The sequence below is a fragment of the Bidens hawaiensis genome, unplaced genomic scaffold (genome assembly GCF_021521415.1).
Source record: "Bidens hawaiensis isolate Kalapana, Puna unplaced genomic scaffold, B.hawaiensis_p1.1 tig00013876_1, whole genome shotgun sequence".
Lineage (NCBI taxonomy): Eukaryota > Viridiplantae > Streptophyta > Magnoliopsida > Asterales > Asteraceae > Bidens > Bidens hawaiensis.
This window is the reverse complement of record NW_027492189.1, coordinates 473,523-616,804: the sequence shown is the minus strand read 5'-3', so window position 1 is coordinate 616,804 and position 143,282 is coordinate 473,523. Positions and strand designations below refer to the sequence as shown.

At 34.9% G+C, this 143,282-nt stretch overlaps 13 protein-coding genes, 3 long non-coding RNA genes and 1 pseudogene across 19 annotated transcripts; 11 read left to right on the top strand and 6 right to left on the bottom strand.

The window, feature by feature from the left end:
- Positions 1-2,746: 2,746 nt before the first annotated feature.
- Positions 2,747-4,342, bottom strand: LOC143545245 (peptidyl-prolyl cis-trans isomerase CYP18-4-like). The gene is made up of 9 exons (XM_077037160.1): positions 4,307-4,342; positions 4,131-4,214; positions 3,988-4,042; positions 3,786-3,874; positions 3,606-3,630; positions 3,495-3,533; positions 3,281-3,395; positions 3,012-3,153; positions 2,747-2,884 (listed from the first exon to the last, which is right to left on the bottom strand). Exons 1-9 carry the CDS (start codon positions 4,340-4,342, stop codon positions 2,747-2,749), a joined length of 723 nt encoding a protein of 240 aa, XP_076893275.1.
- Positions 4,343-14,481: 10,139 nt separating this feature from the next.
- LOC143545268 (uncharacterized) lies at positions 14,482-15,896 on the bottom strand. Its single transcript, XR_013137396.1, has 3 exons — positions 15,840-15,896; positions 14,715-14,814; positions 14,482-14,625 (listed from the first exon to the last, which is right to left on the bottom strand). It is a non-coding gene; the product is annotated as an uncharacterized LOC143545268 (long non-coding RNA).
- A 1,107-nt stretch (positions 15,897-17,003) lies between these two features.
- Positions 17,004-17,500, top strand: LOC143545267 (uncharacterized). The gene is made up of 3 exons (XR_013137395.1): positions 17,004-17,073; positions 17,188-17,245; positions 17,429-17,500. It is a non-coding gene; the product is annotated as an uncharacterized LOC143545267 (long non-coding RNA).
- Positions 17,501-17,872: 372 nt separating this feature from the next.
- LOC143545244 (mannosyl-oligosaccharide 1,2-alpha-mannosidase MNS3-like) lies at positions 17,873-33,309 on the top strand. Its single transcript, XM_077037159.1, has 8 exons — positions 17,873-18,166; positions 18,250-18,447; positions 18,523-18,671; positions 18,766-18,883; positions 32,911-32,965; positions 33,051-33,139; positions 33,236-33,260; positions 33,302-33,309. Exons 1-8 carry the CDS (start codon positions 17,873-17,875, stop codon positions 33,307-33,309), a joined length of 936 nt encoding a protein of 311 aa, XP_076893274.1.
- On the top strand, positions 33,030-34,147 carry LOC143545265 (peptidyl-prolyl cis-trans isomerase CYP63-like). Its single transcript, XM_077037185.1, has 4 exons — positions 33,030-33,374; positions 33,456-33,573; positions 33,694-33,818; positions 33,889-34,147. The coding sequence occupies exons 2-4, from the start codon at positions 33,491-33,493 to the stop codon at positions 33,990-33,992; spliced, it is 312 nt and encodes a 103-aa protein (XP_076893300.1). The 5' UTR covers positions 33,030-33,374; positions 33,456-33,490; the 3' UTR covers positions 33,993-34,147.
- Positions 34,148-43,973: 9,826 nt separating this feature from the next.
- Positions 43,974-45,569, bottom strand: LOC143545243 (peptidyl-prolyl cis-trans isomerase CYP18-4-like). The gene is made up of 9 exons (XM_077037158.1): positions 45,534-45,569; positions 45,358-45,441; positions 45,215-45,269; positions 45,013-45,101; positions 44,833-44,857; positions 44,722-44,760; positions 44,508-44,622; positions 44,239-44,380; positions 43,974-44,111 (listed from the first exon to the last, which is right to left on the bottom strand). The coding sequence occupies exons 1-9, from the start codon at positions 45,567-45,569 to the stop codon at positions 43,974-43,976; spliced, it is 723 nt and encodes a 240-aa protein (XP_076893273.1).
- Positions 45,570-56,034: 10,465 nt separating this feature from the next.
- LOC143545242 (uncharacterized) lies at positions 56,035-63,014 on the bottom strand (annotated as a pseudogene).
- Positions 63,015-64,096: 1,082 nt separating this feature from the next.
- LOC143545264 (uncharacterized) lies at positions 64,097-64,564 on the top strand. The gene is made up of 3 exons (XR_013137394.1): positions 64,097-64,137; positions 64,252-64,309; positions 64,493-64,564. It is a non-coding gene; the product is annotated as an uncharacterized LOC143545264 (long non-coding RNA).
- A 372-nt stretch (positions 64,565-64,936) lies between these two features.
- Positions 64,937-66,143, top strand: LOC143545241 (mannosyl-oligosaccharide 1,2-alpha-mannosidase MNS3-like). Its single transcript, XM_077037157.1, has 5 exons — positions 64,937-65,230; positions 65,314-65,511; positions 65,587-65,735; positions 65,830-65,947; positions 66,027-66,143. The coding sequence occupies exons 1-5, from the start codon at positions 64,937-64,939 to the stop codon at positions 66,123-66,125; spliced, it is 858 nt and encodes a 285-aa protein (XP_076893272.1). The 3' UTR covers positions 66,126-66,143.
- Positions 66,144-69,737: 3,594 nt separating this feature from the next.
- LOC143545290 (peptidyl-prolyl cis-trans isomerase CYP63-like) lies at positions 69,738-94,296 on the top strand. 2 transcript variants are annotated; one of them, XM_077037211.1, is made up of 5 exons: positions 69,738-70,265; positions 70,347-70,464; positions 70,585-70,709; positions 70,780-70,887; positions 93,732-94,296. In XM_077037211.1, exons 2-4 carry the CDS (start codon positions 70,382-70,384, stop codon positions 70,881-70,883), a joined length of 312 nt encoding a protein of 103 aa, XP_076893326.1. In that variant the 5' UTR covers positions 69,738-70,265; positions 70,347-70,381; the 3' UTR covers positions 70,884-70,887; positions 93,732-94,296. The 2 variants fall into 2 exon arrangements, with proteins under 2 accessions (XP_076893326.1, XP_076893325.1); XM_077037210.1 differs by lacking the exon at positions 93,732-94,296 and having other exon boundaries at positions 70,780-71,032.
- On the bottom strand, positions 80,346-82,080 carry LOC143545240 (peptidyl-prolyl cis-trans isomerase CYP18-4-like). The gene is made up of 9 exons (XM_077037156.1): positions 82,045-82,080; positions 81,726-81,809; positions 81,583-81,637; positions 81,385-81,473; positions 81,205-81,229; positions 81,094-81,132; positions 80,880-80,994; positions 80,611-80,752; positions 80,346-80,483 (listed from the first exon to the last, which is right to left on the bottom strand). The coding sequence occupies exons 1-9, from the start codon at positions 82,078-82,080 to the stop codon at positions 80,346-80,348; spliced, it is 723 nt and encodes a 240-aa protein (XP_076893271.1).
- On the top strand, positions 90,598-92,762 carry LOC143545263 (uncharacterized). Of its 3 annotated transcripts, none has more exons than XR_013137393.1 (6): positions 90,598-90,813; positions 90,890-90,944; positions 91,612-91,700; positions 91,848-91,872; positions 91,945-92,196; positions 92,324-92,762. XR_013137393.1 is itself a non-coding variant. In XM_077037184.1 (6 exons), the coding sequence occupies exons 1-5, from the start codon at positions 90,766-90,768 to the stop codon at positions 91,965-91,967; spliced, it is 240 nt and encodes a 79-aa protein (XP_076893299.1). In that variant the 5' UTR covers positions 90,598-90,765; the 3' UTR covers positions 91,968-91,983; positions 92,082-92,762. The 3 variants fall into 3 exon arrangements, 2 of the variants coding, with proteins under 2 accessions (XP_076893299.1, XP_076893298.1); XM_077037184.1 differs by having other exon boundaries at positions 91,945-91,983; positions 92,082-92,762; XM_077037183.1 differs by having other exon boundaries at positions 91,945-92,762.
- A 1,035-nt stretch (positions 94,297-95,331) lies between the features above and the next one.
- On the top strand, positions 95,332-100,253 carry LOC143545289 (E3 ubiquitin-protein ligase At1g63170-like). The gene is made up of 5 exons (XM_077037209.1): positions 95,332-96,139; positions 99,203-99,322; positions 99,405-99,537; positions 99,623-99,787; positions 99,956-100,253. The coding sequence occupies exons 1-5, from the start codon at positions 95,583-95,585 to the stop codon at positions 100,130-100,132; spliced, it is 1,152 nt and encodes a 383-aa protein (XP_076893324.1). The 5' UTR covers positions 95,332-95,582; the 3' UTR covers positions 100,133-100,253.
- Positions 100,254-105,023: 4,770 nt separating this feature from the next.
- LOC143545262 (uncharacterized) lies at positions 105,024-107,765 on the bottom strand. The gene is made up of 3 exons (XM_077037182.1): positions 107,509-107,765; positions 105,633-105,779; positions 105,024-105,321 (listed from the first exon to the last, which is right to left on the bottom strand). Exons 1-3 carry the CDS (start codon positions 107,716-107,718, stop codon positions 105,178-105,180), a joined length of 501 nt encoding a protein of 166 aa, XP_076893297.1. The 5' UTR covers positions 107,719-107,765; the 3' UTR covers positions 105,024-105,177.
- Positions 107,766-110,046: 2,281 nt separating this feature from the next.
- Positions 110,047-110,586, top strand: LOC143545288 (elicitor-responsive protein 3-like). Its single transcript, XM_077037208.1, has 3 exons — positions 110,047-110,113; positions 110,196-110,261; positions 110,344-110,586. Exons 1-3 carry the CDS (start codon positions 110,047-110,049, stop codon positions 110,496-110,498), a joined length of 288 nt encoding a protein of 95 aa, XP_076893323.1. The 3' UTR covers positions 110,499-110,586.
- A 12,484-nt stretch (positions 110,587-123,070) lies between these two features.
- Positions 123,071-126,749, top strand: LOC143545261 (uncharacterized). The gene is made up of 7 exons (XM_077037181.1): positions 123,071-123,178; positions 124,350-124,668; positions 124,740-124,833; positions 124,912-125,033; positions 125,663-125,761; positions 125,869-125,970; positions 126,503-126,749. The coding sequence occupies exons 2-7, from the start codon at positions 124,351-124,353 to the stop codon at positions 126,551-126,553; spliced, it is 786 nt and encodes a 261-aa protein (XP_076893296.1). The 5' UTR covers positions 123,071-123,178; position 124,350; the 3' UTR covers positions 126,554-126,749.
- Positions 126,750-134,108: 7,359 nt separating this feature from the next.
- Positions 134,109-139,373, top strand: LOC143545260 (NAD-dependent malic enzyme 59 kDa isoform, mitochondrial-like). Its single transcript, XM_077037180.1, has 19 exons — positions 134,109-134,295; positions 135,767-135,863; positions 135,950-136,068; positions 136,152-136,319; positions 136,416-136,544; positions 136,658-136,718; positions 136,818-136,921; positions 137,000-137,083; positions 137,158-137,264; positions 137,367-137,463; positions 137,534-137,647; positions 137,728-137,793; positions 137,898-137,970; positions 138,066-138,152; positions 138,280-138,334; positions 138,422-138,493; positions 138,619-138,681; positions 138,781-138,895; positions 138,973-139,373. The coding sequence occupies exons 1-19, from the start codon at positions 134,140-134,142 to the stop codon at positions 139,042-139,044; spliced, it is 1,839 nt and encodes a 612-aa protein (XP_076893295.1). The 5' UTR covers positions 134,109-134,139; the 3' UTR covers positions 139,045-139,373.
- The last annotated feature ends 3,909 nt before the right edge of the window (positions 139,374-143,282 follow it).

The following is a 143,282-nucleotide window of genomic DNA, read 5'->3' as shown; positions in this document are numbered from 1 at the left end:
TTTATTTTTATGTTAATTGTTTTTTTATTTTTCATGTTATACAAATACGAATCGTAGTTTAGAATCCAAATCGCAAACGAAAAACGAAAAAAAAAAATTACACTGTAACCGGTTGGAACCGGTTACGGTACAGGAACCGGGTTAGGAACCGGTAAGAACCGGTTAGATAGGTTAGGGGTCCGAGGGTGGGAGAACCGGTTCGGTTCCCTAACCGGTTCGAGCCTGGAACCGGTTTAAAAGGGGGTTTTGAATATAGGAACCGGTTAGGAACCGGTTCCGGTTCCTAGTCCCAAACCGTTTTGAACATGCCTAGTCTGAGCCAGTTTAATAAATTACCAAACAATTCGCTTCTTTTTGAAAGTGTCTATTGTTTAAATTGTGACTAATAAGTTAATTATTATTAATCTAATCAGTAAACAGTTAACTTCTTTTTCTTTGTCTTATTAAAAAAGTAGTTCATGTGTAAGTGTATATACGATTATCCAATCGTGGTTCACTACATTAAATTAATTTTGTATTGAGCGTGCATATGCTTGTGCGTTATATATATAAGGATTAAATGATAGCTCACTTGAGTTATAATAACTACAAAACATGTTTTGGTGAATCAGATTAAGACACTAAGACACTGGACACATAATCAATTCTATAAAATATTTGAGAAATATCGATTACTAAGCATATGGAGTCTATGAATACAATGTTTTCCTTTATAAGGTGGATTGTTGGATTCTATTGGGTGTCTTCTAATGGTCAACATCTTAATCATAACTGGTTTGTCTTTCTTCTTAAAAATCGCTTAATATGAAATTTGTATTTTTTTAGTATATAAGCTGTGGTTATCTGATTTTTTTTTCAGGCTCTGTATTACATTCTTGGCCTTTGATGTGTTTTTTGTAGTTATGTGTGTTGTTGTCTACCTTGTATCATTGCAATTTTGTATGTATTTATATGCGGTAATTGTTTGAGCTTCAGGATATTCTAGTCGAGCTTGAGTAATGCGACACTCGGCCTCAATTCGTTTGCACCCACATTTGCCACCAGCAAAGAGTCAGTGAGAAGAACATTATCTGTTCAAAAGTATCAAATAAATAAATGATGTAATTTCTTCTCAAAGATATAATACGTCAACTCATTTATAGCAAACATTATATAAGTGAAAAGATCCAATACACTAATGTCTTAACGTACAATACGTATGCGAATCCATTTTTTCACGAATCGATCCATGAAATCACATCCAAACATCTTGGAATCGTCAATACATATCCAATCAGTCATTGGTTCACCGAAAAAAACAGTTTTGGTGGTTAATCGATTAATTTTTCACTTTTTTCATGGAGACCGTTTTTTAGCGTTTAATGAGCGTTTAGGTTTTTGGCTGAGCGTTTAAGTTTTTGTGAGCGTTTTAGATTTTTGCCTTTGAACGTCTCGCGTACCTACCGTACGTTAAGGCATTACCGTATAGTAACTGCACCCCATTATGTAAACTTACTCTTAAGAACATTCATAGGGGAGCATTCAGCTTTATCCGGGGATGGCATTTTTTCCCAATACCCGTTACCTGTCTATTCGGTATCGGTACTAAGATTTGTAGAGTTTTGGTATTCCGTACTTACGGGATTTGGTACAGATACAAGTATTTTGGATTATATTGAGAGTTTTATTTATACAACGCTCAATCGGTGCGTATCATTTACAAGTAGGTTAGGCTTCAAACGGTTACGATAGTGCATTATAGTTTATTTAATGTCCGTACCGTACCGGCACCCCATACCAGTTTAGTCATTTAGTACCAGTCGCGTGTCGATACCCATACCGATTCTACCTGTTACTTACAGCAGTATCGATACCAAGTTAAATTGAGATTAAAAAAAAACAAAGCAAAACAAAGTGGTACCAAAACGGATACCTTACCGAAAGTACTTGTACCATAAAATTCAGTACGGTACTAATATCCAGTTTTACTGGTTTTCGGTACGGGTAATTACGATGGTACTTATGGTTACGGGTATCCTTGTTTCTCATTTCTATATCCAAAACCATACAATTGGCATTATCACTTATCAGCGCGCGCGCACACACATAATACATACTTGAAAAATCGTGAAAACCACTTTTAAGCATAAAAACTAACTTTTAAATTTTTAAATTTCATTCTTTTTGTATGTTACTAATGTTTGCCAAACCTATAAAAGTAAAAAATGTATATATGTGGTTCGAGCATATGGTGAAGTGAAAATAAAGCTCCATAATGCTGGATTTTATTCAAAGGTCGCTTAAGAGCACGAACTAGGCTCGAATTGGCCACACACTTTTCAATCTTGGACAGAAGTTGCTAAAGCTTTACTTGGATTGAAAACATTTGAAACTCCAAATGAAAATGACACATAAATCCACCATAGAACATATACGAGTGAGAAAAAACATACGAAGTCACGCTACCAGCATAAGATGTCTTAAATCATACGAAGTTACAAGACCGAGTTCAATATTCCAGGAAAAAAACATATATTCTTCATTGATAAACACAACGCCCCCTCTTCTTATGCATCCAAAGTCAATACTTCACGAAAGTCAGCGATTGTTAAACCTGAAACATCAAACCTCAGTTAAGTAACTAGAGCAACCTATGCACATGAAAAAATTCTCAAGAAGGATATGACTATCAAGACTTTGGAAATGCATAATACAAAAAGCAATATTATAGAATTCAGTCTGTCTAATAGATCACAAAAGTTTGGTGTTAAATAACCTTTTTGGAATCCGAATGAGACTTTGGGGTTGTAACACGTTGTTTTTTCACTTGTTTTTTCGCTGGCCCATCCGGACTCTCAACAGAATCAAAAGATACCTCTCTCCTTTCAGCTTTTTTCTTTGTTGCCTAAAAAAGTTGTCAAAATGGTACATTTTAGTACGGGTTTTACTATGAATAATCAACGTGTTAAACATGATTACACTACTTTAATATAATCTGATTATGAGAATGAACGGACTAAAAACGCAATAACCTCTATGATATTGCTTTGAGGAATTTCACCACAGTCCGTAACTTCAACCAGCCCAGAAGGTTTTCCTGTATCTGATGCCTTTTGCTCAATCTTTCCAAGTGTTTCCAATCCTCGTATTACCTTTCCAACAGCAACATAGCTCCTGCAATATAACCGATTAAACAACGGTTAATAACAATGACTAGTTAAACAAGGGCTAATAATATGATTTTATAATCAAGTACACTATTGAATTATAATGATGTGAATAAGTTAGACTTGTAAACTACCAGTCAATAAAGAAATGATACTGGAAGACAATAAGGAACCTAGAATCAATCTCCTCCGGGTTATTTGCCATATATAGCATACCACGCTCAGAACGTAGCTTTATATCATTCTCAGCTACAAAACCACATAATGTAATAGAATTGGTATAACTTCTGATCTAACAGTAATTATAGGCTATAAAACAAAACTCTATAAATCTTTTTAAAATTGTACCTTTAAAAGTTCCCCCGTTAATGCTTTCTCCACCGGTGCCTGCGAGCAAACCATCACTCGTTACAAATATGAAATGTGCTTAAAACAGAATTTAAATAAAAAAATACATACCGTCATTGTTTTCGATATCACCTCCCTGCAAGCAACAATGAAAAAGTTATTTTATATAAACATATGGCTCATTGATTATATGTTTAAAAGAATCCTTATAGTGTGTATGATTAAAAAAAGCCTTAAATTATAAATTTCTGTATATCTGATTGAGATAAGCATTGCTATAAAAAATCATACTTCAGCGTATGTTTTTTCTATGATACGGTAGAATACAGTTCCTTTGTAGTTCAACGGTTTTCCAGTAGTTTTTCCAATTCCCATCTCCCCTACACATATATGTAATCACAAAGCAAATATGTTATTATTAATTCAACAAAGCAAATATGTTATTATTAATTCAACAAAGCAAATATGTTATTATTAATACACACACACACACCTGTGCAGAGTGCTCGAAAATTCTTAGCTGCTTCCGGCATCACGTCCTTATAAAGCTGCAAATATCATAATGCAGATTCAAGAAACAAACATATCGAAAACTGATTAACCGACATGAGACATGATGGCACAGACCTCAATTACCAATCTTCCAGCGGCAGTTCCATCAATGGATAAATCCATGAACACCAGAGGGTTATCCTTGTTGCTCATCTCTATATCATCCGCCTAAACCATTCGAATAGCAGTATTATTAAAACCTAATTATAGAATGTGTAATCAGATGTATTTATTTAATTTAGGGTTATGAACGAACGAACCTGTGATGACGACGAGAGTTGCTTTCCAGATTCCATGTCGCAAATTGTGTTTGGGACTTTGTGTCCTTTTTTTCATTTTAACAGCTTTACAACATTTTATTTTATCTATACGCATACCAAACTCATTGCTTTATATACAACATCTAATGCACCAAAATTTAAAAAACTAAATATTCTGGTCCCTCAACTTCACTACCTTTTTTGTAAAGTTTAATAATAGTTACACATATGCCCCCTAATTCAAAACCAACTACCCCACGACTTTTTAACGGGCATAACTTTTTCACACGTTAATATTTTTTCAAAAAAATTACGTCATAAAAACGAGCATTTTATTCTCTTTAATTTGGATATAATATTGTTATGGTTTTTAGTTTCAAAAACTTAGCATGTTACGCGCTTACCATTTAGAACCGGGTAACAAGTTGAGTCGAGCGAGTTCGGGTCATTTATAAAAGTATAATAGGGTCGGAATGAGTCGATACAAAAAAATGGTTATGGTTCGGGTTCGAGTAGAAATGGGCCAGATCAAAACGTTGTCGAGTCAGAACGGGTTTGGGGCCATAATGGGTTGGTTTAAAAAAATGATTTATTTCAAGTTACTATATATTGGTTTAGCATGTTTTAGTGTCTGTAACTTGCATTCCCGTCGGTTACACGTGTTCAATCTTTGATTACACGCAACTGTCTTTGCACGAGTTACACGCCCAATTTTAGACTATGCGCTCACTGTCATCAGGTGACGTATGTACCGACACGGACTACGCGTTAGATATTGAGTTGCGCGTGCGCCCGCTGCATTGCGCGGGCACCATGCTAGTTTATATTGTATATATAATACTTGATGAATTTAATCCAACTTTTACAATGAATAACCGATTTCAAAAGAAGAAAACCTGAAACCAATGAAACCGCTTAGAGTATTAACGGAATTAATATTGGTTTATAAAAATCGGTTGTTTAAAAAAGGTTATATAACAATCTGGGCCTTTGTTTTTTTGGTTTTTTTCAATTAATGGTATATAATTATGATAATAATCTTGTAATAAAATAAAATATGAAAGGTTGTTAAGATAAAGGGTATTTTTTTGGTCTTGATGTTTAATGAGTAGTGTATGTTTTCAACTATTAGCATCTACAATTTACCCTAACAATTATGTGTATGTTACACATCAATAATTTTCCAATCCCATATTCGTAGATTCAAGAATATTTATAAAACAAAATATTCATATTATGTATGGAAAACTATAGAAGTACAAAGTGTTTTATTTTCTACCAACAATGTAAAATTGTTGTTTTGTTGAGTGTGAGAACCTATAAAAATATAACTATGTATGTTTGATGGCATTTGTGTAGGATGTTTTGTGGATGGAAAACAATCTAAATTAATTTGTGTTGTTTATTTTGTGTGTGATTTTTTTCTTTTTGGTTAGAGAAGACCTTTCTTTTTAGTTTAAATAATACTAGTATTAGAATCCCGCGTGTTGCGACGGGAGTGTTTAACCGAATTATAAATAGACGCAAAAATGTTCAAACATGCATATTAACTCGTATAACATAAGTTCTAATATCTATCAATAAACGTCTCGATTGGTGTTAACTCGTATAACTAAAAATAATAAAGAATGCATGATTGCTTGTATAATAAAAATGTATGGTAAATATCCCTCACAATATGTAGAACCAAAAAAACCGGCATGTTACAACTGCGAACCGATAGGGTTAGTATTGGCAGTACCGGCACAAATTTGTAAACACGAATTGGTAAGCCTAAAAAACATATTTTAAAGGTGTGGTATCAAACATCGAAACATATGTATAAAAACATGTGACAATGTGATAAAAACATATGTATCAAATCATGAAAAAAGTTCCAGCTATTATAAAGATGAACTATAACAAATACGAAAGCAATGTTTAAGAAAATCGTTTAACCGACAAATAAAACATGTAAAGCCGACACTTGGTCACATTTAAGGTTTAAAAATATAATTTGTTAAATCAAGGGATAAAAACTATCAGATAGTGTACTAATCTCTAATGCAATTTTATAACATCTACTATTATAATAAACAAAAACATAATTGTGCCACTTGAAATCTAATTATACCATAGTTATGCCACTTGGCTAAGTTTTTTCTCAATCATTAAAACTTTTATTTTTTATTTAAAAAAAGAATAATTAAAATTGTGAAATGATAAATGAACCTTTCTTTAAGTATGCTTCTTTTATTATTATGAGTTAACTGATTAGTAATTAGTAATAAATGTCAATAATAAATGTGTATTGTAAATTGTATAATAATTTTTAAATTTTAAGACCTTAAGGATGGGAGTCTTTTCATGGACATGTGAAAGTGTATTTTGTTTTATGTATAAGAAAATGAAATACTATATTTACTTATTATTATATTATTATTATTAGTTCAACAATTATGTAATTATAAGTAATCACTAATAATATAATCCTTAATTCTTAACATAATAAAAAATAAAAAATGTGGTTGTGTCGCTTAGCATTTAATTAGACCATCTTGTGCCATTTGACACATTTTAAAGTTAAAAAAAAAAAAAACTATATAAATCCCACCCCATGTTCTTCAAGGAAGAAATTAATAAGGAAACCAACTATTAGGTCATTGAATATACTCTAACCCCTCTTAACTTTATATACGTACCACATCACTTATTTTTCTCTCTTTCACTTCATCTCATCCAAAGAAAATTGTTTAATCCCTTTAACTTCATCTCACTCTTATTATATGTCAATTTGATATATTCTTCTTTGTCTTTTTAATTCGTTAAAAACATAATCCATGGACCCATTTTAACAAATTTAACACAAGTGGGGAGTGATTTAATCTAGTTTAAAATGTCAATGTTATCTTAATTTATGTTGGGGTTAGAATCAGTGTTTTGAAGCCCGGCCCGGCCGGTCGGACCGGTCGAACCAGGACCCGGTCTCTATACCGGGTCGGGTCAGGGTATTGGGCCGTTTTCTAAAAACCCGGCCGGGTTTTGCGGGTGGCGGTTGGCCCGGACCCGGTGACCCGGCGGGTGAACCGGTAATTTATAATTAAATCCAAGAATCGAACCAACTTTGCAAATTTTATCATATTCCGGCCACAATGTCGGCCACAATTACGATTGTTGTGCATCCAACAACTCTAAAAATAAGCAGGTATGTGAAAAAGATGGAGATGAATGAGGTGTGAGATGAGATGAGATGAGATGAAGTTAGGGCATATCTATGGAGGCTCTTAAATTTGCACAGGGAGACTTTGGAAAGATGATGGCGGCTCTTTTAGATCTAGGTTAAAATTTGCACAGGGAGATATTTAAAATTTGCACAGGGCTCTAAGGGTCACTGTGGACCACCTTCTGCGCCCGCTCCAAAAAGCGAACCGTCTCGGAAGCTAGGGATCCAAATGTGTAAAAGGAACCATGTAATAGATATAATATAAATGTGTAAAAGGAAAAATTGTTAAGATTAACCATAAACTGACACGTGCCTACAAGTATTTTACTTGACTAGAATATATGTAGATAAGAATATTATTGATTTTTTTTTAATTTATTTATTTATTTTTTTAATATATCAAAAATTGGGTTCCAATATGTAGATACATAGATATTACATCAATTATTGATTGGTTAAAATAATTTCTCGCCTTTTTCATAATAAGATCATTTTCTCGCATTAATATAACCATATATATATAATCATCATGAAGTTGTCTTCGTTCGAATATTCATTAAATGTTTATTCTTCGGGTTGGGCTTTGGTTCCTTCGTGGAATGTTTATTATCCGATTTAGGATTACCTGCATATTCTCTTGGATTGGACTTTAAATTGAAAGTATACCCGAAGATGAGACAGCAACCGGCCTCTTAATTGTTCGCCCCTGCTGCTACCGTCCATCACCGGTTGATAGTACACTAGGGTTGCAACTCGTACGTATATAAAAAATTAGTAAACTAAATAAACGTGTCACAATAGTTAATATGATTTTCTATGAAGATTCTATATTACCATAAACATTACATGTTGAATTAAACCAACATGGGAGTAAAATGACCGTCGACCGAGGTCCAAAAAGCAAGCCGATTTAAATTTCCATTTCCATTTTGGTAATAGACCAAATTTGTAGCAGGAGTGCCTGCAGCTCCAAAAGACCACCAAAGTTGTTCAAAAATTCAACGGCCGGCAAGAACAGCGACATGACATTTAACAGGTTATAAACATATATCAGTGGGAGCATGCCTGATTGCCTGAACCAAAAGCTAAGCCAAGAAGGTGTATTCTACGTATTAATTATACAAGTCAACACAACAAATTTAAAATATAATATAATATATATATATATATTCTTTTTTTTTTAAATGTTATGTTTAAGGGGGAAGTTCCAGAAGTTTTCCTAAACTTTATGACTTTATTGTTATTATTTTAATGCCTAGACTTCATTATTAAATGAAGCCTTGATCGTTGATGCATATTTCTTCATTGGGCCTAAGCCGAAAGATGTTGTAAAGAAGTGGAAACTATAAAACAATCTCAGCTTGAGATTAAAAAGCTGAAACATAGCATTAATGAACTAACGCATAACGATTTTGTATGCATCTTTGAGAATGTGTTATCATATGTTGGTGGTCTTCATGATTTAAAAGGTTTTCTAACCACCAACTATGGTATGTCTTGGATGATGTTTGTCATTCAGATGTAGAGACAAAGGTTACATGGAAAATGTTAATTCAATGCACACGATCGATAAATAAATAAGAACTTTATATTATAGATCTAACCTGAGACGCGTTAGACTATAATACGAATAGCTAGACTATAATTACATCCTAACAACTATGGAGTTGACCCAATTTATCGTCATATTCCACTCAACTCTAGTGACTTGTAGATTCGGTTCTGGAAATTAACTCCGACAATCACCCCCCCCCCCCAATTCCTGTCTCGGGTTACAAGGGGTCTTTACCTCAAGTCTTGTTTACTTGATCATGTTTCTTGTAGAGATCTTCCTTTAATCTTAACCACCTTAATTATCGGTAACCATGGCTCGGTTATCCCATTAACCACCCATTGTTTTTGTTTGTTCGAGAATCTGACCTAGATTTATTTACAACGAAAAACTTCCATGCAGGGGCTAGATCTTGATATCAATTTTGAGTACCTTGAACTTGGTTTTCAATTACACCAGTTCTAATACCACTTTGTGACACATGATCGATAAACATGTAAGAACTTTATTATTGCAAAAAAGAAAAACGATACAAAAAATCATGTTATAATTCTCTATTAATCATACACCGAGTGTTTGTACGAATGTACCCATGGGCAAAGCTTCATAGGAACCCCACCCCCCCAACCCACCCCGAAATAGGGTCCAAGCTTTGCCACTGCCTGTATCAAAACCTTGTATTCATAGATCTAACTAATGATTTAAAAACCGATTTATCTTGGGCAGTAATATTGGTTTCCGCTCACTTGCCCAATATATTGGACGAACGGTTTGTAGTTTGAACCGCTATAAATATTGAAATGTATCGTCGGACCGGTTTAAGCCCAATGTAAGTTTTGGTGGCCTCCAATTAAATTACTATCAACCTTCGATCAATATACATCAAATCAAATTGATCTCATTATTGCCATCGAGGAACTTTTGGATTATTTTTTTAAGGAAGCACGTAGTTTTGACTATTTATGTGTTATAGTTGTATTTTTATGGAATTATTATAGGGTAACTAGTCAACTCGTTAAAACCACTTGGCGCAACCAGCTTTTAAAACATTGGATCTAACCATAGACCCGTTACTATAGTATAATTAATTAAATCCTGACACCTAGGGTTCTGACGTAACTCGCGTTGTATCCCCCACTCGACTCTACCGACATGTACATTCGGTTTAATTGTTTAGGGTGACCAATAAAAATGTAAGTGTGATTTATATTATCATCATATATTCTATGCGAATATATTGTTGTATTATCGTGTTGTATGTCCAGCTCTAAAAATAGTACGTGGAAATCATGATTGCAAGTGGCAACATCCATATGCTTCTTTCCCAAACTACAAACTACTTGTGGAAAAACTATTTTTTTTTAAAACTATTAATTAAACTAGTGTTTTTTTATCTATTATTTTATTCACATTTATTTGTAAATCAACAATTAGAGTCTTTTTAGTTTTTCTATCTAGTCAATCAACTATCTATATTATATTTTTTTTAATTATATTTCATATATATTTTTATCCAATCAGTCAAATATTATTTTTTCTATTTTTATCAATCATGACTTTTTTTATTTCTTTTTACTAACTCAATTACGAATCTTTTCTTATTGTTTGATTTGTTTTTTGTTTTCAGATATATTCATTTTTTTTAAAGATATTCATTCTACAAATTTGTTATTTTGAGTTAAGTTTCGGTACCATAACAAGCCTAACTAACAGCGATACTAGTGTTGAATAGTCGCCGCCAACGTCAAGGTTTTACCCATTTTTGTTGTTATTTTATTTTTAAATATGTTCATTTTATAAATCTCTTTTTTAAGTTTAATTTCGTTAGCGTAACAAGCCTAGCTAGCCGATACCGATCATATATTTCACGCCATAAGCAGGTCAAATTATATTGACACACGTTCTTTTATTGATTCGTTAAATAATGTTGAGACCGGTAGCGACTCCACATTATTTGTATATTTATTTTTGTTTGTGTTTGATATTTATTGGGGAGCAACTCAAGTTTATTTGAATTTCATATTATATTTGATAGTGAGACTTGTAAACAAAAAGAGAGAGAACGAAACTATTTGTATCGAGCTATTAAAAAATAAGGAAAACGTTGACTAAAATAATAATAAGGGCTCCATAAAATAATAATAATAATAATAATATTGGGCTGATTGAAAAAAATATTTAAGAAATGTGATATAAAATTAGATAATAGAGATTAACAAAATAGAAAAATTTAAAGCTCTAACACGTGAATTTAAAAGTAATAGGTGAATACCAAACAAATAAACACTAGTTTAGTAAATAGTTTTTAGATAAGACCTAGATGGTAAATACTTTTTTAAATATTTCTCAGCAACACTAATTTGGAAAAAAAACTCACCATATTTAATTGTTTAGGGTGCTCTAACTTAATTACAACTCTGTCTCTCGTTAAATATGATTATATTGAAAGTGTAAAGTTTCAATTTTTGAGTCTGAATTTTTCTTAGTCTATGTCTTCATGGTATAATCAATTTTTTGGTCTACAGTTAAACATCGATGGTATGCTAGATGCGTATTGAAGTGTGCCATATATAATTATATTTGATTGGAGTACGTGGTGATATGTTTTTTTTTCTTCGGAAAAGTGGAGTGGTGATACGTAAGTCATCAAAATTGATAAGTGTGGTACGGAACAAACCACAACAGTCTTTTGATTATACCTTTTCACTTTGTAAAACAAAACTTAAGTACAATATCAGTCCATTGGAGTGTATATGAAATTCTCAATGTTATAATTGTATGTTTCTCATCGTAAATTTGTTACACATTTGACTTGCAGTATATTTTTTTTGTTGAAACAACAAAATATAGTAGGCGAGAGATTGGTTCAAGAGTCGTTTGTATAAACACCTGTTAGTAATCAACAACCGTTAGTCTCACTATAAGAGGGATCTCCTACCATTAGCCTACGACATGAGAATAAGTTAGACGTTCTTAAAGAACGATGGTATTGATTGACTAGAGCATTGAAATGATAATTTGAAGTATAGGTTGAGTGATTTATAATGATTTACCCAAGGTCTTAAGGCTGGTTATTATGGTGAAATAGGAATGCTTTATCGCAGCCAGCCTCATTAGCCTACTTCCTCTCCATTATGGGATACCTGCAACTCCCTTTTCTGATCGTGCAGGCTGGTTTGATTATATTTAGGTATCGTGTTGACTTTGGAGATATGTTTTATTTAGAAATAACTCTTAAATTAATTTGTGTGAGTGTAGACAGTGGCATATTCATACTTTTTTTTTTCATTTGGTTTATTGTTCGAGTTGGTTTGGCAGTTTAGGTCGCTCAATGGTTCAGGTTAGTTAAGGTTTGTCATAAGAAAAATACTATATAATAACAAAGAAACAAAAATCTTCATTAGAAATACACACACACACACAATCTCTTAATGTTCACAATGCCTACAAATCATATTTAAACATTATGTTAACTAGTTAAAAAAAAATAAAAAAGCATAGGAAGAGTGAGAATCAAACCCGAGTTCTCACATTACGAAGAAGGAACTTTTACTGCTAGACCGGTCTCATATACGTAGATCTCGTGTCCTTGAGTATAGAAGATTTTAAAGTCCGTTAATTAACAATTTACCATATTTTGCTTCAACGCTCTTTAACCCATGAAGAAAACGCCAACTATATTGATATTCTAGAATTCACAACTATTTAGTGTCGACATCAACGATTCAAATCAAATTCCAATCAATTCGCGAATGTAACGCACAGTTTTCTTGTTTGCCGCGTTTCTTCTCATGTCGATTATGGCGAATACACAATGGTTTGCAACTGCAGCGGGCGCGCATTTTTGTTCATCGTGTTTTATATAATCTGGTTGCTTTAATCCTCTTTTACTTACAGAACATAACAGCAATTGTCCATCAGAGAATAGAACAAATAACAGCCTCAGTGGCAAACAAAAGTCCAAATAAGTGATTGCTGGCTTTCTAGACGAAGAATTACTGGATGATATTACACCTTGAGTCCCTCCAGAAGCTACACCATTAGATAAAACTTTGCATGGCCATTTTCATTATTTAACTTGAAGTCCAGATCCAACGATCCATAAAACTGTGGCGTGCAACAGTAAATCAGAAATATAAGTTATAACTAACTGATCCATAAAACTGTGCAACAGTAAACGATATATTTGACTTGCATTACCTCACCCTTCCACGACATGTTATACAAAGTTTCGTCAGAAAGTTCAATCAGCAAGTTTTTGTTGTCACATATGATATTGCTCCTGTCACAAAGGTAAGAGAAGAATCAAAAGTTACAGTGACCGAGAGATGTGAAGACACATTATATAGATTATCTTTTCTAGTTCTGACTACTTTCAGAGTTAAGTACAGCTTTAACTTGAAATTCATTAGTGGCCACAAAGAATATAATTAAAGATTAATATATGATGATAACTTTTATTACTAACAATGCCCTCGCTTCAAATTTTCAGGGTGTGTGGGTTCACCAAAACGGATAAAAAGTTGAACACATACTCCGGGAAATATTTGAAGGCTCATAAAGTTGTGGAACTGAAGCAAAACTGAAAAACATGATGACAACTAAAAAAGTGGTGTGCCCTCGTTTCAGAACATAAGTTATTCAGATAATTGATGTGGCGGCTACCCAAGTATTCAATTTTTTTCATTAAGGCAATCCATGTATTAAAACTGTCATATAGGACCTATAAGCTTACCCAAGTGTGTATCCTCAGTAATCTATACCAATTTCAACCAAAGACATGCATGAATGACGAATGCAACCATCAGTTTTTTTATGATTCATAGCTATCTTTGATAAGTTTTAGACGAACTGTATGTAAAGTTGTTGTCTTTTCAAAAACCTCACCAGCATTTTCGTCATATTTTTTTATTGTTTTTGGTCGAAATTGGCATAAATGACACAAAACAGATGCTTGGGTGGCCTATATGATTGTTCTAAACTTCTAATAGATGGAATGCCTTAATGGAAAAAATCGAATGCATGGGTGGCCTTCGTGTTGTAACCCACACTATCCCTTAAATTTATAATCAAAATCTTGTACGGGGAGACAAACAAATGCTTGGGTGGCCTATATGATTGTTCTAAACTTCTAATAGATGGAATGCCATAATGAAAAAAAAAAATCGAATGCATGGGTGGCCTTCGTGTTGTAACCCACGCTATACCTTAAATTTCTAATCAAAATCTTGTACGGGGACAACCCTACTCCCAGTTTGCCATCTTATGTAATTAAAATCAAATGATGTGTTTTAATACCATGTTAATTCATGATACCACAAATACCCAATCAATGTGCTAAGTACTTAAATATAACATAAAAACTAAAAACCAAAACTATAATAAAAAGCGCTTAAGAAGTAGAGATGGTACATACACTGCTAAATTCTTGCCTGAAAAAGGAACCTCCTCACTCATAAGTAGAGAAATAGTTGCAAGAGACAGATTCGATGGTTGCCTTCCTCCTATGTGTATTTTTCTCTCAAAAAATTGGACTTTAAAAATGTGAAGAAAGAATGAAGATGTCTGCAAGCAAAGGCAACCATATAAAACTTACATTACTCTACACTTGAATCAAAATCAAACAGTGCAAAGGTTTGCCAATTCATACTTACAATAACAGCAGGTATCAGGGCTCCAGATCGCCTGCAAATTCTCTCCCTCTCTTGCTATTGAATCCGGATCTCTCTTGTACTTCCCTAATCGTACCCTATGCTGCACCAAAATGTTATGCCAAAAAAAGGTCAGCATTGATGATACGAATTTCATTTTAACCCCACACAAACATATATTGCACTTAAACCAACTCAAACGCACGCATGAACATCTAGTAACACTCATTAACAAGTAACAGCTTCAGTCTAACAATATGAATTAATAATTCATATGCACAGATGATCATACATATATGTGAATACCCTACTGAGATTAACATCAAAGTACAAAATATTTGCCTTCAGCTACACACTCCTTCCATTCACAATTTACCAAATAACATTTTTAAGTTTATGATTCATGCATACAATATTTAGCTGTTTGTATTGCATAATTTAGATAGTGTATCGCATCATCATTTTAGTTCATAATTTTATCATGTATTGCATTATTATAAAACTTGGCTTGATGATTTACTGCATCATTTTCTGTGTTTATAATACTTTATTCTAAAGCTCATACCGGATCCTTAACTACAGTTTTACAGACAGCTGTCGATCATAATATATATCAATGTACTTTTTAATGCCAACTGAAACAACTAGCAATCAAGACCTGATGATGTGTTGCATCATTTTCAGTGCTTATAATACTTTATTCTAACTACAGTTTGCAAACACCGGTCAACAAAACTCAGGATCATAACCACCAAGCTCATGAACCAAATGCATCATAATTACTAAAAACAATTGTAACAAACTAACAATCATGACCTAATAATGAACTGCATCTCTTGTTATTTGTAACACTAATCATTCCTAACGCTTTCAATAGAAATTAAACCACACTTTGACACACAAACACTAACAAAATTAAGCTTAATTCCTCATAATCATCAATTCTGAGAATCAAATCAAATGCATCACTGCTTATTAATAACACCTACTGACCTAATTTCAACAAACATCAACATCACTGTGCTTAAGTAACTGCTCATAATCATCAAGTCAATTTCCAGAATCAAATGGCTAACATACATCAAACAATACACACTCATAATAATAAGTAACGAGATATAAATCGACCTGAGAAGAGCTCAAGAGCTCAAAATGCGAAGGGCAGACAACGAGCAATAGACGGTCGATAACTTTGAGGTATACATCAATGACCTTATAATGAACTGCATCTCGTGTCATTTGTAACACTAATCATTCATTGCAATCGAAACTCATCTACACTTCCACACGCAAACACTAACAAAATTAAGCTTAATTCCTCATAATCATCAATTCTGGGAATCAAATCAAATGCATCACTGTTTATCAATAACACCTACTGACCTAATTTCAACAAACATCAACATCACTGTGCTTAAGTAACTGCTCATAATCATCAATTCAATTTCCAGAATCAAATGGCTAACATACATCAAACAATACACACTCAATTTCCAGAATCTTAACTACAGTTTTACAGACAACTGTCAACAAAACTCAGGATCATAATCATCAAGCTCGCCGGCCAAATGCATCAATGTTACATGCGTTATTAGTTGTACTCCATGCATTGTAACTTGTAGGCCGTAATTAGTCTCTGCATCATGCATTATTGGTTGTATTCTGTGCTCTGTAGCCTGTATGCTTATAATTACAAACCACATGTAGATTAAAAAAACGGTAATTCTACATTTCAAAGGAATGTCTAGGGTAACATACTGTTAATAAGAGGGCCTGGGCTGAATTAAAAAAACGGACGTTCACGAACATAATGAACGAGCGAGACAAGTGTTCATGTTTGTATGTTTAACTAAATGAACAATGTTTTTTGTTCACACTCGTTTATTAGATAAACAAACTTTCAGTGTGACGGTTAATATATTGAATATTTATTTATAGGCATACAAGTTATTGTCAAGGTCTTTATGTTTGTCTGTCTGTAAAATAGCATGTTCCAGCAGAGGCTAATTGAAAGCAGTTGCTGGTAAACGATCAAAATAAGTGCACGTCAATGTTGATTCACACATAGAAATTCTACACAAAATCAGCATAATAATTGGTTTTGTTATGCGAAAACACGTGCAACTCATTCTTGGACACACTCATCTGGACCTTGAGTAGGGGTAAATGTGGAACACTCTTATATTGGCATGTACAGTTGGTTGCGATGTGTTTATACTCTTTTTATGTTTGTTTCTTACTATCTTCATGATTTTATTCTTTTCATAATATTTGTTTTAATCCTTAATGCTTCTTTCAGGCTTACAAAGAGTTGGCTTATTAAATAGGAAGAGCACTTGGATGACACTATTGACAATCTACTGTGAGTATTAATCTAAACGGGCCGAAACTCGAAACTACTATGGCATTGTTTTAATAAGTTTTTCTGCCATGTTAAATGTTTGTCTGACCACTAATTATATATTCTCAGTCTCAGGGATAAACATCAAACAAGAGTCCAATAGATCTCTAATTGCTTTTGTGCGTATCAGCAGGTATTTATACAAACTGCCATTGTTAATATCAGTTTTATTTCTTTGTATAGCTAAAAAATCTACATTAAAACTATTCGGAAAATAAATAATACGTTCATAATTTTAAGTTGATGTATAAGTTAAGTTTCCTTTTATTTTCTTGACCATTATTATTATTATTTTGTGTTTTATTTCGTGATGCAGACCTTGTTCTTCGAGACAATATTATTGTTTGTGATTTGGGTAGTCAACAGATTGGATGGTTGGATTATGTCTTTAAGTTCTCATCATCATTCGACTATTTTCTACATAATAATGCATAAAGTTATTATGTGATTATGAATAATCATGATCATATAATAAACTGTTTTAGCTGCATTTGACTAATGCAAATCCTACATACAAGGGGCCCGCACCATCTGTGTATCTAGAAAATGCTAAAAACTTGGCTGATCGTCTTCATATGTTCCAAAACCTTCATTGCTTCTTTACTATACTTCGGATCACCAGTAACAAAACTAAGATAATTAAACTCAAGCTTTACAGTAGAAACTTCTGAAGTGCTACTAAGTCCATCGGGTGCAGCATGTGTGGTTTTATCATGCACCAGGTATTGAAGTATATTTTCTTAATCAAGTTAATTGCACCATGACTGTAATACTGGCTGTTGTTTCTTTCTTATATGCCAGCCCTTCGTCTAGTGAATTTTCTGGAGATAATATTAGATTAGGCTCTCGTGGTGATAGTTATGACGAATACCTTATCAAAGTCTGGCTTCAGCAGAGGGATAGTAACTGGACATATTGGCATGACATGTATGTGGAAGCAATGAAGGGTGTTAAGCATCTTCTGGTCAAAAAATCAAATCCAAATGGGCTGGTTTTTGTTGGCGAGTTGCCTTCTGGGATTGATGGTGACTTTAGTCCCAAAATGGATCACCTGGTAAGTCAAATATTGTCCTCTGGTTCTAAAATGTTGGTTTTGTTGAAGTTATTTGAACACATGATATAATTTCACTTGTTCAGGTCTGTTTCTTGCCTGGAACACTTGCACTAGGAGCCACGAAAGGCAAAACCAAGGCAAAAGCAAAGGAAGAGAATTTGCTGACTTTTGAAGATCTTGAAAACCTAAAGCTGGCAGAAGATCTTGCTAAAACTTGTTTTGAGATGTATGCTGTCACATCTACCGGGTTGGCTCCTGAGATTGCCTATTTCAATTCGGAGGTTAGTTATTATATATCTTTATTCTGTTGTTTTTATATAGTAAGATATTTCTTTAATCAATTATACTTTAATCAGGGATACTCTGAGGAACATCTTGATGGAGGAAACAAGACTTCAGAGTATATACACGACATTGTTATCAAACGTGCCGATAGACACAATCTTTTGCGTCCTGAAACCGTGGAATCATTGTTCATTCTGTACCGTATTACAGAAGATTCAAAGTATTATTCCAAATTCCAACACTTTTCATCATAGAATCATTATATTTTTCTTTACTGTTTTTGGTAATATATTTTTTATGAATCTATAATATAGATATCGTGAATGGGGCTGGTCTATCTTTAAGGCGTTTGAGAAGTACACAAAGGTTCTTTGGACGACGTCACCATACTTCCTCCCAGAAGAAGAGACAAAATGGAGACGTTTTTCTTGGGTGAAACTGTAACGATTCCGGCAAATCCAGGTATACCCTAGCCGGAATATACTATTTACGTGTTATTTAATATTGACTATATGAGTTATAGTACGTTTATACGAGTATATATGATTCACAGTACGAATCATACTCGAGTATATAGTGAATAATATTGGAATTACAACTAACCAATGAACGATTATTGAAACCCGAACGAATCGGGAATTACATTATAGACGAAGTATATAATGTTTAGCGATGTTTACGAAGTATTAATGCTTCGGGATAAGTGAACTATAGCACAGAAAAAGGATTTCGATTTAATGGTACGTCGGTACGCTAAACGAAACCTTTAACACCAAACCAAGCAAGAGATGATCAATCAAGCCGAAAAAGATGCGTAATTATTAATAATATGATGTTTTAATGTCTTGGGTTAAGATTTTTAAAGTTTTAAATCAGTTTTATATAAATTTTATTTTAACCCGAAAAACAACCATTTTAGGCTCGTTTTAAGCCGAATTACACGTTTAACTGAAAAACGAACTGAACCAGATTATCCAAAACATTATCCAGATCACGGAAATCCAAATGAGTGGACTAGATTGAACAAGTGGGTCCCACCCCACCCATCCAACTAGTCCGATCGGACTCTCTCTCTCCAACACACATTTCATTTTTTTTTTCACACTACAATTCAACAATATTCAAACTCTCTCAAGATCAAGAACCAAAAACCGAGATTTTTGACAAGAAAAACCGAGGTATAATTGTGTTATATACGTGTTTATCTTCGTTTCTTGAGTTTTCTTTCAAGAAAATGAGGTTCCAAGTGAAATATGGGTGAAAACCCGAGATGGAACCGGTTCTCGTGTGATCAAAGGATGTATACAAGTTATACAAAGGATCTTGATCCAAGTAGTTAGTTAAAAGTGTTTAGAATAAATTTTTACGGTTAGAATCTTTGTTTTTACATAAAAAACCGACACTTTGAAAGAAATGGTTTGATTGTTGGTATAGTTTGCTTGGTGTGGTGTTGTTGTGCTTGTAAGTGTTGTATCTAGCGGCTAGCAAAGGCTAGAAACCGAGATCCTTGTGATCTAAAGCTAGAAAACGCAAGATAGTTCGGTTTTCGGGTGATTTTGAAAAATGGACAGATTTCCGTGTGCTTAGAGTTGGGTCACGAAATTTCACAGAGATGATCTACACATGAAAATATGAGATCTGTGAAAATTTGGTAATTTTTGGATAAAAGATGAATATTTGGTGAATTTAATGCTCGGTTTTGGCCAAAAATAGTGAAAAATAGCTAAACTAGATGAAAAATTCTGGAAAATTTAGGGTAAGCCTTTAATAGCATATAAAAGTCACCCACAAAATTTGAGCTCAGTTGGAAAAGTCTAAAGAGGCTTTTCGGTGAAACGAGTTCTAGGGCTTCTAGCTCGGTTTTGGGTGAAAAGGGCTTGAAAAAAAATGAGTTTTAAAATCTGGAAAAATTCCAGAAAGTTATGAGGATGACAAGGATCATCCCAGAAAAATTTGGTATTTTTCTAAAGTGTTTTGGTATTTTTGACATATTTAGTATTTTAATGAGATTTGAAAATAGATAAATATATGTAAATTTACGAAAATAAATCTGGAAAAATTCCAGAAAGTTATGAGGATGACAAGGATCATCCCAGAAAAATTTGGTATTTTTCTAAAGTGTTTTGGTATTTTTGACATATTTAGTATTTTAATGAGATTTGAAAATAGATAAATATATGTAAATTTACGAAAATAAATCTGGAAAAATTCCAGAAAGTTATGAGGATGACAAGGATCATCCCAGAAAAATTTGGTATTTTTCTAAAGTGTTTTGGTATTTTTGACATATTTAGTATTTTAATGAGATTTAAAAATAGATAAATATATGTAAAGTTACAAAAATAAATCTGGAAAAATTCCAGAGAGTTATGAGAATGACAAGGATCATTCCAGAAAAATTTGGGATTTTTCTAAAGTGTTTTGGTATTTTTGATATTTTTAGTGTTTTAATGAGATTTAAAAATAGGTAAATAAATGCAAATATAGGAAAATAAATCTGGAAAATTTTATAAAATGTTCTTTCTGTCAAAATAAGTTTTGAGCAAAATTTCAAGACCCGAGACTAAACGGGTAATTATTTGTGCTAAAATGAACATAAAAACAATTAGTTAAAGCTTAAAACGTGTAAACCGGCAAAGTTCGCATAAGCGAGCTGACTGGTACACGAAAACTTTAAAAATAGACTATTTTCATAAATCTAAGTAAATTAAGTAAAAATAAATCATCCGAAAATAATTCGGATGATTTGGGTAATTTTACCCGATTTTACCGTTTCCGGCACCGAAATACCGGAAACGGGCCCCGCGGCCAAACGGGTGTCAAACCGAGCTATAATTTCATCACTTTAACTAAATTAACAGTCAAACACATTGTTGGGTCGGGTGTGACCAAATTCATTTTTGAAACTTAAAAACGGATAACTGTGCTAGGCACGCGAATCGGAGAAAACATAAAAATGATAATTCTGACTGTCAAACTCTAAGCAAGGTTACAATCTGAGTCCTTAGAAGTGTCACGGGGTTAACGTTGTCCCCGGATCGAGTACAGTACTGGGTTAACAATGTCCCCAGATGTACCGATTATTACGGATTTAATTTATGGGAATTATATAGTAACGACTTAGATATCATATTACAGATCCCGGCACGTAGCTGTTCCTTATATTACCCCGACTCCCAGAAAGGTGAGTTTTCACGAGCCCCTTTTTACTGAACTGTTTGAAATATTTTCCCGGGGCGGAAAGCATGTTATTATTCAAAGTATTTAAGTACATACTGATCGTATGGAAACACTTGTATTTATATATATATTGTTTATGGCTCAGAGTATATAAATTGTTAATATATGGGATTGTTCTGGGTTAACAGTGTCCCCAGAGGTTATTGGATATATTCCTGGGTTAACAGTGTCCCCAGAGGTTATTTGATATGTTCGGGGTTAACAGTGTCCCCAGAGGTTATTTGATATGTTCGGGGTTAACAGTGTCCCCAGAGATTATTTGATATGTTCGGGGTTAACAGTGTCCCCAGGGGTTATTTGATATGTTCGGGGTTAACAGTGTCCCCAGGGGTTATTTGATATGTTCGGGGTTAACAGTGTCCCCAGGGGTTATTTGATATGTTCGGGGTTAACAGTGGCCCCCAGGGGTCAATTGATGTGTTTCTGAGTTAATAGAGTTTTCACCTACGGGTTTAGCATAATTTCATCGTTAACATATGATTTTTTTTATACTGATTTATGGTTTATAAAAATTAGTGAAACTCACCAACTATTCGTAGTTGACCCGTTTTCTTTCCATGCTTTCTAGGTACACTCAAATTGGATTAAGTGATCTGTGTTGATGATGTGTGCTATTTAGTGGAAGCTTAAAGATCTATATTTTGCTTTAGATATGTTAATGTATTATCGGTAAAACTTATGTGATAACGCCTAGATGGTACCGAAACTCAGAACAATGTAATATGTTAAATTAATGTAGTGGAGTTTTCTTTATAAGCAAGGTTGTTGATATCAGATGTGTCTGTTGCATCCCGTGTACGTTTCCGCTGCGGTTACGGGGTGTTACAGAACTTGGTATCAGAGCCATTGGTTATAAAGAATTAGGATGTCTGAAAAAGATACCTAAAATATAACCAGTAGCTCAAGTATTATAGGATCTGAATATCAACTAATAATATATTGTGACGAGATCGGGATGAACTTGGATGGACAAGTGAGTTATTATGGTCCGGAACATAATAACAGACTTGTCCGCACGAGGGAATTCAGGGGAAGTCACGCGGTACATTAATAGGTAAAAATTGCAACATATGTGTAAAGTATATAATATTATTTATGTGTGCTAATGTGTAAATATATATACGTGCATATCTTGGGGGTACAAAAATGGTGAAATAAGACCCGGATAAGGAACCGGGGGATGAAATAATAAAAAGTACCGAGGATGCTGAAATTTCTAGAGCATCGATTGGTGATAAGTCGGACTTATCAGGTTATAGTTATGATGGTACCAAGTCAAATCTCCCGTTTGACATTAACCAGAAATGTCTAGTAACCGTCACTCCCAACCAAAGATTGATAAATCCCATACCCTACCAACACCGGTACCGTCTATTTTAATAACTTCCTATGTTATCCTTACATCCGTTAGATGTTTACACCCATGTATGCTCGAATAGAATGATTACCTATACACAAAGAAGTGTTGGAATCATTATAGCATAGTTGGTTGTTCGTTCGTAGGTAGTATACTGTGTATGCCGGTTATACGAATAAACACGGATATTATAACTCCGTGGTATGTAATCGTTTGGTGCTCACGGTGAGCATGCATCGGTTATACTGACATGCAGAAGGATATTGAAATCAGGCATGTTAAACATTGATCTTTGTTGAGAAAGATCTATATGTCCGTTGGTGACAAGGGTTATGAAACATATTTGAACGTTAACCGACGTCAGGTTAAGTCCATATGTTATTATATTTGTGGGACATATATACTAGATACTAGTATGTGTAATATGTGATAATATTTTGTGTGTATGTGTACCTGCTGTCATGATTGAACTGGTAACGAGTTATATGGTGAGATTAGTATTGATTACTGCGTACGGGATGGGTACGGCAGAATGACATAAAAAGAACAACTCCATTGATGGAGATTGTTGTGATTCAGTTGATTGCTCAAAGATAGCAGATGATGATACCGAATGTCGTATCACAGATCACTGCTAGTATTGATGCGAATGTGATCGCAGAATTATAGATCGAGCAGTCACATGATTATGAATATTTAAATTCTTAGTATTATTGCTAAGAGTGATTATGTCCCACCGAATATTAATATGACCACAAGTGTTAGTTATGAACTAAACATGAATAGTAGTCGTAATGAATTAGATCCGGTGTGAGGAACATGTTTATCGGTTGTGTTGAAGGGATTATTAATAGTTGACTGATGGTAAAGGAAGGAATAGATTAGCGAGTGGGTAGAAAAGATCGAAATGGTTAAGGATATTGGTAAGAGTCTAGAACATTGTGTAGTGAAATATGCTACAGATATGTTGGTAGATTATGTTTTATCGTGATGGAACACGATGGTACAAAATTATGTTTAGAAAATTATTGCTCAGATAATATGGTCAGGATTTAAAATCCTTGTGCCAGAGCACTTTTATTCGAGTAATTAAGCTCAGAGTTTGGAAACTGAGCTACGAAAGATAGAAATGTTATGTGCTGATCACTTAGAACACGCTAATCGTTTGAAGGAATTGTCATGTCGGGTAACGTGGCTAATTACTCCTGAAACTAAGCGAAGTGAGCGCAATATTGGGAACTAACTCCGTCGATAAGGAGTATAGTCAATCCTGTAAAATATACAACCTTTGGAAGGGTTGTGTCACAAGCCAGCATTGATATATTTGACTCTATGAGAAATGGATTGGAAGGACGTTAGGTGAAACGTCAAGTGTTAAAGAAGGGAAATGATAAAGGTATAGTTCAAAATAGACTTGTGAATAAGTAGGCATGTCCTACAACCCAGAATTATACTAAGACTAGTTCTGGTGCGAAAACACGAACCACATGAAGGGACCTTCCCTAACTATGGGAAATATGGTTATCGGCAGGAAGAAGAATGTCGAGTGATAGTAGGCCACAGGTATGGTAAAGATGGACGTAATGTCCCATTCGTAGAACCAACTGAAGCCATGAGAACCGGCAACCCCAACCCATTCATGTACAACCACTCCGAACCCAACAACTTCAGTAACAATTCGTCCAAAGAAACCAAATTATGCCAAACAGTTGTACTTGCTACGAATGTGGCAGTACAGAACGTTTCAAGAGAGATTGCCCAAAGTTGAACCAAGGTGTCGTGGAAGATGAACCTCATGACAAGCGTCAACCTATGATCAAGCAAGGAGCCGTGCTTTTGTGAGTAATTCAAATAAAGCACGTCATGATCCAAAAGTGGTATTAAGTACGTTGTAGTTTTAAATCAATAGGCTTCAGTGATGTTTTTACGGTTGTCGATAGAAGTTAATTCCTGCTAACCGCCTACCCTTTGGAAAGATACCGATTAGTGAAACTATAGAACCCTATACTGTAGAATCGCTAACGGTAAATCCCTAATGGTTAACTAAATTGTACGGAATTGTCCTATTATTCTGAACGATTAACCTTTCCTTATTGACCTACGACCAGTAAAGCAAAGAAGTTTTGACGTAATAGTTAGCATGGATTGGCTAACTCAGCATGAAGCAAAAATCAAATATGAAAAGAAGATGATTAGAAGCTCTCGTTCGGACGATGAAGCGATTTGATACAGAGAAAAGTGTACGGTATTATGTTACCACTCTAATCTCATCTTGAGATGTTATAATATGAAGACAAGAAGACGTGGTGTATTTAACAAACGTGATTGCCAAAGTATTTAAAAGAAAACATATAGAAGATATTCCGGTAGTACGCAAATTTCCACAAGTTTTCCCAGAAGAACTTCCTGGATTACCGCCAACCCGACAGGTCGAATTCAGAATCGATTTAATGTCTCAAGTTGGCCCTGTTGCCAAAGCACCCTACCGACTTGCACCGTCCGAGATGCAAGAATTATCCAATCAGTTACAAGAATTGTTGGATAAGGTTTTTATACGACCTAGTTAGTCACCATGGGGTGCACTAGTTTTAATTGGGAAATGAAGGACAGAAGTGTTAGGATATGTATTGATTTGGGAGAATTGAATAAAGTGACGATCAAGGGTGGGTACTCACTTCTTCGAAGTGAATGATCTGTTTAATCAACCGCAAGGGGCGATTTATTTTTAGAAAATTGATCTTAGATTTAGTTATCACCAAATGAAAAATCCAAGAGGAGGACGTTGCAACCACAGCGTTTCGGACTCGCTATGGCCATTATGAATTCTTAGTTATGCCTTTCGGGCTAACAAATGTGCCGGCAACATTCATGGAACTCATGAACCGAGTCTGTAAACTTTATTTTGAAAAATTTGTCATAACTTTCATTGATGATATCTTGATGTATTCGCAACGTAAAGAAGAGCGCGAACAACGGTTAAGGAAAATTGGGGAATTGTTAAAGCGAGATGAGCTATACGCGAAGTTTTCGAAATGCGATTTTTAATAAAGAAGGCATAATCCATTGGTCATGTTGTAAAGCAACGAAGATTTTACATAGATCCAAATAAGCTAGAAACCATTAAAATTTGTGCCAAACGACGATTTTAAGTCTCCCCGATGGAGACAATGGATTTGTCGTGTATGGTGACGCATCGCGTAAAGAGTTAGGATGCGTGTTGACGCCGTATATTAAGGTTATAGCCTATACTTCCCGACAGTTAAAAGTACACGAGTAAAATTACACTACTCACGACTTAGAACTGGGAGCGGTCATCTACGCACTTAAAATGTGGAGACATTGTCTCTACGATACGAAGTGCACCATCTTCACCAATCATAAAAGTTTGCAGCACGTATTTAATCAGAAGGAACTGATTATGAGACAACGAAGATGGGTCGAGTTATCAATCAACTATGACTGTGACATCCGTTATCGCCCCGGCAAGGCTAACGTCATAGCCGATGCCTTGGGTAGGAAAGATCGGGTTAAACCATTGCGAGAGAGAGCGCTAGAGTGTTAGTCCAGTCGAACCTTCGAACCTGAATCGAGTAGCTTAACGTGAGGCGTTGAAAGAGGAACAATTGGAAAAGGAGGGACTTTACGACAATGAAAAGAATTTTGAACAGTGCATGGACGAAATTCTCTATTTCAAAATTGGGTTTGGATCCCGACCCTCCATGATCTTCGTGAATTAATCATGGACGAAGCGCATAGATCGAAATCCGGGATCGGATTTGACTATTGATGATACGGACATCTGAAAGGATTTTTTTATTAATGGTCGAGTTTGGAGAAAGATATGGTCACGTGTATTGGTGAATATTGAGTTATGCAAGAGATAAGGCTGCATACCGAAAACCCTTGGGAACGCCACAATGACAGAAAATTTGCCAATGACAGTGGGAATAAATTACATTGGAATTCGGGATGCAAATTCCCAAGATATATATCAAAGGCATGAGGAAAATTGGGAAATCGTGGATCGATTAACCAATCCTCGCATTTCATTCCAATCTAGGACGATTACCACAATGAATTCTTGCCTAAATTCTTGATGGTGAAATGGTATCTCGTCGTGGAGTACCATTTTCAATTATCTCAGATCGAAATAGTCATCCGACTTCCATTATTGGAAGACGGGGAAGGAAACATCGAGAGCTTGAAGCTTTCTATGGGTGAAGTAATCATCACCAAATTGTTAAATTGAAAATGTGCGTCAATCAAGCCATAAAATTTGAATTGATTCGAGAAGCAACCAATCGGATTTATAATGTTTAAGAGAAGTTGAAAGTAGCGCGAGGTAGGCAAAGGATTTATGCCAACATTCAAAGGAAACCATTGTCTTCGGAAAGAGGTGACAAGGTATTTTAAGGCATCACCTTAGAGAGGTGATATGAGGTTTGGCAAAACCAAAAATAGCTTCTTAATAATTTGGACCCCATGAGAACTATCTCCATGGTTGGTCATTTAGTTTATCGATTAATGTATTCTAGTGGCTGAGTACTATACATTATGTTTTGCCATGTATACGGATTGAAAAGTGCCTAAGCAATGAGGCAAAGAAAGTACTAGTAATTGAAGTACTCGTAAAAGACATGTGTGATAACATAACTAATTCCGTAGTGATAGTAGACGGGGAAACTAAACAGTTTGGACATACCAAGCGTTATTAATTAAGATTAAGTGGAAATTCACAGCGAGGACCAGATTATACTTGGGAACGAAAGGATGAATTTCGGAAGAAATACCCCCACCTATTTCCTCAAAAAGAAGTAGTTGACGCATAAAATTTCGAGGACGAAATTTTTATAACGGGGGGAGAATGTAACGATTCCGGCAAATCCAGGTATACCCTAGCCGGAATATACTATTTACGTGTTATTTAATATTGACTATATGAGTTATAGTACGTTTATACGAGTATATATGATTCACAGTACGAATCATACTCGAGTATATAGTGAATCATATTGGAATTACAACTAACCAATGAACGATTATTGAAACCCGAACGAATCGGGAATTACATTATAGACGAAGTATATAATGTTTAGCGATGTTTACGAAGTATTAATGCTTCGGGATAAGTGAACTATAGCACAGAAAAAGGATTTCGATTTAATGGTACGTCGGTACGCTAAACGAAACCTTTAACACCAAACCAAGCAAGAGATGATCAATCAAGCCGAAAAAGATGCGTAATTATTAATAATATGATGTTTTAATGTCTTGGGTTAAGATTTTTAAAGTTTTAAATCAGTTTTATATAAATTTTATTTTAACCCGAAAAACAACCATTTTAGGCTCGTTTTAAGCCGAATTACACGTTTAACTGAAAAACGAACTGAACCAGATTATCCAAAACATTATCCAGATCACGGAAATCCAAATGAGTGGACTAGATTGAACAAGTGGGTCCCACCCCACCCATCCAACTAGTCCGATCGGACTCTCTCTCTCCAACACACATTTCATTTTTTTTTTCACACTACAATTCAACAATATTCAAACTCTCTCAAGATCAAGAACCAAAAACCGAGATTTTTGACAAGAAAAACCGAGGTATAATTGTGTTATATACGTGTTTATCTTCGTTTCTTGAGTTTTCTTTCAAGAAAATGAGGTTCCAAGTGAAATATGGGTGAAAACCCGAGATGGAACCGGTTCTCGTGTGATCAAAGGATGTATACAAGTTATACAAAGGATCTTGATCCAAGTAGTTAGTTAAAAGTGTTTAGAATAAATTTTTACGGTTAGAATCTTTGTTTTTACATAAAAAACCGACACTTTGAAAGAAATGGTTTGATTGTTGGTATAGTTTGCTTGGTGTGGTGTTGTTGTGCTTGTAAGTGTTGTATCTAGCGGCTAGCAAAGGCTAGAAACCGAGATCCTTGTGATCTAAAGCTAGAAAACGCAAGATAGTTCGGTTTTCGGGTGATTTTGAAAAATGGACAGATTTCCGTGTGCTTAGAGTTGGGTCACGAAATTTCACAGAGATGATCTACACATGAAAATATGAGATCTGTGAAAATTTGGTAATTTTTGGATAAAAGATGAATATTTGGTGAATTTAATGCTCGGTTTTGGCCAAAAATAGTGAAAAATAGCTAAACTAGATGAAAAATTCTGGAAAATTTAGGGTAAGCCTTTAATAGCATATAAAGACACCCACAAAATTTGAGCTCAGTTGGAAAAGTCTAAAGAGGCTTTTCGGTGAAACGAGTTCTAGGGCTTCTAGCTCGGTTTTGGGTGAAAAGGGCTTGAAAAAAAATGAGTTTTAAAATCTGGAAAAATTCCAGAAAGTTATGAGGATGACAAGGATCATCCCAGAAAAATTTGGTATTTTTCTAAAGTGTTTTGGTATTTTTGACATATTTAGTATTTTAATGAGATTTGAAAATAGATAAATATATGTAAATTTACGAAAATAAATCTGGAAAAATTCCAGAAAGTTATGAGGATGACAAGGATCATCCCAGAAAAATTTGGTATTTTTCTAAAGTGTTTTGGTATTTTTGACATATTTAGTATTTTAATGAGATTTGAAAATAGATAAATATATGTAAATTTACGAAAATAAATCTGGAAAAATTCCAGAAAGTTATGAGGATGACAAGGATCATCCCAGAAAAATTTGGTATTTTTCTAAAGTGTTTTGGTATTTTTGACATATTTAGTATTTTAATGAGATTTAAAAATAGATAAATATATGTAAAGTTACAAAAATAAATCTGGAAAAATTCCAGAGAGTTATGAGAATGACAAGGATCATTCCAGAAAAATTTGGGATTTTTCTAAAGTGTTTTGGTATTTTTGATATTTTTAGTGTTTTAATGAGATTTAAAAATAGGTAAATAAATGCAAATATAGGAAAATAAATCTGGAAAATTTTATAAAATGTTCTTTCTGTCAAAATAAGTTTTGAGCAAAATTTCAAGACCCGAGACTAAACGGGTAATTATTTGTGCTAAAATGAACATAAAAACAATTAGTTAAAGCTTAAAACGTGTAAACCGGCAAAGTTCGCATAAGCGAGCTGACTGGTACACGAAAACTTTAAAAATAGACTATTTTCATAAATCTAAGTAAATTAAGTAAAAATAAATCATCCGAAAATAATTCGGATGATTTGGGTAATTTTACCCGATTTTACCGTTTCCGGCACCGAAATACCGGAAACGGGCCCCGCGGCCAAACGGGTGTCAAACCGAGCTATAATTTCATCACTTTAACTAAATTAACAGTCAAACACATTGTTGGGTCGGGTGTGACCAAATTCATTTTTGAAACTTAAAAACGGATAACTGTGCTAGGCACGCGAATCGGAGAAAACATAAAAATGATAATTCTGACTGTCAAACTCTAAGCAAGGTTACAATCTGAGTCCTTAGAAGTGTCACGGGGTTAACGTTGTCCCCGGATCGAGTACAGTACTGGGTTAACAATGTCCCCAGATGTACCGATTATTACGGATTTAATTTATGGGAATTATATAGTAACGACTTAGATATCATATTACAGATCCCGGCACGTAGCTGTTCCTTATATTACCCCGACTCCCAGAAAGGTGAGTTTTCACGAGCCCCTTTTTACTGAACTGTTTGAAATATTTTCCCGGGGCGGAAAGCATGTTATTATTCAAAGTATTTAAGTACATACTGATCGTATGGAAACACTTGTATTTATATATATATTGTTTATGGCTCAGAGTATATAAATTGTTAATATATGGGATTGTTCTGGGTTAACAGTGTCCCCAGAGGTTATTGGATATATTCCTGGGTTAACAGTGTCCCCAGAGGTTATTTGATATGTTCGGGGTTAACAGTGTCCCCAGAGGTTATTTGATATGTTCGGGGTTAACAGTGTCCCCAGAGATTATTTGATATGTTCGGGGTTAACAGTGTCCCCAGGGGTTATTTGATATGTTCGGGGTTAACAGTGTCCCCAGGGGTTATTTGATATGTTCGGGGTTAACAGTGGCCCCCAGGGGTCAATTGATGTGTTTCTGAGTTAATAGAGTTTTCACCTACGGGTTTAGCATAATTTCATCGTTAACATATGATTTTTTTTATACTGATTTATGGTTTATAAAAATTAGTGAAACTCACCAACTATTCGTAGTTGACCCGTTTTCTTTCCATGCTTTCTAGGTACACTCAAATTGGATTAAGTGATCTGTGTTGATGATGTGTGCTATTTAGTGGAAGCTTAAAGATCTATATTTTGCTTTAGATATGTTAATGTATTATCGGTAAAACTTATGTGATAACGCCTAGATGGTACCGAAACTCAGAACAATGTAATATGTTAAATTAATGTAGTGGAGTTTTCTTTATAAGCAAGGTTGTTGATATCAGATGTGTCTGTTGCATCCCGTGTACGTTTCCGCTGCGGTTACGGGGTGTTACAGAAACCCTCAAAGTATTTATATTTATTATTTAGTGACAGCAATGTTATCCCGTTGACAGAGTTTGTCTTTAACACAGAAGCTCACCCTATACCTATTGTTTCAAAACACAAAAAGGAATAATTCTCTTTCAAGTTTCAACACTGAGAAATCATCCACATTATACGAAGACCCTTGATCACTAAGAGGATTTAAGTGCGTAGATCATGATCATCAGGATTTAAGTGCAAGAATGACAGTGTAGCTGGTAATTTGCTTAGTTGTTGTAAGAAGCTGATTTTTTTTTTATTAATTTGGTGGGTGTGGTTTCAATATTCAGAAGAGAAGATCTGTTGTGATCATCAGGTTTGCTGCTTGAAGTTCAATGAATGAAACAATAGGATTTAACCACTTTAAAGTGTTTTATCACTTGGAGGGAATACAAAATCTTGTGGAAGTCAATATACATGTAATTTTTATCTATTTATTTTTGCACGAGAGACGTATGTGATCAGCTTGAAAAAAGAGGTTGATTAGCTGTGTGGTTTAGATTTGAAAAAAGTGTTTTATGATGATAGGCGGTATGTATTTTTCTACATGAAAGTTGATATGGAATTATTGTAGTCGGGTTTTGCGTTTTGTAGATATACTAATTGTCATGATGCAAGTCGTGTTCAAATCCCGCACGTGTTTTTTTTGCTAGTGAAGTTAAACAAGTAAACCAAATACACCCATCAAACACAGCTTACTTCACTTAATTCTCAACAAAAACTATTAATAAAGTTTTAAGTAAAATTGCCTAAACAATATTTAACACTCCCTACATGTACCGAATTCTTTTTAGAAAAATTCTTTACTCTTTAGAACTAGAACCATGGTTACACAAAACGTTTCTTTAACAATTAGCCACACATACAATCAAATATGTGAAACCAAATACACAAATCAGCTTTACTTAATTCTCCACATAAACTATAAAATTTTAAGTCAAATGATCCTAAAGTACAATTAATACATATCTTGAAGTTAAAAAAAAAAGTAATGAGTTGAAGATGGTTTTGGTTCGTGTGAAAATATGAAGTAAGGAATATAAGAGAAGATGATATAAAGGGAGTTGGTGAAGTAATCCAAGTAAATTAAGTCTGTGTTTATGGTTAAAGTTTGAAAGCAACTCATAACTGGCATTGTGTCATTGGGGTGAAGTCTTTTTTCCTTTCTTGTATACGTTAATGACAGTGAAGGTGTTTTGAAAGTTGCTTTACAATGTGAAGTGATACACAACTAGCTGGATTGTGTAAAAAAAAAGTTAGCTGCTTTACAAGGTCCGTCGGGTCGGAGGTTATTATTATTCTCGAACATCATCATCTCAGTTTTAGATATCTTTGTTTGTTTGTTTGTTTCTTGAATCTCCATTATGAATTCAATCTGCAGCTTTATAAGGACCAAAGGCTTAAAGCAGCTGAGAATTTCCGAGCACTGTGCACAGGTATTAATAATAATAATAATAATAATAATAATAATAACATAACACATTTGCTTTGTGATTACAGTTTAAATTATTATATGTGCAGGGGAGATGGGAACTGGAAAAACTACTGGAAAACCGCTGCACTACAAAGGAAGTCAAATCTACGGTATCCATGGCGGCATCTACGCTGAAGTATGCTTCCTTGTATCCATTTAATATGTATACACACACACACACTAGCAATTTAAGCCAGCCCAAAGTAACTTTTTCTTCTTTGCTTGCTTGCAGGGAGGTGATTTTCAGAACAACGATGGTATGCATTTTATTTTTTTTTATTTAAACCTTGTTCTCCAGATTTGTAAAGAGTGACGCTTTGCTTTGCTTGCAGGCAGCGGCGGGGAAAGCATTTATGGAGGATTTTTCAGAGGTACAAACTATAATAGAGTTTTGTTACATAACCTATTATAATAATAATCCAAATAAAGTGTTACTTCCTGCTGTTTTGTAGCTGAAAGATATCAATCCTTGCCTCCTAACCGCGGTATGCTATACATGGCACACAGCCATGCCAAAAATGGATCTACATTCATCATTGTCTTCAGTCAACAACTCTCCTTTGTTCGCAGGTATATATTAGTTTACAAACTCTGATTGATTCACATCATCATCATTAAAGGGGTGCTGCATTTCAAGCCAATATCTTTCTTTCAAAATCAACCGTTGTCTAACCGGCTATATTGCTGCAGATATGCTCTTGTTGGATGTGTAGTACAAGGAATGGACACTCTTGACCAGATTGAGCCGTTGGGAACACCTAGAGGACAACCTACTCGGCCGGTAATGATTACAGACTGTGGTGAAGTTTTACAAGGTATTGCGTTTTTAGTCCGTAAAACCTCCTAAATTGATTCTGTAATCATGTTTAACACATTCGTTATTAGGCGGAAAGAAAATAACCGGGAAGAGAGCTACGCCTAATGAGGGTTGTGATGGGCAAGCGAAAAGACAACGTGAATTAACCCCAAACTCTGATTCGGTGTTTTAAAAAGGTTACTCTAACCCCAAACTTGAATGATGTTTTGCCTTTGTTACATTACTCCATGCTATCAATGGAGGATTAATTTTCTTTTAAACCATTAACCACGGTCTCTTTGAAAGAAATTTATATCTTATTCAATCAAGGACATTGGTGATTGTTAGGCTGAGTTCAAAATGATACTGTTTATAGGTAGATAGATAAATAGATAGATAGATAGGATTATGCTACTGTTTTATGTTTTAGATAGACTGAGGTGAAAAGGCTGATATGTTACTAACTTAAAAAAACTATTTTGTAGAAGAGGTTTTACTACCTAGTGAATAAAACAGCTAAATTTAAGTAGTTGTAATGTTGCTGATGTTAGTTATTTTGATTAGAGTTTCTTCTGTCAAATAAAACAATAGAGTAAGGATAATTATTAAAGGTGTGTGTATATATATATATGCATGTATGTGTATGTATGTGCTTGATAGTGTTTCAGTTTCTTTACAAATCCCATATTGGGTAATCTAAGGTTGAATGCATACTTGAATCACCAACTAGGTTTATACCCGTCTGGTATAAATATGAATTAAAAAAAACATTATTGATATAAATATGAATTCCATAATTGTATAAGTTATAAATTGCTATAAATATAAATTCTCGAACATCTAGTTAGAGTTTTATTAATATAAACTGTCTTCTATAATTTTATAAATACAAAATGAGTTGACAATATTCGAACATGAATCTGTATTCAAACTTAGATAATTAAACATGGTTTTAGGAGATTGTTTGAATATGGTTCTGTTGCTTAAAACTGTAATTTCACTGGTGCTAAGAGTAGTGTTGTAGAACTCGCGAGGCAGTAGCCGGGCGGTAGGGTACCAACTAGCAGTTAATCGGATTGGAATGTTATATGTTATTTTTCAAAAGTTTATTTATAATTTTTTAAAAATTTGTTAATTGGATTGGATTAATTACTGTAATTTTTCAAACACTTCAAAGGTTTGATCGGTATTTGATTGATTTTGACAGATTTTGATCGAAATTTTGAGTTATTTTGAACAATTTGGATCGGCATTGACCGACTACTGATTTGTTGGTCTGGTTAGGTGAAACTGAATCAGTAGCATACCGGTTAGCGATTATTTGCCGATTAATCGGTGACTAAGTGCGATTTTACAACATTGACAAAAGAGTTCTGGTATGTATATATAGTCCCCGAAACCTCCTTTGTCTTCAATCAGATTTTGGGGTTAAATAGGTCGCAGAATGATGATGACACTAGGTATTTAACATACATAGTTACACTTATATGGTGCATATGCAATGATGTGAAAGTATGAAGTATGAGAAGTATTAGGGTTTGAGTTTTGAGTCGCTTATTTTAGTTTATTTAGTTGCTTAAATTATTTTGTTCATCATGATACATTTAAAAGTGTCTTGAGTCCTGGTTGGTTTAGGTTTTGAGCTGTGCAGTTTATGTGGAAAAATATCGGATATCGGTCAAGGACCGATATTAAGATATCGGTTCTTGCGGTGGGATATCGGTAATTTTAATATCATGCATAATTTATATATATGACAATTAAACACTGACAATTCAGTATACTATCTTATCATTAACAAATTAACACTTTTAAGATATATAATACTCACATTGAACACTAAAAATTGATTGGAAATATTGGTGATATATTGGTCAATATCGCCTATAATATCTGGACAGATATTTTGCACCAATATACATTGGCGATATCGACTGCGTAGGGTTTTTAGTCTAGTATAAATAGATTGACAGGGCAGTGTAATTTCTTGGTTCAAGTTTTCGTTTAGGTTAATAATATTGAAAGAGTTGTGGTGAGTTAGTACAAAAAATGTTGCATCCTCGTGTTGCTAGATCCAGTTTTCCAACATGAGGGGCATTTGGATGTGTTTTCTGCAACTGATAATGGGATATCAGATGAAGCTCTACTAAACATGGTTTAGGAGATTGTTCGAATATGGTTCTGCTGCTTAAAGTTGTAACTTCATTTGTTTGAATGTGGTTATGTTGTAGAACTCTTTAGGTACTAGTCGGGCGGTGGGGGTACCGGACTGGTTAATCGGATTGGAATGCTGTATGTAATTTTTCGAAGTTTTATATATAGTTTTTCAAATTTATTAGTTGGTTTGTATTAACAATTCTATTTTTCCAAATACTTTAAATATTCGACCAATTTTTGACTGGTTTTGACCGAAACTTGATTGATTTTTGACTAATTTTGTTAGAAATTTGACTTATTTTGAATATTTTGGACCGGCTTTGACTGATTACCGATTTGTTGGTTTAATTAGGCGAGATCGAATCGGTAGCATACTGATTAGCGATTATTCACCGATTAATCGGTGACTAATCGCGATTTTTACAACATTGGCAAAGAGTTCTGGTACGCATATAACTATATACAGTCCCCGAAGCCTCCCTTATCTTCAATTTGGATCTTCATTAAGTCCAACAACCATAAACCTAACAATATGTTGCATATGTATTGATGTAGAAGTATGATAGATAACTAGGGGTGTTTGTTTTTTTTGCAAGTGATTATGGGATATAAAATGATGAAACTTAGATAATTACCTCTACTAAACATGGTTTAGGAGATTTTGAATATGGTTTTGCTGCCTAAAGTTGTAATTCATTTGTGTGATTTGTGCAAAGCGTTTTGGTATGTATTTAGTGTCCCAAAGCCACATTGACAACAAAAAGAATGAACTTTTCTATATTTATATAGTTAAGTATGCTATATATGAGACTATCAAAGCAACCAAACATTAAATTGTAAGCTGCATACTTCCTCATATAGTTTTTTTCTACCAGCAACGGCATTTGTTCAATTTACAAATCACAACTAATTATTTATGGGATTAGTTTGGATAACGGCTTTATTATTGTCATTAACTGTTCTTCAAAAGTGAAAAGACCAATAAGAATCTCTGTTGTACATGAATGCTCTGCTCTAGTCATAGTTACAGTTCAATATGGTCGATTTATAAGTCAAAGATGGCTTAAGGTCAGTTAATAAGTCGAGAGGTAAATTCATCATTTACCATAAAGTGTTTTTAGTGAGGTTTTGATGTAGCTTGCAACATCTTGGAAACTTAGTTGCTCATATAGTCGTTGGCTATATGATTAGGTCCCAGCAGGGCTCAGTTGGTCCCGCATGACTCACCTTGAACAGGGATGTCTGCGCAAAGGCCATCTGCTCCCGCAGGACCCACCATGCTCAGAGAAGCCTACGCGCAGTATGCAAGCTGTACACGCAGGGAAAGCCTCCCAATGGTGAAGTAACCCGCCTGTTCCCGCAGTTGCGGATACAAGCCATCAGGGAAGGCTACCCGCACAGCATGGCTACACGCATAAGGCTTAACACTTACAAATATTCAGTTGTCACCTGAAGGAATGAGCGAAGGCGGGAGGGGGAAAACTCCCGCCTAAATAAGCCAGTCCGTATGATGGAGGATCTTTTGTGTGATACCTGACGAGGTATAGACAAAAGATCTGACCAAGAATGCGACAGCTCACTGACAGCAGCGTGGCAGACAGCACGCCACAGCACTGTGACCAATAGCCGCCGCCTGCTCACCAACTCCTGCCATACCACGTGCCTAGCCTGTAGTTGGTAGAAGAGGAAGAGTACACGGCACGCCTGCTCTGTGTCAGCCGCTACCTATCCACCACTCACAAGCAGGGCACGTGCGTAGGTTACAGTTGGTAGCGTGTTGGGCCGGCTAAACCCCTTGGAAACCCACCTTCGGCTATAAAAGACAGCAAATGGTATTATCATTTCATCATCTAATATCTCGTATAACTTACTTGATAACTGCTCTAATAGTATTCATATACTTTTATATTCAAAGAGCAATATAGACTGATTCTCACGCCGGAGGGTGGTCACAAGGAGGAACCCCCCCCCCTTCTCAGTGACGAGCTTACGGTGTCTGTTTTGCAGGTTCCCTGAAGTACAACCTTCTCTGCTGGACCTGACCTTCGAGGGAAACATTACTTAGCCCCAGATTGTCCATAATCTGCCCGGGGTCACCTAGTGTTTCTTCAGACTCAGATTTCACTTTGTAACTCTCTCGATCGATTCACTAATCGATCGATTCAATTTTATTTTCGAGTGTTCGTGTGTTGTTTGATTGTTTTCAGTTCCTCTTAGTTGTTTGATTGTCTTTCTTCTTCATATAAACCGCTTAACATAAAATATGTATTTCTGTATATAAGGTGTTGTCTGATTTTTTTTTCAGGCGCTGGATTACGTTCTTGGCATTTGATGTGCTTTTTGTGGTTATCTGTGTTGCCGTTGCTTGTGTTGTTAAAATTGCTGTTTGCTGATGTTAGGTATCATTGCAATTTTGTATACAGTAATTGTTTGTTACCTTGAAAGATGGTTAACATTAAGATTCCAAACGTCAGCATTTGTTATTGAAACAGGAAGGTGCGACAAAAGATGACATTGACCGACTGCCTAAATACAATCTTAAGAGAATAGATGATTTTGAGAAGGAAAACGGGGAGATCCAAAGACGTTACGGTGGAATAATGGTAGAATGTGATACTGATGCACCCGTTGAACGTGCTTTATCCGAGGAAGATGCTGTAAGTTGTTTTTATTTTTAAACATTTCAGTTAATTTTTGTTCTACAGTGCGGTTTTGAACCTATTGTTTGCTTCATGTATTGTAGCATGTTATGAGATAGAACTTATACAAGATAACAAAAAATAAGTTTTTTATTGTTGTATTAATAATAGTTTGTTGACATGATTGCTGCATTTGTCTTTGCACATATGATGACGGATCTGAACTCTCTGCAAGTTCAACATATTAGAAAACATTACCCAAAGAGGCAGTGAAAACATTATGTAAAATTTATAGTTTATATAATTTATAAGCATCTTTTTGCCTTGTTATTTGGAGATGTTAATCTGCATGTTATAGGAATTCCTTCATGGCATCATTGTTTGTGCCACATGCGTTATTAGTTGTACTCCATGCATTGTAACTTGTAGGCCGGAATTAGTCTCTGCATCATGCATTATTGGTTGTATTCTGTGCTCTGTGGCCTGTATGTTTATAATTACAAACCACATGTAGATTAAAAAAACGGTAATTCTACATTTCAAAGGAATGTCTAGGGTAACATGCTATTAATAAGAGGGCCTGGGCTGAATTAAGTGAGAGTTTGGGCTAGCTAAAGGTAGAGGTGCGCAAGTCGGGGGGGGGGGGTTATTTTTGGAAGAACATGTACCCGGAACTGGTTCCGATGATACCAGGTATTACACTTATATGTTGCATATGCAGTGATTTGAAAGTATGATCAATTTTTGGATGTGGCTTTTGTTAGTGATTATGGAATAATTGTTAGGAATTACACACACACTCGGCAGTAAATAAACGAACACGAGAATTTATTGTGGTTGTCCATGGGTGGTGACTAGGATATTGTTATTGTGAAGAGTTACACATCAATAGTATGATCAATATATAAACAGCTATTAGCGATTAATCGTGGGTTAATCGGCGCCTAGTCAGGATTTTGACAACGATGTGTGAAAGTATGAAGTATGATAGGTTGTAAGGGGTGTTTGGATGTGTTTTCTGCAAGGGATATTGGGATATTAAATGATGAAACTTAGATAATTACTTCTACTAAACATGGTTTAGGAGATTTTGAATATGGTTTTGCTGCCTAAAGTTATTATTTCATCTGTGTGATGTGTGCAAAGAGTTTTGGTATGTATCTAGAGTCCCTGAAGCCACATCAAAAACAAAAGAATAAACTTTTCTATTGTAAAGTTGAGTATGCTGCATATGAGACTAACAAAATAACCAAACATTAAATTGTAATCTGCATGCTTCCTCGTGTAGTTTTGTTTTAGCAGCAACGACATGTGTTTGATTTACAAATCATAACTACTGGTCGATTAATAAGTCAAAATATGGTTTAAGGTCAGTTAATAAGTCAAGGGGCAAATTCATCATTTGTAAAAAGTGTTTTTAATGAGGTTTTGTTGTAGCTTGCAACATCTTGGGAACTTCGGGGGTGCAATGTGTTACTTTTGGTGATCGAAAGTTTGTTAAACGTAGTTATCTCATATAGCCGTTGGATATACGATTAGGGCTCATATTTCACTTTGTAACTCCCTCGAACACTCCCTAATCGATCAATTCAATTTTATTCGTGAGTGTTCGTGTGTTGTTTGATTGTTTTCAGTTTCTCTTAATTGTTTAAAAATATCAATTGTGTTATGCTCTATCTGTGACACACTGTTTAGGAGCCTGGAGGTGTAGTCTGAGTTAGAGATGTTCAACGAAACCGGTTCCTGGAACCGAACCGGTGGACCCGAACCGGACTCGAACCGGTTTCTACCCGTTTTTTTAGGAACCGAACCCTATCTGATTCAACCCGAGGATTCGTGACCGGTTCTTGCATTTCTGAGTGGGGGTGGGTAGGAACCGGAACCGAACCGGTTCTGGAACCGAACCATCCGGAACCGGTTCCTAACCGGTTCTAGCCGTTGGATCGAATATAGCCGTTGGAAATCGTTTTTTGGCCGTTTTTTGACCGTTGGGGTCAAAAATAGCCGTTTTTTGGCTCCCCCAAGCACCACACTACTAGATAAATAGGTATTCCAATATGATGTTTGTTTAAATCTAATTGAAATTTTATTAACTAAAAATAATTTAATGATTCTTTTCAAACATATACAAATTTATAATTTGCAAAGCTTACAAATTTAAACTATAATAAATCTCTATAAGCCATAACAAACAAACCTATAAATAAAAGGTTTTAAAATTTTACTAACTTGGGAATGTGGGAATGTCACAATTGTAATATACGACTGTCGACAAAGTATAACAATAATAATCATTCCAATAAATAATGATTTCTATTATATCGAAAAACAAAACAGGTCAGGCTTTCGGGTTCAGAAATTGACGAATGTCACATGATTCGCAACTTTTTGAAATTTCGTTCCAAAATTAATTAAGAAAAAAGAAGCAAAATATACATAGATTTGTTTTAGTAAAACAAAAATGTTAATAACAAGTAGCAAAATAAAATAACACAGATTTTCGAATGACCCGAAAAAGGCTACAAACGTGAAATATGATAAAGACATTTATGTATAGGATGTACCAGCGGCGCATCCACCATGATCTTATCATATTACATTTGTTCCTTTTCCCATTCATTTTCGATTCTTCATTTGTTCATTCAGCAGTTGTCTTCAGTGGCAAACATCTTCAGTAGTTGTCTTTTCTTCATCAGTTAATTGTTTATTTTTATGTTAATTGTTTTTTTATTTTTCATGTTATACAAATACGAATCGTAGTTTAGAATCCAAATCGCAAACGAAAAACGAAAAAAAAAAAAATTACACTGTAACCGGTTGGAACCGGTTACGGTACAGGAACCGGGTTAGGAACCGGTTAGATAGGTTAGGGGTCCGAGGGTGGGAGAACCGGTTCGGTTCCCTAACCGGTTCGAGCCTGGAACCGAAGGGGGTTTTGAATATAGGAACCGGTTAGGAACCGGTTCCGGTTCCTAGTCCCAAACCGTTTTGAACATGCCTAGTCTGAGCCAGTTTAATAAATTACCAAACAATTCGCTTCTTTTTGAAAGTGTCTATTGTTTAAATTGTGACTAGTAAGTTAATTATTATTAATCTAATCAGTAAACAGTTAACTTCTTTTTCTTTGTCTTATTAAAAAAGTAGTTCATGTGTAAGTGTATATACGATTATCCAATCGTGGTTCACTACATTAAATTAATTTTGTATTGAGCGTGCATATGCTTGTGCGTTATATATATAAGGATTAAATGATAGCTCACTTGAGTTATAATAACTACAAAACATGTTTTGGTGAATCAGATTAAGACACTAAGACACTGGACACATAATCAATTCTATAAAATATTTGAGAAATATCGATTACTAAGCATATGGAGTCTATGAATACAATGTTTTCCTTTATAAGGTGGATTGTTGGATTCTATTGGGTGTCTTCTAATGGTCAACATCTTAATCATAACTGGTTTGTCTTTCTTCTTAAAAACCGTTTAATATGAAATTTGTATTTTTTTAGTATATAAGCTGTGGTTATCTGATTTTTTTTTCAGGCTCTGTATTACATTCTTGGCCTTTGATGTGTTTTTTGTAGTTATGTGTGTTGTTGTCTACCTTGTATCATTGCAATTTTGTATGTATTTATATGCGGTAATTGTTTGAGCTTCAGGATATTCTAGTCGAGCTTGAGTAATGCGACACTCGGCCTCAATTCGTTTGCACCCACATTTGCCACCAGCAAAGAGTCAGTGAGAAGAACATTATCTGTTCAAAAGTCTCAAATAAAATAAATGATGTAATTTCTTCTCAAAGATATAATATGTCAACTCATTTATAGCAAACATTATATAAGTGAAAAGATCCAATACAATAATGCCTTAACGTACAATACGTACGCGAATCCATTTTTTCACGAATCGATCCATGAAATCACATCCAAACATCTTGGAATCGTCAATACATATCCAATCAGTCATTGGTTCACCGAAAAAAACAGTTTTTGTGGTTAATCGATCAATTTTTCACTTTTTTCATGGAGACCGTTTTTTAGCGTTTAATGAGCGTTTAGGTTTTTGGCTGAGCGTTTAAGTTTTTGTGAGCGTTTTAGATTTTTGCCTTTGAACGTCTCGCGTACCTACCGTACGTTAAGGCATTACCGTATAGTAACTGCACCCCATTATGTAAACTTACTCTTAAGAACATTCATAGGGGAGCATTCAGCTTTATCCGGGGATGGCATTTTTTCCCAATACCCGTTACCTGTCTATTCGGTATCGGTACTAAGATTTGTAGAGTTTTGGTATTCCGTACTTACGGGATTTGGTACAGATACAAGTATTTTGGATTATATTGAGAGTTTTATTTATACAACGCTCAATCGGTGCGTATCATTTACAAGTAGGTTAGGCTTCAAACGGTTACGGTAGTGCATTATAGTTTATTTAATGTCCGTACCGTACCGGCACCCCATACCAGTTTAGTCATTTAGTACCAGTCGCGTGTCGATACCCATACCGATTCTACCTGTTACTTATAGCAGTATCGATACCAAGTTAAATTGAGATTAAAAAAAACAAAGCAAAACAAAGTGGTACCAAAACGGATACCTTACCGAAAGTACTTGTACCATAAAATTCAGTACGGTACTAATATCCAGTTTTACTGGTTTTCGGTACGGGTAATTACGATGGTACTTATGGTTACGGGTATCCTTGTTTCTCATTTCTATATCCAAAACCATACAATTGGCATTATCACTTATCAGCGCGCGCTCACACACACATAATACATACTTGAAAAATCGTGAAAACCACTTTTAAGCATAAAAACTAACTTTTAAATTTTTAAATTTCATTCTTTTTGTATGTTACTAATGTTTGCCAAACCTATAAAAGTAAAAAATGTATTTTATTCAAAGGTCGCTTAAGAGCACGAACTAGGCTCGAATTGGCCACACACTTTTCAATCTTGGACAGAAGTTGCTAAAGCTTTACTTGGATTGAAAACATTTGAAACTCCAAATGAAAATGACACATAAATCCACCATAGAACATATACGAGTGAGAAAAAACATACGAAGTCACGCTACCAGCATAAGATGTCTTAAATCATACGAAGTTACAAGACCGAGTTCAATATTCCAGGAAAAAAACATATATTCTTCGTTGATAAACACAACGCCCCCTCTTCTTATGCATCCAATACTTCACGAAAGTCAGCGATTGTTAAACCTGAAACATCAAACCTCAGTTAAGTAACTAGAGCAACCTATGCACATGAAAAAATTCTCAAGAAGGATATGACTATCAAGACTTTGGAAATGCATAATACAAAAAGCAATATTATAGAATTCAGTCTGTCTAATAGATCACAAAAGTTTGGTGTTAAATAACCTTTTTGGAATCCGAATGAGACTTTGGGGTTGTAACACGTTGTTTTTTCACTTGTTTTTTCGCTGGCCCATCCGGACTCTCAACAGAATCAAAAGATACCTCTCTCCTTTCAGCTTTTTTCTTTGTTGCCTAAAAAAGTTGTCAAAATGGTACATTTTAGTACGGGTTTTACTATGAATAATCAACGTGTTAAACATGATTACACTACTTTAATATAATCTGATTATGAGAATGAACGGACTAAAAACGCAATAACCTCTATGATATTGCTTTGAGGAATTTCACCACAGTCCGTAACTTCAACCAGCCCAGAAGGTTTTCCTGTATCTGATGCCTTTTGCTCAATCTTTCCAAGTGTTTCCAATCCTCGTATTACCTTTCCAACAGCAACATAGCTCCTGCAATATAACCGATTAAACAACGGTTAATAACAATGACTAGTTAAACAAGGGCTAATAATATGATTTTATAATCAAGTACACTATTGAATTATAATGATGTGAATAAGTTAGACTTGTAAACTACCAGTCAATAAAGAAATGATACTGGAAGACAATAAGGAACCTAGAATCAATCTCCTCCGGGTTATTTGCCATATATAGCATACCACGCTCAGAACGTAGCTTTATATCATTCTCAGCTACAAAACCACATAATGTAATAGAATTGGTATAACTTCTGATCTAACAGTAATTATAGGCTATAAAACAAAACTCTATAAATCTTTTTAAAATTGTACCTTTAAAAGTTCCCCCGTTAATGCTTTCTCCACCGGTGCCTGCGAGCAAACCATCACTCGTTACAAATATGAAATGTGCTTAAAACAGAATTTAAATAAAAAAATACATACCGTCATTGTTTTCGATATCACCTCCCTGCAAGCAACAATGAAAAAGTTATTTTATATAAACATATGGCTCATTGATTATATGTTTAAAAGAATCCTTATAGTGTGTATGATTAAAAAAAGCCTTAAATTATAAATTTCTGTATATCTGATTGAGATAAGCATTGCTATAAAAAATCATACTTCAGCGTATGTTTTTTCTATGATACGGTAGAATACAGTTCCTTTGTAGTTCAACGGTTTTCCAGTAGTTTTTCCAATTCCCATCTCCCCTACACATATATGTAATCACAAAGCAAATATGTTATTATTAATTCAACAAAGCAAATATGTTATTATTAATTCAACAAAGCAAATATGTTATTATTAATACACACACACACACCTGTGCAGAGTGCTCGAAAATTCTTAGCTGCTTCCGGCATCACGTCCTTATAAAGCTGCAAATATCATAATGCAGATTCAAGAAACAAACATATCGAAAACTGATTAACCGACATGAGACATGATGGCACAGACCTCAATTACCAATCTTCCAGCGGCAGTTCCATCAATGGATAAATCCATGAACACCAGAGGGTTATCCTTGTTGCTCATCTCTATATCATCCGCCTAAACCATTCGAATAGCAGTATTATTAAAACCTAATTATAGAATGTGTAATCAGATGTATTTATTTAATTTAGGGTTATGAACGAACGAACCTGTGATGACGACGAGAGTTGCTTTCCAGATTCCATGTCGCAAATTGTGTTTGGGACTTTGTGTCCTTTTTTTCATTTTAACAGCTTTACAACATTTTATTTTATCTATACGCATACCAAACTCATTGCTTTATATACAACATCTAATGCACCAAAATTTAAAAAACTAAATATTCTGGTCCCTCAACTTCACTACCTTTTTTGTAAAGTTTAATAATAGTTACACATATGCCCCCTAATTCAAAACCAACTACCCCACGACTTTTTAACGGGCATAACTTTTTCACACGTTAATATTTTTTCAAAAAAATTACGTCATAAAAACGAGCATTTTATTCTCTTTAATTTGGATATAATATTGTTATGGTTTTTAGTTTCAAAAACTTAGCATGTTACGCGCTTACCATTTAGAACCGGGTAACAAGTTGAGTCGAGCGAGTTCGGGTCATTTATAAAAGTATAATAGGGTCGGAATGAGTCGATACAAAAAAATGGTTATGGTTCGGGTTCGAGTAGAAATGGGCCAGATCAAAACGTTGTCGAGTCAGAACGGGTTTGGGGCCATAATGGGTTGGTTTAAAAAAATGATTTATTTCAAGTTACTATATATTGGTTTAGCATGTTTTAGTGTCTGTAACTTGCATTCCCGTCGGTTACACGTGTTCAATCTTTGATTACACGCAACTGTCTTTGCACGAGTTACACGCCCAATTTTAGACTATGCGCTCACTGTCATCAGGTGACGTATGTACCGACACGGACTACGCGTTAGATATTGAGTTGCGCGTGCGCCCGCTGCATTGCGCGGGCACCATGCTAGTTTATATTGTATATATAATACTTGATGAATTTAATCCAACTTTTACAATGAATAACCGATTTCAAAAGAAGAAAACCTGAAACCAATGAAACCGCTTAAAGTATTAACGGAATTAATATTGGTTTATAAAAATCGGTTGTTTAAAAAAGGTTATATAACAATCTGGGCCTTTGTTTTTTTGGTTTTTTTCAATTAATGGTATATAATTATGATAATAATCTTGTAATAAAATAAAATATGAAAGGTTGTTAAGATAAAGGGTATTTTTTTGGTCTTGATGTTTAATGAGTAGTGTATGTTTTCAACTATTAGCATCTACAATTTACCCTAACAATTATGTGTATGTTACACATCAATAATTTTCCAATCCCATATTCGTAGATTCAAGAATATTTATAAAACAAAATATTCATATTATGTATGGAAAACTATAGAAGTACAAAGTGTTTTATTTTCTACCAACAATGTAAAATTGTTGTTTTGTTGAGTGTGAGAACCTATAAAAATATAACTATGTATGTTTGATGGCATTTGTGTAGGATATTTTGTGGATGGAAAACAATCTAAATTAATTTGTGTTGTTTATTTTGTGTGTGATTTTTTTCTTTTTGGTTAGAGAAGACCTTTCTTTTTAGTTTAAATAATACTAGTATTAGAATCCCGCGTGTTGCGACGGGAGTGTTTAACCGAATTATAAATAGACGCAAAAATGTTCAAACATGCATATTAACTCGTATAACATAAGTTCTAATATCTATCAATAAACGTCTCGATTGGTGTTAACTCGTATAACTAAAAATAATAAAGAATGCATGATTGCTTGTATAATAAAAATGTATGGTAAATATCCCTCACAATATGTAGAACCAAAAAAACCGGCATGTTACAACTGCGAACCGATAGGGTTAGTATTGGCAGTACCGGCACAAATTTGTAAACACGAATTGGTAAGCCTAAAAAACATATTTTAAAGGTGTGGTATCAAACATCGAAACATATGTATAAAAACATGTGACAATGTGATAAAAACATATGTATCAAATCATGAAAAAAGTTCCAGCTATTATAAAGATGAACTATAACAAATACGAAAGCAATGTTTAAGAAAATCGTTTAACCGACAAATAAAACATGTAAAGCCGACACTTGGTCACATTTAAGGTTTAAAAATATAATTTGTTAAATCAAGGGATAAAAACTATCAGATAGTGTACTAATCTCTAATGCAATTTTATAACATCTACTATTATAATAAACAAAAACATAATTGTGCCACTTGAAATCTAATTATACCATAGTTATGCCACTTGGCTAAGTTTTTTCTCAATCATTAAAACTTTTATTTTTTATTTAAAAAAAGAATAATTAAAATTGTGAAATGATAAATGAACCTTTCTTTAAGTATGCTTCTTTTATTATTATGAGTTAACTGATTAGTAATTAGTAATAAATGTCAATAATAAATGTGTATTGTAAATTGTATAATAATTTTTAAATTTTAAGACCTTAAGGATGGGAGTCTTTTCATGGACATGTGAAAGTGTATTTTGTTTTATGTATAAGAAAATGAAATACTATATTTACTTATTATTATATTATTATTATTAGTTCAACAATTATGTAATTATAAGTAATCACTAATAATATAATCCTTAATTCTTAACATAATAAAAAATAAAAAATGTGGTTGTGTCGCTTAGCATTTAATTAGACCATCTTGTGCCATTTGACACATTTTAAAGTTAAAAAAAAAAAAAACTATATAAATCCCACCCCATGTTCTTCAAGGAAGAAATTAATAAGGAAACCAACTATTAGGTCATTGAATATACTCTAACCCCTCTTAACTTTATATACGTACCACATCACTTATTTTTCTCTCTTTCACTTCATCTCATCCAAAGAAAATTGTTTAATCCCTTTAACTTCATCTCACTCTTATTATATGTCAATTTGATATATTCTTCTTTGTCTTTTTAATTCGTTAAAAACATAATCCATGGACCCATTTTAACAAATTTAACACAAGTGGGGAGTGATTTAATCTAGTTTAAAATGTCAATGTTATCTTAATTTATGTTGGGGTTAGAATCAGTGTTTTGAAGCCCGGCCCGGCCGGTCGGACCGGTCGAACCAGGACCCGGTCTCTATACCGGGTCGGGTCAGGGTATTGGGCCGTTTTCTAAAAACCCGGCCGGGTTTTGCGGGTGGCGGTTGGCCCGGACCCGGTGACCCGGCGGGTGAACCGGTAATTTATAATTAAATCCAAGAATCGAACCAACTTTGCAAATTTTATCATATTCCGGCCACAATGTCGGCCACAATTACGATTGTTGTGCATCCAACAACTCTAAAAATAAGCAGGTATGTGAAAAAGATGGAGATGAATGAGGTGTGAGATGAGATGAGATGAGATGAAGTTAGGGCATATCTATGGAGGCTCTTAAATTTGCACAGGGAGACTTTGGAAAGATGATGGCGGCTCTTTTAGATCTAGGTTAAAATTTGCACAGGGAGATATTTAAAATTTGCACAGGGCTCTAAGGGTCACTGTGGACCACCTTCTGCGCCCGCTCCAAAAAGCGAACCGTCTCGGAAGCTAGGGATCCAAATGTGTAAAAGGAACCATGTAATAGATATAATATAAATGTGTAAAAGGAAAAATTGTTAAGATTAACCATAAACTGACACGTGCCTACAAGTATTTTACTTGACTAGAATATATGTAGATAAGAATATTATTGATTTTTTTTTAATTTATTTATTTATTTTTTTAATATATCAAAAATTGGGTTCCAATATGTAGATACATAGATATTACATCAATTATTGATTGGTTAAAATAATTTCTCGCCTTTTTCATAATAAGATCATTTTCTCGCATTAATATAACCATATATATATAATCATCATGAAGTTGTCTTCGTTCGAATATTCATTAAATGTTTATTCTTCGGGTTGGGCTTTGGTTCCTTCGTGGAATGTTTATTATCCGATTTAGGATTACCTGCATATTCTCTTGGATTGGACTTTAAATTGAAAGTATACCCGAAGATGAGACAGCAACCGGCCTCTTAATTGTTCGCCCCTGCTGCTACCGTCCATCACCGGTTGATAGTACACTAGGGTTGCAACTCGTACGTATATAAAAAATTAGTAAACTAAATAAACGTGTCACAATAGTTAATATGATTTTCTATGAAGATTCTATATTACCATAAACATTACATGTTGAATTAAACCAACATGGGAGTAAAATGACCGTCGACCGAGGTCCAAAAAGCAAGCCGATTTAAATTTCCATTTCCATTTTGGTAATAGACCAAATTTGTAGCAGGAGTGCCTGCAGCTCCAAAAGACCACCAAAGTTGTTCAAAAATTCAACGGCCGGCAAGAACAGCGACATGACATTTAACAGGTTATAAACATATATCAGTGGGAGCATGCCTGATTGCCTGAACCAAAAGCTAAGCCAAGAAGGTGTATTCTACGTATTAATTATACAAGTCAACACAACAAATTTAAAATATAATATAATATATATATATATTTTCTTTTTTTTTTAAATGTTATGTTTAAGGGGGAAGTTCCAGAAGTTTTCCTAAACTTTATGACTTTATTGTTATTATTTTAATGCCTAGACTTCATTATTAAATGAAGCCTTGATCGTTGATGCATATTTCTTCATTGGGCCTAAGCCGAAAGATGTTGTAAAGAAGTGGAAACTATAAAACAATCTCAGCTTGAGATTAAAAAGCTGAAACATAGCATTAATGAACTAACGCATAACGATTTTGTATGCATCTTTGAGAATGTGTTATCATATGTTGGTGGTCTTCATGATTTAAAAGGTTTTCTAACCACCAACTATGGTATGTCTTGGATGATGTTTGTCATTCAGATGTAGAGACAAAGGTTACATGGAAAATGTTAATTCAATGCACACGATCGATAAATAAATAAGAACTTTATATTATAGATCTAACCTGAGACGCGTTAGACTATAATACGAATAGCTAGACTATAATTACATCCTAACAACTATGGAGTTGACCCAATTTATCGTCATATTCCACTCAACTCTAGTGACTTGTAGATTCGGTTCTGGAAATTAACTCCGACAATCACCCCCCCCCAATTCCTGTCTCGGGTTACAAGGGGTCTTTACCTCAAGTCTTGTTTACTTGATCATGTTTCTTGTAGAGATCTTCCTTTAATCTTAACCACCTTAATTATCGGTAACCATGGCTCGGTTATCCCATTAACCACCCATTGTTTTTGTTTGTTCGAGAATCTGACCTAGATTTATTTACAACGAAAAACTTCCATGCAGGGGCTAGATCTTGATATCAATTTTGAGTACCTTGAACTTGGTTTTCAATTACACCAGTTCTAATACCACTTTGTGACACATGATCGATAAACATGTAAGAACTTTATTATTGCAAAAAAGAAAAACGATACAAAAAATCATGTTATAATTCTCTATTAATCATACACCGAGTGTTTGTACGAATGTACCCATGGGCAAAGCTTCATAGGAACCCCACCCCCCCAACCCACCCCGAAATAGGGTCCAAGCTTTGCCACTGCCTGTATCAAAACCTTGTATTCATAGATCTAACTAATGATTTAAAAACCGATTTATCTTGGGCAGTAATATTGGTTTCCGCTCACTTGCCCAATATATTGGACGAACGGTTTGTAGTTTGAACCGCTATAAATATTGAAATGTATCGTCGGACCGGTTTAAGCCCAATGTAAGTTTTGGTGGCCTCCAATTAAATTACTATCAACCTTCGATCAATATACATCAAATCAAATTGATCTCATTATTGCCATCGAGGAACTTTTGGATTATTTTTTTAAGGAAGCACGTAGTTTTGACTATTTATGTGTTATAGTTGTATTTTTATGGAATTATTATAGGGTAACTAGTCAACTCGTTAAAACCACTTGGCGCAACCAGCTTTTAAAACATTGGATCTAACCATAGACCCGTTACTATAGTATAATTAATTAAATCCTGACACCTAGGGTTCTGACGTAACTCGCGTTGTATCCCCCACTCGACTCTACCGACATGTACATTCGGTTTAATTGTTTAGGGTGACCAATAAAAATGTAAGTGTGATTCATATTATCATCATATATTCTATGCGAATATATTGTTGTATTATCGTGTTGTATGTCCAGCTCAAAAAATAGTACGTGGAAATCATGATTGCAAGTGGCAACATCCATATGCTTCTTTCCCAAACTACAAACTACTTGTGGAAAAACTATTTTTTTTTAAAACTATTAATTAAACTAGTGTTTTTTTATCTATTATTTTATTCACATTTATTTGTAAATCAACAATTAGAGTCTTTTTAGTTTTTCTATCTAGTCAATCAACTATCTATATTATATTTTTTTTAATTATATTTCATATATATTTTTATCCAATCAGTCAAATATTATTTTTTCTATTTTTATCAATCATGACTTTTTTTATTTCTTTTTACTAACTCAATTACGAATCTTTTCTTATTGTTTGATTTGTTTTTTGTTTTCAGATATATTCATTTTTTTTAAAGATATTCATTCTACAAATTTGTTATTTTGAGTTAAGTTTCGGTACCATAACAAGCCTAACTAACAGCGATACTAGTGTTGAATAGTCGCCGCCAACGTCAAGGTTTTACCCATTTTTGTTGTTATTTTATTTTTAAATATGTTCATTTTATAAATCTCTTTTTTAAGTTTAATTTCGTTAGCGTAACAAGCCTAGCTAGCCGATACCGATCATATATTTCACGCCATAAGCAGGTCAAATTATATTGACACACGTTCTTTTATTGATTCGTTAAATAATGTTGAGACCGGTAGCGACTCCACATTATTTGTATATTTATTTTTGTTTGTGTTTGATATTTATTGGGGAGCAACTCAAGTTTATTTGAATTTCATATTATATTTGATAGTGAGACTTGTAAACAAAAAGAGAGAGAACGAAACTATTTGTATCGAGCTATTAAAAAATAAGGAAAACGTTGACTAAAATAATAATAAGGGCTCCATAAAATAATAATAATAATAATAATATTGGGCTGATTGAAAAAAATATTTAAGAAATGTGATATAAAATTAGATAATAGAGATTAACAAAATAGAAAAATTTAAAGCTCTAACACGTGAATTTAAAAGTAATAGGTGAATACCAAACAAATAAACACTAGTTTAGTAAATAGTTTTTAGATAAGACCTAGATGGTAAATACTTTTTTAAATATTTCTCAGCAACACTAATTTGGAAAAAAAACTCACCATATTTAATTGTTTAGGGTGCTCTAACTTAATTACAACTCTGTCTCTCGTTAAATATGATTATATTGAAAGTGTAAAGTTTCAATTTTTGAGTCTGAATTTTTCTTAGTCTATGTCTTCATGGTATAATCAATTTTTTGGTCTACAGTTAAACATCGATGGTATGCTAGATGCGTATTGAAGTGTGCCATATATAATTATATTTGATTGGAGTACGTGGTGATATGTTTTTTTTTCTTCGGAAAAGTGGAGTGGTGATACGTAAGTCATCAAAATTGATAAGTGTGGTACGGAACAAACCACAACAGTCTTTTGATTATACCTTTTCACTTTGTAAAACAAAACTTAAGTACAATATCAGTCCATTGGAGTGTATATGAAATTCTCAATGTTATAATTGTATGTTTCTCATCGTAAATTTGTTACACATTTGACTTGCAGTATATTTTTTTTGTTGAAACAACAAAATATAGTAGGCGAGAGATTGGTTCAAGAGTCGTTTGTATAAACACCTGTTAGTAATCAACAACCGTTAGTCTCACTATAAATGACTGATTTTCTAGCTCTTATATATTATACCTTAATGAACGAGCGATAATATTTTAGGTTACCTTTAATTAGATTTATTTTTAGTCTTAAACTACATAGTTTACATTTGTTTTTTTACAAAACCGATTGTCGAATTATGTTCATTTATACAAATCTATTAAATGTGGGTTTGTATAAAAGTACAGTTTTCAATTCATAAGCTTATTTTGGTTACTATTTTTAAGTGTAATCGGTTTACTACAAACATGAGTATGATTGACGGCTTCTTTTAACGTTACATTAGTTTTATTTAACGGACTTGATAAATAGTACTTTATTCTTTTATTAAAATAGTTTTACAAAAGTTCTGAATGTGGTAAATAGGTTTTTTAATTATATGTTTGTGTTTTTTCATAGTCGGTAAATTTTTTAGAAAAGTTAAATACCATATATTATAATATAATAGCAAAAATAAATAAAGTACAAAAGTTATTTAGTTAGCATATTGGGCTTTATTTTAGAAAAATGTTCTACCCAGATTTGTTTGCTTGTGATTTATTCTTATTGGGCTTTGGCAAAAAAAGCCCACCAAGAATTAATAAGTTGGGTTTTCTCTGGCTATTTTATTGAACTGCTGTTTATGGTCTAATACCGTAATATATGTATCCGATTTTTCAGAACCCATCCAAGAAGAGAAGGCTTCTTGTATTCGGTGAGGCCTTACACAAGAAACATATGGACTCAACAAAGACAATCTTGTGCTGCTTACACCTACACCGATCTGGTGACGGTTATACACAAGATGAAGACGGGAAACTCAAATCTTACACTGTCTCCAAATTTATTAATAATTTTGCATACAGAACTAATGCTGATGAGAGATTTTATGTAAGAAACTTTAAAAGTACTGGTGGGAACATCGATATTGCTTGGAGGCTGCAAAACCATTTTGGCCCGGATGGCACAGGGTATCCGGTGGCTGCACTCTTACAGCCAATGGAAATGGACACCATTGTGGATGAAGTACCTCGAGGATCGAAGGAAGTGCCATTCGTTTGGGGGGCAAACAACAGTGAGTCTCAATTTTATATTGGAAAGCAACTCAAACCTGGGATTACCCTTCATACCGTATTGATCACAGGGATTTATTGCAGAAGTGATAATCATAGGGCAATGGATTATAGCATAGAATTTAAAAATTCTAATGGTGAGGTTTGGGGCGATCATGGTTACGCTTGGGTCACTGTTGATGCAATTGATCAAATTTACATACCACTTGATGATTAGACTTGGTTTGTATGTTTTAGTTTGCATTGAAATACCACTTGATGATTAGACTTGGTTTGTATGTTTTAATTTGCATGTCTACTTTGTGACTATTCTTCATTCTATGTTTTAGTTTTACTTTGTTAGTCTCATATGCAGCATACTCAACTTTACAATAGAAAAGTTTATTCTTTTGTTTTTGATGTGGCTTCAGGGACTCTAGATACATACCAAAACTCTTTGCACACATCACACAGATGAAATAATAACTTTAGGCAGCAAAACCATATTCAAAATCTCCTAAACCATGTTTAGTATCTAAGTTTCATCATTTTGTATCCCATAACAACTGCAAAACAGCAAATCCAAACACCCCTTACTTGTAATCTATCATACTTCATACTTAGTCCACACCAATACATATGCAACATATTGTTAGGTGTGTAGTTGCTGGACTTAATGGAGATTCAGATTGAAGATGAGGGGGCTTTGGGGACTATATACAGTTATATACATACCAGAAATCTTTGCCAATGTTGTAAAATCTGGGAGATAGTCTATCTGACTCGGTATTTGCAGGTTCATACTCCCTTCCTGATCTTAACAGAAACCTCACCTGGATAACAAACAGTCTCTTTAGTCATGCAACAATTAGGTATAATCAATACAAGTAAGAATATTAATCCCATACATACTAGTTCCCCAGCAAGTTCGTATAAAGATTCATCCAGTGTTGCCTGCACAATTATTTAGTTTAGATCACGGGAAAGAGTAACAAGGGGCGTAAATGAGATTTATCGTCACCTGTAATAAGCGTAGATCACAGTATTGACTGACAGGTGCTCCTTCCAGTTTTGCTATAACCTAAAACATTAGAAGGTAAAACTAGATAAGACATTGTCTCAAACTAGATAACGCATTATATGTTTATAGAAAACACACAAATCATGGTTATGGGATAACCCGACTGGTACGAAAACTGAACCATTTTAACCCAGCCAGCCAAGTCACTTCTAACTAAAGCAGCAGAATTCAGTTAGTTAAGAAAAAAGTTACCTGCATTCCTCAATGGCCATAGTCAAACCATGATACTTCCTCAATCAAATTTGTCTTCACTGACCGCCCACACGTAACCCAAAACAATTCTATAGAATCTGTAAGCTCCCTTTCACGACCATCAATTAAGCCAAGTAATGATAGCTCCCCATAGCATCTGAAAGGAGAAAGGCAATAAGTTATGATTCATAATAAGCAAAAACTATCATTTACATGTTTCAGAAAAGAAACACAAACCTAATGGGCTCTTTTTCTAACATATTTGAAGATGATGAAGCATTTAGCCCAAGTTTAGTTTTGGTTATTAACCGTACCGACAAACTAACCGAATAAACCGAACCGATAAACCAAGTTTGGTTTGGGTTATCATATAACAAACTACAAAAGTATTTTATTTATTCAACTTCTGGTTTACAACCCACCTGCCTATCCCCCTAAGGTTTTTCTCATAGTCAGAAACAAAAAAAAAAACAAAAAAACAACTTGTAGAAAAAACATGGAACAAGCAGCTTGGATATGAATGAACATCACGTTAACCTTTTCCGATTCGAAGATTTACTGAATTGTGTTCCGGTTAGATCTCCTCTGTAATTTCATTGGATGAAAGTTTCTCCCCCAAGTCTTCGAGTAAATCATGATATTCAGAAAATGACGGACGTGACTGGACCATGTAAATCATATTAGTAATGTGTTTAAGTAAATTATTAATAATACAGTGGGAAATGGACGGGTTGGGCTATAGCCCGTAAACACGTTTGTATACGTATTTTTGAATTTTACAAATAAATGATGTACTAGATATGATTACAAGAACTATATTTGTATCAAGAATAAAATAACACTATCCATCGAAAGACTTCAAGCGACTTTGAACAACTTAGTTAAACCCTTTAGCTTAACGCTTTAACCCACATGAATGTTATCAACCCATTTATAAATTAGGTGGAAATTCAGAAATTGTCATCGCTATGTAAAGATAACTTAATGGAAGTTTTAAGACGCATACCTGCAGCGTCGTTCTATATGCTTGCCAGAGGTTCATATCATCACGAAATAAATCAATGAGAACCTGTACCAAAACCACATTAATATACAAATCATATTTTATACATACATTATTAATTTAAAGAAATCTTTAAACACTGTAAACTATATTTTATAATATGTACCTCAGATCGCCTTAAAAGGGTTGCCAAAACTACAATCCACTCTTTAAACTTGACCGAGCACATGTGGGACAAGAGGAAGTCTGCGTCCAACCGGCTTTGCAAAGTTCCCATTTGGAGCTGAAATGAAATAATAGGTAAATTTTCTAACTACGACTAAGCATGAATCACATTTAATGCAAATAACACAAATAAGTTAAGGAATACCTTCTGACTTATTAACTGGAGTCCAGTAACAAAATTCTCCAAACGAACACTTCCAAAATTTTCACATTTAAGATATTCCTACAAATAGAATTTGGGAACGAATAATACAATAAGAACATACTCACATATTTTTCCTAAATAATATCAATATATTAATGGTTTCGTTTTGTCAAAAGAAATAAAAAAAAGAACTCTTACCACTGGGTGCCTTTGACAAACGCAACAAGTTTGGAAAGTTCTTCCCAGACATCAAGTAACTAGTACGATGATTCGGTTACCTTGGCTCTGTAGACTGACTCCTATAATTAGAAGAAAAAAGAAAATTTCCTAAAAATCTGGGAGATAGTCTATCTGACTCGGTATTTGCAGGTTCATACTCCCTTCCTGATCTTAACAGAAACCTCACCTGGATAACAAACAGTCTCTTTAGTCATGCAACAATTAGGTATAATCAATACAAGTAAGAATACTAATCCCATACATACCAGTTCCCCAGCAAGTTCGTATAAAGATTCATCCAGTGTTGCCTGCACAATTATTTAGTTTAGATCACGGGAAAGAGTAACAAGGGGCGTAAATGAGATTTATCGTCACCTGTAATAAGCGTAGAGCACAGTATTGACTGACAGGTGCTCCTTCCAGTTTTGCTATAACCTAAAACATTAGAAGGTAAAACTAGATAAGACATTGTCTCAAACTAGATAACGCATTATATGTTTATAGAAAACACACAAATCATGGTTATGGGATAACCCGACTGGTACGAAAACTGAACCATTTTAACCCAGCCAGCCAAGTCACTTCTAGCTAAAGCAGCAGAATTCAGTTAGTTAAGAAAAAAGTTACCTGCATTCCTCAATGGCCATAGTCAAACCATGATACTTCCTCAATCAAATTTGTCTTCACTGACCGCCCACACGTAACCCAAAACAATTCTATAGAATCTGTAAGCTCCCTTTCACGACCATCAATTAAGCCAAGTAATGATAGCTCCCCATAGCATCTGAAAGGAGAAAGGCAATAAGTTATGATTCATAATAAGCAAAAACTATCATTTACATGTTTCAGAAAAGAAACACAAACCTAATGGGCTCTTTTTCTAACATATTTGAAGATGATGAAGCATCTTTAATAAAGGCATCACTTTCAAGCTGATCAGGTATAAAATGCATTGCAGCAGGATGGCACTTTGCAGTCATGATGGATAGCTCTCGTACTGTAGAAAGCTGTTTGTCATTTTATCACTTAAAAATGCAGGACGAAACTTTAGCCTGCAGTAACCCTACCTAACCATACGCTAATGATCAGAAACAATATAATATAAGGATTTATATACCTGTATATCCGGATTACTGGAAGGAGTCAAGTCACCAGATACTTTTACATGATATATATGGACATCAAAGGGATGGTAAGTGGCAAGTAAATAGACATCCATCACCATGGGTTCTGCAAGCAACGGTTTCTGAAAGAAGTGAGCTCTAATCAAGATGATATCTTGGGTAGAACAGCAACTCACTAGCCGCCACATGAAGAACAGGCCAATTTTGGGAGATATAGGAAACCTGCACATAATAATCATGAGAACTAATGTACAACAATATAAAGAGAAGATCTTAAATAACTCACCAGCGATTTCGACCCATTTACTTATGGATGGGTCAATTCAAGTTTTCTTCTATTTCCAACAGGTAAACCGGTAAAATAAAAGTGTAATGAGTGATGGGTCAAATCTAAAGCCACTCAAATCTTTATTTATCTTTTTACATTCATAAAACCTCCTAAAAATCTTTTTATTAAAAAAAATAAATTATGATAAAAAAAACCCTGTAACCATATTTGATATACCAACTAGATACCTATTGATTAATTTTTTTTTTTTAAAATGACAATAAAGTGTTTCTGGTCAATCCATCCCAACTTAAAACAGTTTTGACCTGTACAAAAGATTACTTGTGACAGGAACCGGTTTTAACCCGTGACCTGACCCACCAATGTTGCTAACTATGATTGATATTACACATAACTGGAAGGTTAAGATGCGTTAATTTCAGTTCATCTGTATCCTCAGACTGCACAACAAGTTTCAATCGTGATGCAACCGTAATTACATTATCGGAGCTTTTAAAGCATCTGATCTTTAATGGTATTGGTGTAGATGTTATTAGTGAACGAACAACAAGTTTCAATCGTGATGCAAGCATCGATCGGCCATGGATTGAATCAGTTTTTTCAAGATCTCGAATGGGATTGGATCATGTGATTGAGGTCTTTATTTAATATGATATCACATAATCATGCATGGTAGGATATATAGTTAATTATAATATTATAACTTCTTGCGAACTTTTGTTTTCAAAATAAAAATGAAATCATATATGGTTCATGCGACATTAATTGCATATCAAACTGTTATTTGCTGAGTGTATGAGGGAGGATATAATTATGATCGATCTCTTTCTCTAACGTAGTAAATATTTAGTCTATAACCGTATTCACCATGGATAATTTGACGGACATGACTTTTGCAAGAAACCCCTCTGTTAAGACTTAAGGCAACATTTTCCAAAAGAAAATGCAAGTATTCTTTCTGAAGAACCTGCTTCAATTGCATAAAGTCTATAACCGTATTCATCCCACTGCATAAATGAAGTGCCACTCATCAACGGTTCATAATTTCCATCTTGGTTTTGCTTCACCGCTGAAGAAGTTGAAGAGTTTAAACCAATCTGACGTATCGTAGACATTAATCGACAACCAGATATAGACCAAACAGTAAGTCCTCTTAATTTCCACCCAACTGCAAAAGCAGAGCTATCGGGTGTCCATGCAATAGAACTAACTGCACCAGTATCCTCCATTGAATATCTACAGAAACAAATGAGTAGAAAATATGAGTTATTTGACCCGGTTGGGATTTAAATATCTCAAATCGTTGAGAAATCAAAACTTACCCCCAGTCATGTGATGATACAGACCGAATAAGTGCTACGGGTTCATTAATTTCTCTACGATACCTCTCCTAGTGCCAACAGCAAGGATCTGTTGGTCTGGTGATACTGAAGCGCATACTGCATCATCAGATCCTAACCAATATTCAGGTTTTATATAATCTGGTTGCTTTAATCCTCTTTTACTTACAGAACATAACAGCAATTGTCCATCAGAGAATAGAACAAATAACAGCCTCAGTGGCAAACAAAAGTCCAAATAAGTGATTGCTGGCTTTCTAGACGAAGAATTACTGGATGATATTACACCTTGAGTCCCTCCAGAAGCTACACCATTAGATAACTTTGCATGGCCATTTTCATTATTTAACTTGAAGTCCAGATCCAACGATCCATAAAACTGTGGCGTGCAACAGTAAATCAGAAATATAAGTTATAACTAACTGATCCATAAAACTGTGCAACAGTAAACGATATATTTGACTTGCATTACCTCACCCTTCCACGACATGTTATACAAAGTTTCATCAGAAAGTTCAATCAGCAAGTTTTTGTTGTCACATATGATATTGCTCCTGTCACAAAGGTAAGAGAAGAATCAAAAGTTACAGTGACCGAGAGATGTGAAGACACATTATATAGATTATCTTTTCTAGTTCTGACTACTTTCAGAGTTAAGTACAGCTTTAACTTGAAATTCATTAGTGGCCACAAAGAATATAATTAAAGATTAATATATGATGATAACTTTTATTACTAACAATGCCCTCGCTTCAAATTTTCAGGGTGTGTGGGTTCACCAAAACGGATAAAAAGTTGAACACATACTCCGGGAAATATTTGAAGGCTCATAAAGTTGTGGAACTGAAGCAAAACTGAAAAACATGATGACAACTAAAAAAGTGGTGTGCCCTCGTTTCAGAACATAAGTTATTCAGATAATTGATGTGGCGGCTACCCAAGTATTCAATTTTTTTCATTAAGGCAATCCATGTATTAAAACTGTCATATAGGACCTATAAGCTTACCCAAGTGTGTATCCTCAGTAATCTAAACCAATTTCAACCAAAGACATGCATGAATGACGAATGCAACCATCAGTTTTTTTATGATTCATAGCTATCTTTGATAAGTTTTAGACGAACTGTATGTAAAGTTGTTGTCTTTTCAAAAACCTCACCAGCATTTTCGTCATATTTTTTTATTGTTTTTGGTCGAAATTGGCATAAATGACACAAAACAGATGCTTGGGTGGCCTATATGATGTTCTAAACTTCTAATAGATGGAATGCCTTAATGGAAAAAATCGAATGCATGGGTGGCCTTCGTGTTGTAACCCACACTATCCCTTAAATTTCTAATCAAAATCTTGTACGGGGAGACAAACAAATGCTTGGGTGGCCTATATGATTGTTCTAAACTTCTAATAGATGGGATGCCATAATGAAAAAAAAATCGAATGCATGGGTGGCCTTCGTGTTGTAACCCACACTATACCTTAAATTTCTAATCAAAATCTTGTACGGGGACAACCCTACTCCCAGTTTGCCATCTTATGTAATTAAAATCAAATGATGTGTTTTAATACCATGTTAATTCATGATACCACAAATACCCAATCAATGTGCTAAGTACTTAAATATAACATAAAAACTAAAAACCAAAACTATAATAAAAAGCGCTTAAGAAGTAGAGATGGTACATACACTGCTAAATTCTTGCCTGAAAAAGGAACCTCCTCACTCATAAGTAGAGAAATAGTTGCAAGAGACAGATTCGATGGTTGCCTTCCTCCTATGTGTATTTTTCTCTCAAAAAATTGGACTTTAAAAATGTGAAGAAAGAATGAAGATGTCTGCAAGCAAAGGCAACCATATAAAACTTACATTACTCTACACTTGAATCAAAATCAAACAGTGCAAAGGTTTGCCAATTCATACTTACAATAACAGCAGGTATCAGGGCTCCAGATCGCCTGCAAATTCTCTCCCTCTCTTGCTATTGAATCCGGATCTCTCTTGTACTTCCCTAATCGTACCCTATGCTGCACCAAAATGTTATGCCAAAAAAAGGTCAGCATTGATGATACGAATTTCATTTTAACCCCACACAAACATATATTGCACTTAAACCAACTCAAACGCACGCATGAACATCAGTAACACTCATTAACAAGTAACAGCTTCAGTCTAACAATATGAATTAATAATTCATATGCACAGATGATCATACATATATGTGAATACCCTACTGAGATTAACATCAAAGTACAAAATATTTGCCTTCAGCTATACACTCCTTCCATTCACAATTTACCAAATAACATTTTTAAGTTTATGATTCATGCATACAATATTTAGCTGTTTGTATTGCATAATTTAGATAGTGTATCGCATCATCATTTTAGTTCATAATTTTATCATGTATTGCATTATTATAAAACTTGGCTTGATGATTTACTGCATCATTTTCTGTGTTTATAATACTTTATTCTAAAGCTCATACCGGATCCTTAACTACAGTTTTACAGACAGCTGTCGATCATAATATATATCAATGTACTTTTTAATGCCAACTGAAACAACTAGCAATCAAGACCTGATGATGTGTTGCATCATTTTCAGTGCTTATAATACTTTATTCTAACTACAGTTTGCAAACACCGGTCAACAAAACTCAGGATCATAACCACCAAGCTCATGAACCAAATGCATCATAATTACTAAAAACAATTGTAACAAACTAACAATCATGACCTAATAATGAACTGCATCTCTTGTTATTTGTAACACTAATCATTCCTAACGCTTTCAATAGAAATTAAACCACACTTTGACACACAAACACTAACAAAATTAAGCTTAATTCCTCATAATCATCAATTCTGAGAATCAAATCAAATGCATCACTGCTTATTAATAACACCTACTGACCTAATTTCAACAAACATCAACATCACTGTGCTTAAGTAACTGCTCATAATCATCAAGTCAATTTCCAGAATCAAATGGCTAACATACATCAAACAATACACACTCATAATAATAAGTAACGAGATATAAATCGACCTGAGAAGAGCTCAAGAGCTCAAAATGCGAAGGGCAGACAACGAGCAATAGACGGTCGATAACTTTGAGGTATACATCAATGACCTTATAATGAACTGCATCTCGTGTCATTTGTAACACTAATCATTCATTGCAATCGAAACTCATCTACACTTCCACACGCAAACACTAACAAAATTAAGCTTAATTCCTCATAATCATCAATTCTGGGAATCAAATCAAATGCATCACTGTTTATCAATAACACCTACTGACCTAATTTCAACAAACATCAACATCACTGTGCTTAAGTAACTGCTCATAATCATCAATTCAATTTCCAGAATCAAATGGCTAACATACATCAAACAATACACACTCAATTTCCAGAATCTTAACTACAGTTTTACAGACAACTGTCAACAAAACTCAGGATCATAATCATCAAGCTCGCCGGCCAAATGCATCAATGTTACATGCGTTATTAGTTGTACTCCATGCATTGTAACTTGTAGGCCGTAATTAGTCTCTGCATCATGCATTATTGGTTGTATTCTGTGCTCTGTAGCCTGTATGCTTATAATTACAAACCACATGTAGATTAAAAAAACGGTAATTCTACATTTCAAAGGAATGTCTAGGGTAACATACTGTTAATAAGAGGGCCTGGGCTGAATTAAAAAAACGGACGTTCACGAACATAATGAACGAGCGAGACAAGTGTTCATGTTTGTATGTTTAACTAAATGAACAATGTTTTTTGTTCACACTCTTTTATTAGATAAACAAACTTTCAGTGTGACGGTTAATATATTGAATATTTATTTATAGGCATACAAGTTATTGTCAAGGTCTTTATGTTTGTCTGTCTGTAAAATAGCATGTTCCAGCAGAGGCTAATTGAAAGCAGTTGCTGGTAAACGATCAAAATAAGTGCACGTCAATGTTGATTCACACATAGAAATTCTACACAAAATCAGCATAATAATTGGTTTTGTTATGCGAAAACACGTGCAACTCATTCTTGGACACACTCATCTGGACCTTGAGTAGGGGTAAATGTGGAACACTCTTATATTGGCATGTACAGTTGGTTGCGATGTGTTTATACTCTTTTTATGTTTGTTTCTTACTATCTTCATGATTTTATTCTTTTCATAATATTTGTTTTAATCCTTAATGCTTCTTTCAGGCTTACAAAGAGTTGGCTTAGTAAATAGGAAGAGCACTTGGATGACACTATTGACAATCTACTGTGAGTATTAATCTAAACGGGCCGAAACTCGAAACTACTATGGCATTGTTTTAATAAGTTTTTCTGCCATGTTAAATGTTTGTCTGACCACTAATTATATATTCTCAGTCTCAGGGATAAACATCAAACAAGAGTCCAATAGATCTCTAATTGCTTTTGTGCGTATCAGCAGGTATTTATACAAACTGCCATTGTTAATATCAGTTTTATTTCTTTGTATAGCTAAAAAATCTACATTAAAACTATTCGGAAAATAAATAATACGTTCATAATTTTAAGTTGATGTATAAGTTAAGTTTCATTTTATTTTCTTGACCATTATTATTATTATTTTGTGTTTTATTTCGTGATGCAGACCTTGTTCTTCGAGACAATATTATTGTTTGTGATTTGGGTAGTCAACAGATTGGATGGTTGGATTATGTCTTTAAGTTCTCATCATCATTCGACTATTTTCTACATAATAATGCATAAAGTTATTATGTGATTATGAATAATCATGATCATATAATAAACTGTTTTAGCTGCATTTGACTAATGCAAATCCTGCATACAAGGGGCCCGCACCATCTGTGTATCTAGAAAATGCTAAAAACTTGGCTGATCGTCTTCATATGTTCCAAAACCTTCATTGCTTCTTTACTATACTTCGGATCACCAGTAACAAAACTAAGATAATTAAACTCAAGCTTTACAGTAGAAACTTCTGAAGTGCTACTAAGTCCATCGGGTGCAGCATGTGTGGTTTTATCATGCACCAGGTATTGAAGTATATTTTCTTAATCAAGTTAATTGCACCATGACTGTAATACTGGCTGTTGTTTCTTTCTTATATGCCAGCCCTTCGTCTAGTGAATTTTCTGGAGATAATATTAGATTAGGCTCTCGTGGTGATAGTTATGACGAATACCTTATCAAAGTCTGGCTTCAGCAGAGGGATAGTAACTGGACATATTGGCATGACATGTATGTGGAAGCAATGAAGGGTGTTAAGCATCTTCTGGTCAAAAAATCAAATCCAAATGGGCTGGTTTTTGTTGGCGAGTTGCCTTCTGGGATTGATGGTGACTTTAGTCCCAAAATGGATCACCTGGTAAGTCAAATATTGTCCTCTGGTTCTAAAATGTTGGTTTTGTTGAAGTTATTTGAACACATGATATAATTTCACTTGTTCAGGTCTGTTTCTTGCCTGGAACACTTGCACTAGGAGCCACGAAAGGCAAAACCAAGGCAAAAGCAAAGGAAGAGAATTTGCTGACTTTTGAAGATCTTGAAAACCTAAAGCTGGCAGAAGATCTTGCTAAAACTTGTTTTGAGATGTATGCTGTCACATCTACCGGGTTGGCTCCTGAGATTGCCTATTTCAATTCGGAGGTTAGTTATTATATATCTTTATTCTGTTGTTTTTATATAGTAAGATATTTCTTTAATCAATTATACTTTAATCAGGGATACTCTGAGGAACATCTTGATGGAGGAAACAAGACTTCAGAGTATATACACGACATTGTTATCAAACGTGCCGATAGACACAATCTTTTGCGTCCTGAAACCGTGGAATCATTGTTCATTCTGTACCGTATTACAGAAGATTCAAAGTATTATTCCAAATTCCAACACTTTTCATCATAGAATCATTATATTTTTCTTTACTGTTTTTGGTAATATATTTTTTATGAATCTATAATATAGATATCGTGAATGGGGCTGGTCTATCTTTAAGGCGTTTGAGAAGTACACAAAGGTTCTTTGGACGACGTCACCATACTTCCTCCCAGAAGAAGAGACAAAATGGAGACGTTTTTCTTGGGTGAAACCCTCAAAGTATTTATATTTATTATTTAGTGACAGCAATGTTATCCCGTTGACAGAGTTTGTCTTTAACACAGAAGCTCACCCTATACCTATTGTTTCAAAACACAAAAAGGAATAATTCTCTTTCAAGTTTCAACACTGAGAAATCATCCACATTATACGAAGACCCTTGATCACTAAGAGGATTTAAGTGCGTAGATCATGATCATCAGGATTTAAGTGCAAGAATGACAGTGTAGCTGGTAATTTGCTTAGTTGTTGTAAGAAGCTGATTTTTTTTTTATTAATTTGGTGGGTGTGGTTTCAATATTCAGAAGAGAAGATCTGTTGTGATCATCAGGTTTGCTGCTTGAAGTTCAATGAATGAAACAATAGGATTTAACCACTTTAAAGTGTTTTATCACTTGGAGGGAATACAAAATCTTGTGGAAGTCAATATACATGTAATTTTTATCTATTTATTTTTGCACGAGAGACGTATGTGATCAGCTTGAAAAAAGAGGTTGATTAGCTGTGTGGTTTAGATTTGAAAAAAGTGTTTTATGATGATAGGCGGTATGTATTTTTCTACATGAAAGTTGATATGGAATTATTGTAGTCGGGTTTTGCGTTTTGTAGATATACTAATTGTCATGATGCAAGTCGTGTTCAAATCCCGCACGTGTTTTTTTTTGCTAGTGAAGTTAAACAAGTAAACCAAATACACCCATCAAACACAGCTTACTTCACTTAATTCTCAACAAAAACTATTAATAAAGTTTTAAGTAAAATTGCCTAAACATTATTTAACACTCCCTACATGTACCGAATTCTTTTTAGAAAAATTGTAACACCCCAACCCGGAACAGGCTAACGTGTTACTATTACAGATATCAAATCAACGCCACAATCCAAAATACAACAAAAATTAATGCAACTTACGTCATATTATTAAACAAAATGAATTAACTTTTAGAAGCTTGAACTTCATTTTTTTTATCTCTCGTCACTAAATTCCCCGAATCCCGGATTACCTGAAAACAAAATAAGAAAAACAAAACAAGAAAACACGGCTGAGCCAAAAATTGCCCAGTAACGGAAAGAACAATAGTATAGGTAAGGACAGACGTAAGAGAATAAATATACGAACTTCAATTCAAACTCGAAACCAACCCTTTTTACCGAAACATATACTTAACAAAATTCGGATGTATGATCCGACACTTGGCCAGAACATGGTCAAACGCATGCGGAAATATATCAGAACTATAACAAAAACACCCAGGGCAGAAACATATAACTTGTAACATATAATGTGTGACGTGTAACATATAACGTGTAACATTTAACTGAACTATAATTAAATGCGAAACATAATCCGATACACGATCGGGACATAATCTGAATATACTCAAATTTAATCAAATACATATACACATATCAAAACGGACCAGAAATATAGCGAAACAAAATATAATTACTAAAATACACGACGATGATGTTAAAATAAATAGGTCGTGTAATACGGAAGCACCCAGAGCCTAAACAGAGGGGTACACAGCTAGCTAGTCCATGCACCAAGGAGACGGTGTGGGTGGCGTGCACACATTGTTCCATCTCAAACAGAAGTCAGGAGTCAGGAGTCGGAGCTAAGATCGATCTATACGCCTCTAAGTGGCCAAGGTACTACATGAGTACTTTCAGAGACGCCGTGAACTTTGATTACGCACTGTCACGATAAGTGCCATGTCAGGAGTCAGGAGTCGGAGCTAAGATCGATCTATACGCCTCTAAGTGGCCAAGGTACTACATGAGTACTTTCAGAGACGCCGTGAACTTTGATTACGCACTGTCACGATAAGTGCCATGTCGTTGACGCCCCAACGACAAGTCAGAAATGCTCGGGTAACAGAGTACTGAACTAAAGTCGTATAACTAAAACATATTATATAAAATAACTGAACTCAAAATATAACCGACGCGTAACGAAATCCGTACTACAAAGTAACGGAATAGAGTCAATACTAAAAGTGAACAAAAACAGAAACCGTACTACAAAGTAACAAAATAAAATTTATACTATGAGTGACAGAAACCAGAATCCGTACTACAAAGTAACGGAATATAATTAAACTATGAGTGAAGGAAACCAGAAACCGTACAACAAAGTAACAGACTATAATTAATACTAAGAGTAACAAAAACAGAAACCGTACTACGAAGTAACAAGAAACAGAATCCGTACTACAAAGTAACGGAATAGATTCAATACTATAAGTAACCGAAAACAGAAACCGTAATGAAGTAACGGAATATAATTTATACTATGAGTGACAGAAACCAGAAACCGTACTATGAAGTAACAGAATATTAATAATACTATGAGTGACAGAAACCAGAATCCGTACAACAAAGTAACGGAGTATAAATAATACTAAAAGGAAACAAAAACAGAATCCGTACAACAAAGTAACGGAGTATAAATAATACTAAAAGGAAACAAAAACAGAATCCGTACAACAAAGTAACGGAGTATAAATAATACTAAAAGGAAACAAAAACAGAATCCGTACAACAAAGTAACGGAGTATAAATAATACTAAAAGGAAACAAAAACAGAATCCGTACCTTGGCCTAGGAAAGCAAAGATGATTAAGATAACCTCAACAAGTTGAGAGCCTCAATGGACGAGCAGGAACGAATCAGAGAGGTGAAACAGAAACAGCGGTAACACACAACCTCTTACGGCGGACAGCGGCAGTTGGATAACGGATGTTGTGTTGTTAGACAACGGTGAGGCTTTCGACTCATAGCGGCCTGGTAGCGTCCAATTTGCGGCGGTGACAGTGGCAGTTTGCGGCGACAGCGGATGACGAGGCTGATTTTATGATGGTGGTGTACTATCGGCTCGTGATGGTTCGTCGGTAGTGGAGTCGCCGGCGGCCACTTGCAGCAGGAGCAGTGCCGGATCACACGGAGATATAGGCGAGGAGAGTGAGCAGATAATATGGTTGTGAGGAGTTCTCCTAGGGTTCAAGGGATTTGGATTTTATAATGAGTGGTCCGGAGGCTTCGGAGTTTTTTCCAAAATAATTGGCAAAGTTGAATTGCGTAGATGACGAGCTGAGATTTTGGAAATTCAAATGAACATATGAGATAATATATTAAATTGATTTTAAACCTCCTGCTTTATCTTTTATAAGTTTGTTCCATTATTTTATTATTATTATTATATAAACATTAATATATCATATTTTGAAAAACTAAAATTTACGGGTATTACAAAAATTCTTTACTCTTTAGAACTAGAACCATGGTTACACAAAACGTTTCTTTAACAATTAGCCACACATACAATCAAATATGTGAAACCAAATACACAAATCAGCTTTACTTAATTCTCCACATAAACTATAAAATTTTAAGTCAAATGATCCTAAAGTACAATTAATACATATCTTGAAGTTAAAAAAAAAAGTAATGAGTTGAAGATGGTTTTGGTTCGTGTGAAAATATGAAGTAAGGAATATAAGAGAAGATGATATAAAGGGAGTTGGTGAAGTAATCCAAGTAAATTAAGTCTGTGTTTATGGTTAAAGTTTGAAAGCAACTCATAACTGGCATTGTGTCATTGGGGTGAAGTCTTTTTTCCTTTCTTGTATACGTTAATGACAGTGAAGGTGTTTTGAAAGTTGCTTTACAATGTGAAGTGATACACAACAACTAGCTGGATTGTGTAAAAAAAAAGTTAACTGCTTTACAAGGTCCGTCGGGTCGGAGGTTATTATTATTCTCGAACATCATCATCTCAGTTTTAGATATCTTTGTTTGTTTGTTTGTTTCTTGAATCTCCATTATGAATTCAATCTGCAGCTTTATAAGGACCAAAGGCTTAAAGCAGCTGAGAATTTCCGAGCACTGTGCACAGGTATTAATAATAATAATAATAATAATAATAATAACATAACACATTTGCTTTGTGATTACAGTTTAAATTATTATATGTGCAGGGGAGATGGGAACTGGAAAAACTACTGGAAAACCGCTGCACTACAAAGGAAGTCAAATCTACGGTATCCATGGCGGCATCTACGCTGAAGTATGCTTCCTTGTATCCATTTAATATGTATACACACACACACACTAGCAATTTAAGCCAGCCCAAAGTAACTTTTTCTTCTTTGCTTGCTTGCAGGGAGGTGATTTTCAGAACAACGATGGTATGCATTTTATTTTTTTTTATTTAAACCTTGTTCTCCAGATTTGTAAAGAGTGACGCTTTGCTTTGCTTGCAGGCAGCGGCGGGGAAAGCATTTATGGAGGATTTTTCAGAGGTACAAACTATAATAGAGTTTTGTTACATAACCTATTATAATAATAATCCAAATAAAGTGTTACTTCCTGCTGTTTTGTAGCTGAAAGATATCAATCCTTGCCTCCTAACCGCGGTATGCTATACATGGCACACAGCCATGCCAAAAATGGATCTACATTCATCATTGTCTTCAGTCAACAACTCTCCTTTGTTCGCAGGTATATATTAGTTTACAAACTCTGATTGATTCACATCATCATCATTAAAGGGGTGCTGCATTTCAAGCCAATATCTTTCTTTCAAAATCAACCGTTGTCTAACCGGCTATATTGCTGCAGATATGCTCTTGTTGGATGTGTAGTACAAGGAATGGACACTCTTGACCAGATTGAGCCGTTGGGAACACCTAGAGGACAACCTACTCGGCCGGTAATGATTACAGACTGTGGTGAAGTTTTACAAGGTATTGCGTTTTTAGTCCGTAAAACCTCCTAAATTGATTCTGTAATCATGTTTAACACATTCGTTATTAGGCGGAAAGAAAATAACCGGGAAGAGAGCTACGCCTAATGAGGGTTGTGATGGGCAAGCGAAAAGACAACGTGAATTAACCCCAAACTCTGATTCGGTGTTTTAAAAAGGTTACTCTAACCCCAAACTTGAATGATGTTTTGCCTTTGTTACATTACTCCATGCTATCAATGGAGGATTAATTTTCTTTTAAACCATTAACCACGGTCTCTTTGAAAGAAATTTATATCTTATTCAATCAAGGACATTGGTGATTGTTAGGCTGAGTTCAAAATGATACTATTTATAGGTAGATAGATAAATAGATAGATAGATAGGATTATGCTACTGTTTTATGTTTTAGATAGACTGAGGTGAAAAGGCTGATATGTTACTAACTTAAAAAAACTATTTTGTAGAAGAGGTTTTACTACCTAGTGAATAAAACAGCTAAATTTAAGTAGTTGTAATGTTGCTGATGTTAGTTATTTTGATTAGAGTTTCTTCTGTCAAATAAAACAATAGAGTAAGGATAATTATTAAAGGTGTGTGTATATATATATATGCATGTATGTGTATGTATGTGCTTGATAGTGTTTCAGTTTCTTTACAAATCCCATATTGGGTAATCTAAGGTTGAATGCATACTTGAATCACCAACTAGGTTTATACCCGTCTGGTATAAATATGAATTAAAAAAAACATTATTGCTATAAATATGAATTCCATAATTGTATAAGTTATAAATTGCTATAAATATAAATTCTCGAACATCTAGTTAGAGTTTTATTAATATAAACTGTCTTCTATAATTTTATAAATACAAAATGAGTTGACAATATTCGAACATGAATCTGTATTCAAACTTAGATAATTAAACATGGTTTTAGGAGATTGTTTGAATATGGTTCTGTTGCTTAAAACTGTAATTTCACTGGTGCTAAGAGTAGTGTTGTAGAACTCGCGAGGCAGTAGCCGGGCGGTAGGGTACCAACTAGCAGTTAATCGGATTGGAATGTTATATGTTATTTTTCAAAAGTTTATTTATAATTTTTTAAAAATTTGTTAATTGGATTGGATTAATTACTGTAATTTTTCAAACACTTCAAAGGTTTGATCGGTATTTGATTGATTTTGACAGATTTTGATCGAAATTTTGAGTTATTTTGAACAATTTGGATCGGCATTGACCGACTACTGATTTGTTGGTCTGGTTAGGTGAAACTGAATCAGTAGCATACCGGTTAGCGATTATTTGCCGATTAATCGGTGACTAAGTGCGATTTTACAACATTGACAAAAGAGTTCTGGTATGTATATATAGTCCCCGAAACCTCCTTTGTCTTCAATCAGATTTTGGGGTTAAATAGGTCGCAGAATGATGATGACACTAGGTATTTAACATACATAGTTACACTTATATGGTGCATATGCAATGATGTGAAAGTATGAAGTATGAGAAGTATTTGGGTTTGAGTTTTGAGTCGCTTATTTTAGTTTATTTAGTTGCTTAAATTATTTTGTTCATCATGATACATTTAAAAGTGTCTTGAGTCCTGGTTGGTTTAGGTTTTGAGCTGTGCAGTTTATGTGGAAAAATATCGGATATCGGTCAAGGACCGATATTAAGATATCGGTTCTTGCGGTGGGATATCGCTAATTTTAATATCATGCATAATTTATATATATGACAATTAAACACTGACAATTCAGTATACTATCTTATCATTAACAAATTAACACTTTTAAGATATATAATACTCACATTGAACACTAAAAATTGATTGGAAATATTGGTGATATATTGGTCAATATCGCCTATAATATCTGGACAGATATTTTGCACCAATATACATTGGCGATATCGACTGCGTAGGGTTTTGAGTCTAGTATAAATAGATTGACAGGGCAGTGTAATTTCTTGGTTCAAGTTTTCGTTTAGGTTAATAATATTGAAAGAGTTGTGGTGAGTTAGTACAAAAAATGTTGCATCCTCATGTTGCTAGATCCAGTTTTCCAACATGAGGGGTATTTGGATGTGTTTTCTGCAACTGATAATGGGATATCAGATGAAGCTCTACTAAACATGGTTTAGGAGATTGTTCGAATATGGTTCTGCTGCTTAAAGTTGTAACTTCATTTGTTTGAATGTGGTTATGTTGTAGAACTCTTTAGGTACTAGTCGGGCGGTGGGGGTACCGGACTGGTTAATCGGATTGGAATGCTGTATGTAATTTTTCGAAGTTTTATATATAGTTTTTCAAATTTATTAGTTGGTTTGTATTAACAATTCTATTTTTCCAAATACTTTAAATATTCGACCAATTTTTGACTGGTTTTGACCGAAACTTGATTGATTTTTGACTAATTTTGTTAGAAATTTGACTTATTTTGAATATTTTGGACCGGCTTTGACTGATTACCGATTTGTTGGTTTAATTAGGCGAGATCGAATCGGTAGCATACTGATTAGCGATTATTCACCGATTAATCGGTGACTAATCGCGATTTTTACAACATTGGCAAAGAGTTCTGGTACGCATATAACTATATACAGTCCCCGAAGCCTCCCTTATCTTCAATTTGGATCTTCATTAAGTCCAACAACCATAAACCTAACAATATGTTGCATATGTATTGATGTAGAAGTATGATAGATAACTAGGGGTGTTTGTTTTTTTTGGAAGTGATTATGGGATATAAAATGATGAAACTTAGATAATTACCTCTACTAAACATGGTTTAGGAGATTTTGAATATGGTTTTGCTGCCTAAAGTTGTAATTCATTTGTGTGATTTGTGCAAAGTGTTTTGGTATGTATTTAGTGTCCCAAAGCCACATTGACAACAAAAAGAATGAACTTTTCTATATTTATATAGTTAAGTATGCTATATATGAGACTAGCAAAGCAACCAAACATTAAATTGTAAGCTGCATACTTCCTCATATAGTTTTTTTCTACCAGCAACGGCATTTGTTCAATTTACAAATCACAACTAATTATTTATGGGATTAGTTTGGATAACGGCTTTATTATTGTCATTAACTGTTCTTCAAAAGTGAAAAGACCAATAAGAATCTCTGTTGTACATGAATGCTCTGCTCTAGTCATAGTTACAGTTCAATATGGTCGATTTATAAGTCAAAGATGGCTTAAGGTCAGTTAATAAGTCGAGAGGTAAATTCATCATTTACCATAAAGTGTTTTTAGTGAGGTTTTGATGTAGCTTGCAACATCTTGGAAACTTAGTTGCTCATATAGTCGTTGGCTATATGATTAGGACTCAGATTTCACTTTGTAACTCTCTCGATCGATTCACTAATCGATCGATTCAATTTTATTTTCGAGTGTTCGTGTGTTGTTTGATTGTTTTCAGTTCCTCTTAGTTGTTTGATTGTCTTTCTTCTTCATATAAACCGCTTAACATAAAATATGTATTTCTGTATATAAGGTGTTGTCTGATTTTTTTTTCAGCCGCTGGATTACGTTCTTGGCATTTGATGTGCTTTTTGTGGTTATCTGTGTTGCCGTTGCTTGTGTTGTTAAAATTGCTGTTTGCTGATGTTAGGTATCATTGCAATTTTGTATACAGTAATTGTTTGTTACCTTGAAAGATGGTTAACATTAAGATTCCAAATGTCAGCATTTGTTATTGAAACAGGAAGGTGCGACAAAGGATGACATTGACCGACTGCCTAAATACAATCTTAAGAGAATAGATGATTTTGAGAAGGAAAACGGGGAGATCCAAAGACGTTACGGTGGAATAATGGTAGAATGTGATACTGATGCACCCGTTGAACGTGCTTTATCCGAGGAAGATGCTGTAAGTTGTTTTTATTTTTAAACATTTCAGTTAATTTTTGTTCTACAGTGCGGTTTTGAACCTATTGTTTGCTTCATGTATTGTAGCATGTTATGAGATAGAACTTATACAAGATAACAAAAAATAAGTTTTTTATTGTTGTATTAATAATAGTTTGTTGACATGATTGCTGCATTTGTCTTTGCACATATGATGACGGATCTGAACTCTCTGCAAGTTCAACATATTAGAAAACATTACCCAAAGAGGCAGTGAAAACATTATGTAAAATTTATAGTTTATATAATTTATAAGCATCTTTTTGCCTTGTTATTTGGAGATGTTAATCTGCATGTTATAGGAATTCCTTCATGGCATCATTGTTTGTGCCACATGCGTTATTTGTTGTACTCCATGCATTGTAACTTGTAGGCCGGAATTAGTCTCTGCATCATGCATTATTGGTTGTATTCTGTGCTCTGTGGCCTGTATGCTTATAATTACAAACCACATGTAGATTAAAAAAACGGTAATTCTACATTTCAAAGGAATGTCTAGGGTAACATACTGTTAATAAGAGGGCCTGGGCTGAATTAAAAAAACGGACGTTCACGAACATAATGAACGAGCGAGACAAGTGTTCATGTTTGTATGTTTAACTAAATGAACAATGTTTTTTGTTCACACTCGTTTATTAGATAAACAAACTTTCGGTGTGACGGTTAATATATTGAATATTTATTTATAGGCATACAAGTTATTGTCAAGGTCTTTATGTTTGTCTGTCTGTAAAATAGCATGTTCCAGCAGAGGCTAATTGAAAGCAGTTGCTGGTAAACGATCAAAATAAGTGCACGTCAATGTTGATTCACACATTTCAAAGGAATGTCTAGGGTAACATACTATTAATAAGAGGGCCTGGGCTGAATTAAGTGAGAGTTTGGGCTAGCTAAAGGTAGAGGTGCGCAAGTCGGGGGGGTGGGGGGTTATTTTTGGAAGAACATGTACCCGGAACTGGTTCCGATGATACCAGGTATTACACTTATATGTTGCATATGCAGTGATGTGAAAGTATGATCAATTTTTGGATGTGGCTTTTGTTAGTGATTATGGAATAATTGTTAGGAATTACACACACACTCGGCAGTAAATAAACGAACACGAGAATTTATTGTGGTTGTCCATGGGTGGTGACTAGGATATTGTTATTGTGAAGAGTTACACATCAATAGTATGATCAATATATAAACAGCTATTAGCGATTAATCGTGGGTTAATCGGCGCCTAGTCAGGATTTTGACAACGATGTGTGAAAGTATGAAGTATGATAGGTTGTAAGGGGTGTTTGGATGTGTTTTCTGCAAGGGATATTGGGATATTAAATGATGAAACTTAGATAATTACTTCTACTAAACATGGTTTAGGAGATTTTGAATATGGTTTTGCTGCCTAAAGTTATTATTTCATCCGTGTGATGTGTGCAAAGAGTTTTGGTATGTATCTAGAGTCCCTGAAGCCACATCAAAAACAAAAGAATAAACTTTTCTATTGTAAAGTTGAGTATGCTGCATATGAGACTAACAAAATAACCAAACATTAAATTGTAATCTGCATGCTTCCTCGTGTAGTTTTGTTTTAGCAGCAACGACATGTGTTTGATTTACAAATCATAACTACTGGTCGATTAATAAGTCAAAATATGGTTTAAGGTCAGTTAATAAGTCAAGGGGCAAATTCATCATTTGTAAAAAGTGTTTTTAATGAGGTTTTGTTGTAGCTTGCAACATCTTGGGAACTTCGGGGGTGCAATGTGTTACTTTTGGTGATTGAAAGTTTGTTAAACGTAGTTATCTCATATAGCCGTTGGATATACGCTTAGGGCTCATATTTCACTTTGTAACTCCCTCGATCACTCCCTAATCGATCAATTCAATTTTATTCGTGAGTGTTCGTGTGTTGTTTGATTGTTTTCAGTTTCTCTTAATTGTTTAAAAATATCAATTGTGTTATGCTCTATCTGTGACACACTGTTTAGGAGCCTGGAGGTGTAGTCTGAGTTAGAGATGTTCAACGAAACCGGTTCCTGGAACCGAACCGGACTCGAACCGGTTCCTACCCGTTTTTTGTAGGAACCGGACCCTATCTGATTCAACCCGATGATCCGTGACCGGTTCTTGCATTTCTGAGTGGGGGTGGGTAGGAACCGGAACCGAACCGGTTCTGGAACCGAACCATCCGGAACCGGTTCCTAACCGGTTCTAGCCGTTGGATCGAATATAGCCGTTGGAAATCGTTTTTTTGCCCGTTTTATGATCGTTGGGGTCAAAAATAGCCGTTTTTGGCTCCCCCAAGCACCCCACTACTAGTATAAATAGGTATTCCAATATGATGTTTGTTTAAATCTAATTGAAATTTTATTAACTAAAAATAATTTAATGATTCTTTTCAACCATATACAAATTTATAATTTGCAAAGCTTACAAATTTAAACTATAATAAATCTCTATAAGCCATAACAAACAAACCTATAAATAAAAGGTTTTAAAATTTTACTAACTTGGGAATGTGGGAATGTCACAATTGTAATATACGACTGTCGACAAAGTATAACAATAATAATCATTCCAATAAATAATGATTTCTATTATATCGAAAAACAAAACAGGTCAGGCTTTCGGGTTCAGAAATTGACGAATGTCACATGATTCACAACTTTTGGAAATTTCGTTCCAAAATTAATTAAGAATAAAGAAGCAAAATATACATAGATTTGTTTTAGTAAAACAAAAATGTTAATAACAAGTAGCAAAATAAAATAACACAGATTTTCGAATGACCCGAAAAAGGCTACAAACGTGAAATATGATAAAGACATTTACGTATATAATGTACCAGCGGCGTATCCACCATGATCTTATCATATTACATTTGTTCCTTTTCCCATTCATTTTCGATTCTTCATTTGTTCATTCAGCAGTTGTTTTCAGTGGCAAACATCTTCAGTAATTGTCTTTTCTTCATCAGTTAATTGTTTATTTTTATGTTAATTGTTTTTTTTATTTTTCATGTTATACAAATACGAATCGTAGTTTAGAATCCAAATCGCAAACGAAAAACGAAAAAAAAAAAATTTACACTGTAACCGGTTGGAACCGGTTACGGTACAGGAACCGGGTTAGGAACCGGTTAGAACCGGTTAGATAGGTTAGGGGTCCGAGGATGGGAGAACCGGTTCGGTTCCCTAACCGGTTCGAGCCTGGAACCGGTTTAAAAGGGGGTTTTGAATATAGGAACCGGTTAGGAACCGGTTCCGGTTCCTAGTCCCAAACCGTTTTGAACATGCCTAGTCTGAGCCAGTTTAATAAATTACCAAACAATTCGCTTCTTTTTGAAAGTGTCTATTGTTTAAATTGTGACTAATAAGTTAATTATTATTAATCTAATCAGTAAACAGTTAACTTCTTTTTCTTTGTCTTATTAAAAAAGTAGTTCATGTGTAAGTGTATATACGATTATCCAATCGTGGTTCACTACATTAAATTAATTTTGTATTGAGCGTGCATATGCTTGTGCGTTATATATATAAGGATTAAATGATAGCTCACTTGAGTTATAATAACTACAAAACATGTTTTGGTGAATCAGATTAAGACACTAAGACACTGGACACATAATCAATTCTATAAAATATTTGAGAAATATCGATTACTAAGCATATGGAGTCTATGAATACAATGTTTTCCTTTATAAGGTGGATTGTTGGATTCTATTGGGTGTCTTCTAATGGTCAACATCTTAATCATAACTGGTTTGTCTTTCTTCTTAAAAATCGCTTAATATGAAATTTGTATTTTTTTAGTATATAAGCTGTGGTTATCTGATTTTTTTTTCAGGCTCTGTATTACATTCTTGGCCTTTGATGTGTTTTTTGTAGTTATGTGTGTTGTTGTCTACCTTGTATCATTGCAATTTTGTATGTATTTATATGCGGTAATTGTTTGAGCTTCAGGATATTCTAGTCGAGCTTGAGTAATGCGACACTCGGCCTCAATTCGTTTGCACCCACATTTGCCACCAGCAAAGAGTCAGTGAGAAGAACATTATCTGTTCAAAAGTCTCAAATAAAATAAATGATGTAATTTCTTCTCAAAGATATAATATATCAACTCATTTATAGCAAACATTATATAAGTGAAAAGATCCAATACAATAATGCCTTAACGTACAATACGTACGCGAATCCATTTTTTCACGAATCGATCCATGAAATCACATCCAAACATCTTTGAATCGTCAATACATATCCAATCAGTCATTGGTTCACCGAAAAAAACAGTTTTGGTGGTTAATCGATCAATTTTTCACTTTTTTTCATGGAGACCGTTTTTTAGCGTTTAATGAGCGTTTAGGTTTTTGGCTGAGCGTTTAAGTTTTTGTGAGCGTTTTAGATTTTTGCCTTCGAACGTCTCGCGTACCCACCGTACGTTAAGGCATTACCGTATAGTAACTGCACCCCATTATGTAAACTTACTCTTAAGAACATTCATAGGGGAGCATTCAGCTTTATCCGGGGATGGCATTTTTTCCCAATACCCGTTACCTGTCTATTCGGTATTGGTACTAAGATTTGTAGAGTTTTGGTATTCCGTACTTACGGGATTTGGTACAGATACAAGTATTTTGGATTATATTGAGAGTTTTATTTATACAACGCTCAATCGGTGCGTATCATTTACAAGTAGGTTAGGCTTCAAACGGTTACGGTAGTGCATTATAGTTTATTTAATGTCCGTACCGTACCGGCACCCCATACCAGTTTAGTCATTTAGTACCAGTCGCGTGTCGATACCCATACCGAATCTACCTGTTACTTATAGCAGTATCGATACCAAGTTAAATTGAGATTAAAAAAACAAAGCAAAACAAAGTGGTACCAAAACGGATACCTTACCGAAAGTACTTGTACCATAAAATTCAGTACGGTACTAATATCCAGTTTTACTGGTTTTCGGTACGGGTAATTACGATGGTACTTATGGTTACGGGTATCCTTGTTTCTCATTTCTATATCCAAAACCATACAATTGGCATTATCACTTATCAGCGCGCGCGCGCACACACATAATACATACTTGAAAAATCGTGAAAACCACTTTTAAGCATAAAAACTAACTTTTAAATTTTTAAATTTCATTCTTTTTGTATGTTACTAATGTTTGCCAAACCTATAAAAGTAAAAAATGTATATATGTGGTTCGAGCATATGGTGAAGTGAAAATAAAGCTCCATAATGCTGGATTTTATTCAAAGGTCGCTTAAGAGCACGAACTAGGCTCGAATTGGCCACACACTTTTCAATCTTGGACAGAAGTTGCTAAAGCTTTACTTGGATTGAAAACATTTGAAACTCCAAATGAAAATGACACATAAATCCACCATAGAACATATACGAGTGAGAAAAAACATACGAAGTCACGCTACCAGCATAAGATGTCTTAAATCATACGAAGTTACAAGACCGAGTTCAATATTCCAGGAAAAAAACATATATTCTTCGTTGATAAACACAACGCCCCCTCTTCTTATGCATCCAAAGTCAATACTTCACAAAAGTCAGCGATTGTTAAACCTGAAACATCAAACCTCAGTTAAGTAACTAGAGCAACCTATGCACATGAAAAAATTCTCAAGAAGGATATGACTATCAAGACTTTGGAAATGCATAATACAAAAAGCAATATTATAGAATTCAGTCTGTCTAATAGATCACAAAAGTTTGGTGTTAAATAACCTTTTTGGAATCCGAATGAGACTTTGGGGTTGTAACACGTTGTTTTTTCACTTGTTTTTTCGCTGGCCCATCCGGACTCTCAACAGAATCAGAAGATACCTCTCTCCTTTCAGCTTTTTTCTTTGTTGCCTAAAAAAGTTGTCAAAATGGTACATTTTAGTACGGGTTTTACTATGAATAATCAACGTGTTAAACATGATTACACTACTTCAATATAATCTGTTTATGAGAATGAACGGACTAAAAACGCAATAACCTCTATGATATTGCTTTGAGGAATTTCACCACAGTCCGTAACTTCAACCAGCCCAGAAGGTTTTCCTGTATCTGATGCCTTTTGCTCAATCTTTCCAAGTGTTTCCAATCCTCGTATTACCTTTCCAACAGCAACATAGCTCCTGCAATATAACCGATTAAACAACGGTTAATAACAATGACTAGTTAAACAAGGGCTAATAATATAATTTTATAATCAAGTACACTATTGAATTATAATGATGTGAATAAGTTAGACTTGTAAACTACCAGTCAATAAAGAAATGATACTGGAAGACAATAAGGAACCTAGAATCAATCTCCTCCGGGTTATTTGCCATATATAGCATACCACGCTCAGAACGTAGCTTTATATCATTCTCAGCTACAAAACCACATAAAGTAATAGAATTGGTATAACTTCTGATCTAATAGTAATTATAGGCTATAAAACAAAACTCTATAAATCTTTTTAAAATTGTACCTTTAAAAGTTCCCCCATTAATGCTTTCTCCACCGGTGCCTGCGAGCAAACCATCACTCGTTACAAATCTGAAATGTGCTTAAAACAGAATTTAAATAATAAAACACATACCGTCATTGTTTTCGATATCACCTCCCTGCAAGCAACAATGAAAAAGTTATTTTATATAAACATATGGCTCATTGATTATATGTTTAAAAGAATCCTTATAGTGTGTATGATTAAAAAAAGCCTTAAATTATAAATTTCTGTATATCTGATTGAGATAAGCATTGCTATAAAAAATCATACTTCAGCGTATGCTTTTTCTATGATACGGTAGAATACAGTTCCTTTGTAGTTCAACGGTTTTCCAGTAGTTTTTCCAATTCCCATCTCCCCTACACATATATGTAATCACAAAGCAAATATGTTATTATTAATTCAACAAAGCAAATATGTTATTATTAATTCAACAAAGCAAATATGTTATTATTAATACACACACACCTGTGCAGAGTGCTCGAAAATTCTTAGCTGCTTCCGGCATCACGTCCTTAAAAAGCTGCAAATATCATAATGCAGATTCAAGAAACAAACATATCGAAAACTGATTAACCGACATGAGACATGATGGCACAGACCTCAATTACCAATCTTCCAGCGGCAGTTCCATCAATGGATAAATCCATGAACACCAGAGGGTTATCCTTGTTGCCCATCTCTATATCATCCGCCTAAACCATTCGAATAGCAGTATTATTAGCATAGGGGAAAATTAGCTAGCGTGCTAAGTATATGTACAATTACACTACTTAATTGAATAATGTATATGTATGTATATTGTAGGTGTGTGTACATACATAAATTAAACAGCTCTCGTGTGTGTTATAAATCCGCCTTAAAACCTAATTATAGAATGTGTAATCAGATGTATTTATTTAATTTAGGGTTATGAATGAACGAACGAACCTGTGATGACGACGAGAGTTGCTTTCCAGATTCCATGTCGCAAATTGTGTTTGGGACTTTGTGTCCTTTTTTTCATTTTAACAACTTTACAACATTTTATTTTATCATACCAAACTCATTGCTTTATATACAACATCTAATGCACCAAAATTTAAAAAACTAAATATTCTTACAAAATATTCATATTATGTATGGAAAACTATAGAAGTACAAGTGTTTTATTTTCTACCAACAATGTAAAATTGTTGTTTTGTTGAGTGTGAGAACCTATAAAAATATAACTATGTATGTTTGATGGCATTTGTGTAGGATATTTTGTGGATGGAAAACAATCTAAATTAATTTGTGTTGTTTATTTTGTGTGTGTGATTTTTTTCTTTTTGGTTAGAGAAGACCTTTCTTTTTAGTTTAAATAATACAAGTATTAGAATCCCGCGTGTTGCGACGGGACTGTTTAACCGAATTATAAATAGACGCAAAAATGTTCAAACATGCATATCAACTCGTATAACATAAGTTCTAATATCTATCAATAAACGTCTCGATTGGTGTTAACTCGTATAACTAAAAATAATAAAGAATGCATGATTGCTTGTATAATAAAAATGTATGGTAAATATCCCTCACAATATGTAGAACCAAAAAAACCGGCATGTTACAACTGCGAACCGATAGGGTTAGTATTGGCAGTACCGGCACAAATTTGTAAACACGAATTGGTAAGCCTAAAAAACATATTTTAAAGGTGTGGTATCAAACATCGAAACATATGTATAAAAACATGTGACAATGTGATAAAAACATATGTATCAAATCATGAAAAAAGTTCCAGCTATTATAAAGATGAACTATAACAAATACGAAAGCAATGTTTAAGAAAATCGTTTAACCGACAAATAAAACATGTAAAGCCGACACTTGGTCACATTTAAGGTTTAAAAATATAATTTGTTAAATCAAGGGATAAAAACTATCAGATAGTGTACTAATCTCTAATGCAATTTTATAACATCTACTATTAGGGGGTGTTTGGTACAGAGAAAAAGAATGGGAAGAAATGGAAATAGAAATGGGAGAGAAATGGAATTGGAGAGAAATAGAAATGGGTGGAGAATTGACAATCATTTCCTTTGTTTGGTACAATAGAGAAATGGGTGGAGAAACGGGAGCAGAGACGTGATTAGGGTTCCGCCTCGGCATCATCATGGTGGAGAAATGGTGGCTCAGAGACGCGTCGCAACACCGCGTCGTAACATGCAATTAACTAGTAATAGTTAACAAAAAAAGAAAAGAAAATATTTAACAAACACATATTTTTGTTGATTTTTGGATTTCACCATATATGTTGTGAAATATATTTTAAGAATATATATATTTATAAAAGTGTGTATAGATATAACTTCAATTCTATTAATATTAACACAAACCAAACTACATATGGATAATGGGTAAGCGAGCAACAAGCTGAGCCTCTATCTCCTTTTGAATCGCAAAGTCTATTCTACTGAATATCAATCCTTGGCTCATCGGGCTCTAAGGGTCACTGTGAATCACCTTCTGCGCCCGCTCTAAAAAGCGAACCGTCTCGGAAGCTAGGGATCCAAATGTGTAAAAGGAACCATGTAATAGATATAATATAATATAAATGTGTAAAAGGAAAAATTGTTAAGATTAACCATAAACTGACACGTGCCTACAAGTATTTTACTTGACTAGAATATATGTAGATAAGAATATTATTGATTTTTTTTTAATTTATTTATTTATTTTTTTTAATATATCAAAAATTGGGTTCCAATATGTAGATACATAGATATTACATCAATTATTGATTGGTTAAAATAATTTCTCGCCTTTTTCATAATAAGATCATTTTCTCGCATTAATATAACCATATATATATAATCATCATGAAGTTGTCTTCGTTCGAATATTCATTAAATGTTTATTCTTCGGGTTGGGCTTTGGTTCCTTCGTGGAATGTTTATTATCCGATTTAGGATTACCTGCATATTCTCTTGGATTGGACTTTAAATTGAAAGTGTACCCGAAGATGAGACAGCAACCGGCCTCTTAATTGTTCGCCCCTGCTGCTACCGTCCATCACCGGTTGATAGTACACTAGGGTTGCAACTCGTACGTATATAAAAAATTAGTAAACTAAATAAACGTGTCACAATAGTTAATATGATTTTCTATGAAGATTTTATATTACCATAAACATTACATGTTGAATTAAACCAACATGGGAGTAAAATGACCGTCGACCGAGGTCCAAAAAGCAAGCCGATTTAAATTTCCATTTCCATTTTGGTAATAGACCAAATTTGTAGCAGGAGTGCCTGCAGCTCCAAAAGACCACCAAAGTTGTTCAAAAATTCAACGGCCGGCAAGAACAGCGACATGACATTTAACAGGTTATAAACATATATCAGTGGGAGCATGCCTGATTGCCTGAACCAAAAGCTAAGCCAAGAAGGTGTATTCTACGTATTAATTATACAAGTCAACACAACAAATTTAAAATATAATATAATATATATATATATATATATATATATATATATATATATATTCTTTTTTTTTTTAAATGTTATGTTTAAGGGGGAAGTTCCAGAAGTTTTCCTAAACTTTATGACTTTATTGTTATTATTTTAATGCCTAGACTTCATTATTAAATGAAGCCTTGATCGTTGATGCATATTTCTTCGTTGGGCCTAAGCCGAAAGATGTTGTAAAGAAGTGGAAACTATAAAACAATCTCAGCTTGAGATTAAAAAGCTGAAACATAGCATTGATGAACTAAGGCATAACGATTTTGTATGCATCTTTGAGAATGTGTTATCATATGTTGGTGGTCTTCATGATTTAAAAGGTTTTCTAACCACCAACTATGGTATGTCTTGGATGATGTTTGTCATTCAGATGTAGAGACAAAGGTTACATGGAAAATGTTAATTCAAGGCACACGATCGATAAATAAATAAGAACTTTATATTATAGATCTAACCTGAGACGCGTTAGACTATAATACGAATAGCTAGACTATAATTACATCCAAACAACTATGGAGTTGACCCAATTTATCGTCATATTCCACTCAACTCTAGTGACTTGTAGATTCGGTTCAGAAAATTAACTCCGACAATCACCCCCCCCCCCCCCAATTCCTGTCTCGGGTTACAAGGGGTCTTTACCTCAAGTCTTGTTTACTTGATCATGTTTCTTGTAGAGATCTTCCTTTAATCTTAACCACCTTAATTATCGGTAACCATGGCTCGGTTATCCCATTAACCACCCATTGTTTTTGTTTGTTCGAGAATCTGACCTAGATTTATTTACAACGAAAAACTTCCATGCAGGGGCTAGATCTTGATATCAATTTTGAGTACCTTGAACTTGGTTTTCAATTACACCAGTTCTAATACCACTTTGTGACACATGATCGATAAACATATAAGAACTTTATTATTGCAAAAAAGAAAAATGATACAAAAAATCATGTTATAATTCTCTATTGATCATACACCGAGTGTTTGTACGAATGTACCCATGGGCAAAGCTTCATAGGAACCCCCCCCCCCCCCAACCCACCCCGAAATAGGGTCCAAGCTTTGCCACTGCCTGTATCAAAGCCTTGTATTCATAGATCTAACTAATGATTTAAAAACCGATTTATCTTGGGCAGTAATATTGGTTTCCGCTCACTTGCCCAATATATTGGACGAACGGTTTGTAGTTTGAACCGCTATAAATATTGAAATGTATCGTCGTACCGGTTTAAGCCCAATGTAAGTTTTGGTGGCCTCCAATTAAATTACTATCAACCTTCGATCAATATACATCAAATCAAATTGATCTCATTATTGCCATCGAGGAACTTTTGGATTATTTTTTTAAGGAAGCACGTAGTTTTGACTATTTATGTGTTATAGTTGTATTTTTATGGAATTATTATAGGGTAACTAGTCAACTCGTTAAAACCACTTGGCGCAACCAGCTTTTAAAACATTGGATCTAACCATAGACCCGTTACTATAGTATAATTAATTAAATCCTGACACCTAGGGTTCTGACGTAACTCGCGTTGTATCCCCCACTCGACTCTACCGACATGTACATTCGGTTTAATTGTTTAGGGTGACCAATAAAAATGTAAGTGTGATTCATATTATCATCATATATTCTATGCGAATATATTGTTGTATTATCGTGTTGTATGTCCAGCTCAAAAAATAGTACGTGGAAATCATGATTGCTAGTGGCAACATCCATATGCTTCTTTCCCAAACTACAAACTACTTATGTGGAAAAACTATTTTTTTTAAACTATTAATTAAACTAGTGTTTTTTTATCTATTATTTTATTCACATTTATTTGTAAATCAACAATTAGAGTCTTTTTAGTTTTTCTATCTAGTCAATCAACTATCTATATTATATTTTTTTTTAATTATATTTCATATATATTTTTATCCAATCAGTCAAATATTATTTTTTCTATTTTTATCAATCATGACTTTTTTTATTTCTTTTTACTAACTCAATTACGAATCTTTTCTTATTGTTTGATTTGTTTTTTGTTTTCAGATATATTCATTTTTTTTAAAGATATTCATTTTACAAATTTGTTATTTTGAGTTAAGTTTCGGTACCATAACAAGCCTAACTAACAACGATACTAGTGTTGAATAGTCGCCGCCAACGTCAAGGTTTTACCCATTTTTGTTGTTATTTTATTTTTAAATATGTTCATTTTATAAATCTCTTTTTTAAGTTTAATTTCGTTAGCGTAACAAGCCTAGCGAGCCGATACCGATCATATATTTCACGCCATAAGCAGGTCAAATTATATTGACACACTTTCTTTTATTGATTCGTTAAATAATGTTGAGACCGGTAGCGACTCCACTTTATTTGTATATTTATTGGTATTGGTGTAGATGTTATTAGTGAACGAACAACAAGTTTCAATCGTGATGCAAGCATCGATCGGCCATGGATTGAATCAGTTTTTTCAAGATCTCGAATGGGATTGGATCATGTGATTGAGGTCTTTATTTAATATGATATCACATAATCATGCATGGTAGGATATATAGTTAATTATAATATTATAACTTCTTGCGAACTTTTGTTTTCAAAATAAAAATGAAATCATATATGGTTCATGCGACATTAATTGCATATCAAACTGTTATTTGCTGAGTGTATGAGGGAGGATATAATTATGATCGATCTCTTTCTCTAACGTAGTAAATATTTAGTCATGTTCGGATGACCTCGATCTGCTGAATAATTGCAAGTCTAATTTTCTTGGTAGTTGGTACTTTTCGTCACACCTAGTCCTACCTTCTTTCATTGTTATAGTAGTTTGAAGATTATCACTCAAAATAATAAACTGAATACTCTTAATCATATTCTTTTGTTTCTCTAACAAATTGGAATTTTATCATGTATAATTATGTTGAGAGAGAAAAAAGTAAATGAACAATAACGAAAATCACTAACGTACGTATATTTGTGAAGTTTTATTTTACTGATATACTTTTAAGTGTTATTTGTACTTATGCATTCTATTTATTTCTTTAATTTATTGTTCATGCAAACTAATAATGTAATGTAAGATACCATGGCTGGACAAACAATTAATTAATGTAATAGTAAAGTCATGGGATATCCATTTGAGTACTTTAACTTTATGTAAGTGTCATATAATCCAACGTATCTATTTTTATTATATCTCATGCAACGAAAGCAGTTTAACCCTTCAATCTTATTTAGAAATAACTCTTAAATTAATTTGTGTGAGTGTAGACAGTGGCATATTCATACTTTTTTTTCATTTGGTTTATTGTTCGAGTTGGTTTGGCAGTTTAGGTCGCTCAATGGTTCAGGTTAGTTAAGGTTTGTCATAAGAAAAATACTATATAATAACAAAGAAACGAAAATCTTCATTAGAAATACACACACACACAATCTCTTAATGTTCACAATGCCTACAAATCATATTTAAACATTATGTTAACTAGTTAAAAAAAAATAAAAAAGCATAGGAAGAGTGAGAATCAAACCCGAGTTCTCACATTACGAAGAAGGAACTTTTACTGCTAGACCGGTCTCATATACGTAGATCTCGTGTCCTTGAGTATAGAAGATTTTAAAGTCCGTTAATTAACAATTTACCATATTTTGCTTCAACGCTCTTTAACCCATGAAGAAAACGCCAACTATATTGATATTCTAGAATTCACAACTATTTAGTGTCGACATCAACGATTCAAATCAAATTCCAATCAATTCGCGAATGTAACGCACAGTTTTTTTGTTTGCCGCGTTTCTTCTCATGTCGATTCTGGCGAATACACAATAGTTTGCAACTGCAGCGGGCGCGCATTTTTGTTCATCGTGTTTTTTTTAACATATTAGTTTGTTGTAATTAGTGTGAACGAATTTATTTTTTTTGTTTTACTTTCGATGTGAATTCGCATCGGTTTGCCACTACAACGGTGTCATTTTATGTTAATTTGTTGTATGTGGGTGTTAACGAACATTTTTTAAAGCTTTGCGATGTCGTAGCCCGACACCAATCAAATTCATCTTGACTTGTGGCCGCACCCCAGGTATACTACCTAGTTTAGGAATAAATCACATAACATAATCTCAATAAAATTTTATAGCGTATTTAATAAGAATCACATAACATATTTAATAAGAATATCACTACTATTTATTTGTGTCTCTTAAATCACAAATAAAGCAACTTTTGTAAAATACTCCTTAATTAGAACTTTTTTATTACGTTCAAATTAATATGTAAATTCATGATACAAAATGATCACAGGGAATGTATGCATACAAAAGTAAAAGACAAAAACACCCTCACTCGTTCAAATATGCCATCCACACTCAGAGGGTAGAAAAGTAATTAACGAATAAGACAAATTTACCTGACCGCCACTAACAGCCACAGCCTCTATCACCTGCCCTAACGATTCTTCTCTCTCTCACACACACTCACTCACTCACTCTATCGCCACTCCATTCGTTCTCTCTCAAGAACCCTTGCATTTTCATCAATTTCACATGTATTAATTAACTTTCTGCTTTTTTTAATGAATCTTGTGTTGGTTTTAAGTTTTCACTAAAGCATAATCATCAATATATGGGTTTACGATTGAATATCACATTCTGGGTTTTTGTACATGAATATATATATAATTAATACATGTTTTTGATTGAATACAACATTTTGGGGTTTATATGGTTTTGAATATCATCAGTTGTTCACGGAAGATTTATAGATTTACGTTCATGATATGTATAAATCTTGCACTCTTTGTGAGTGTATAATTAAAATTTTCTACCAGTACTTACTATGTTTTATTTTTCAGATTTCGTGATTAATTTATTCTATTTGATTTTTGTTTTGATCACCGGATAATGTAACTTTTTATTGATCTTGTTTTACATCATTCTTCTCTCTCGGTACATCTTTCGTGCATATATATACGAAAGCTAGCTAGCACGTCATTTATATGAATGACAGATTGTTGTATATGCAGCACACTGTACATGATTTTGATTAGTTTTCTTACAAGAATAATGGTTTTTTTATTTTTCATGAAAAAAACTTACATTCATTTCTTTAAATCTTGCACGCTATATTGTGAGTGTATGTATATATTTGTGTATTTGTTTTTAGCTAGATTTACCCTGTTTTATTTCTGTTTTGATGTGAGAATGTAAGTTTTTCTCGATTATGGGTTTCTTGTTTATGTATGAGTTGCTGATAAAATACTCTTGTTTGTCTTTTGGGTATAAACCTTTTGAGTTTCTTTAATATTTTTCAAATCGAAAACAGAAAAATTTTGTAACAAAAATTATATATGTACATACATTATAAAACTAATTTCGTTTTGGTTTTATAAGCATGTGTCATGTGTTTACAATTTGCTATCAATATTTTACAGAGTTTTCATTTACAATTTCAGATGGCGCGTCGTGATGATCCTATACCGATCCGAAGTGACATGTAAGTTCTTTCTTTATTTTTAACTATCAAGTATGCTAACACGGTAAAAAATACATGGTTTTCAAATCAACTATTTTTCTTTTCCCATTTTACACTCTTAAGGCCTTACTAAATACCACATTTTTATTGTCTTAAAAATGACTGATTTTCTAGCTCTTATATATTATACCTTAATGAACGAGCGATAATATTTTAGGTTACCTTTAATTAGATTTATTTTTAGTCTTAAACTACGTAGTTTACATTTGTTTTACTTTTATCGTTTTAGATTTATATTTTGAGTTTGTAAAGGTCACAAATCCCATCATTGTCAATTTTTATGAACGTTTTTAACCTTTTACATGTAACCTTAATGTGACCTCCTCGTTATAACTCAAAATTCGTTGCCACATGGAATCTGGAACGTCATTGACTCTACCACAGGTTCGTTCATTCATAACCATAAATTATATAAATACATGCATACATCAATTACACATTCTAGGATTAATATCTGTTTTTACACACACCTATAATATACATACATATATTCATTTAAGTAGTGTTATTATTATTAATTTATTATACATACACTTAGCACTTTAGTTAATTTAATTTGTACATTAATTTTCCCCTATGCTAATAATACTGCTAGCCGAATGGTTTAGGGTATAGAATTGAGAAACAAGGATAACCCTCTCGTGTTCATGGATTTATCCAATGATGGAACTGCTGCTGTAAGATTGGTAATTGAGGTTAGTATCATCATGTCCGTCGGTTAATCAATTTTCGATATGTTTGTTTCTTGAATCTGCATTATGATATTTGCAGCTTTTTAAGGACGAGATGCCGATAGCAGCTGAGAATTTCCGAGCACTCTGCACAGGTGTGTGTGTGTGCGCGCGTGCGCTTAATATTAATAATTAATATAAGGGCAATTGGTTTTTATTGGTCCAACTATCGTCTTTTGGTCACTGCCGATCCCAACTAACGAATTGGCCGGCTGTTGACGGTCCCAACTTTTAACGTATTTGTTCCCGATGGTCCGCGACTAACAGAATTCTAGTGTCGTTAGTTTCAGGTCGCCGGAAAACACACATTTTTCCCGAAAACTCAACAATTTTGTCCCACATCATGGTAACTTTGTATTGTACATTTAGGAACCTTATTCTAGTAAAAGCCCCAATTAGTGAGGTCGCCGGAACACTAGAACCATCATCGGAATCAGTTGATGATGCTTAAGTGATGGTGGTTGGTTGGCGGTGAGTCAATTGGTGGTGGTGGCGGTGTTCAGGTGGGTTTTATGGCAAAAAAATAGACCTTCCCGGCCAAAAATGTTTTCCGTAGATCTTAAACTAACGGCGTTAGGATTCTGTTAGCCGCGGACCGTTAGGAACAAATACATTAAAAGTTGGGAGTTGGGACCATCAATGACCAATTCGTTAGTTGGGACCGACAATGACCAAAAGACAATAGTTGGGAACAATAAAAAGCCAAATTTCCTTAATATAGCATATTGCATTGTGATTACAATATACATATTATATGTGTAGGGGAGAAAGGGACCGGAATAACTACTGGAAAACCATTGCACTACAAAGGAACCGTATTCTACCGTATGCATAAACGCATATTTGCTGAAGTATGATTTCTTATCTCTATCAGATATACACAAATTTGCAATTTAAGGCTCTTTTTTATTAATCATACACACTATAAGGATTCTTTCAAACAGATAACCAATGAGCCCTATGTTTATATAAATTAACTTTTTCATTGTTGCTTGCAGGGAGGCGATATCGAAAACAATGACGGTATGTATTTTATTATTTAAATTATGTTTTAAGCACATTTCAGATTTGTAACGAGTGATGGTTTGTTTGCAGGCACCGGCGGTGAAAGCATTTAGGGGGGAACTTTTAAAGGTACAATCTAAAAAAGATTTATAGAGTTTTGTTTAATAGCCTATAATTACTATTAGATCATAAGTTATACCAATTCTATTACTTTTGCGGTTTTGTAGCTGAAAGTGATGAACATATACGTTCTAAGCGTGGTATGGTATATATGGTACATGACGCGCAGATGATTGATTCTAAGTTCATTATCGTCTTCCAGCAGCATTTCTTCATTAGCTGGTAGTTTACGAGTCTGACTTATTCACATCATTATAATTCAATAGTAGACTTGATTATAAATTTATATTATTAGCCCTTGTTTAACTAGTCATTGTTATTAACCGTTGTTTAATCGGTTACATTGCAGGGATTACGTTGTTGTTGGAAGGGTATTAGAAAGAATGGAATCACTTGAAAAGATTGAGCAGTTCGCAACAGATACAGGAAAACCTTATGGGCTGGTCAAAGTTACAGACTGCGGTGAAATTTCTCAAGGCAATATGATAAGAGCTTGATAAGGTTATCGCGTTTTTAGTCTGTTCATTCAGTTAATCAAATTAGATTTTATTGATGTAGTTTAATCACGTTTAACAACTAAATTAAAGTATGCTACTAATGCTAGAGTTTCTTCTGGTAAATAAAGCAATAGGAGTAATGATAATTATTAAAGCTATATGTTTATGATCTATCATATATGTATGTGTTGGGTTTTAGCATAAACAGTTAGGAGATATGAAAGTTGAATATTTTTAAAATTATTAACCAATTATAAATAAAAAATAATAGTTTGTGGTATTCAAATTATTGCTGAGTAATATGTATAATCTAGGCAACAATACTTAGGATTCATTATCTGTTTTGTTGGTAAATACAGGGTCAGGCTAAATGTACACTCTCTGGTTGCTTGTCATACCCCCCCTTGGAAAAACCAACTTTAACATTACCCCTTGAAATTATATAATTACCAAATTAGCACAAAAACAAGGATTTCATTTTTTTTACAAGTTGCGTTTTTTTATGATTTCGAGTTTCGGGTTTAGGGTTTAGGGTTCGGGTTTAGGGTTTAGGTTTTCGGGTTTAGGTTTTCGGGTTTAGGGTTTAGGGTTCGGGTTTAGGGTTCGGGTTTAGGGTTTAGAGTTTTGGGTTTTGGGTTTAGGGTTTAGGGTCCGGGTTTAGGGTTTAGGTTTTTGGGTTTCGGGTTTAGAGTTTAGGGTCCGGGTTTAGGGTTTAGATTTTCGGGTTTCGGGTTTAGGGTTTTAATTTTTCTAATTTCGGGTTTATTTTGTAAAAGATAAAGAGGTAAAATAAGGATATTATAAATATATATACTATTAAAATTAAAAAAATATATATTATTAATATTTATAATATTAATACTAAAAAAATACGTAATCACCAAGATGACAAAAGGGGTTTTCAAATTTATATCAAGTTAAATGTATTATGGTGGAATGGTGGGATGATTTGTAAAAAGTGGTTGTAGAATGTGAATATAATAATATGATATACAAATTATAAAAAGGATAATAAGAGATTTGAATTGTATTTCCTAAATACTAGAAGGAGGGGGTATGTTTAGTAAAATTAGAGAAAGGGGGTACGTTTAGCAGCACCCTAAATATAAGGTGCAAGCTTGTGTCGAGTAAGCTTGGGTGGTATTCAAATTCTATAATATTGTTTTTTGTATCTTGTTAGTCATATCTATCTTGAGATTTTTTCATGTGCATACTAGTTGCTCTGGTTTCTTAATTGAGGTTTGAATGTTTGTGTTTCAGGTTTAACAATTGCTGGTTTTTGTCAAGTATGGACTTTGGATGCATGAGAAGATGATCAACAAAGGATATATGTTTTTTTTTCTAGAATATTAAACTTGGTCTAGTAACTTCGAATGACTTAAAGTAATCTTATGTTGGTTGCTTAACTTCGTATGATTCATGTTTGTTTTTTTTTTTCACTTGTATTTGTGCTATGGTGGATTTTATGTGCCATTTTCATTTAGTATTTCGAATGTTTTTAATCCAAGTAAAGCTTTAGCAATTTTTGTCAAAGACTGAAAAGTATGACCAAATCGAGCCGAGTCCATGCTCTTAAGTGAACTCCAATTCTTTTTATATGTTATTAATGTTTGTCAAAACTAAAAAGAAATAAAAAATTTATATGTGGTTTGTGAAAATACATATATGTAACTCGTAACTCACGTGTATTTATCTCGTATGAGATACATACAGATAACTTCACCAAACTACCCCTCTCTCCCTTGCCTCTCCACTCACACTCATGACTCTCTCTCTCTCTCTCTCTTCATTTTTATCCGATAGCTTTATCAATTTTAGGATTACTATACCCATTTGAAGGTTATCGCTTGTCCCCCCCCCAAAAAAAAACTCGAAAGAGTAAACTGCGGTTTGTCCAAATCTTTGATTTTAGTCCAATAGTTTCAAATTTGCAATTTTCATCAATATGGTTTCATTTCACTTGCAATTAAAACCGATCACACTAACCCCATTAAGTCTGGCTGAAACCCATCAGTGTGCCCCTCTCACAAGAGGTGTAGTTTTGTCTTTTTATTCCCAAACACACCCAGCCCATCACATGAGGGGGCCTGCGAATTCGGTCTACGGTTTATTTGAGGAGAAAAATGACAAAGATGCACCTCATGTGAGAAGCACGCTGATGAGTTTAACTGCCAGATTTAACGAAATTAGTGAGATTGGCTTTAATTATAAGTGAAATGAAACCAAAATGTGGAAAACTGCAAATTTGTAAAACTATTAGACTAAATTCATAGATTTGAACAAACCATAAAGACGAAAAACGCAGTGTTGGTGCATAGATGTCAGTAGTTCATATGTCTAATGTCTGTAATCGAGTCTGTAATATTGTTTATGTAATGTTTGTTTAGAAGCGAAGTTGTTGACAAGTTCGCTTAGGCGAACTTGTTAACCAAGCGAAGTTGTTGACAAGTTCGCCTAGGCGAACTTGTTAACCAAGCGAAGTTGTTGACAAGTTCGCCTAGGCGAACTTGTTCAACGAGCGAAGTTACTGACAACTTCGCCTGAGGCGAAGTTGTCGTGTATTTATATAGCCTACGGGTTGTTGATTAGGGTAGATAGTTTTGGTTATTTACGTGTAATTCATTGAGTCGAGAGACGTGAGGTCGAGAGGCTGTAAGTAACACGGTTCAAGTTATTAATATAACGTGGTTTTGTTCGTATCGTGTGTACGTGTGTTCGTGAGCTTATATTCTACGTCCGTAACGATATACGCAGGGATTCCGCACCTGAGTGTATTGGAATATCTCGTGTGATCCATCCGGGAACCTACACGCAGTTTACTCAACTCGAAAATAACACAATCCATAATCCCAAAATAATAATAATAATAATAATAATAATAATAATAATTCTTACAACATGACACGTAAGGAGTTAACGACGTGTTCGTGTAGAGAGTGTAGAGACAATTAACTTCCACATCACGTTTAACACATCCATCCATCCATCCTACCAACTGTCCAAACAAACAATCAACCACCAATCCATTAACTCATATCAATCAATTAATAATAATAATAATCTATAAACCCTAACACTCTCAATTCACCAATCCAATTACAAACAGTCATCATGTCATCATCATCATCATCATCGTCATCATCCGATAACCTTACCGATCCAACGCCGTTACTCACCACCACCACTCGCAGCCGTCAATTCACCGCCACCGCTCCGTCCCTCCGCGGCGCGGCGATGTTCCTCCGCCGCGCCAGCAGCCGCCGGATGCTCCGAGAACCGTCGATGCGAGTGAGAGAATCAGCCGCTGAGCAAATCGAGGAACGGCAGACGGACTGGGCGTACTCTCGTCCGTTGGTGATTCTAGACTTAATTTGGAACTTAGCGTTTATTATTGTGTCGATTTGTGTGCTGGTTGTGAGTAGACACGAGGATCCGAAACGGCCGTTGAGGATTTGGATCTGTGGATATGCGTGTCAGTGTTTGCTTCATATGGTTTGTGTGTGTGTGGAGTTTAAGCATAGGAATAGGACACAGCAGCGTGCCTCGGAGTCGGAAGGTAGTAATGGAAGTTCGAGTTCGAGCTCAAGCTCGGAGAGTGAGCAGAGTGAGCGGAGGGCACGTTCAGATTTGGAGCCAAATAGGCCGCTAAATGATGGTGATGATACCAGGTATTACACTTATATGTTGCATATGTAGTGATGTGAAAGTATGAAGTATGAAGTATGAAGTATGATCAATTAATATTAAGGTGTGTTTGGATGTGGTTTTTTGTTATTGATTATGGAATAATATATGGTGTAAGTGTTAGGAATTGCATACACACGAAAGTAATAAACGAACATGAAAATTTGTTGTGGTTCTGTCTAGACTGAGTGACTGACCTTCGTCTTACGAAGTGTTACTCATTTACTAGTATGATCAATATATAGGCAAATTGTTAGGTTAAGCAACCAAGTGGATTGGTGGATATGCTTGTTAGTGTTTGCTTCATATGGTTTGTGTGTGTGTGGAGTTTAAGCATAGGAATAGGATTCAGCAGCGTGCCTCGGAATCGGAAGGTAGTAATGGAAGTTCGAGTTCGAGCTCAAGCTCGGAGAGTGAGCGTAGGGAGCGTTCGGATTTAGAGCTAAATAGGCCGCGGAATGATGATGATGATACCAGGTAGTTAGTTACACACGTAATTATACTTACTATATGGTGCATATGTAATGATGTGAAAGTTTGAAGTATGGTCAATTAAAATTAAGGTGTGCTTGGATGTGGTTTTTGTGATTGATTTTGGAATAATATATGGTGTAAGTGTTAGAAACTGCACACACGAAAGTGAATAAATGAACACAAGAATCGGAAGGTAGTAATGGAAGTTCGAGTTCGAGCTCAAGCTCGGAGAGTGAGCGTAGGGAGCGTTCGGATTTAGAGCTAAATAGGCCGCGGAATGATGATGATGATACCAGGTAGTTAGTTACACACGTAATTATACTTACTATATGGTGCATATGTAATGATGTGAAAGTTTGAAGTATGGTCAATTAAAATTAAGGTGTGCTTGGATGTGGTTTTTGTGATTGATTTTGGAATAATATATGGTGTAAGTGTTAGAAACTGCACACACGAAAGTGAATAAATGAACACAAGAATTTATTGTGGTTCGGTCTAGCCGGACCTACGTTTATGGGTGGTAACTAGGATACTTTTAATATGAAGTGTTACACATTACTAGTGTGATCAATATATACGCATATGGTTAGGTTAAACAACTAGGTGGATTGGGGGTTATGATTGTCTGTGTTTGCTGTTTGCTACATATGGCTTGTGTCTGTGTTGAGTATAAGCATAGGATGCAGCAACGTGCCTGAGAATCAGAAGTTAGTAATGGGAGTTTGCATTCGAACTCTTCTAGTTCGGAAATGAGCGTAGGGATAACTCGGGTTTGGGGCTAAATAGGTCGCGAAATGATGATGATGATACCAGGTAGTTACACACATAGTTATACTTATTATATGGTGCATATAAATTTTTCAATTTTGATTTGACCAAATAGCAATTAATCGGCAACTAGTCGGTGGGGTAGTGACTAGCAGGCGCTTATTCGGGAGATGTGTGAAAGTATGAAGTATGATAGGTTACAATTAAGGAGTGTTTGGATGCGGTGTCTGCAAGTGATAATGCGATATTAAATTATGAAACTAATATAATTAGCTCTACTAAACATGGTTTAGGAGATTGTTTGAATATGGTCCTGATGCCTTAATGATGGAAATTCGAATTCGAGCTCTTCGAGTTCGGAGAGTGAGCGTAGGGATCGTGCAGATTTAGGTCTAAATGGGTTACAGAATGTTGATTATGATACCAGGTACTTACTACTTACACACATGACTAGTTAACTACACTTATATGGTGCATATGTAATGATGTGGAAGTATGAGGCATGGTAGGTTACCATTATGGGATGTTTGGATGTGTTTTCTGCAAGTGATAATGGGATATTAAATGATGAAACGCAGATAATTAGTGCTACTAAAGATGGTTTAGGAGATAGTTTGAATATGGCGGTTGAAGTTGTAAATTTCATTTGTAGAACTTGCTAGGCACTTAGGGGATGCTTGAATATGTAATTTTTCAAAATTTTATTTATAAATTTTCAAACTTATTAATTGTATTGGATCAAAGTGTAAATTTTCAAATACTTAAAATATTTGACCAATTTTGACTGAATATTGATTGATTTTGAACAGTTTTGACAGATTTTGATTGAAATTTGACTTATTTTGAACAATTTGGACAAGCCTTGACCGACCACGGATTTGTTGGTCCGATTAGGTGAATCTGAATCCGTACCGATTGGCGATTATTCGGCCATCAATCAGTTAATAATCATGATTTTGACAGCATTGGCAAAGAGTTCTGGTATGTGTATATAGTCCTCGAAGCCTCCCCTGTCTTCAATCTGAATCTCCTTTAAGTCCAACACCCACAAACCCAACAATATGTTGCATATGTATTGATGTAGAACTGTAGAAGTATGAAGTATGATTAATTGCAAGTTAAGGGTGTTTGGATTTGTTTTTTGCAAGAGATTATGGGATATACAATGATGAAAGTTAGATACTTAATTACCTCTACTAAACATGGTTTAGGAGATTGTTTGAATATGGTTTTGCTGCCTAAAGTTGTAATTTCATATATGTGATTTGTGCAAAGAGTTTTGGTATGCATTTAGAATCCCAAAGCCACATCAACAATAAAAGAATGAACTTTTTCGTATATAAAATAGTTATTGTATGCTATATATGAAACTAATGAGGTAACTAAACATCAAGCTGTAACCTGCATTATCTTCGTATAGTATTATTTCTAGCAGCAACGACATGTGCTTGATTTACAAATCACAACTAAATGTTTGTGGGATTAATTGGGATAAAGGGTTTATTATTGTTATAACATGTGCTTCAAAAGTGAAAAGATCAATAAGAATATCTGTTAATGCTCTAGTCATAGTTATAGTTCAATCTGGTTGATTAATAAGTCAAAGATGGTTTAAGGTTTAATAGGTCGAGGGAAAAATCGTCATTTGCAGAAACTTGACTAAATTTTTGTAACCCTAAAGCATTCGACTCTAATTCGTTTTCTATCGTGTTAATTGATTTATTTTTATTCGTTTGTTGTTCGATTGTTTTCAGTTCCTCTTAATTGTTAACAATATCAATTGTGTTATGCTTTATCTGTGACAGTGCTGCTAAGCATCTGGAGTCTATTAATACTATGTTTTCCTTTATATGGTGGATTGTGGGATTCTATTGGGTGTCTTCTGGTGGTCAACAGCTTACTCATAATGCACCTCAGTTATACTGGTTTGTCTTTCTTTTTCTTAAAAACCGCTTAATATGAAATTTATATTTTTCCGTATATAAGTTGTCGTCTGATTTTTTTCAGGCTCTGTATTACATTCTTGGCATTTGATGTGTTTTTTGTGGTTATCTGTGTTGCCGTCGCTTGTGTTGTTGGTATTGCTGTTTGCTGTTGTCTACCATGTATCATTGCAATTTTGTATGCAGTGGCTGATCAGGTATATTTTTATGCAGTAGTTGTTTGTTACCTTGTAAAATGGTTAACGTTAACATTAGAAACGTCTACATTTGTTATTGAAACAGGAAGGTGCGACAAAGGATGACATTGACCGACTGCCTAAATACAAGTTTAAGAGAATAGATGATTTTGAGAAAGAAAACGGGGAGATCCAAAAACGTTACGGTGGTATAATGGCAGAATGTGATACCGATGCACCCGTTGAACGTGCTTTATCCGAGGAAGACGCTGTAAGTTCTTTTTATTTTTAAACATTTCATTCATTTTTGTTCTAAAGTGCGGTTTTGAACCTATTGATAGCTTCATGTATTGTAGCATGTTATGAGATAGTCATAAAAATTACAAGATAACATAATAGAAGTTTTTTGTTATATTAATAGTTTGTTGACACTTGACAGGAATGCTGCATTTGCCTTTGCACATATGATGACGGATCTGAACTTCGTGAGCTCCCGTGCTGTCACCATTTTCACACCACCTGCATCGACAAATGGTTGTTCATTAACGCCACATGTCCTCTCTGCAAGTTCAACATATTAAAAAACGCTACCCAGAGCGGCAGTGATGAAGTATAGTCAACAAATACCAGAGGTTACTTGCTTCTCAGACTTGTGTAAATTATATACCCAACTTTTTGCCATATAATTTGGAGATGTTAATCTGCATGTTATAGGAATTCCTTCATGACATTCAGTGTTTGTGCATGCATTACTAGTTGTACTCCATGCATTGTAACTTGTAGGCCTGCATTAGTCTCTGCATCATGCATTATTGTTTGTACTCTGTGCTCTGTAGCCTGTACATTTATAAACCACATGTAGATCCAAAAAAAAAGTGGCAACTCTAAACTTAAAAGGAATGACTATGGTAGTAAGAGGGCCTGGGCTGAATTAAGTGACAACTTGGGCTAGAACTCTAGAAGTAAAGGCTATCGTTTTTTTTTTTAAATCGGTTCCGGTTTTGGTCATCAAAGTCTTAAGAACTGGATAGAGATGGAACCGATTCTGGGTAGGTTCAGGTTGAGTTTCGGTTTTTGACCAGGTAGGGGTGGAATCGGTTCAGGTAGGGTTGGTTTCAGTTCGGGTCTGGAAATTGGTTTTGTCCTAATAATTTCCTGTCTTATGTGTTATAGTGAATAAAATTGATTATGAATCAAATTGGTTATGGCCTTAGTTATATATTGTTAACCTTTGTTGTCTTTGTTAAAATTAAATGAAATTATTCACCAACTACAAAACCGAGAGAAATTCAGAAACTTACATTTAAGTCTTATAGCAAACACAACATATATTCTTAACATCTCCTTTTCGATCTTCCGGAGTCTCTCCTCAAGCTCGGACGCAGGTATCAAGGGATTTGGCAGAGGGTTTTTATAAGGGCTGGGCATTGAGGGATTTGGCAGAGGGCTTGGGTAAAAGCTTCCCACCTTGTCGAAATCCATTCTTGGGGGAAAGGGACAATTGACGATGAATCTGAGGCCTACTTGCGTCCAAATGAGCTATGCCGGAAGGACCTGAAATGTGTTGAGCGAAGGAGGTATGTCTGCAATATCTCTTATGCTTCCGCCTCCGCAGCCTATGGTAGGTGACAAATGACGTGCACAGAGGGGCTTCTTACTCATTGTACTAACTAGTAAGTATATAGAAGTATTTCATCACTAAATACGTACTAGTTAGTACAATGAGTGAGGACCTCCTCCCTGCATGTCATTTGTCAGCAAGAGTAGGCCATGAAGGCAGAAGCAGCAGAGGTAATCCAGTGATACCTCCTCTGCTCAACATATTTCAGGCCCATTCGGCAATGCTGGTTGGACCAAGAATCAGCATAGCACTCATTTGGACGCAAGTAGGCCTCAGATTCATCATATTGTCCCTTCCCCCAAGAATGGATTTCGACACGGTAGGAAGCTCTTACCAAATCCCTCGATACCTGCGTCGAGCTTGAGGAGAGACGACCCTGGAAGATTGAAAAGGAGGAGACTTACGCTTTAATTCTGAATGTTGAAAATATATGTTCCATCTTGCGTAACAAAGCCTAATAATAAGACATTAATTAGTATAACGTGTTCTTAAGCTTTCATCGTGTCCCTGCTGTCTTTTGCTGTGTATGGGTTCTCTCAATTCTACCCTTGGCTGATGTCTCTTTGTGTTCACACAGTACCTGTATGTAGGAGAACCTACAGTCTGATCCTCTATCATATCCATCTATGTTTGTTTCGTGCGTGTAAATTTCGCATGGCTAGTAATGATGGTGTTCATAGCTTCTTAAATCTTTATTAACTAGTGTCAATTAAAAACCAGTTTTAAGGGTCTAACCTGGCAGGTATAGGTATATAATGATTTTGTTTTTAATGAATGTTTTTTCAGCTAGTGGCTAACATTCTTTTGTATAGTAGTTGCTCACAATAAAACTTATAATACATTATACTAAAGAATTTAAAATATTTATTTGAGACCATTTTGTTTGTAAAAATACTAAGGATAACAATGGGAATGAAAGTCATAGGCACCAGTTGAAACAAAGAAAATTAACGTAGTGATGGTTCAAACTTCAAACACTAAAGTGCAAAAAGGTCTTTACCGATACAACACCGGAGAAATCAGCAAAATCAAGATCTCAATCAACAAAGTAACAATGATTTCATTACTAATTTTGTAGTTTACAAATGATGGAGATCACAAAACGGAAAAAAGGAACAGAGAACCACTTTTCAGTTTAGCTGAACACGAAAACCACAAACTAATTCAACCAAGGACACCGTGGCAAAGGTGAAAGACAATACAAAGCAAAACATTACTTCAGCTTCACAACAAAGGAAGTTCTTATTTAATATAGAAATAATTGCAACCGTCACCTTGAAATTCGCATAGCTTTGCAACGTGAGAGAAAATAAGGGGTTTATGTTATGAGTAGTGACTTTTTGTGAGATAACAAAACCATGTGTATTGTGTATTGGCGTTACATAAATGTAATTATTTACCAAGTGATGTTAGGGTTGATTTAAACAAACTTTATTTGCTTGTATGTTGATGCATATTAATATTTACCAAATGTTGACCCAAGAACTTGTAGTGACTTCACTAATCTTTTCAAACGTAGCATGGCAGATTCATAGTTGAACTCCACATTTAAAGTTTCTACTTTTTGTTTATGCTATGTATTATATATATACGTAAAGTTTTTGACAAATTCGAACCATATATAGATGCTCATTAGCTCATATACATGTTTAGCATAACATCCACAAACTGACAAACTGACAAAAGTATCGAGTTAGATCAAATTCTCGAAACCCATATACCTATCCGATGGGGATATAACACAAAACAAACCAACCCATTGATATATCGAAGAATGTCATACGTACAATTAAATAAAAAATGTTCAGAAATAAGAACATCTACTAAGAGAACATAGATGTGAAGTTGCTAACACTATAATAATACTACGTCAAACATATGAAACTCTCTCAGGCACTGTTAAAGTTGTGAGATATCTATAGTGTTAAACTATGTCAACCCAACTCATACCTTCGGGCTACTTTCGTTAGAGTGAGATATGTATATAGACAATAATACATTTGTTAAAAAATTTAAAGGTTCTTTACTAATCCTTTACTTAGTTTATGTTGAAATGGAAGTACTATGGGGTTCGGTTCAGCGTAAGATGGGATCACGAGATAGCATACGTTCAGACCTGGAATTGCTAAGAATGCGCCACGCCATTAGACTCATCATACTATTGGGTACTCACTTTTCCACTAATTCGGCGCCGCGCCAATCTCATTAGCCACCCGTACTCACCGTTTTTTTTTTGTTTACGTATTCACTATGAAAAGTACAAGACATGAATTCGGTTCCCACAACATTCTTCTATTGTGTTCTTATAAAGAAAGTGTTGTAGACTTTTAACCTTATCCTTGAACAACTAAAATATAACTATTTTCATGGTTGAACATAGTCGTGTTATTATTGCACTTTTATAGAAGCAAATCATTTCACATTTATTTTACAAACTTATAGTGGCTAATGGCTATTAGGACCGTGACAATTGTATAAAGCAACTTTGATTTTTCATATTAAACAACATATATTATTAGGCACCATCATATAAAAATATCAAAGTTGTCTATTAAGAATTATTCTTTGTAAATTGGACAAAATTTTATGCAAGGTTTAGAATCGTAACAGCACAAACTCACGTTCGAAGGAAGAAATAATAATGAGAATCTAGGATTTATAACGAGTTGAGGGAGACTTGTCATACTTAAATACATCTTGACATTTCTTTTATTATTATTGAAGTTGTTTTCTAAGAAACTCATAATATTACATTATTACCTCATTAACATAAGCTAGTTGATTATGCTTAACCACTATTCAAGTTTAAGCATATTTGTAGCAGGACCGCTTACGTGGCCAAAAAATGAGATCATAGTGTGTGTTTATTATCTATTACACTAGTAATTACAACTACGCCGACACACTAACTACTTACCTTCCTTGAATGGCATTGACTTGATTCAATTATACGGATTCACTGTATTTTCCCTTAATTGTAGTATTTCTTGGGCATTCGCAACCCATACCCCATCCCTTTCCGTATCCTTAAATCTTAGACTACAAACGCCGCACCATCTCATTCCCCATCGCTATATCACATCCCCATATAATTTAAGGTAAAACTAAAGCGAATCCCTATATTTGTGGATTCGGTATTTATAATCCCAAATTTAAACAACCAATTACATGAGAAATAGGCATGTATGGTAGTATAAATTAAATAATAAAAATGAGTTATAAATTTGGACAACGGTGATTTTTGGTTAAATTATAAAAAAGTCGTTATTAATGGATTTATCAATGTAACGAAACCCATAGTTTTGAAAACTGAAACCAAACCAAACCAAACTTACCTAAAATAATTCTAAATTTTGATGATACATCGTAAAGCTTGTGACAGTATGTCCAAACCTTCAATGTCATCGCCAATTTCAAAAGCGAATCTAACCCGCATACTCAAACCCAGCACCGTGATGAACATGTAAGGGAAGTCATCATCGTCATCGAGAGGAAAGTTAAGTATTCGATATATGACAATGAGTAAAGAGAAAGACGTCCATTTTGTGGTTTATAAAAGATAAAACATTTTTTTCCTGCACACTTAAAATAAGCAGGAGGAACACATTTTAGGCCAAAATTGCTTCCTACGTTTTTTTATATTTTTTATTTGATCCAGACACATAAAAACTTGTATCTACATATTCTTTTAATAGTCATACATAACATAGTTATATGTACTATATTTTGGTGTTTATGTGGCTTTCTACTTAAAACTGGGCATGCATACGCACCAAAATAAATATAAAAACGTGAAAGTAATGAATCAACGAAGTAACACGTGGTAAAACAAAAGACGAAGATAATAAATGGAACAAGATGTTGAATATTAGAAAAAATCATTGACACGGAAATTTGGGACTGCGTATTCAATAAAAGGCATATATATTACATATACAAATGCAGTACATACCTTCCATGCATCAAGGTTGGCCTCAAAACATGAATGAAGATGTATTTATTTCATGGTTCATTGCAGGTTAGCTAATAGAGCATGCCTCTCACAAGCTCGCGACAGGCATGTTATAGAAGGTAGCACGGCACAAATAAGTTAATCTTTCTGAATCCTTTAATTTGAACTCTATGGCAACAACGGTCAAGTTCCTTCCACTCCTTACTACGGATGCATCAACAATCACTTCTGCCTGATGATATTGAAAAATGAAGTTGCCTTTAAAATTAATAGGATTTAAGAGCCTCGAAGAATAAACATATGAGTACGACAAATAATGTATCGGATTTGGTAACATCTAAGTTGCTTAAAAGTCATTGAGATGGATTCAAAAGCCTTATATAGGATCATATACCTAACTCATCTAACATTTCAAAAATGCTGCAAGATTATATGATTTTGATCACATTACACATTTAAACACTGCTATAAGCTAAGATATAACCAACCATTGGAGTTTAACGAGACATAGAACCTAACAAATAAATGGCTCAAAAGACATACATGTTTAACAGCTGCAGCAAGATAAGAGATGCTTAATTCACCAAGAAAAAGCTCTTTATCTTCTTTGACGACAGTTCTAGCACAAGCTATAGCAACCATCTCTGCTACCGATCCAACTGCTCCCCCATGAAAAGTGTTATAAGCGTTCTGCATAAATAATCACCATGATGTCATAGATATAAATACAGATAATCGATTAATTTTGGATGTTAATACTAAGGGTACAAATGAACTTGGATCAATAAAAAGCTTGAAACAAGCCAAACTTTTTCGAGCTCAAGCCTTGTACGGGACGCTCGTCGAGCCTTAACAAACCTTGTGTGTTTTTAAGTTTAACCTCTTTTGGACTTATTGATTTACAGCTGCATGGTCAAGCTCGAGCCATGCTTTGGCTCGTTTAAGGTACTACACGAGCTAAAGCGAGCTTAGGGTCATTTAACGTTTTTTTGAAAAAATATAAAATAATTAAAAACATATATAAACTAAATAATAAATAACAAACGATCTGATGAACATAACGCCGTACAGAGCCACCGTTACTTGAAAACTAAGGAGGTAAACGAGTGGATCCTCTCGCGAGCTACTCGAGCTCAAGCCTTGTGTGTTTTTAAGATTTACTTCTTTTGAACTTCTATATATTAATTTTACACTGCACAGTCAAGCTCGAGCCAAGTTTTGGCCCGTCTGAGGTACTACACAAGCTCAAGCCTAGCTAAAGCTCGTTTAAAATTTTTCTCAAAATATATAAAACTAATTAAAAATAGAGATATAAATTAATTAACAAATAATAAGCAAGCCGATCTCGAGCTTAAGATCTCGTAAGTCAAAGCGTGCCAAGCTCACCTCTTAATACTAATCGTATGATATCGATCTATAACTTTACACTGCACAGTCAAGCTCGAGCCGAGCTTTGGCTCGTTTAAGGTACTACACGAGCTCAAGCCGAGCATAGGCTCGTTTAAGCTTTTTCTTACAATATAAAACTAACTAAAAACGTATATAAATTAATTACTAATTAATAAATAATAAACTGATGCGAGCCAAGCTTGAAAAAACAACTTACGAGCTTGAAACAAGCCAAGCTCGAGTTCTCGTAAACCAAAACGAGCTGACCCCGAGTTCTCGTAAGTCAAAACGTTCCGACCTCGAGTTCTCGTAAGTCAAAACAAGGTGAACTCGAGCCTAGTCGAGCTCAGCATGTTTAAGGTATTTCTCAAAGTATATAAAACTAAATAAAAACGTATTTAAAGTAATTAATAACCGATAAACCGGCAGCTTTAGAAAAAAACTCGAAATGAGCCGAGCTTGAGTTCTCATAAGTCAAAGTGATCCGCGTTCGAGGTCTCGTAGGTCGAAATGAACCAAACTCGAGTTTTCTTAAGTCAAAACGAATCTAGTTCAAAGCGAGCCAACCTTAACTTCTCGTAAACCAAAACGAGCCGAGCTCAAGTTCTCGTAAGTCAAAACAAGCTGAGCTCGAGCCTAGTCAAGCTCGTCTCGTTTAAGGAGTTTTCCTCAAAAGTATATAAAACTAATTAAAAACTTATTTAAAACAACTAATAAACGATAAACCTACTCGAGCTTTTAGATGAAAAAAAGCACGAAATGAGCCAAGCTCGAGTTCTCAAGTCAAAACGATCCAATCTCGAGGTCTCGTAGGTCGAAACGAACCGAACTCGAGTTCTCTTAAGTCAAAACGAATCAAGTTCGAAACGAGCTAAGCTCACCTATAGTTTTAAACTTTTAATCGTACGAATTCGATCTATAACTAGACCTAATTAGAATCTATAAACATAAGTAATAAGTAAATTTGTTAAGTTAATAGCGAAACTATAAGTAATAAGTAAATATGTGAAGTTAGGGTTTGAGAAGTTACGCAGACGTAAGGTTTGACGGTGAGGATGCAGGTTACACGGCCGCGATGAATATGTTGAGTTTTAAGTACGCTGCGGATCAAATCGGAGCTGAATCCGTTGCCTTCGTACTTCTCCGATAGTTTGGGACCGCCGCCGCAGTTCTGGATGAATCCGGTAACGTTCGCGGCGGTTTCCGGTGATATTTTTTGCGGTGTAACGGTTGTCGTCATGATAGTTACGGAGTAAATGATTTGTGATGATTGGAAAGTTAGGGGATATTATTAGCTTTTAAAAAGGGTAAATTAGTCTTTCGCATGTGCGGCTTCTAAGTTGTGTAAATGGGGGATTTTTGGCACGCGGTTAATATGGGCGATATGTAGTTTGGAGACGGTGTTGTAGTCTAAAAATTTTAGGCAATATGTAGCGTCTTCATCATACAAGTCGGGCGACATGTTTATACCCCGCCCCCCCGGTTTCTCCGCTTGTCGACCATTTGTAGCCTAGGGGCGGTGTTGTAGCCTCTTATCGCCCAAAAAGCCCTAGCTTATCGTCCCGCTACACATGCTCTAATTGGTCATTTTGTAAAAAGTGATAATCATAACAGGTCTCATAACCACGTTAATCACTACACAATGGTTACTTTTTGTTAAATTTTTAATATAAATTATGGGGGGGGGGGGGGGGACTTGATTTGTCAACTCTACTTCACACCACTATTGTGTATAAAACGTTGGACGACCAAAGCACACCCAAAACGCGCCCTGGGTGGTTGTGTTTTGGGGCATTTTGCAAGTGGGGAAGCACTCGCTACTTATGGTCTAAGAGCAATTCATAATACTCAATAGAGCATGTGGGTTGGTTCCAAGGGACAGGCACTTCGGCTGCCATAGCCCATATAGAGTTTTCAAGTGCGGGTCTGAACTCCGAAATCATATTAAAGGGACAGTCGGAAATGGTCAGAAATTTTGCTTCATCCCCCTTAAAACAAAATTCCCTATATTGTTTGCAATTATTAGATATAAAGATTGTAAGGTGACGGATTGCCATAGGTCAGTACTCGGTTGGGAATGTGTTCCAGCGTTTGTGTGGGATTGGGATTGGGCATGGACGAGAGCACCTAATACTACACAAGAGGAGTCCAGTTAATTTGAATGTCTCCCCTTAAAGCATTCACATTCGATTTCCTATCTTTATCCGTATAATTTAACTAAAAACATATTTATTCATATAATTTGTTCATCATCTAAAAAACCATCTACATCTAATTCCTTATCGTTATCTCTATTCAATAAAATAAGAGTTATTCATTTTTAATATTTTTTTTGTTCCACTCACATCAAATATATATATATATATGACAAATATATGGAGTGAATAGTAATCCGTGTATATATGAAATCACTATTCAGTCTATATATATCTATACCATATTTTAAGGAATCGTAAGTGTAAAAATATATAAAAACCATAAATTTTTCTTTAAATTATATAGATGAGATAAGATAGAGATTCAATATAAATATGCACTTGAACAAATATTTATTACAGCCTTATACATGTAATGGTGACAAATGGAGTTGGGTCTTAGCCCAAGATGGTGAATTCTCAGTGGGTTTGGTGAGATGGTGAATTCAATTTGAAAAGTGTCCTATTTTTGGAAGACTGTATTGTTTTTATATGATCATAAAAAGAATATTATTTTTATAATTAAGTTCATGGATAATCTTATTATATTAGATTACTAGTTTTTATCCCTCGTATTACGGGGGCTGTTTTCCATTATTCGCTTTTAATATTTATATATTTTTTTGGGTTTAATTTTATTTAGAGTTTGATGATAAAAAGATTTCACAAATAACTAAGATGTTATAACCCGGTTTAAAATTTAACTGGGTTTGGTAGACCCAAGACCCGTTTATTTTTTTACTATCAATTTAGTTTTCTAATTTAAATAATATATATTTATATATCTTTTTTAAAATAAAGAAGATATTAATTTTTATTATATCCTATTTTATAAGATTTTTACATCAATAATTTGGTGAGAATAATTTTTAATTTAATGAGATGTTATAACCCATTTAAGGAATATCTGGGTTTGGTAAGACCCATACCCGTGAATTCGGGTCAAATGCATGAGAAACATTCATCAAACAAATCTGATGACTCCAAAAAAAGGGGGAGCGACCATATCGCGACACATAGGATTTTATGTTTTCGTTTATATATATTATAGATATACAATATAAAATTAGTTTATGAAGTTACGTTCTTGTGCATATACAAATGTGTGGTTAGTATGCATGCATATACATGCCTACAAGTAACGTGCGAAATTAACACTCAAAAACTTAAATGATATTAATTGTAAAACTTTCATTTTAAACAGTAAAAAAAAAAAAACTATCGTCTCTTATTTTTCCCACATGGCAACGTCCAAAAAACTTGCGAATATGTCTCGCAGCCTTTGAAATCAATCCCACATAAATATATATTCACAAAAAATTAGAACAAAACCAAAATTTTTATTATTTTGTCTAATTTAATTTGTTTCAAGTATGCCTGAAGGAACGCTAGAAGTTCTTCTCGTGAGCGCTAAAGGCCTTGAGGATGCCGACATCCTGTTTGAGTCCTCGTCGATCCCTTTAATATGACGATATCAATCCTCTATACAAAACACGTTTAAAAGTTGTTACTTATATTTCAGGTAAAATGGACCCTTATGTTGTTATAAGTTACAGGACTCAGGAAAAGAAGAGCACTGTAGCATCAGGCGCGCATTCATTTTATTCATTCGTATTTTTAATTAGTTTATAAAGATAGAATAATTTGTCATGTGTAAAATGTTTGTGTAGGCAAAGGGTCTAACCCCGAATGGAACGAGACGTTTTTATTTGATGTTTCGAGTGATGATGCAACCGATATAAAGGTCAAAATAATGGATAGTGATGGTGCTATTGGTGTCGATGACTTAGTTGGCCACGGGAGGCAAGTTAATTTACGCGCATAAAAAATATTCTAATACAAAACTGATCGAATGTGTGATGTTATGAACATGTTTAGGATCCCGTTGGATGATGTGTTTCGAGAAGGAGATATACCAGCAAAGTCATATAACGTTATTGTAACATCACGTAAATTTCGGGCCAAAAATGTCAAGTTTTCAAAGTTCAGGGACCAATTCTGCCATTTTCCAAACTCCAGGGACCAATTTGCAATTTCTGAAAATTATAATTATCTGGACCTCTCGCGATACGCGACAGGCCCAGAGAAGCACCCCATCGCGATACGACACCAGTGACACGTGTGCCTCGTGGCACACGGTGGCAGCGTCTGCTGCCACGTGTCACGAGGTGATGACACGTGGCTCGGCGCGTACCACGTGTCGCCACGCGTAACGACAGTGGCGTTGTCATCAACCCTATCGCGCTATGCGATGGGTTAAGGAGGTGCCCCATCGCGTATCGCGATGGGGTCCAAAATCAGCTATAAAAGGGGCAGCCATGGGATCGATCCATCTCACACCAAAATCATATATTCTCTCTCTCTAAGATACTCTCTCTCTACCTAGAAATACGTGCAAACTCCGCCTCGATTTCCGTGCCCCGATACCTCGTAAAACGTGCCAAAACCGAAGTACTGCCCGACGAACCTGGAGACTGCCTCGATTTGCGTGCCAAGACTTGCCTCGGAGTACGTGCAAAGAGTTGCCTCGAAAAGCGTGCCAAGTGGAGGTGCTGTTTGAATAAAGGTGTTGATAAGCGAACGATGTTGAGGTGCTACCCAACTGACGAGATTGTTTACTAGCCAAGCAATGTAGGCATAATGCCCGACCAAAAATTTAATAAAATATTTTAACGGCTTTATACCCTAAGTCGTTATTACGCTCGATGACAAACAAACAAAAGAAATATATAACAAAGAAAAGAAAGATAGAATATATATATGAGATTATTCTTTGTTATAGATATATTATTTAAGTATAATGAGTATGCTTAGATAATAAAAGGAATACGTTTCTTAGAGAAAAAGAAACGTCGGGTTTTATAAACTAAAGGTTTATTAAATTACTTTTAAACTAAAGGTTTTAAAGTAAAAGAAAATGAACTAAAGGTTCATCGAGATGATAAGACTAAAGGTCTTAAAACCGGATCGTGTATCCGACTAATGAATGTTATACTCGTACTATAGGTGCGAGATAGCTTGACGGACGGTGTTGGAAGCCGATCCTTTTGAAGGTGAATACGCCCCACTTTTACAAACTTGTTTTCAAACAAACAAACGTGTTATGTGTCAAACTTTTACAAGAGGCTACGTGTCTCTAAAAACATTATAAAAGATAGTATAAGCCAGCCCTCAGGCTATGGTATACGTTTGTCTGGATCCTTACATATGTGGATAGCGGTGGGCACATCGCACCACGCCTGGCCATGACCCCCAGCCATGACGGGCCGGACCCAAGTTATGTTCGAGCGGGGAAATGGTCATGTGTATATTTATAGTACCCAAGTTATGTCATGTACGCTGCGGTGTATCGCTGAGGTGATCTCAAGCAGAGACTCGAATTTATAATGATTGTTTATAACTTGATTATTCCTAAGCCAAGATGAACCGGGACTTATGTAGTCCCGAGGGGTAATTAAGTAAAGAAAATATTTTTGCGTCAGCATATTCACCAGCATCTGTTGCTGACGTATTTTATTTACATTTTGCAGGTAACAACGATTAGAGCTTGCAAAAGGCGAAGCAGGCTAATATATCCGATGGCTCGGATAGTTTTCCTTGTAAATATTAAATATGATGCTTTTGTAACAAATAAACAAGTAAACATATATCGAGACTTATGTCTCGATCTTTTGTAATGTAAATATTTATGTTAACGATCCTTTGTTTTATAAAGTCTTCCGCTTAAAACCCGTAACTCTGATTTATTTACAAAAGTGGTACCAACTGATGGTCACGCCTCCTAGGCCTAGATTGGGGGTGTGACAGGTTGGTATCAGAGCCATCGATCTTAGCGAATTGGGTATCGTAAAACAATACCCAAGCTTCGATCAAGCAATAGGAAATACTTGTTTATTTGAATAGGGATATGATTGGCTGGTAACCATTTCTTTTCCCTCTCTACAATCTATACTACCGAAATAGATGTCATACGAGAAACTAATGCAATATTATGACAAGGAAGCAAGACAAGCAAGAAAACACTACAAGTTCCCACCAGGAATCATGAGCAAAAACTACTTTGAGTCATTCTTCGAAGAACAAGAACAACAATCCAACAACCCAACACATGGAGGAAACCAAACCCACTACACACATAACTTTCCCTATAACCAACCGAGGACAAGCCCTGAGGCATCACGACATTCAAGCTACCATCCACCAAGTGTGCCAATGTATCAACCCTCAGAAATCCCCACATACCATCCATCAGAAATCCCAAATTACCAACCCTCCGCGGAATCACAACATTACCCAACTGGTTACTTCCCGACAAATCCACACCCAACTTTTCACTTCCTCTCCAACATACCGATCAAGGAGGAACCTAAATCTCCCTCATCCGACTGGATGCAGTGCCATTTTGACCAACGAAGATGGCACACCGGCAATGCAACCATGGACTCCGCCAGCACCCAGCACAACAATGCAGGACCCTCCCGAAAACCCAGAATGAGGGTCATCACCCCACTGAAGACGATTCACATGACCGGGCTGACGGAAGAGGATTGGGAGAAATTGGAAGATGAACAGGAGGAAGAATCGGTTGAAGAAGAAACTGAACCTGAACCAATGGAGGAAACAGAACCAGAGGAAGAATCAGAAGAAGAGCCGGAAGAAGAAACCGAGCCAGAAGAGGAGGAATACCCTGACAACCCCAACGAAGTGACAACATCGGTGGAACCACAACACTCCACCCCAAGTTACGGCTCCGTTGACCCTTATATCAAATTCTTGCATGAACTTAAGGGTCAAGCATCGTCAAGTTTCCCGCCCTACCCGGGCGAGATTCCATCTCTCAGTGCACAAGCTCAGGAGATTCAAGAACAGAACGAGGCTGCAAATGCCTTCTTTAATAACTCTCCCGATGAGACGGCGAACCCACCATACCCAGAACCCACAAACCACTATGATCTCGTGATGATGGGTTACCGTGACCCACCACCACGATATGGGTATCCAACGGACATGCCCAGATCTCAAGAGGAACACCTGGACCGAGCATTGCAAGAAACCGACGAATTGAGGAAGAAGATTGTGGACGACAAGAAGAAGAAAGAGAAAGTTGGAAATAGAATTCTTCGCAAATGCAATAAGCTTACGAAATTTGTGAAGAAATTCTTAAAAAACTAGATAGTTGGAGATGTTATATTATGTGAAGACTAGACATGTATGATATGTGTTATAAATAACATATGTAACATATGTATAATATGGATAGGAACCTGTACAGATAAGACACATATCGTTTACGATATGTTTTTATGAAATAAATAAAGTTTGTATAAATAACAACAGAAATATTTAAAATTTCAGATTTAAAAAGACAAAGAACTAAAATGTCAAGACAAACTGATAATCACGAGGCGTCCCGAGTGGAAGCCGAACGAAAAGGGAAAGGTCCCGAGAAAGAGGATCCGATTCCCGAAAAATATATGGGCCAAGTGCAAAAGATGATCGAAAAAGCCGTTCAAGCGGCATCTGAAAATCGATCCCGAACAAAACAATCACAAACTAAACAATCTGAAAACCCATCCCATAAATCTGTTTCCAAACCACGCACTCGACCTTTGCATGAGGAGGAGAGTGACCATAATTCCAATAACGGCGAAGGTGGTAACGGTGAAGATGTCCGTAGAAAGTTTAAGAAGTTTAAAATCGGAGGATGTTCGTTCAAAGATTTCAAGACCTACGGGCCTAAGGAATTCCACGGAGACAAAAGAGCCATCAACACCGTCAGGTGGCTCGAGGAGATGGAGACTATTGTAATCACAAGCAAGTGCTCGGAAGAAGAAAAGATTCAGTATTCTGTTCTAATGTTCAAAGGAGAGGCACACGAGTGGTGGAACTCGTTGTTGATGAGTCGAGGAAGGGAGGCAATGTATAAGTTATCATGGAGCGAGTTTAAAGAATTAATGCTGTCCAAGTTCTGTCCGATGCATGAGACGGACCAAATTCAGACCAAATTTCTTGCTCACAAGGTTGTTGGGACAAACCTTCGTGAGTATAATACGAAGTTTCACGAATACTGTCGTCTGGTACCCCAGCTGGTCTCACTTGAGTCCAGCAAAGTCACACGATATATCTGGGGTTTGCCACGAGAAATTCGTGACATGGTCAGGTCACATCTACCACAAACCGCTGACTCCGCGATGGAGTTGGCCGGTTACTTGATGGGCGGAATGATCCGCAACCAGGAAGAAGACAGAAAGGTTGTTCCAACTCACGACTCGAAGAGAGGTGGGGATACCCGTTTCAAGGGTAAGGGTATTGACCAACGAAAACCCAGCTCCATCTCTGGCGCCCCTCAGTGCAGAATCTGTAAAAAACACCACCGAGGGAGATGCCACTTCACTACCCGAGTCTGTGAATCTTGCAACCGACCCGGCCACACCACAGCCGACTACTGGAAGAAAAAGATGACTTGCTACAACTGCAAGGAAACTGGACATCTTAGTTTCGAATGCCTCAAGATGAAACCCGCGACTGGTGGTACGGGTGGTAGCGGTCAGAAAAACGACCCCAAGAAAAACAATGCAAGGGTCTTCATAATGGACACAAAGAAGGCAGCCGACATGCCGGAGACGATCACCGGTACATTCCTCGTTAACAATTCTTACGCTAGAGTCCTGTTTGATTCCGGAGCTAATTTAAGCTTCATAGATTATAAATTCTGTAAACTCTTAAACGAACCCTTAATCAAACTTAACAAAACTCTAAACGTCGAAACCGCCAACGGCGAAACTATAAAAATCACCGAAATTTTAGAAAATGGAAAGATCTTACTCGCCGGTTATGTTCTACCTATCTCATTGTTACCCATGACTCTTGCTGGTTTTGATATTGTATTGGGTATGGACTGGTTATCCGACAACCACGCTCGTATCCTTTGCAATAGTAAGATTGTCGAGCTCCAAGCCTCTGATAAACGTACGATACGAATTGAAGGGGACAAAGACGCAGGCCAAGTTACCCTGATCTCCATGATAAGGGCCAACAAATGTTTAAACCAAGGATGCTTAGCATTCCTGGCCTACGTCACAGAAGAATCCAAACCAAAAGTAATCAAAGACGTTCCTGTTGTTTCCGAGTATGCCGATGTCTTTCCTGATGAACTCCCCGGCATACCTCCCGATCGTGAAGTAGAGTTTAGAATCGACTTAATCCCTGGAACTGCTCCGATCGCCAAAGCACCTTATCGCCTCGCGCCTACTGAGATGAAGGAACTCAAGAAACAACTGGACGAACTACTCGAGAAAGGCTTCATAAGACCGAGTTCATCGCCATGGGGAGCGCCGATACTGTTCGTGAAAAAGAAGGATGGATCCATGCGGATGTGCATCGACTACTGAGCACTCAACAAAGTAACTATCAAGAATCGTTATCCACTTCCGCGTATCGACGATCTCTTTTATCAGCTTCAAGGTGCTAGCTACTTCTCCAAAATCGATTTTCGTTCTGGCTATCACCAACTCAAGGTTCAATCTAAAGACATCCCGAAAACCGCTTTCCGAACAAGGTACGGCCATTATGAGTTCACGGTCATGCCGTTTGGACTTACTAATGCGCCAGCTGCATTCATGGACATGATGAACCGGATCTGTAAACCCTACTTGGATAAATTTGTTATCGTATTCATCGACGACATACTCATTTATTCTAAGTCAAAGGACGATCACGAGATTCATCTCCAAACCTTGCTCGAAATTCTAAGGTCCGAGAAACTGTACGCCAAGTTCTCAAAATGCGAGTTCTGGTTACCTGAAGTGCAATTTCTTGGCCACATCATAAACGTACACGGTATACAAGTGGACCCCGCTAAAATAGAAGCCATCTCTAAGTGGGAGGTCACAAGTCGCCAACCGAGATCCGAAGTTTCTTAGGTTTGGCTGGCTACTACCGTCGATTCATCGAGAATTTTTCTCGAATTGCTGTTCCCCTAACTACTCTAACTCGTAAAAATACTAAGTATGAGTGGGGAGCAAAGCAACAAGAGGCATTCGATATACTCAAACGAAAGCTTACCCAAGCTCCAATACTGGCTTTGCCAGAAGGTGATGAAGATTTCATTGTTTTTAGTGACGCGTCTCATTCTGGTTTAGGATGCGTACTAATGCAATGGAAGAAAGTAATTGCCTACGCCTCTCGCCAACTAAAGGTGCACGAAAAGAACTACACAACGCACGATCTAGAGTTAGGCGCCATAATCTTTGCACTTAAGATATGGAGGCACTATCTCTATGGCGTAAGATTCATCGTGTACACTGATCATAAAAGTTTAAAACATATCTTCGAGCAGAAAGAGCTCAACATGCGCCAAAGACGCTGGATGGAAACTCTTAACGACTATGATTGCGAGATCATATATCACGAGGGTAAGGCCAACGTTGTGGCCAATGCCTTAAGTCGAAAAGAGCACGAAAAGCCTAAAAGAGTCCGAGCGTTAAGGCTAGAACTCCAAATAGACCTTATCGATCAAATCAAATCTTCTCAAATCCAAGCCATTGACGAAGACAAGATCTCTGATAAAAAACAAAACGGCACCATTGACTCACTAGTTAAGGGTGACGCGGTATCCTAAGGATGGGCAACCGAATCTGGGTACCGATCATTGGATACTTGCGCGACAAAATCATGAACGAAGCTCACAAGTCCAAGTATACCATGCACCCCGGTAGCGACAAAATGTATCAAAACCTCAAATCAAACTACTGGTGGAACGGCATGAAGAAAGATATCGCTTCGCACGTCGCGAAATGTTTGACCTGTTTGAAGGTTAAGGCTGAACATCAAAAGCCTTCGGGATTGCTACAGCAACCCGAACTTCCCGTATGGAAGTGGGAGTTAATCACAATGGATTTCATAATCAAACTCCCGAAAACGACTCGCCAGCATAATGCTATATGGGTGATTGTGGATCGACTAACAAAATCCGCACACTTTATCCCCATCAACGAGTCATACTCAATGGATAGATTAGCGCGTATCTATGTGAACAACATCGTTGCTTTGCATGGAGTACCGCTATCTATTATTTCCGATAGAGACAGTCGTTTCACGTCTCATTTCTGGAAAAGCTTCCAACAAGCTCTCGGTATGAAACTTAACCTTAGCACTGCCTATCATCCACAAACCGATGGGCAAAGCGAAAGGACGATTCAAACGTTGGAAGATATGTTACGCGCTTGTGTGATAGATTTAGGCGGAAGTTGGGACGACCACTTACCCCTAATGGAATTCTCATATAACAATAGCTATCACTCAAGCATTCAGACCGCACCATTCGAGGCGTTATATGGACGTAAATGTAGAACGCCCGTATGCTGGTCTGAGAGAGGAGACAACCAACTGTCTGGTCCCGAAATAGTCCAAGAAACTACCGACAAAGTTCTCCAAATCCGCGAACGACTTAAGACGGCACGTGACCGCCAAAAGAGTTACGCCGATGTCCGTCGTAAGCCGTTAGAATTCCAAGTCGGTGATAAAGTTCTTCTAAAGGTCTCGCCATGGAAAGGCGTTGTTCGGTTCGGCAAGAAAGGCAAACTAAGTCCTAGATTCGTTGGACCCTTCGAGGTACTTGAACGAATCGGTACTGTCGCATACCGCTTGCGGCTACCTGAGGAGATGCAAGGGATACACGACGTGTTCCATGTTTCTAATCTACGAAAATGCCTAGCCAACGAATCTCTCTCAATGCCGTTAAAAGACATAGAGATTAATGAAAACTTAAAATTCGTAGAACGTCCTATTCAGATTGAAGACTCGAAACTAAAGAAACTTAAACGACGAACTCTAAAGATTGTTAAAGTGAAATGGGACTCTCGACGAGGACCCGAATACACCTGGGAACTCGAGCCCGAAATGAAGAAGAAATACCCCCACTTATTCGCTTAAGCAATCTCGAGGACGAGATTTGTTCCAAGGTGGGGAGGATGTAACATCACGTAAATTTCGGGCCAAAAATGTCAAGTTTCCAAAGTTCAGGGACCAATTCTGCCATTTTCCAAACTCCAGGGACCAAATTGCAATTTCTGAAAATTATAATTATCTGGACCTATCGCGATACGCGACAGGCCCAGAGAAGCACCCCATCGCGTATCGCGATGGGGTATTCTGACACCAGTGACACGTGTGCCACGTGGCACACGGTGGCAGCGTCTGCTGCCACGTGTCACGAGGTGATGACACGTGGCTCGGCGCGTGCCACGTGTCGCCACGCGTTACTACAGTGGAGTTGTCATCAACCCCATCGCGCTACGCGATTGGTTAAGGGGGTGCACGCGATGGGTTCCAAAATCAGCTATAAAAGGGGCAGCCATGGGATCGATCCATCTCACACCAAAATCATATATTCTCTCTCTCTAAGATACTCTCTCTACCTCGAAATACGTGCAAACTCCGCCTCGATTTCCGTGCCCCGATACCTCGTAAAACGTGCCAAAACCGAAGTACTGCCCGACGAACCTGGAGACTGCCTCGATTTGCGTGCCAAGACTTGCCTCGGAGTACGTGCAAAGAGTTGCCTCGAAAAGCGTGCCAAGTGGAGGTGCTGTTTAAAGAAAGGTGTTGATAAGCGAACGACGTCGAGGTGCTGCCCAACTGACGAGAGTGTTTACTAGCCAAGCAATGTAGGCATAATGCCCGACCAAAAATTTAATAAAATATTTTAACGGCTTTATACCCTAAGTCGTTATTACGCTCAATGACAAACAAACAAAAGAATTATATAACAAAGAAAAGAAAGATAGAATATATATATGAGATTATTCTTTGTTATAGATATATTATTTAAGTATAATGAGTATGCTTAGATAATAAAAGGAATACGTTTCTTAGAGAAAAAGAAACGTCGGGTTTTATAAACTAAAGGTTTATTAAATTACTTTTAAACTAAAGGTTTTAAAGTAAAAGAAAATGAACTAAAGGTTCATCGAGATGATAAGACTAAAGGTCTTAAAACCGGATCGTGTATCCGACTAATGAATGTTATACTCGTACTATAGGTGCGAGATAGCTTGACGGACGGTGTTGGAAGCCGATCCCTTTGAAGGTGAATACGCCCCACTTTTACAAACTTGTTTTCAAACAAACAAACATGTTATGTGTCAAACTTTTACAAGAGGCTACGTGTCTCTAAAAACATTATAAAAGAGAGTATAAGCCAGCCCTCAGGCTATGGTATACGTTTGTCTGGATCCTTACATATGTGGATAGCGGTGGGCACATCGCACCACGTCTGGCCATGACCCCCAGCCATGACGGGCCGGACCCAAGTTATGTTCGAGCGGGGAAATGGTCATGTGTATATTTATAGTACCCAAGTTATGTCATATACGCTGCGGTGTATCGCTGAGGTGATCTCAAGTAGAGACTCGAATTTATAATGATTGTTTATAACTTGATTATTCCTAAGCCAAGATGGGCCGGGACTTATGTAGTCCCGAGGGGTAATTAAGTAAAGAAAATATTTTTGCGTCAGCATATTCACCAGCATCTGTTGCTGACGTATTTTATTTACATTTTGCAGGTAACAACGATTAGAGCTTGCAAAAGGCGAAGCAGGCTAATATATCCGATGGCTCGGATAGTTTTCCTTGTAAATATTAAATATGATGCTTTTGTAACAAATAAACAAGTAAACATATATCGAGACTTATGTCTCGATCTTTTGTAATGTAAATATTTATGTTAACGATCCTTTGTTTTATAAAGTCTTCCGCTTAAAACCCGTAACTCTGATTTATTTACAAAAGTGGTACCAACTGATGGTCACGCCTCCTAGGCCTAGATTGGGGGTGTGACAGTTATGAAGGATGATGATACGAATTGTGGTGAGATCAGAATTGGTCTCAACTTTACAGCCCAGGTTCGTGTTGTTTATTTATTGAAAACAACGCTTTCTTTACTAGAGAAGTCATTTAATTCGTCATCTTATCGGTACATACTGACTTTGAAAACATATTATATTCTAAATAAATAATTGTATGTAAATAATTTTAGAGGAATAAAAACAGAATCACTTAAAAATTTACGAATAACAAAAACGGAGAATATAACAAACAAAATATTGAGTCTGAAGCAATAAATGAATTTTGAAATTCCTGTAAAAAATGAATTTTCAAAATAAAATGGTAAATGAAATTTTGTAAGGATTTAAAAAAGAAAAAGAAAAAACCATACAACTGCTGATTTTTTTGAAATTCCTGTAACAATGAATTTTCAAAATAAATCGGTAAATGAGATTTAGTGAGGATTTTTGTAAAAAAAGAAAAAAGAAATGCCGTCCAAACGCTAATTTGGTTATGCGGTTCAACTGGTTGACGCCATAACCAGGTGGTCCGAGCGAAGGTTGTTCAAGATAACTCAACCAAACCGATTATGTAGACAGTTCCTGATCATGTGTGGTTATGAAAAACACTGGTTGAAACAAAATGCAAGTCGAAAGATGGTAAGCGTTTACTAATTATGTTTCTTCGATGTCTTGTTGTTTTAGAGGAGTCGAGGTTTGGATGAATCAGATGCAAACATTGGTGGATGGAAACAATCGGGCTAGGATTAGTTATGCAGGGACCAAGTGTGCGATCTTTGAACACAAAAAATGTTATTTGTTTTCTTTATATTCCAAGTTGAAGTGTGAGCAATTATGTATTTTCTCCCCCTCATTGATGTAATTATTATGGTTTATATATATGAAGTTTAAGGACCTCTATATGTATGTTTGATGTGAAAATTTGCTATAGATGTTATATATGTTAACACTCAATTATATCCTTCAAGAGTGGGACATTAAAACTAGATGTAATAAGGTGTTTTCATTGTCAAGCTTCTTTTAATTTTTTTTTGTATAAAGTATGCATGTGTATGTGTTTATGTTTATGTTTGCTTTTAATTCATTTACTTTTGAATTAGTGTATTTATATTATGTAATATTTGAAATTGGTTAAATTAAAATGCAACTAATGGGGTGGAACGCCAAGGCAATGACGGGCGCTAGACACAATGGAGTTGAGGCCACTTGCAAACCAACCAATAACATATTGATTTTCTTTTCAATTTTTTCATTTTAATTATGTTTGATTAAAACCATTACACTTCTTTTAAGAGCTTAGTTAGTTAATCTGTTTCCACATACTTGAACGGGTACTAAAAGTTGCATGTTTAAACCCAAACTTTTAAGAAGAAGCCCCAAGAAAGAGTAAAAAAATGTGTATTTTAAAAGAAAATCACTAAATTACCCTTCTGATCGTTTTTTTTACAAAAATAAATTTTGGATACTTCTTTTGTTTTTGTTAACATGATGTTTTGACTCGTCTTCCTTGCACCAACGTGACCCAAAACCTTTACAAAGCGTTCAGTCGAGTGGCTTTTGAACTTTTATACAAAAAACTTAACTTTATATAACGTAACACCCACTATACTTCCAAACTCTTATTTCCTTAATCCTTGATATATTTAAATGTTAAATGTTTTTTCTAAAAGATTGAAGTGTAAATAAGTATAAGTTGTAATTTTTTCCTTAAAAAAGTAAGCTCAATATTTTTAGGTTTTTACATATTTTTAAGTTATGTTTTTATATGTTTTAAATTAAGTATATAAAAACATGTTTTAAGTTTTTAAATATTTTTTGGACACGTGTTGTATTATTGGTGAGACACAGACGGTAAATTAGGGGCGTGCAAGAAATAAAAAAACCAATTCGGAATCGAAAAAACCAAACCAAAACAAAAACCGACTATTTGGTTTTAGATTTTTGTAAAAAGCGAACTAACGGTTTGTTTTTTGTTTTGAATTTAATAAAAATCAAAAAAACCGAACCAAACAGAATTTATAAACTTTTATTTTTTTTATATCTTATATAAAAATCAAAAAAACCGAACCGAACGGAATTTATAAATTTTATTTTTTTTATATCTTATATTAAGTACTTTTAAGAATCTACTATAATAAATATGTAACTCAAATATTTTTAATCAAATGTATAATAGTCTATCATTTTACAATTAACAAAATTATTTATATCTAAATTCATTATTTTTGCCAACATTTTTTTTCGGCCTAAATTTTCAAGCTCAAATAATAAAAACCGAAGAAACCAACACGAATCGAAACCAAAAAAACCGAAGCCAAGCGGTTTTAAAAACTCCAAAAACCGAAGTTTTGGTTTTCTGTTTGATTATAGCCGAAAACCACATCGAACTGCACTACGCACACCCCCACGACAAATTATAAAAAAAGTGGAATTTAATTCACGTTTTGGATTTGGGCAACTGGGTTTTACCGACCGGGTCTGGGTTTGTTACCCATTTCCATCAAATCCAAAATGCTGTTACAAATTAAAGCCAAAAAAAACTACCACATATAATAATCACTCATTCATTTCCTGGTTCAAATAATAATCAATCAAAACCTTTGTCCATGGTCCATTGCTTTCATCTCCAACTATCAATAATCCCCAATATTTTCCAGGTAACTATTATTATTATTATTATTATTATTATTATTATTATTATTATTATTCTCACCGTTTCATTTTAATTTATTCGGAAATTAGATACTCTTATGTCCATGAGTTGTTATTTAATATTTATAGATTCGAATTACGAACAGAGTGATGTTGTTAAATTGACGTAGTTTAGGTTTTGATAATTTGAAATTAGAGCTACTCGAGATAGGATCGATAAAAGGCTCGAAACGAGCTGAGTTTTTTTCGAACCTGGTCCGAGTCCGGAGTTTCAAATAAAGCTTGTTTAGTTTATCAAGTCTGAGCTCGAGTGTTGTATGGGAAGCTTGTTTAGGCTCGTGAAGCCTTGACGAGGCTTGTGTATTTTAATGTATTACCTCTTTTGGATTTCTGTATATTAATTTCATACTGCACAGTAAGCTTCAGTCGGACTTTGGCTCGATTAAGGTACTACACAAGCTCAAGCCGAACTTAGGCTCGTATAAGATTCCTCTAAAAATATATCAAAATAATAAAAAAAAAAATAAGTATATTGGTTGATTAATAAATAATAAAAGAGCCGAGCGTGAGCTTGAAAAAATGACTCACGAGCCAATCTCGAGCTTTAGAAACGAGCTCGAAGCAAGCCGAGCTCAAGCTCTGGTAAGTCAAAATGAGCCGAGCATAGGCGTGTTTAAGGTTCTTCTATAATCATATAAAAGTAAAAAAAAAACGTATATAATTTAATTAATAAATAAACGAGCCGAGTCTAAGTTAAAAAACGGCCCACGAGCCGAGCTCTGGCTTTACGGAAAAGAGCTCAAAACGAGCCTAGCTCAAGCTCTCGTAATTCAAAATGACCTTGCTCGAGCCTAGTAGAGCTCGGGCTCAGCTCGTTTACACAAAGAAGAATTTAGGCTAGTATGTCGGATTGGTGTTAGAAGAGATGTAGCAACATTTTGTCACTAAATTCGAAAACGTTTAGGGTCCTTAAGTTCTTAATGTAACTCGTAATTTTTCGTTATATATCTGTCCCACTAGAACAAATAAAGCAAGTAAGAAAATATATTTGATGAGCTATGATTGATCATAGATCTTAATTATCAGACTTTGAGTAACATAGTTAAACATACAAATATAGTTCTATGTCTATATATCTATGTAAAGATTTGAATGTTTGGATATTTTGGATTGAAGGATGTTTTTGGGACACATGGACTCGATGCAAAGACTGCGGTCATCAAAGGAACTACTCCTTTCTGACCCCGTGTCTGAGCTGGAAACTGACGAGGACGAAGTACCGGGGCAGATACTATATACAGCGTCTTTTGAAGAAAACACTTCAAGTATTTTAACGTACGACACTATCATATGGCTTTCAATATCATTATTGCTGGTTTTAGCTTGGGGAGTTGGAGTAATCATGTTACTGTATCTTCCAATGAGACGTTACATGCTGTCAAAAGATTTATGTTCACGGGAACTTTATGTTACTCCTTCTGAAGTGGTTTACAAGGTACAAGTTTCAGATTTTAATGTGCATATAAAGGATATATAATATATGTTAATTGTGATTTAGTTTTGAAGGTGTCGAGACCGTCTTATATACCCTTTTGTGGGATTGTAAACGTTGAAAGGCGTATACCTCTTGCTCTAGCAATTGATATTATTATTGAACAAGGTATCGTTTTCAAAACTTTTTTTTGTTCGTTTATGTTTTTAAATTGGTTTATGTTTTTATGAAATTGGTTTTTCTTAGGTTGTTTGCAAGTGATGTTTGGACTCCATACTTTTCGACTTGAAAGTGTAGCACAAGGAAAAGCTTCTTATGTTGATGAATTACAAATTCAAGGTGTTTCTAATCCTCAACTTTTAAGGAAGGTAAATACTTTTAATTTGTATGTTTGACTCCAATAAGTCAAGACCTTTGACCTTGTACAATTAATTAGCGTTTATTTAGTCTTGGACCATCTATAGCAGTCATATCAGTTTTATTAAGTTATTTAGTAATCCCTTTTGGCTATTACCGTGTTCTAGCCGATCCAAGCCCGACTAGGTTCAAGCTCGGCTCGTTTCGAGCTCTTTAAATAAAGTTCGAGCTCAGCTCGTGAGCTGTTTTTTCAAGCTTGGTTTCGGATCGCTTTCGGCTCGTTTGTTATTAAATTATTAATTTTTATACATTTTTAGTTATTTTATATATTTTGAAGAAACCCTTAAGGAGCCTAAGCTCGGATCGAGCTCGTGTAGCACCTTAAACGAACCAAATCTCGGCTCGAGCTCGACTATGTGATGTGAAATTAATACATAGTACAAAAAAGGTAAAAGTTAAAATACACAAGGCTTGAGCTTCAGCTCGGTAACTAAACGAGCTTTATTTCAGGCTAGGCTCGGCTCTAGCTCGAAAAAGCCTGGCTCGTTTCGAACTTTTTTATTGATCCGAGCTCAAGTAGCCCGCGAGTGGCTCAGCTAGTTTGCACCCCTACAATTAATGTCATTTTTAAAATTTTTAGGTGATAGTGAAAGAAGCTTCAAGGGCTATACAAGAAAATCCAGCTCACATGAGATCTTTTACAGACGGAAATCCTTTCAAAACACCAAGAAACTGGAAGGTAATTTAGTCTCGTAACTACTACTTATATGATACATAATGTTTTTAGCTTCATTAGTTTATGCACACAATCATTATTAAGAGTAGTTTAAAATGCTTGAATTGCAGGCGGTGAATTCACCTAGGACTCCTGCGTTAGGAGAACGAAGAGTGTTGAATCATACAGAGCTGCTAATAAACAAAATGGACGAAGTCCGCCAATCTGTTAAGGTATGTATGAATATACATAAAAAAACTACTAGGGTTAAAAACATGAACAAAATAATAAATTATGCCAGTCGATTAATACGAATTTTTGCATTAGTAAAAATGAGACCTGAAATAGCCTATTAATCTTAGTTAGCAATATTGACAGTCTCATGAGTCCTGTCACATTGCGGTCTTCTTCTTGAGTGTTGATCCACTACATCCTTCTAGTGCTCATATCATATCTCGAGAATGTTGCGTGCCAAGTTGACGAAAATTATGGAAATTTAAGCTATCAGATAATTAAAACTAAAAAAATAAAAAAAAATTGGTGAATTAACTGCTTGAAATCTTAATGGTTAAAAGTCAAATATGATGGTTCACTAGTCAAAACATGAAAATTTTCATGTGCAGGGATATAAGCTGCAGATAAACTTTGTTAATAAATTTTATCATGAAAATTTTAATTGTATTTGATTGATTTTAAATTTGGTAATATTGTTATTATTATTATAGTTGTAAATCATTTTCTTTGTTTTGATACTGGATTTAACAGAAAATAGAGAGAATACTAGAGAAGGCTCCAGCTACCAGTGAAAGTGGCTAAAGATATCAACTCTGCTATTTTCTGATTTTTAAAAACTAGAAATTGTATTATTTTATATCATTCTTGAATTATTAATGATTTTCATTAGAAGCTATATTCATTCCAGTTTTGACTTAAAGTTGATGTATAAAATATTTACAAAATCCCAGTTTGTAGAAGGGTTTATACTTTATTACATTGGCTACTTTTCTTCTTTAATTTCTCATTTCATGGCTAAAAATACTCATTGAATGGTGTCATTAAAACAAAAGACTAATGGCATATGACCAAAATTCATTTGATAAAATACTTAAGAAATTAAGCTCAGGTTGTGGACAAGCCGATCGGCTGTCCAAACTACTTGGCGTTTGATTGAAAAATGCAAAAAATGATCATTAGATTTCAGCGAAGTTTGTGGACAAGGAAATTGGCTCGATTCAGCATGTAAACGAGCCAAAGTACGCTCGGGTCAATTTGTTGGCTCAAATTATTTGTTTAATATTCTTTTTTATAAATGTAATTATATAAATAAAAAATATAAAACTAAAATTTCAATGGCTTTCAATTTCTTAGTGCCATCTGTTAGCTTCAAATTTCCAGACTACTATAAATTTATTTTTAGGTACATTATATATTTATATTCAACTTAAAACGTGTATTTTAGATAAATTTAAAACCTACTAGATTTTGGCTCGGTTTGTAAACGAGTGGAATTATGCCCGGTTTGTAAATGAGCCGATAGGCTCAAATGGGTTTGTAAACGAGCCAAGCACGATCAACTCTTTGGTTCGGCTCATGAACAACCCTAGCTAAAACGGAGATCATAAGTTGATTTAAAAGTTTTCAGTCACGGTCAATTCAGAAACACGGACCAATGAATTGTTCATCTTTTCTCCAAATTCACCAATAATTATGTAAACCGACACACAATAATCTATTAATTACAACCAAACAAATTGAGAATTAACTATTCAGCATCAGAGACTTAATTACTCACAACTACAAACAAAATGTCCATTCTGTTGCAGTTAAATTTCTCATAACTTGATGAACAAAACAACAATCACAATTACAAATCAAGAAACTAAAAGTATCATATGCAAATGGTATAAAGACGTGTGTCAGACTACGTTAAATGCAGCTTCGTGCAAAATGATCAAACACGAGAAAATGTATCTTGAGAACCAACACTGTTTATAGGTGATATTCATGCAAAAAATAAGTATAGGTGTTTTTAATACTCAAAATATGTAAGATCCGTTAGGTTTATGTGCTTAACGCCTTAACACTTCTCTTTTATATATTTATTGATTTATGTAAATACATTATGCATTAAATAATATTAAAAGATAATACAACTGAGATTTTTTTAATGTAAAATGCTACAAGAGGTTTTGTGTTCTCACAGTGTGGTTGAGACATGCAAAATTGATTGAACCGGTTGTCATATTGGTTTCGCAACTTAGGGGGTGTTTGGGATTGCTTATTTTCACCAACTTATAACTTATAAACTTTTTAAAAAGTAATAAGGTGTTTGAGATTGCTTATATTGTGAGAGGAAAAGATCAATAAATTACATTGTTGTAACTTATTAACTTAATGAAAAGTTATAAGGAGACAAAATAAGAAATCCCAAACACCCCCTTACTTTTTGTAAATAAAAAGTCTTTTAAACGCCCAAAGGTTTTAGGTTTAAGTCCCTGAAAATAAAGAAATTTGTCTTAAAAAACGGGCGTTGTCTTAATTTTAATCTATCAAAACCAGTAATAAGCTACATTGCTATATAGTTTTATAGTTTCTCTTTCTACTTGTGTAAAATTAATTCTTATATTATTTACAGTTTTTCCTTTGTTGTATAAATCAATGTGTCAATTACGCTACAATGCTACATACTTACATAGTGTTAAATTTTTTGGGTCGAACATGCCAGTACCAAAATTTGCTAGTTCTAGAGGTTCGATAAGGCCAAACCATGAAACCAAGCATCATTATGGCTCATTTTGATTTATAAAGATCAAAACACTGTCACTAACAATTTGACTTACGATTAAACTAAAAAAGCAAGAATCGTTAAAACCGAACCGTAAAAACTCTAGTTAAGATGCTCATATCAACTTATTAGTTATGACCATCCAATCCATGTCACTTTTTGTCTAGGAAATAAAACTTTTTCTATTTAATGGTACGTGTATGATTTGAGGAAAATAGAATACTTCCATGTTAGGCCAGGATTATTTCTTACATATCGAATTAGATTCGTGACATGAAAGTGACCAACACACAATTTGGCCCATTGGGACCTTGATGGTGTCTTGTACTCTTATATAGCAATAATCAAGAATGGCGTATATGCTTTAAAGTGGCTTATTCTTTTGTAATGAAATGAAATCGAATATGATTTACATGATAAAATGTTAGAATAAAGTAAATAATAACTTTCCTAGGTACAATTTAAAATGATATAAAACACTTTAAAGGAAACTAATTAAAAAATACGTTGAATTAAATTAAACACAGTACGGAAATATTACTTTCTTTACGACCGAAATAAAATGAAATGTGATCAAGGATTCGTATTCAACACGTGTCAGTTAAAAGAAACTGTGAGTCTCATCCAAGAGAAATCGTTTATCTCTAGGGATTGTTCCTCAACGATGTTAATAACGGAATTTTGACGTAGGGACGCATATGACCCCTCACGAAAATCACATGGACTCAACTAGTTTCGAGAGGGATGCAGCCTGCTCCTACCCATAAACCACAAGAACGCAAAATGCAATTCTCTCTTAATAAGATAGAGGGGGCTCTTAAAGGGCTTGCGGTGAAATGCAAAATGTGCCATTGTTATGCTGCAGGTGGGGTGCTTTCTATGGCTTATACTTATTACTTATGACAAAAGGAAATCAGGACTTAGGACTGTTATCACTTATATACGCTAAGGATCAAATAAAAAGTGTTTATAATTAAGAAAGATCATAAATGTGACATATTAGACTCCATCTTGAAGGTCATTTTACTCTTAAAAACCAAACTCTAACCCTTTTTGTTTTCTCAAAATAAATAGACAAACAGTTAAAACACAAAAGAATTTAGCTAAAAATCCTATACAACACACATATTTTTTAAATTGTTAGTTTAAATATAGCAATATGACACTCGAATTAAAGATAAAAATGTTTGAATCTATGATTACTTAAAAAAATCATATAAAAATATTTCGACTATTAATAAAAAAAGTATGGGAGGATTTTAAAAAAAATCAATATAAATGATTATTCCAAAAATATCAATTTTTTTCTTACATTTGATCTACCAAGACGTATTTTACAAATTCTTAACCAGCTAAATTTCAACCCTCCTCGTGGCCTTACCTTTAAAACACACAATTTTGAACACTCTCATGTCATCCATCTTAGCTTCACTTAAGACGCATATTTATTTGTTGCGAAAATTAAAAAAAAAAAGAAATCACAAACAAATTAAATGATAATTTGATAAATAATTATTATTTAGGTTTTAAGCGAGTGAAAACTCATATTCTAATATAAACGCCAACTCTCATATTTTTCATTATTTTCATAAAGAAGTTGTACATTTTATATTCTAACAAAAAAAAAAGTTTGCAATTCTACCCACATGTGACTGCTTTACGCATGGTTCAATCTATTCGACCTAAATATTATTCTAATTTTCTTCAACATTTTTTTACCAACTTTAGGTGATGGTCTAGAAACACAACAACTTGCGTCATATTGCAGCTAAAGGAAAGGTTTGGTGCACCATAATCGGTGCTTTAAAGGCTATATTCTTTTGTTTCAATTTCGGATCACACAAGTCTCGGCCGTCATTTAGGACCCGTTTTCAATGGGTGCCTGAAAATTTTAATTATATACATAAAGGGCCTAAAAAATTATCCATATATAAACAAAATAATGGGTTTGGGCCCTTATATGTTATAATAAGTGATAAATTGAGCCTAAGTCCTAATAGTTATAGTTAACTAATAAACGACCTGAGCCCGGTAATTTGTAACATCCATGATTGTAAACGGGAATTCAAGAGGCAAAGGCGCTGAAGGGCACTAGTCTTGATTGAATATGTATATAAGGTCCATTTTTCATACTTGTATGGGACATTTGAAACATCGGAGAGAGGCATGATGGTAATTAGATAATGCCACTTGAAGAAACACTAGGCGACCCCGGGCAGATTATAGATAATCTGGGGGTTAAGTAATGTTTCCCACGAGGGTTAGGTCCGGCAAAGAAGAATGTTCTTCAGATGACCTGCAAAACAGACACCGTGAGCTCGTCACTGAGAAGGGGGGGTTCCTCCTTGTGACCACCCTCCGGCGTGAGAATCAGACTAGATTGCTCTGAATATAAGTGTATATTGAGAGAAATAGCTAGTGAAGGTAAGATACAAGATGATGATACCGTTCCAAGGTGTTGGAGTATTTATAGCCGAAGGTAGGTTTCCAAGCAGGTACAACCAGCTGTATAATATTCTTGTTCTACCAACTATGGGCTACGCACGTGCCATGCTGGTTGGTGGGTAGGCAGCGGCTGATAGTGACAAGGCCGGCTGTGTACTGTTCCCTTTCCACCAACTGCAGGCTATGTGCGTGCCACGACAAGGGTTGGTGAGTAGGCAGCGGCTAATAGTGACAAACAGTACTAGAGCATGCTCCTCGTACTGTTTGTCGGTGAGCTGTCACCCTGTGATTGGTTCATGGGCTGCTTTGGTCAGATCTTGTCTATTTTGTCCATACCTTGGCAGGTATAGTACAAAAGATCTTCCAGAAGCATACGGACTGGCTCATTTGGGCGGGAGTATTCCCGCCTTGCTCATTCCTTCAGGTGACACTGAATTATTGAGAGTTAGTGCCTTGTGCGTGTAGCCTTGCTATTAGTGCGGGTAGCCTTCCCTGATGGCTTGTATCCGCAGCTGCGGGGACAGGCGGGGTACTTCACCATTGGGAGGCTTTCCCTGCGGGAACAGCTGGCGTACTGCGCGTAAGGTCTTCATCTCTGAGCATGGTGGGTCATGCGGAACCAGTTGGTCCTTGCGCAGACGTCCCTCTTCAAGGTGAGTCTTGCGGGTCCAACTGGGCTCTGCTGGGACCTACCTCTTCACCACTTAAGAATTTATCAAATTTATTCTTAAAGTTTCTTTATCAATATATATATTTATCACTTGAGGCTCTTCATCAAATACCAACCACTCAAGAGGATTGTATCGAATATTTCACCACTTAAAACAAGTTTCATTAGGTGTTAACCACAAGTGGATTTAAATCCAAATATTAACTATTTTATATTTGCGTTCAGTTATTTACCACATAAAAATTTACGTTTAAATGCTTACCACTTGAAGTTTTACATTCGGGTATTCATCACACATGTATTATCAGCAAATACGTGACGCTCATATACATACCACTTAATGACTCACCCCGAGCCAACCTATATGTTTTGAATCAATTAGTTAGGATATGATAGCATGCAATCCAATGTCAACTTGTATGTGTACACTTACCACTACAGTGCTTATTTGCGATATACAATTTTAACTATCTAAACATCTAGTAATAAATAGTAACTAAGATCGCACAATGAACACACATCAGTCACCATACTATTATAAAGCTTGGGTTTGTACTTGAGTTTGTTTAAACATTGTTTTCTCAGCTAAAAATATATCTTTAAAGTAAAAGAGTTAGAAAACTTTATGGGTGTTATGCTACTCCTTCAAAGATAAAAACTTACATATAAACAACTCATAACGTTATTATTATCCAAGTACGGGATTTGATAAAGACATCTTGTGCTAGATGGTCGACTTTAAAAGTTTAAAGACAACAACTAATAAAAAGTTAATTCAAATTTAAAAGCTATATGTTGAGAACTGAACATTTGTCATTGTGTCATCCTTTTGATTGCACTTAATTTGACTACCAACAAAGTAAAAAAATATGAATATCACCATGACATTACGTGGAGAGATGGGTGAGATAAAAGTGAAGAGTAATTAGTACATTAGTGAAAAAAAATATGATTTTTCAACACACCTTGAAAATAAGTTTAAAAGTCAAGTATTAACTTAATTGGAAAAAGGTCATGCTGTTTTCTTGCCACTATCAATATTGTCTCTACATATAATATATGAAATATGATACGAAAAAATGTGTGAAATCAAATAAAGATGCTATAAAACTTATTCTAGGCCAGAAACCATGTTTCCTTACTGACTCGATTTTCTACCATTCAAAATACCATACCAAAACAAATAAAATAAAATAAACCTATAAAATAATTCTTAATCCTTTACCAAGCACCCCTTCGATTTCCATTTTCTTTCAAAACAACCCATTTAACTTTTCTTAATAACATGTTTCAAGATTAAAAGTAATCCACATTTTAACTTTTTTTACGATGATTTTCTTGTGTGTTAAGCCATCACACTCTCTAATTGTCTAACTACGGCCACATTATGTTATCTTAACCGGGTCCACACCGACTTTCAGAGTTTAGCTTAGTCATTTACCTGGAAAACTATACCGTTGGCTGCCATTTGACAGTTGTTATGCCACGACTAGAGCATAACTCTCTAGCGTAACACACAACGGGACAAAAACCCGGGTGAACTCGGGATTCGAACTGACAACCTCGGGAGGCCCAGCTCAAATCATTTATTTCCATGACCCACCAAAAGTGACACAAATAACGATCAAACTTAAATCTCTACTGGAAAACCCAAACCTCCTACCTGTCTATCACTACATCACAACTCACAAGGAAGGACGTTTTAACTTCTTGACTACATGTTTCAGGGTTAAGTTTCATAAAGTAAAAAAAATCTTATCATTACAAAGTTTTCTTGTCCCAAAGCTTCGTTTTCAGTAGAATTGACTCGACTATTTAAAAGGGGGCTGTGACGCAACTTTTTGCCCGTTTACTTGTTACTTTTTTGTAAATTTGTAATTGTTTTGAGTTTATTGAAATCAAATTATTAAAAAAAAAAGAATTTACAAATAAATATCAAATATCATATAAATATACTTTTATTACATACTAAATACCTATTATTGAAAAGTTAAAAACCAAAATCAAAACAATCTAATAATAGATACTAAATATTGGTCAAATCAGATAAAATAAAAAAAACAGATAAAATAAGAAGTTATGTCGAAAACGCGGCGAACCCTAAACTCTCGTTCCCCAATGTGTGAACCTCCTTCAAATAAGACCATTTCTTGTTTCCCAAAATCCCCAAAATACCCCTGACTTCGACTAACCTATAATACCCGGTCACCCCAAATCCACCATCCACTCCCCTGCCCGGCACTTTATTCCTTCACATCCCCCCTGCCCGTACATCTCGGTCAGTCTTCTCATGCTCAACACTAGATAATATTCTATTCTATTATTATTATTATTCTATTAATATTTTCTAATTATATAAAATATTAACCCAATCCAATGTGTATATATACTATCCATATTTACATGTTTTTTGTATCTATATATATACATACATATATTATATTGTATTCTGTTTTAAGTTCTAACAAACAAACAGACAGTTGCGAATTACGTACAAATAATATGTGGAGAAGAACGGTGGCGCGAACGGTGGCGGTGGTCGGAAACGTACGGCAGCGGAGGTGGATGTCGGTGGCGGCGACGACGACGGTGGTACCGAGTCCGTGTATTGTGCATAAGCGTGGAGCTGATATTCTTCATGATCCGTGGTTTAATAAGGTTCGTAGATCTGGAGTTAATATTAATACGTGTATATATATATATATATATGTATATGTATATATTGTGGTGTTTGATGATAAGAGTGTGTGTAATTGTGTAATTGAATTTGACCTAATTAGCTAAAATTGAATAGTAGAGTGTTTTTTATTTTTTAAAATTGTTTTGATGTTATAAGGAGACGTGCGTTGCGTTTTGTCTGTGCGAGCAATTCGTTTAGTGAGAACAAAGCTGTAAAGCGGACGGTATTTTGACACGGTTTATTTGAGCGGTTAAATAGAGTATTATTATTAGAATGTGTTACTGAAGGGAGCTTGAAAACCTACCGATTTTTTTTGGTTTTCGTCTGATCGTGTGCGACGTCATAGAGTTTTGCTTTGTAAAGGTTAAGACAGTATAGTCTGGCTAGAGTGAGACAATAGAATCTTTTAAATTTTGGGGGTGTGGATGTGTAAAAAGTCACTATTTAAAAAAAATTATCTCTTTTTGGAATTTGGTGGGTCAAACATTATTTAATTGAAGAGTTTGTATTGAAATTTTGTGAACAATGGAATGTGACAAATTTATGATGACCACACAAAGGAACCACTGGACTATCACACTCACTAGTCACTTTTTTTTATTATTGTCTTGTTTGTTTATTTTAGATGTGAGTTAAGACACATGCTCTCACTTTTCAGGACAGCTTTCTTTTTTCTTTTTTTTTTCAAGGAAAAGAAAATGTGATTTGCCTTAATAAAAGAAAATACACATGTTGAATAAGGTGAAATATAAAAAAAGTTTTTTAATTTATGGTGGTGGTCATAAATTACTCTTGTTATAGTATTATGCACTAGAACTTTGTTTATAAACAACCAACATGGTGTGGAACAATGAAAGGGTAAACAATCTTTTGGAATATTGAATTGTGTTCATCTTTGTTTATATGCAGAATATATACTAATACCATCTGTTCTGAAAAATAAAGATTAGCACATTCTTTTTCTCACTTCTAAAAGAGAATGCATGTATTCATTGATTGGAATAATATAAACTAACATGAAAATGTTCTTTTTTTATTCTATTCTTTTCAGAAGAAGATTGGAGGGTTGATTAAATGAAATTAATTTTTATAATAATTCCTAGGTTGCATTTTTAATTGTTGTGATTAAATAAAGATGTGATTTTTTTTCACATTTTTATTGTTATAACTTTTCACTATGGGTTTAGTCTGGAGGTTATTTGGGCCATTTAGTATGGCTTTCTATCTGGTATGAAATTTTCATGTTTTATTGATAAATGCTATATAACTTCATAGAGTCTGGATCAGAACTTATTAATTACATAATGCTTACATTCCATAATTTAAGTTTAATTCCTGTAAACAAAAGGACAGATCTTTATATAGACCAAGTATATGCTACTTCTTATCATATGCAACAAATATAACTAGCTTTATACTAATCAGTGATTGTGATATTTTCAAGAGCAGGATACAGGGTTTCCTTTGACTGAAAGAGACCGACTTGGGCTTCGTGGTCTCCTTCCACCACGTGTCATATCATTTGAACAACAATATGAGCGTTTTAGTGAGTTTTATACTTCATTTTTTGTTTACTTTTAAGGATATCATTAAAGTTGCAACACTAATATCTTAATATCTGTCTATTATTAGTGGATTCGTATCGGTCGTTGGAAAAGAATACAACTGGTCAACCGGAGAATATCGTCGCCTTGGCAAAATGGAGAATCTTGAATAGACTACATGATAGGAATGAGACATTATACTACAAAGTATGTTTACTGACAAACATTATACTATATTGAATGATTGAAGATAATGTATCAATGTATAATGTTGTGAAATTCATTTTCAGGTACTGATTGATAACATTCATGATTTTGCTCCAATAATTTACACTCCTACAGTAGGTTTAGTATGCCAAAACTATTCAGGATTGTTTAGACGCCCACGTGGAATGTACTTTAGTGCAAAAGATAAAGGAGAGATGATGTCAATAATCTATAACTGGCCTGCAAATGAGGTATATAATGGATTCCGAAAGTGTTTATATATATTATGTGATCCCTTTTGTTTTAATATATGAATGTCTTTTTTTTTGTGTGAACAAATTATTCAGGTAGATATGGCGGTGCTTACGGATGGTAGTCGTATACTGGGCTTAGGTGATCTTGGAGTTCAAGGAATTGGCATTCCTATTGGGAAACTTGATATGTATGTTGCCGCTGCTGGTATTAATCCACAAAGGGTATGTTTTTTGTATAGAAAATTTTAATTTTATTTGATATAGTGTTATACTACTTACATCTTATTTTAAATAATCACACTTAGCATGTAATTTTGTGAATGTTGCTATCTCAGGTCCTTCCTATTATGCTTGATGTTGGAACCAACAATGAAAAGCTTCTAGAAGATCCTCTTTGTAAGTGGTCACATATATAACTTTTTTACTTTTATAAAGATTCGACATGCTAATTTATGAGTAACTAACCGAACCACATAACTTTTTTACTTTTAACAGATTTAGGACTAAGAGAACGAAGGTTGGAAGGAGATGAGTATATATCAATAGTGGATGAATTGATGGAAGCTCTTCATACACGTTGGCCTAAAGCCGTTATCCAGGTTCGTGTCTTTTCCGAGTTTTATTTTTATATATTTGTTTTATACAAACAGTTTTTAAAAATAATTATGTTGAATCAGTTTGAAGATTTTCAATTCAAATGGGCTTTTGAAACCCTTCAAAGATACAGAAAGAAGTTCTGCATGTTCAATGATGACATACAGGTTAGAATCTATTTACATTAATTCCTGAAATAATATTTGAAGATTTAAATTTATGCTGATATTATGGTTTTTAGGGAACTGCTGGTGTTGCATTAGCTGGATTGCTTGGAGTTGTTAGAGCACAAGGTCGTCCGTTATTAGATTTTGTAGATCAAAAGATTGTAGTTGTTGGAGCTGGAAGGTAGTAAACAGAATATACTATAAATAATATTATTATACTATCAATACCAGTTTAGAGTATTTGTGATACATAGAACATCTAATTTTTTTATATTGTATTCAGTGCAGGGCTTGGTGTTCTTAAAATGGCCTATCAGGTTGTTTCAAGAATGACAGGAGGAGAACCAGCAAATCCTCAGTTTTATTTAATTGATAAAAATGTATGGTTTTACATATTTGTCATTATTTCCATTTCTTTCACCTCTTTTAAGTTATAAATTTTGGTTGCAGGGTTTGATCACAACAGAAAGAAGCGGTGTTGACCCGTCAGCTGCACCGTTTGCAAAAGCCGTTGGTGAGGTTGAAAGTATAGGACTTCGTGAAGGATCTGATCTTCTTGAAGTGGTACGTATTTTATATTTATATAAAAAACATATTTATGAATCCCGTTAATTTATAAAAAAGAATGTTATGATGTTTTGCAGGTAAAAAAGGTCAAGCCTCATGTGCTTCTAGGTTTATCAGGAGTTGGAGGTATTTTCAATGAGCAGGTGTGCAGTATTTTTACTGCAGTTTGCCCTAAATTTATAGCGTTTTTTAGAAAGTTTCCGTTTTATTATAAATATCTTTTAAATATATGTGTATATGTATTCAGGTGCTTAACGCCATGCGAGACTCTGACTCCCCTAAACCTGCTATTTTTGCCATGTCAAATCCCACAGCCAACGGTTTGTCTTTTATAAATCCACGCATATCTTCTTTTATGGAATCCGTTAATATACTTTTTGAAAGTTTTTATAAGTTTTATTGTATTATGAAACAGCTGAATGCACTGCTGCGGATGCTTTTAAACACGCTGGCGAAAACATAGTTTTTGGAAGTGGAAGCCCTTTCGAGAATGTTAATCTTGGTATGTTTTTTCCGTTAATTCCTATTAGATGTACATAGTTTTGCTATAGTTGACTAGTGGCAGTTTTGACTCAATTACTTGTGAGTGATTTGGTTTATATATATTGATGTTATTGTCCCATGGGCAGAAAATGGGAAGATTGGTCATGTAAATCAAGCAAATAATATGTATTTGTTTCCCGGGTACGTGCTTATATTTGTATAAACTCACATATGCTGTTTTTTATTATTAGTTTGTCATAATATGTCCGATATCTTTTGCTTATCTAGGATTGGTTTGGGAGCTCTACTTTCTGGCGCTCGTATTGTATCAGATGGAATGTTGCAAGCAGCATCTGAATGGTATGAACTAAACAAAATTATCTTGAATTAAACTAAAATGCTAATTACTTTATATATAATATATATTTTTAAAATATAAAATGACAACAAGGGTGTATTCTAATTATTAGTTTTTGTGTATTCAGTCTTGCTTCATATATGACTGAAGAAGAGATCCAAAAGGGTAAATTCTTCCCATCCATTGACAGGTACTGTACTCATAGTTTCACTTTTTGGTTAATTTTTTAAACGGGAAACTGACCCATTCATTAGTTAACGGGCCATAACTGCTACCAATATTATTGCAGTATTCGAAGTATTACTGCTGAAGTAGGAGCTGCTGTGCTTCGGGCTGCAGTCATTGAAGAAATAGCAGACGGATGTGGTGACGTGGGACCCAAAGAGCTCACACACATGACAAAAGTACATATAAAATCTCCACAACTTTAACATTTTTTTTATTTTTCTTTGAATATAATTAATTATAATTTCGAATGCAGGAAGAAACTGTGGAATATGTAACGCGCCACATGTGGTATCCCGTTTACAGTCCCCTAGTTCATGAGAAATAAAGCGGCCAGAATGCGGTTGTGCAGATAGTTATGCGTTATAAGATAAGAGGGTCCCGTTAGCAGCTTAATTATGTGGCTAGGGAGAACTCAACTTGTTTGTTGTTGAGGTTCTGTAGGTCGATTAACCGAAAACAATTTTGATCATTATTGACCATCATTCGTGGTCGTCATCACCTTATATATTCATTATAAATTATAAATTGGGTTTTGGTTTTTCTCTAGGTGTCCAATATGAGAACTATATTTATGTAAAACTCTTTTTATCTATCACTAGAAAAATACATTACTGAAGAATTTTTGATATAGTTGCTTGTTGACTTATTGTCATTGTTACAAAGAGCCAATAAGGATAAAGTTCAATAAGATTTCCTTTGTCATGGTTACAGGCGGGTCAAACAAGATCGGGTTTAAACGGGTGGGTTGATCACTCTCACATTTTTTGTATATAAATATTAGCTATATTTATATTACTATTCGAATAGTTATCTCATCTATGTATAGCATGATTTAGGAGGTTGCATGCATCGGAAATAGGCATGAGATGACTTTCAACCTCTTTCACCCATTACCCCTTTAGCTATTCTTTTCGACTTGACTCTCGAGCCATTTTAAGTTGAGTAACACTACTGATCAGTGTACTATGGTCCTCAGTACCAGACTCAATGCAATTTGTTTGCTTCATATTTGCATAAAGATTGGTTCTTTTGGTTTTGGCATATAATATCCGAGCTTTAGGAATTGTACCAAACAAATAAGTTGTAATCCATAGCCTTGCTTGCGGTGCGCACATATGATGTATATATGTGCGAACCCTCGGGTGGGCAAAAGTGAAATTGCACTAATTTTGACGTTATTTTACTAATCTCGTGAAAATAACGTTAAAAGTGACGGACGGTTAATCAGGCATCATGTAGTGGCGTTGATAGCTGAAAGATAAGGGTACATGCACCGATCAGCTGGTGTCCCGATGATTGAGTGCTATGTGCCTTATGTCCAAGGCTTGATGCAAAACTACTATCGAGCCGGGGGCCTCACCGGAAGCAGCCTCTCTATCCCTATGGGGTAGAGGTAAGGCTGCCTACATCTTACCCTCCTCAGACCCTACCATAGCTTTGCTATTGGTGGGATATACTGAGTACGATGATGATGATGATGAAATAAGTTGTAATCCAACTTCCTATATCTAACCCACTTTTGCACCTTCGTCCAGTGGGCCAATTTGGATCAATGATTAACCAATTGATGGTAAATCATGAAAATCAATTTTGCTTAAAATTTTAATTAGTTTTAAATGGTTAAATATTTAACATAGTAAATTACACAGATGGTTCATGTGATAAGTCAAAAATTTCACATTTTCTTAACTTTTGAGAAGCTATGCATATGTCCGCAATGCTTTTGGCCCATGTAATAGAGAACATTAACTCACCTCAGCTAGGAGTTGCTAAGGATATGCGCTAATACTTTCACTCCATACAACTTTAAATCATTCGTTAGATCAATGTCACATCAGCTTTTCTTCCAATCTTCATCCACACCAAATTATCCATCATATGCTATCATTCCATTTATTTATATTATTTATATACAAAAATTAATGTGCAAAAGAAGGAAAAATCTTTAATATGGTGTAGTCTTAGTGTGCTAGCCCAGAGACACCTCACCACTATAGATCATTGGAAGTGAAGCACGATGAGACTATTCCTGTCATGTTAGGACTACTAATGGCATTAATGGTGTATACTGTGTCCCTGATAGCTTAACATATCAGACAACCAATCAGGTTATGAATATTTCTAAGTTTTACATCCCAACTATTGGTTTTAGAATAAGAGTAACATAATTGAACTAGTTTTATACCCATCCGGTGAACGGGAGACTTATTGGCAATAAAATAGTTTTATACATGTCCGGTGGGTGGATGGGAGGCGTATTGACATTGACAATAAAATATATAACTTTTTTTTATAATTCTAACCACCACACATTAACATTGAAATGAAGATACGATAACAATTTGACATACACTTGAGTTTAAGAATAAACATAAGTCAATGAGTAGATCTTGCCACTTCCAAGTTCTAACCTCTAAAGACACAGTTGTACCATATTCATTGAACCAAAAGGAGCCAATATTAGTTATACCAAAATTATTCAAAGCACATATTTGTATATACACAACATTTTACAAGGGAGCTGTCACGTAATGTTTTTGACAATCAGATTTAATGCACAATGAAGTAGGATGTAGGTGATCAAATTAAGACTTGTACATACATGCATCATTTATTTACAAATTGGTTAGGCTAACAACAAACCATCTTAACGCTTTCATGTCCAATGGATATCAAAGATCATCATTTTGGTACAACCAGTAAACTCCAACAACAGTAAGAGCAAAAACTATAAATAACCAGCAAGAGAAGACAATCTCATAACCCCCCTGCAAAATTTGTCAATTGTTAAGCTCAAGAAAAGAGGATTTAGACAGGTTATTAATTAATGGCATCATTAGCTAATTTAAGTGTCACAATACCTTTAAAGCCATTTTCTTTTGAAGAATATCATTAGAGTTAGGAAAAAAACATGTAGTTAAGTAAACTGTAGGAAAGAAACCTGCAAATGATGACAAAATAAGAAATTAATCCAAATACTCTTGAAGACAGTGTTCTATCAGTTCCATATCTAGCATATAATCATATATAGGCACCAGATATGTAAATTTTTCTTTCCATTTGAAACAAAACAGTATTAAAAAAAGCCAAAATGTGTGGAATGCAACATCAAAAGGTTAATGTATAAAATAAAAATCTAATAAAATAATGCATACCAACCTACAGTAGTCACTTCTCCTTCATGCCTTAATGGCCTTAAAAGCTTAGTAGAATCTGCTTGAGGTTTATAAACCTGCCAAACATAGGCTAAATCATCATTAGAACCACCAAACGTAGAATAATGAAAAAAAAAACATCATATTTAAGTAAAGCAAAAATCATAACATCTGAATATGATTGGTGGTTGGTAGTTGGAAGGAATGTTTTGGTTACCTTAAGTTGAAATGTACCGATATCACATTCCTCTATAACTTTTAATCGGTCATTTCTCAAGTTGTAGTACATTAAAATGAGATATATATGCTGTAAGATAATAAAATATTCACAGATCAATAATACTAAACTAAAAATCATACATATGAAATCATTCTGTATATATGGTTCTAGACATACCTTACAATGTTTCCAAGTTGCATTTGATTCAACAGTGATTAATAGATGTGCACTGCACGTCTTCTTGAGTTCTTGCTACAGAAGAAACTTTACTTCAAAGCAATTGTCTAATTGGTAACTTTATCACGACCCACCATATGATATCATCCCTCACCAGTCACCATCCTTCTCATACTATGGTTTTATTTGCAGATAGATATGAATCAGATGGGAGACGTGTACAATAGATATAGATATAGATATAAATCTTCGCTGATGTTAACGTCATCGGGGCGACGTGGGGAGATGTAACGGAGGGTGGGAATATGCTGGTAACTCTCCCCTTCTACAAGGATTTTTAAGACTTTAAATGGCCAGGATTTAATCTCATCTACTTTTAACGGTTCAGATTAATCCATCCAGCAGTTAATTCTTTCGGGAACAATATATATATATAATATGAAAAAATCTAAATAATATATGATAATGATAATGTCACATCAAATATTTTATTGTTTTAAACCATCACTTATGGCATAGTCAATGTTTCGTAACCGGATCGGACGGCGAACGGGTTACACAACCGGTTCACCGGTTCAACCGGTTGGAACGGTCGAACCAGCTAAACAACTTTTGTCTAAAAATGGTGGTTGGGCTGAAAAAACAAATTTTCAAAAAAATAATAATATTTTTTTCATAGTAAACCAGTTCAACCGATCCAGTTTTCCGGTCGGACCGGCCGGTCTCTGAAAACGAGCGAATTGCACAGAATCAGACCGGTCAGTGGACCAAATCCCGGTCGGACCGGTTCGACCGTCCGGTCCGGTTCAAACAACATTGGGCATAGTGGCATTAGACTTAGGTTCTCCGGTGGAAACCCAAGCTCGATCTCTACATTCTAGTTGTATAACTTTTGGTGGATCATGCCAATAAATTATTAGAGCTAGGCCTTTTGCAAGGTCGTCGGTCGAATCCCGAGTCCATTCGGGTTTTTGTCCCACCAGTAAGTTATGCTCTTGTGGTGGTAAAATG

Coding starts and splice junctions, on each gene's coding strand:
- LOC143545260 (XM_077037180.1), top strand. CDS start 134,140: ATGTGGAGAAGAACGGTGGCGCGAACGGTGGCGGTGGTCGGAAACGTA. Junction 134,296..135,766: donor ATGATCCGTGGTTTAATAAG/GTTCGTAGATCT, acceptor TTTCAAGAGCAG/GATACAGGGTTTCCTTTGAC. Junction 138,153..138,279: donor TTTCGAGAATGTTAATCTTG/GTATGTTTTTTC, acceptor TCCCATGGGCAG/AAAATGGGAAGATTGGTCAT.
- LOC143545241 (XM_077037157.1), top strand. CDS start 64,937: ATGACTGTAATACTGGCTGTTGTTTCTTTCTTATATGCCAGCCCTTCG. Junction 65,736..65,829: donor CGTATTACAGAAGATTCAAA/GTATTATTCCAA, acceptor TCTATAATATAG/ATATCGTGAATGGGGCTGGT. Junction 65,948..66,026: donor AATGGAGACGTTTTTCTTGG/GTGAAACCCTCA, acceptor TCTTTAACACAG/AAGCTCACCCTATACCTATT.
- LOC143545245 (XM_077037160.1), bottom strand. CDS start 4,342: ATGGAATCTGGAAAGCAACTCTCGTCGTCATCACAG. Junction 4,043..4,130: donor GAACTGCCGCTGGAAGATTG/GTAATTGAGGTC, acceptor TGATATTTGCAG/CTTTATAAGGACGTGATGCC. Junction 2,885..3,011: donor CTCAAAGCAATATCATAGAG/GTTATTGCGTTT, acceptor CAACTTTTTTAG/GCAACAAAGAAAAAAGCTGA.
- LOC143545265 (XM_077037185.1), top strand. CDS start 33,491: ATGCTATACATGGCACACAGCCATGCCAAAAATGGATCTACATTCATC. Junction 33,574..33,693: donor CAACTCTCCTTTGTTCGCAG/GTATATATTAGT, acceptor ATATTGCTGCAG/ATATGCTCTTGTTGGATGTG. Junction 33,819..33,888: donor CTGTGGTGAAGTTTTACAAG/GTATTGCGTTTT, acceptor ATTCGTTATTAG/GCGGAAAGAAAATAACCGGG.
- LOC143545243 (XM_077037158.1), bottom strand. CDS start 45,569: ATGGAATCTGGAAAGCAACTCTCGTCGTCATCACAG. Junction 45,442..45,533: donor AACTCTCGTCGTCATCACAG/GTTCGTTCGTTC, acceptor CGAATGGTTTAG/GCGGATGATATAGAGATGAG. Junction 44,623..44,721: donor TAACGGGGGAACTTTTAAAG/GTACAATTTTAA, acceptor GTGGTTTTGTAG/CTGAGAATGATATAAAGCTA.
- LOC143545288 (XM_077037208.1), top strand. CDS start 110,047: ATGCCTGAAGGAACGCTAGAAGTTCTTCTCGTGAGCGCTAAAGGCCTT. Junction 110,114..110,195: donor TGAGGATGCCGACATCCTGT/TTGAGTCCTCGT, acceptor CTTATATTTCAG/GTAAAATGGACCCTTATGTT. Junction 110,262..110,343: donor GAAGAGCACTGTAGCATCAG/GCGCGCATTCAT, acceptor ATGTTTGTGTAG/GCAAAGGGTCTAACCCCGAA.
- LOC143545261 (XM_077037181.1), top strand. CDS start 124,351: ATGTTTTTGGGACACATGGACTCGATGCAAAGACTGCGGTCATCAAAG. Junction 124,669..124,739: donor CTTCTGAAGTGGTTTACAAG/GTACAAGTTTCA, acceptor TTAGTTTTGAAG/GTGTCGAGACCGTCTTATAT. Junction 125,034..125,662: donor ATCCTCAACTTTTAAGGAAG/GTAAATACTTTT, acceptor TAAAATTTTTAG/GTGATAGTGAAAGAAGCTTC.
- LOC143545290 (XM_077037211.1), top strand. CDS start 70,382: ATGCTATACATGGCACACAGCCATGCCAAAAATGGATCTACATTCATC. Junction 70,465..70,584: donor CAACTCTCCTTTGTTCGCAG/GTATATATTAGT, acceptor ATATTGCTGCAG/ATATGCTCTTGTTGGATGTG. Junction 70,710..70,779: donor CTGTGGTGAAGTTTTACAAG/GTATTGCGTTTT, acceptor ATTCGTTATTAG/GCGGAAAGAAAATAACCGGG.
- LOC143545240 (XM_077037156.1), bottom strand. CDS start 82,080: ATGGAATCTGGAAAGCAACTCTCGTCGTCATCACAG. Junction 81,133..81,204: donor TGATATCGAAAACAATGACG/GTATGTGTTTTA, acceptor GTTTGCTCGCAG/GCACCGGTGGAGAAAGCATT. Junction 80,995..81,093: donor TAATGGGGGAACTTTTAAAG/GTACAATTTTAA, acceptor GTGGTTTTGTAG/CTGAGAATGATATAAAGCTA.
- LOC143545262 (XM_077037182.1), bottom strand. CDS start 107,718: ATGACGACAACCGTTACACCGCAAAAAATATCACCGGAAACCGCCGCG. Junction 105,780..107,508: donor CCGTCAAACCTTACGTCTGC/GTAACTTCTCAA, acceptor TTATTTATGCAG/AACGCTTATAACACTTTTCA. Junction 105,322..105,632: donor TTGCTGCAGCTGTTAAACAT/GTATGTCTTTTG, acceptor CAATATCATCAG/GCAGAAGTGATTGTTGATGC.
- LOC143545289 (XM_077037209.1), top strand. CDS start 95,583: ATGTCATCATCATCATCATCATCGTCATCATCCGATAACCTTACCGAT. Junction 99,323..99,404: donor AATGCACCTCAGTTATACTG/GTTTGTCTTTCT, acceptor GATTTTTTTCAG/GCTCTGTATTACATTCTTGG. Junction 99,788..99,955: donor CTTTATCCGAGGAAGACGCT/GTAAGTTCTTTT, acceptor GACACTTGACAG/GAATGCTGCATTTGCCTTTG.
- LOC143545244 (XM_077037159.1), top strand. CDS start 17,873: ATGACTGTAATACTGGCTGTTGTTTCTTTCTTATATGCCAGCCCTTCG. Junction 18,672..18,765: donor CGTATTACAGAAGATTCAAA/GTATTATTCCAA, acceptor TCTATAATATAG/ATATCGTGAATGGGGCTGGT. Junction 18,884..32,910: donor AATGGAGACGTTTTTCTTGG/GTGAAACTGTAA, acceptor TTCAATCTGCAG/CTTTATAAGGACCAAAGGCT.
- LOC143545263 (XM_077037184.1), top strand. CDS start 90,766: ATGGATTTATCCAATGATGGAACTGCTGCTGTAAGATTGGTAATTGAG. Junction 90,814..90,889: donor CTGTAAGATTGGTAATTGAG/GTTAGTATCATC, acceptor TGATATTTGCAG/CTTTTTAAGGACGAGATGCC. Junction 90,945..91,611: donor TTTCCGAGCACTCTGCACAG/GTGTGTGTGTGT, acceptor TTATATGTGTAG/GGGAGAAAGGGACCGGAATA.